Raw genomic sequence first — 144,179 nt, 5'->3', positions numbered from 1 at the left:
TTCCCTTTGAACTCTAGAGACAATATATTCCTCATTTGAATGTTTTAATCTGCTCCATTTATTGCATAACCCCCTAAAAGCAAACTTTGAGTGAGGCTTAGACAAAGAGATGGCTCTGCAACAGGCTCAGGCTGTCATTCAAAATGCTTTAAAACTTGGGTTGTAAGATCCAGCAGATCCAGTGATACTTGAAATGTTAGTGGAACAGACTAATACTGTTTAGAGCTTCTGGTAGGCCACAATAGTTGAATCACAGTGAAGGACCTTAGAATTTGGGGGAAAAGTCTTGTCATCCTATGCAGAAAACTGCTCTCCATTTGAGAAATGGTTTTTGGCTTGCTGCTGAGCCTCAGTGGAGACGGAAGCCTGAGTCACTCATCATGAATAGGGTGTGGTCTGGTGAGTCAAGCCATAAATATGAACATACACAGCAACACAGCATTATCAAATCAAAGTGATATACATGAGGTAGGGCCCAAGCTGGCCCTGAAGGAAGAAGTAGGATGTGTGTACAAGTAGAAAATTGACCCATGTCCCCTACCTCTATTGCATTGTTTTCTCTTCCAGCCCATACCTATTGCTTCATTAGGAATTTCCTATGACCAGTTGACAAAGGAAGAGGATACTTGAGCCTGGTTTACACTTGGTCCTATATGACATGCTGGCACTCCTGAAAGTGTACAGCTGAAGCACTACAACCCCTTTCTGGATATCCCTGAAGGACACTGATGAAGGGAAAGCCTTCCAGTGAGCAAAAACACCTTATATGACTCTGGGGAAATCTGTAATACCATCTATATAAGTAAAATTTATAAAATAAAATAAAAATGTAACATAAAAATATAAACCCATTGCACTTACATTTGGGGAAGATGATTTGACATGACACCCACAGCATTTAAAACAACATAGGTTACCTTGTAAGCATGTAATGTCTTATAATATCTGCTATTATCATCTCTTATTATTGCTTGAGATAATCTTAATATTAAATCTTAATATTAAGTAAGATTCTTGATTCTTCTTAAATAATACAGTTAAAAATCTGTGGTTTTTATAGAAGTACTTAAATATTAAGAGAAGAAGCCTGTGAATTGGTAGACAGTACCAACCACTTAAATTTCACACTGCGGGCCGCTAGGCTGGAGCAGTTTTCCAGATGTTAGCCAAACATACATGATTCATAAAATTGAATACTACATTTGAATGAGCAATTCAGCATTACATAAGTTCAATTAGAAAGCTTTAATATGCAGTCTAATTTTGAAAGATGGAATATCTATACTAAGTGATTCACCAACTTTTTTTTTCATTTTGGGTGCACCAAACATATTATCTATAGCACCATAAAGTGTCATACAAAAAGAAAAGAAAAATAAATACAAAATTGAAGTGCCTAGCAGTTTGAATTAAATCAACAAAGGATAACTTAAAACTGGCATCCCTTTAAAATACCATTATAAAACAAGAATTCACAACAGGAGTTAGAAATGTCAACTGCAAAGAATGAATTTCTTTGCTCTTGTCAATATAACAAAAGGCCTAAAATATTGTTTTGAGTACATTCAATCTTTTGGTATTTAAAAATATCTCAATGGATGAAAAATTACTATTATCCTAATTTAAAAGCATACTATATATATATTCCTTATGCTCTCAATTTATTGATAACCCACAGGCATTTTGCATATCTCTGTAGATTTTTGACAGGTATTGTTAATAGTTGAAATAATCTGCTGGGGTGTGAGAGACTTAAAAAAGTTTTCTTTTCTCTAAAAATAAGACATGTGGAAAGACTATGTTCTCTTCTCCTATGGCTTTAGATTTTCCCATATGAAGAATGAATTATTAAAATTGCTTTTTTCATTTTGTAAACATGAGAGGCCAAACTTAAACAAGAGCCAACATGTGAAGAATGGCAGAGGAGAATAATTGATGTAATCTATCTGTAGTAGTCCATTCTCACACTGCTATAAAAATACTACCTGAGATGGGTAATTTATAAAGGAAAGAGGTTTAACTGACTCACAGTTCTGCATAACTGGGGAGGCCTCAGGAAACTTTAATCATGGAGGAAGGCAATGGTGAAGCAAGGACCTTTTTAAAATGGTGGCAGGAGAGAGGAGTGAAGAGTGAAGGGTGAAGAGCCCCTTATAAAACCATCAGATTTCATGAGAACTCACTCACTATCAGAAGAACAGGATGGGGGAAAATGGCTCCATGGTCCAGTCACCTCCCACCAGGTCTCTCCCTAGACACTTGGAGATTACGGGGATTACAATTCAAGATGAGATTTGGGTGGGGACACAGCCAAACCATATCACTGTTCCTTGAGGATGTTGATGATTTCTTGATGATCTTTATTCAGTTTTTAGTTAAGTAGCCATAAAATTGCTTCCTTTCTTAATCTTCCTGTTAGCTGAAATGATAAATTTACGTTATTTTAAAACATTTCTTGTCATTTTTGATTTCTTGTTACATGATATAAAGCATCCTAAATGACATATACTTCAAGAGACATCTGAGTCTGGATGCTAAAACTCATCTCCAGGCTGCTATTATTCTTGGTATTTGGAACTTATGGTCATCCATAGCTACAACCTGAAGCCAGAATTGTACCAGCATCTGAGATATGCACAGATGATATTCTGGGACACTGGCTAGCAAACTTAGGGGAGACTGGGCAAGAAAAATAGGACACAATTTTGTGTGGGTGTCCATAATCCCAAACTTCGTGAAGCTTACTATAATTTGGTGGCTGGATTTTCAGGGATTTTGATTTCAGAAACATTCTAATAGAGATCTTTAAGGCCAAGTTGATAATTCTTGCTTATTTTAATATTTTGATGCTCTGGGAAGGAAGTGAATTTATGACTGGGCAAAGCTAGCTCTGTTCTTTAGAAAACAATGTTATACTTAGCCTGAGCATACACACATTTTGGTGTTCTAGTTACAGATAAATATATAACCTATAATAGGTGTATGTTGCAAATGCAGTTTAATATAATTTGGTGTAAGATCTTGGCTATTGGCCCTACTGACCTTTTGTCTCATGTATAATATTCTGGGTCAATGTTTACTGAATCTCAAAACAACTGTCATTGTAAATCCCCTTATCAGATAGTTACGTATTTGATTTATTTCCAGGATATAAAAATTCAATTAAATTTTGTACATTAACTTTGTATTATGTAAAGTTTAAATTTACTCAGTTCTAGTAGTTGTTTATTTCATTTAGGAAAAAATTTTTTCTGCTTTTCTGACACCTAAAACTACTAAAAAAAGACTTTGAGGAAAATTTTATTTTCTTTGTCTGAATGCTACTATTTCTTTATATTTGATATTCAATATAGCTTCACAAGGCTAGGTCTTATGATCAGTCTTACAAAGGAGCAATTTTTCCTCTGAAAATTAATTATTCAAGCTGCAGATAAGGTGCACCTTTATTTTTTCCTCAGTTCTTTCATTTACTGTACTGATCACTTTTTCCCCATCATTCATGTTTTTTGTTTATTTGTTTTTTTCCAAGACCGAGTTTCACTTTTGCCACCCAGGCTGGAGTGCAGTGGCACAATCTCAGCTTCTCAGATCACTGCAACATCCGCTCCCCCCGGGTTTAAGCAATTCTCCTGCCTCAGCCCCTTAGTAGCTGGGATTACAGGCGCCCGCTACCTGTATAATTTTTGTATTTTTTTGGCCCGGATAATTTTTGTATTTTTAGTGGAGACGGGTTTTGACCATGTTGGCCAGGCTGTTCTCAAACTCTTAACCCAAGGTTATATCTGCCTGTCTCGACCTCCCAAAATGCTGGGATTACAGGCGTGAGCCACCGCGCCCAGCCTCATGTATTTTATTATATATATTTCTGGTTTCATTGTAAGAAAACCAAATAATAATAGACCAATTTTAGAGCAAAGTGTAACTAAATAATTATGTTTTTCTTTATGGTAGAGTTTTCATTAAAAAAGAAATTAAAGGATTCATGTGGAATTAAAATTAATTCACCTAATTAGGTACTGTGTCTTAAATTTGTTCTCTATGCCGATTAAATAAAAGCTATGTAATATGTTTCAGAGAACTAAACAAAAATCCTATTTTTAAAACATTTAGGGTGAAGTAAAATATTCAAGAAAATTATCTACCACCATATCATTTCCTTTATCATGAGTGATATAAGTTTTGTTGCCTTGTGTTATCAAATGTACTATTGCCTGGACCACGTCAAATAATTTTTTGACATATACCATCTTTACCAATATGAAATGTTAACGTACATCTTGTGTAGATGTCAACATTTCTTAACATATTTAAGATAATCATAGGAAGTAAAAAAACATGAATAATGTTGCACATATTTTACCTATTTTGATAACTTCAGATCTAGCTAAATTTATATTTAACTTGTTGAGTTTTTTTATTTCTCCCAATCAAACTTTTTTATTATATACAATAAAAATTCGGTACAAATTTTTACATTTGTGACAACTCAGTGTTTTTCAGCTGCAGTATATTATAAAACTGAGTCAAATTCAAAGTGCTTCTGTCAGTTTCTAAATCTAGAACACAACACGAAGCTTTGTTTCATCCATAATACCTCCAGGAATTGTTTCGGTTTCCTTGAAAGTATAATGTCTTCTTTCTTTTTTCTTTAATATCTTTTTTCAGAGTATACAATTCTATTGTCTTTAGTATGCTGCTTTTCTGACAAATTATATATAAAGTTAGCATGTTTTCTTTTTTGTAGATTGAATCACTTTCTTGACATATTTTTATGCACAGATAGTCCTATTCCATTTTGTAATTGTGAAATAATAATATAAATAGGTTTTTTAATGCTCTTTTCCTGATTTATGTTGGAAGTATTTTCTTCCTAAAATTCAAAAAGTGTATAATGTTCTAAATTTCATTGGTCTTTATTATTTTCCCTCTTCTGACTTTGTATCTCATATGACAGTACCAAACAATATGTCCACATTCTTCCATCTCTGCTGGAATTAATACAATCTTTCCATAACCTTTTTGAATTCTGCATCATGTTTAACATTAAAGGCAATGTCATTGTCAAGTTCCCATATCATCTTTCAATTTGTACAAATTATTCTATGGTCTTCTACATGATATGAGTTTGTTGGTACTCCCAATATCCATGTAGTTAAACATTTGTTTTTGGTTTGGGGGATGTTTCAGCAAAAATTGTTTAACAAACTTGCATTATTGTCCTGTGGAGAAATAAGTTCTGTTTATGTATTGCACAGCTTAGTGACTATAGTTAATAATTTTAGTTAAATTATAGTTAACTATACTATAATACTAAATTTTATTTATAGTTACTGAATATATTATAGTGTATTTCAAAATAATTAAAGTGGGTTTTTAATGCTCTGACTACAAATAAATGATAACTATGTGAAGTGATGTACATGTTAGTTAGCCTGATTAGATTATTTCACCATATATACATGTATCAAATCATCACATTGTGCCCCCTAAATATATACAACTATTGTCAATTTAAAATAAAATAAAATAAATAGTAAACATCTAATTTTATTAAAATTCACTGCGGTTTTTTTGACACTTTAAGATGAAACCATATAATTTATTGGTACATGCATATACAAATAAAATATTTGTATGTATTTTATATGCATATATAGAAAAAGAAAGAAAGAGAGAGAGAGTTCCTATTAACCTATAGAAATCAGTAAGCTTTTTCTAAAGAAGAAATACATGTAGGAATTACAATTAGAATTTCTAAATTTCAAATAAAGATAAAAAGATAAAAGATTTCGAGATGAGTCCACCTAACTTTATGTGGAGATATATAATATTTTGTCTTATTTGAAAATGACATATTTTGTGCTGATTTAAATTTGTTACTTTTTTATGGAGCTAAGCAATTTTATTCATATTTATGTTTATGTTCATTTTTATTTATGCCACAAGTATAATAGTTTTGCTTCTTTCTGTGCTAGTCATTTTACTAATCGTGCCAAATATGTCACTTAATTTTCTTTTCTAATTTTTTAAATTCATTTTCTCATCTATACACACATATTCTGTCTTCCTTTGCATGACTTTGGACAGATTTCTTCAAAAATCTTGGAATTATTCATGACAAATATCTCAGATTGAATGTTTAATCTATGAACAAACCCTTAAATAGTTAACAATATGTCTCAAAGCCAAAATCCATAGAATAGCCTACACTTATGCTACATAGATGATGCCACATATTTGCCCTTCTGCCCCTGTTCTTACAACTCTGATCTTGCCTTCTCTAATTTGTGACACCTTTGCTACTGCTCTTCATCTACATTGACTTCCTCATTGTCTTTGGAATACATCAAGTAGCTCCTGCCTTAGGGCCTTTGCACTTACTATTGTTTCTCATGGAATTGCTTATGTCTAGAAACCAATTGACTGATTGTTAAATACCACATTTTTTAGATCTATTGAATCCCTTTAAAATTATACCTTCTCTCCCAGTTTTTTCTTTTCCTCATTTTCATATTTTTTCTCTTTGGCATTTTATACACTCACATATTATGTATATTTGTGTAATTGTATGGGCTTGACACTTACTCTTATTCTGTGAGACAATAAGTTTTACCATGCTGAAAGTAGTTTGCATATATGATAGAGTAAATGAGGCTTAATTTATTTTAGGTGTTATGTAAAGGCCTAAGGCCATTAAAGATTATATTCCAGTTATATGTTAATATCCAATAACCTCAAAAATAATACAAAAAATGAACTGTTTCAAAACATGATATTTTTGAGTGAGCACACTTACAAAGTGATTCAAATCGTACTTCTGAATAATGAGAGCAAGCTGAAAATAAGCATCTAGTTCATCGTCCTCCCAAAACCATTGACACTAGAATCAGAAATACATTTACCCTGAAGTTAGTTAATCTTAAACTGTAGGGCATATAAATTGCATGGACTGCTTCCAAGATTCTGTATCAAATTTTCTATTTTATTTATTTATTTTTATTTAAAGTCAATAAACTTTCATTCAAGGAACTCCATGTTGTGATTCTTCTACTGTCCATCAAGGTCACTTTAGACCCTCTAAAGAGCTGGAATCAAAATTTATCTTCAAAAGATTTATCTTCAAGTTAGCCTTTTTTAATGAAACTGATGCTTATTTTATTCTAATTGTCCTGTCAGCCCATAATTATTTTATTTTGGCTTCTGTCATCTCCTTTGAATATGGATATATGGATGAAGACTTAAAAATTCACCAAGAATCTTTGGGATCTAATTTCTTCAACCAATTTACTTTAGGGTCATTTTTAGTGTAGGTAGGTATGCCTGGTTCTCAATTTGACATCCTCCCTAAACATGAATGAGTTCAAGTCATAATCATTCCTAAGCAATCTCACTCAAGAATAGCACAGACGTGTGGAATATGCCAATACTTAAGGTAAAAAAGGTCTTTCATACACTTAGCAACTGTTTTTTCATACTTTTAACAACTGTCTTGTAGTTCTTTCCCACATATTTAACCATAGTCCTGTAGGTAAAATAAAACCACAGAGTTACTCTATGAGGCATTTCCAATTTATTCATATTTTAATATTCTTTTTTAAAATGGACCTCCTCCACAAACTGTATAATCTTAACATATCACAAAACTATAGTTGCTTTTGAGAGTAAAATAAAGGTTGATCTTTAAGACAAATTTCTTATCTTCAAGGAATAATTGTTTAAAAAGTAATGAAATGTTGAACAACGAAAAGTATTAAATTAGTAGTAAATTAAGAAGCTATAAAACGGAAATTCTAAATTGGCAGTGGGGAATATTAATAATCAAGTGTATATATTTATAATACAGAATACTTAAAACATTTATGAATTAAAAGCATCTGATACCTCTGAAAGTAGTGATAACACAGGGGTAACAAATTAGAATAGTCACTTAAAACCTATTCAAGAATGAGTAGCTTCATGAGTTTCTTCCTCCACTGCATTCAGCCACATGACTAACAGTCCCTCAAACAGACAGAAGAATGCCAATTTGTGCTCTGGAGATGATAAAGAATAGGACTTATTAATGAGGGGAATTCAGACACTTTTGTAGGCAGAGGTAAGAGACCAAAAGCAGAAATCTTCATTATGCATGCAAACTGAAAGCCGACGCCCATCTTTATTTTCACCCTGTCCTCTACTATCAAACAAAGACCTTTCGGGAGTAGTTCCCAGAAAAACTGACCAGCCCAAAATGAAATACTGAAGAGACTGTCAGTGAGGCCCCTCCTTAATGCACATTCCTATCAACTTTTGCTCTTTGGAAACAATAACAGAAAACAGAAAGTTAATGAAAATATTGACTCCATGATATAAAGCAGGATACTATAAAAAGGGATATTTAGAGAAAAAATAGAAATTAAAAACATGAGTGTGATATATATATTTTATATATGTTATATATATAATTATCTATAACATATATAATAAATATTATATATAATTATAATTTATATATATAAATTTTGAATGTTTGGAAGACAAAGTTGTAGACATAACTTAGAGAGTCAGAGACATGGAGAATAGAAGACAAAGGGAGGACCAACTGAACAGATTAAGCATAAACATATAGACTGTTTCCAAAAAGAAAACAGTGTAGAAAACCCTTAATGAGATCATGAAAATAGGTCAGGACTAAACATTTCCTAATTCAGGGTCCACTGAGGCCCTAAACCTGGGAAAGAATATAGACTTTTTCTAGGGCAGGATGTAAAGAAAGTTTAGCACACTGGAGAGAAAAAGAATAACCTGCAATTTGAGAGAATGAAGGAGGGAAGTACAGACAGAGAGAGAGAGAGAGAGAGATAAAATATGGATCATATAAAAAGATAAATAAAAATAACCTTGTATTTCTGAACAACAAAATAGAAAGCCAAAAGTAATTAACAATAAAGAATTAATGCCTTTACTATTTTGAAGATAAATTATTTTCCATCTGAATATTACAGTCATCTAAACTAGTAATTATGTATTAGCATAAAATGAAAGTATTTTCAGGTTTCGATGTATCAAACTTTTGTCATTCCATGTATCCTTTTTTGAGGAGAGAATATATTGAGAATATTATTGTGATTGTTAACTATTTTTTAAATTAATACATAATAAGTGTACAAATGTATGAAGTACATATGATATATTGATACATGCATACAATACATAATGATTAAATCAAGATAATTAGGATATTCATTACCTTAAATATTTATCATTCAGTTGTGTTGTGAACATTTCAAATCTCTTCAAGCTACTTTGAAATGTACAATAAATTATTGTTAACTATATTCAATCTACTGTGCTATCAAATACCAGGACTTATTTCTTCTATGTGACTGTATGTTTATGCCCATTAACCAGCCACTCTTCACCCAACCCCTCTCAGCCTCTGGTAACCATAGTTCTACTCTCTACCTGAATGATATCAACTTTTATATCTCTCACATATGAAGTGAGAACATGTAACATTTGTCTTTCTCCACCTCATTTATTCTACTTAATACAATTACCTCTAGTTCCATTCATGTTGGTGAACATAACAGGACTTCATTGTTTTTATGGCTGAATAGTATTCTATTGTGTATATATACCACATTTTCTTTATCCATTCTTCCATTGATGAGTACTTAGACTGGTTTCATATCTTGGCTATTGTGAATAGTGCTGCAATAAACTTTGTGTGTTATGTAAGCCAGAGAGTACCCAGATTATGTACTGTTTCTGGGTATGTCTGTGACAGTAGGTTCTGGATGATATTAGCATTTGAGTTGGTGGCCTTAGTAAAATAGAGTGCCCTCCCCAAAGTGGATGGGCATCAACCACTTTCACAAAATGTGAAGGAAGGAGGAATTCACCTCTTTTCCCCAGATGAGCTGGGATATCTCATCTCATATTTTCTAAACCTTTGACTGAAATTTATATAATCAGTTCTCCTAGTGATGGCAGCAGCAGCCCGTCTGGAGCAGCTGCGGTGTCGACACTAGCTGCAGCAGGGGAGGTGTAATTGGGTCTAGGACTAGATGGGAACCCCGTCAACTACTGAGTTGGCGGGGTGGGGCCCCATGCTTCCGGGTGCAGCTACAGCCACCCAGCTGCAGTTCCAGACCCAGCTATCCCTGTACTCTCAGAGGCCCAGGAAGTCCCCTGCCTCTGCAGGTTTGAAAGTGCCTTCTCCCTCTCCCCAGCCTTTCCCCACTCCCAGTGCCTGCTCTGGGGCAGAGCAAAGTTGTGGCCAAGTCCGAGTGCTGTCAAAACCTGGCCAGGTGTGCATGAACTCAGGGCAGTGCTGACATACCAGGCCCTGTCATCTTGACTCCCTCTGGACTTTGAGCACTGAAGAGCACAGGAGTGGGGCCAAAGGGGCTGAGGGTGGCTCAGCACAGGCCTGTGGGCTCCTCTCTGTGTGGACAGCCTGGGCACCATGGAAGGCATGTTAAAGGCAGACAGGTTCCTAGGTGGGAAGGAGTGGGTCCCTGGTGAAACCTCAACTTCAGGCCAGTGAGGTCCTGAAGCCTAGGGGCCATACTGCTAGTCCTGGGTGAAGTCCGTGGCCCAGAATGAGAACTTCACTGATGACCAATCAGCCAATCAGATCCACTGGTGGCCGCCCATAGACCAATCACCACATGCTTCTTCCATTTTGGAAACATAAAAACCCCAGACTCAGCCAGACTTATACTCTTGCTAGGATGACCTGCCCACAGAAGGGAGCTGCCCACTTTGAGAGCTTTCTGTTGCTTGGAGAAGCTTCTCTTCATCTTGCTCACCCTCCAGTTTTCTGCTTACCTCATTCTTCCTGGTCGCAGGATAAAAACCTGGGACCCGCCAAATGGTGGAACTAAAAGAGCTGTAACACAAACAGAGCTAAAACACCACCCCACCACCACCACTTGCCATGTTGTGGGCAATGAGAAGGAGAGAAGTCTTTATTGTGGTCCTTCTGGGAGTCCAGACCTCAGGGCTTCCTAAGCCAAGGCTATGACACACTGTAACACCCTCTTTGGAACTCTGCAGATCCTGGCATCTCTGAGCTTTTGGGTGCCATCACATTCCCCTTGTCCAGATGCTTGTGCCGGCAGCAGAAGCCACTTGCAGTACGTCTGGTCCAGCCACAACCTCACATTAGAGCCAGTGCCTGTGCTGGGGCCTGGAGCTGCCAACCCCACCACAGCCGGTGCACTTGGCTCTGCACAGTGGCTGGACCCCACGCTTGCTTGCTAACACACCCCTCATCACTCTGTGCCTGGCTCACCCTTGGCAGACATGGGATCTAAGTTGGTAGTGTGAGCTGAGAGTAGCCTGCAAGGCCAGGTGGGCAGAACTAGCCCAGTGGACACAGGCAAAACCCAAGGAGAGGTGCCACAGGCCACAGAGGTTTCTAGCTGGTGAAAAGATGCCTTAATGATCCCGTGACACTAGTTCTCAGTCCTAAGATGGGGACTAAATTAAGCCACTGGCTTTCATGAGTTTCTAGCTTGTAGATGGCAGGTTCTGGTACTTTTCAGCCTTTATAACTGCATGAACCAATTCCTCAAAATAAATCATGACAGAAGATAGATGGATCTCATTCTGTCTAAACACACACATACACACACACACATACATATGCATACACACACACACACATTACAGCTGTGGGGTCTGTTCTGCAGACCCTGACCCCATGACGGATGAATGACATACACTGACACAGATATTCTGCCTGTCAGTTCGGGTTAGGGTCTGGGCCCCTCACAGACATCAAGGAAGGTGCTGTAAAGAGTAGCAGCCACCACCCTGTTCAGCCAGTGAAGCTCTTATTTATTCAGTATAGATTAAATGACAAAGGTCTTGAGTAAACACTACTAGAGGGTAATTGACCTGGTTGCCCATCCCCCAAGTAGAGAGCAATTATGCACCCGCAGTTTATCAAATGTTAGTCTTAGGACCACATGAGTAAACGAGCTATTTAGATGAACTACTCTACATTCCTTTGTACCTACTTTAAGCTGTTTACTCAAGGTAGGATTAGGCTGCTTTCAGGCATAACCCTATCTTGAGATTTTTACAAAACCTTCCAGCCTTCCAAGATGATTTGTCTCTATATCCTATAACTTCATCTTAAAATTTTTCCCACCAGCCTGACTGAACTCCCACACACACACACACCACAAACACACCCTACTGTTTCTATTTCTCTTGAGAACTCTGGCTGATATGATGCAGGCTACAGAAAATGAAAAATCTAGCAGAGAAGTGAGGTAGACCAACACCCCAGGAAGAGAGAAAGGTGATAATGTCCAGATATGCACATGGATAACAAGTATAGAGGGCAATGCAGCAGATCAAAAGACTTTAGGAAAGACTTCTTTAAGAAGAAAGTGGTTAATTAACTGATGTAAATGAACACCTAAATATAAGATTTAGCAAACAGTAAATAATTTGTGATGGGGTATTGATACACAGAAAGTTAAGCGAAAGCAGCTATAAAACATGTATTAAATGCAAGGGAAATTAAACATATGCAGATATGACCAAGTAAGCCTATCTACTGTGTGGTTGTTTTGTGAATAGAAGTTAATACCTTTTAATCTCGATAGTCAATATTAGCCTCACCAATATAATTATATGTTCACTTATGGAGGATCATAGGTGGACAATTTATGTCCGTGTACTGGGGCTGTGGGAAAGAAAGAAAGTTAAATCTTCAACTTCTATGGTGAAAAGTCAACAGATAATGCCTGAAGGACCTATATGCATGTCCTCTGGAGACATGGAAGTAAATCACAAGAACTAAGCTAGTAGATTTGAAAACAGTTAACTGAGGAAGAGAAAATAAGAAATGAAAAACTGAAGAGGCCTATAGCCTGCTTTATTTTTTTGATAAACCTTATAAAATATTTGTCTCTTTAAATTACATGGAAGCATAACTTTGATAAATTGAATTATTATAATAATTCTAATCAGAAAGTACAGAAAATAACATCAGCATAGCTATATAAAAATCATGAGTTGTACATAATTTTTCAGAGAAGATGTGCCATGTGCAGTTAAAGTAACAATTATCAAGAAACTAGATGGAATTAAAGACTAACAAAATCAACTTTAACTTGCAACTAATTCATATGTGTAATGAAAAAATGATTATTCAATGAGAAATGTGGTTGATAAATCAGAGAGAACTGAATATGCTTGTAAATTCTTTGATGATACATGGATATTGTGTTTGGCCTGAAGGAGTGTTAATAAGACCACAAGAGAAATGTGGTGTGTAGAATTCCCTTTTAAGTACCAAGTGAATTAACATTTAATCTTTTTGATTTAGTCAATTCTCTCCTTTGTTCTTTTCACAAAATAAATCAATTTGTTTCAAATAAGGCTTAATATATTTTTATACAGTGAAGGTTTGTTTTTGGAATTTCTGTTTATCCTACTCTGTCTTTTGGCTTTTTGAATGCAATAGATGGAAGTTTCTTTTTACCCTCTATTTCTAACATCAAAATACGTGTTCTATAGCATTTGTGGAGTTACATGTTAATCAGCAATTTAATTAAAAAAGGTAAGATTGCTTGGTTAGTGGAAAAGTGATTAATATACCTGAGGGTGATAAATTTGGGGGGCTTATTATTTTCACCAGAAAACAATCATTTGTATCTACACCAAAACAAAATTTACAAACAAACATGAAATTTCCCTGTGTTGGAGTTGTTTAATTAATTTTCTGACCATCACGGAATCTTTTAAACCATTAACAAAAAGAGAGTTTAGATATCTGATACCTTAACTGTTCTTCTATTAATATTTATGTATATTTCTACTTCTCATTAGAAAGTTTCTTCACATCCAAGTTAGAATGAGAGCATTTCTTGTATGCTGTATTTTGAGTTATCTATATTCTATAGTAAAAAATTTAGAAAAATACTTTGCAGATTAAAAATGCCTTATTTTTCAGAATATGTCGACTCAATAAATCTCATTTTTTTCCATTTTTTTAACTTTTGTATTTTGAAACTGGCCAAATCGTTTCATAGAACTGATGTTTAAGGTATCTTTTGAACAAAGATAGAAATTGACCCTCCAAATCTTAAAAGTTGAGAAAATTACTTTTGTCTTATCTGAGTTCCTTTCTCAAGAAAGCAACCATCATACCTCCCATGTAGTATCAAGGAACTGAAACTTACCAGATCATCACGTCTGAACAGTGAGACCTCTGATGCCTCACCTATCATGCCTGGGTAGCTGGGATTATAGGTATCCCATTTCTGGCTAATTTTTTTTTATCTCTAGTAGAGATGGGGTTTTGCCATGTAGGCCAGACTGAACTTCAACTACTGGCTTCAAGTGATCCACCTGCCTCAGCCTCCCAAAGTGCTAGAATTATAGACATAAGCCACTGTGCCTAGCCTATTATATTTAAATATGAAATTCCCTACACAGTTTTAGTCCTGCACCTTTAGTCATTGTCATTCCTGTTAGTTAAGAATTATTACTCATTTCACAGATAAGGAAACAGAATAAGATGAAATTGAAATTGAGAAAGAAAAGGATTTTTATGTGAGTAATGCAAGCGTTCTTTAATTATCAGGCACAGAGTGGCATTAAAATGTGATAGCATGTGACAGCAGTCATACCTCACTTCCTCCCTTGAGCTAGAACCTTTTGAAACCACTCACCATGTGGGCACTAGATTAACGAACAATAAATAGCCATAAAATGCCATATGCTGGACACCAGAACTCATAACCTTGAGATACAACAATGTATGTCCAATCACTAATCAATGTTATTTCATAAAAAAACATAAATAACCTTATAGTTCAACAATGTATAGCCAATCACTAGTCAATGTTATTTCTGTAAATTAATAAAAATTCTTATCAAACAACTTTGTATCAACTCACTCCTCATTCTCTTTTACCTTTAAAAATGTGCTTTAACGAAGGATTAACAAAACACTTTCCAAGTCAACATACAAGTGTTTCCCAGGCAGCTGTCCTTACTTTGGCTCGAGTAAGCTCTTTACAATTATATCTTGTGCCTCATCTCCTTCAAAAAGATTCTAACAGAAAAGCCCCTGCTTCCAATAGGCTACGCTTATTTTCAAAAGACCTGTTGATTGAGGTTGTCAGTGTGGCGTGTAGCTGACAGAATAAGTTTCTTACCTTCTTTTATTTTTTCTGATCAGTGCTTTCTGACCTGGTAGTAATATATGCTTTATGAAGAACTAAATCAACAGAAGCAACAACAACAAAAAATCAAAACTCTACAGAGAGTAGGAAATGTTATAGCTATTATCACTTATCTCTGAGAGGTTATCTTCCAATACGATATTGAGTAATCAGATTTCCACTAAATAGCTTCTGTTGGAGTCCATAAAATGATAACTCAAAATATGGCACTTGGGCATGTTGAGCGCTTTTGAACATCAAAAGGCCTCAGAAATAAATCTCAGGATCCCTCTAACTTTGACTTGTTTCCCTCTCTTCCCCCACAAGCTCAAGGAGGGACACTTTTTCTGGAATGTCTTTATTTGACCAAGAAATGTTTTACCAAGGGAAACACAATTTTCTTCTATCTCCTCCTTGAAATCTTATTATTTCACTAAAGAAGAGTAAAGAATGCAACCACACCTGGATGGAACTTATTTTCACAAGATAATGTCTGCCTCTTGGGGTCATTCCAATTATTTACAAATTAGTTTCTATCTCTCTCGTCTATTCATTCTCCCTAATAATTATTTCCTGCACCTCAACAGAATCCTCTACATTTTCCATCTCCTCTCTCCCCTATGGGAAAGGGTATATAAGTTTCTGCACCCTATTGAGGTTGGGGGTAATTAACCCGTGATTCTGCTTGTGTACATTCATATATGTATATGCCTTTGCTTGTATGCTTCTCACCCATTGATTTTTCAGTGAGCCTTCAGAGGGCAAAGGGGAAGTTTTTTCCTCACCCCAACATTTTGCTGTTGTTGGTAGAGGAGTTAAGTTAAAAAGGTCAACACACTGAGTTTTATTATATGAATTTATTATATGAAATATTTAAACTGAAATTTTCTTTAGCTGGTAATAAACAGTATTGGTATGAGTCACTTAAATGATAAGTAATCTCAATATGCCTGCTAAATGAATAGCACAAGTTTAGAAACTGTTTATTAAATGATTTTCAGTATGCATATTGAAAATGTGATGAATAATCTGTCTTATGCTATAAAACACTGGCATAATAAATTTATTTTACCACCTCTTTAATTTTATTTTAATGCTATTTACAATGTTACTGGAGATTTTGAGGTGTCCTCCAATTAATAGAATCCCTCTTCTGCACCTATGTTTTAGGTAATTAAGAAAGCTAATACTGTACATAGTACATGGAAGCCCACATATCAATTTTGGAGATCATAGTTTAGTGTGGAAACCAAAAGGGTTTGCTAAGTGGACTACAGAATTGTCAAATGTGTACTATTCCTAGACAAAACCTTATTTAGACAACCTCCTCATGTAGACAGTCTTGAAGAATGGAACGGTGAGATGGAATTCATGCTGATTGCAGGTAAGCCAATTTCTACATTTCCAAATGTATGAGTAAGTCATGTCTACATATTCCCAAGAGAATGTGAAACTCATCTAAGACTCAGGAAACATTTCATGGAAATCAAAAGCTGGGAAAGTGCACTTCCCCTGAACACACTAAATATTTATTTACTTAGATTATTATATAATTATAAGCATCATTAATTGCATGAAACATTTCTAACCAAGACTTGGGTTTAAACAGCTTCTGGTAAGAGGTGTGGGCAAAGCCAAGGGTTAGCTAAGAGGTAATCTAGGTGACATGGTTTGGCTGTGTCCCCACCAAAATCTCATCTTGAATTGTAGTTCCCATAATCCCCACATGTCACGGGAGGGACCCAGTGAGAGGTAACTGAGTCAGGAAGCTGTTATTCCCATGCTGTTGTACTTGTGATAGTGAATTCTCACTAGATCTGATGGTTTTATAACGGGCTTTTTCCTCTTTGCTTGGCACTTCTTCCTGCCACCATGTGAAGAAGGACATGTTTGCTTCCCTGTTTTCCTTGATTGTAAGTTTCCTGAGGCTTTCCCAGCTCTGAAGAACTGTGAGTCAATTAAACCTCTTTCCTTTATAAATTACTCAGTCTCAGGCAGTGCTTTATAGCAGTGTGAGAACAGACTAACACAGTAAATTGGTACTGAGGCAGTGGGGCACTGCTGTAAAGATACCCAAAAATGTGGAAGTGACTTTGGGAGTGGGTAACAGGCAGAGGTCAGTTTGGAGGGCTCACAAGAAGATGAAAAAATGTCAAAAAGTTTGGAACTTCCTAGCAATTTGGAGAACTCCAAAGACAGGAAGATGTTTGAAAGTTTGAAACTGCCTAGAGACTTGTTGAATGACTTGGACCAAAATGCTGATAGTAATAAGCACAAAGAATTCCAGGTTTGAGGTGGTCTCAGATGGAGATGAGGAACTTGTTTGAAACCGGAGTAAAGATCACTCTTGCTATGCAAAGAGACTGGTGGCATTTTGTCCCTGCCCTAGAGATCTGTGGAATGTAGAACTAAATAGAGATGATTTAAGGTATCTGGTGGAAGAAATTTCTAAGCAGCAAAGTGTTCAAGAGGAATCAGAGCATAAAAGTTTAGAAAATTTGCAGGCTCATAATGTGACAGAAAAGAAAAACCCATTTTTCTAGGGAGAAATTCAGGCCCTCTGCAGAAATTGGCATGCGTAACAAGGAACTGAATGTTAATCACCAGTTAACACCAGTTAATCAACTCCAGAGCATGTGAGAGACCTTCATGGCAGCCCCTACTATCACAGGCCCAGAGGCCTAGAAGAAAAAAATGGCTGTGTGGGCCAGGTCCAGGGCCCCCTGCTCTATGCAGCTTAGAGATATTGTGTGCCCTGCATCCCAGCTGCTTCAGCTCCAGCCATGGCTAAATGGGGCCAATGTACAACTCAGGCCGTTGCTTCAAAGGGTGCAACCCTCAAGCCTTGGTGGCTTACATGTGGGGTTAGACCTGTGGGTGCACAGAAGACAAGAATTGAGGTTTGGGAACCTCCACCTAGATTTCAGAGGATTTATGGAAATGCCTGGATATCAAGCCAGACGTTAGCTGCAGGGGCAGAAATCTCATGAAGAATCTCTGCAAGGGCAGTGCAGAAGGAAAATGTAGGGTCAGAGTCCCCACACAGAGTCCTAACTGGGGCACTACCTAGCAGAGCTGTGATAAGAGGGTGACCATCCTTCAGACCCCAGAATGGGAGATCCACAGATGGCTTGCACCGTACACCTGGAAAATCAGCACACATTCAATGCCAGACTGTGAAAGCAGCCAGGAAGGGGGTTATACCCTGCAAAGCCACAGAGGTGGAGCTGTCCAAGGCCATGGGAGCCCACTTCTTGCATCAGTGTGAGCAGGATATGAGACATAGAGGCAAAGGAGGTCATTTTGGAGCTTTAAGATTTGAGTGCCTGCTGGATGTCAGATTTGCATGGGGCTTGTAGCCCCTTTGTTTTGACCAATCACTCCCATTTGAAATGGCTGTATTTACCCAATGCCTGTACCCCTGTTGTATCTAGGAAATAATTAACTTGCTTTCAATTTTACAGGCTCATTGGCAGAAGGGACTTGCCTTGTCTCGGAATGGACTTTGGACTATGAACTTTTCAGTTAATGCTGAAATGAATTAAGACTTTGGGAGACTCTTGGGAAGGCATGATCGTGTTTTGGAATGTGAGGACATGAGATTTAGGAGGGGCCGGGGCAGAATGGTATGGTTTCACTGTGTCCGACCAAAATCTCATCTTGAACTGAGGTTCCCATAATTCCCATGTGTCCTGGGAGGGACTCAGTGGAAGATAATTGAATCATTGGGGGCAGTTACTCCCATGCTGCTGCTGTTATGATAGTGAGTGAGTTCTCAGGAGATCTGATGGTTTTATAAGGGGCTTCTCCCTCTTTGTTTGGCATTTCTCCTTCCTGCTGCCATGTGAAAAATAACATGTTTGCTTCCCCTTCTGCCATGATTGTAAGTTTCCTGAGGCCTCCCCAGCCCTACAGAACTGTGATTCAATTTAACCTCTTTCCTTTATAAATTACGGAGTCTCAGGCAGTTCAGTGTTTCATAGTATTGTGAGAATGGACTAATACACTAGGGTAAACCAGTGAATGCAACAAAATTTCCAAAATAATTAAACATAATTGCAAAGAGCTATAAATCAAGATAGTATCTGTTTTAGTCCATTTTATGCTGCTATAACAGAAAACCTGAGACGGAGCAGTTTATAATGAGCAGAAATCCATTTCTCACAGTCCTGGAGACTGGGAATTCCAGGATTGAGGGGCTGGCATCTGGTGAATAATTTTTTGCTGCCTCACAACACATTGGAGGTATCAGATCATGAAAGGGCAAAGAGAGGGAAAGAGAGGGGAAGAGGAGAGAGAGAGAGAAATTGCAGAACTTCCCGTCTTATAACTAACCTACTCCTGCAATAATGACATTGATTCATTCACTCTGCCCTCACAGTCTAATCACCCTTCATTAGGATCTACCTCTCAATACTGCTGTATTAGGAATTAAGTCTCCAGCACATGCTTTTTGAAGATCATATTCAAACCACAGAAGTGTTCTACTTTTTCTTAGGTGGCTGTGTCTTGTTATAAAAGACATCTTTGCTTGAAACACTTTTCTTCAAGTAAGATAAGCATTATGTGTGGAAAACTTATATTTCTGATCAGTAGATTATGTTTTACAGCAGTGTCAGGAAGTTCTAAATTATGTCTTTAAAATATACAAATAATTTTTAATTCAGACAAGTGTACTGAAGTTTCACTGTTACTTGTTATTGTTTTGCGTCTGAATTATTTTCTCTAATTTGATGTTAGTTACTTTACTTCCATGAAGACTTCTTTTACTGAACTCAAGAAGTTCAAAATTGTTACAATATGCAGTCATAACTCCCAATAATTAGGCATCAATACTTTTTTCTGATTTTACAGAGTGAATTAAATCTTAGATGTAAACTAGTTCTTATAAATAATACACTTATATCACATAGCTATGAGTTCTCAAGAGTGTATTGTTTTATTGTTAGTTATTACCAAAATACTGCTATAACAGAAAACCTGAGACTGAGTAATTTATAATGAGCAGAAATATATTTCTCACAGTCCAGAGGTTTTGTTGTGTTTGTGTGTGTGTGTGTGATTTTTTGAGTTTGGATTTAATAACTCAAGGGTAAGAAATTTTGACTTCTACCTTTGTAGTTTGCCTCAAATTGGCTGATACGGGGTTTCACCAACTGCCCCTGTGTGCCTCAAGGTCAAGGTAATTGAAACTCAAATTTACTTTATTTGCAAATATTCTTAACGAAAAAGCCAGATATATAATTTTTATTTTCTCTTAGTTTTGGTGTTTAAATATTTCTAACTATATCAGTATTTAGTTAATTCCATTAAAAACATTTTTTCAAAATGTTTAATTGCACATTTTTGATATTTTCCTCTTGTTTTCCTAGTAAGATCCTCAATAAAGCTACTTAGTCTGCTTGCTGAAAAGAAACCTCATATGTTTAAAAACTATACTTACACATTTTAAAAATATTATTTTTAGACATACGGCTCTAGCATAATCTTTACTCCATATTACTGACATTTTAAATGTACTTATTAAATGCTTATTTTGCTTTATAATGAAAGGAAGCACTTTGTTTCTTACTACTCTTGAATGTTCCTCCACGAATACATAATAAATACATTTTTCTTACACTTTCCCATCAAAATTGTAGAAATATTTTCAGATTGATGTTATTTTGATGCTCACCATGATCCATGTCTCCCAGATTTCATGTTTGGGGCAGTCGTGTCACACTTTCACAGTGAGCTTGTTCATATGACTGGCTTTGGTCAATGGGACATTAGAGAGCATCACAGGAGAAACTCAACAAGAGACCTTACTTGAGGTATTGTCCTGTGAAACTGTTTTCTTCTTTGGAATTCAACTGCCATATTATAAGAAAAATAAAGCTATCACATCAAGAGATATCACCTGCAGAAAACAGAGACTTGTGGTCAATTTCCACAGTTGAGCTCCCAACTAACAATTATCATCACCTGCCATTTAAGTGAGTGAGCCTTTATGAAAGTATAATTTCCAGCCCAAATCAAGCTATGCTAGGTGAGGCTAAGTAGCACAAATGAACTAGTCTCGCTAAGTTCAGTCCAACCCATAAAACCCTAAGCCATTAAGTTTTAGGATGAGTTTGTTATATTGCAATAAATAACTAATAATGTTATTGTTAAATGTAGAATATAGCCTGTGAAAATGAATTCATGTGTATTATTAAAGATAAACAATACCTTAAGCAACTATGAATAGTTTTTAAATAAATGAACATAGATATTTCTATTAAAGGTCATGGGCTCTTCTGAAGTTTGCTTTCTTAAACCATTCACGTAACATTTTAAGTTTGATTTCCATCATCTGTAAAATAAAAAATGTTACTACTAAAAATTAACTTGCATGGAAATTGTGGCTATTAAGTGGAACAATATATGTAAAAATAAACCAATGTCAATCTTAGATAGATAAAAGTTCATAAATAATTGCTATTAGTATTATTAGTCTGTTATTACCTCCAGAAAATGTAACTTTTGAGTGTTAAATATATTCCCTTCTCTTTATAGGTTTTCTCAATTCCATACTATAGAAATTCTTTAATGCAGGCAACCCTCAAAGATACTGAAGGTTCAGTTCCAGACCAACACAATAAAACAAATATTGCAATAAAGCAACTTGTTGCAGAGAGTTAGACAGGCCATGAGTAGGGGAGGAGAGGGCTCTCTCCCCCACCCACCAGGACCCTAAGGTGATCACTGGATGACAGTTTGACAGTTATCACGTTGCCTCTCTAAAAATGATAATTTGGCAGTCACTGCCAGGGAGTGACAATCTCCTGATGGTCCACAGCTGTCACATTAAAGTGTTAATTGAATGAAGATGCCAGGAAGAAGTAACTCCCGGGGCATGAACATTAAAAGACAAAATGAAAGAGTATGACCTTTCAGGGGCACTCCACTGGAAAAAAAAAGGAAGAAAGCCTCAGATGGACATGCGTAGAACTTCCTAAGCACACTGCGCATGCTCACTTCCCAAGTGTAGGGAGGGCACTGCATTTGTGGGCAGCCCACCTTAAGGGAAGATTCATGGGAAAGGGGCACAAGACGCCAGAGGTGGGCTGGTCTATAAAGTCCTAGGATCAAGGTAAAATGCTGCATTTGACCTTCTCAGTGCCCGCTTGGGTCTCCTCCAAGTGTACTTTCCTTTCTTTACTGCTCTAAAGCTTTTTAACATACTTCCACTCTTGCTCTGAAACTTGCCTCGGTCTCTTTTTTCTGCCTTACACCCTTCAGTCAAACTCTTTCTTCTGAGGAGGCAAGAACTGAGGTTGCTGCAGATCCATACAGATTCACTACCAGTAACTCGGATCCCTTCTTCCATTCACAAAGTCATACAAACCTTTTTGTTTCCCAGTGAATATACTAGTTATATTAACACTACTGTAGCTTATTAGTTTATTAAATATATATAGCATTGTGTCTAAAACGACTAAGCGTGTAATATTGTTGTGTCTAAAAACAATATACATAATTTGATTAAAAATACTTTATTACTAAAAATTGCTAACATTTATCTTAGCCTTCAGTGAGTTCATAATCTTTTGGCTGGTGCAGGTTCTTGCCTCAGTGTTGATGGCTGTTGACTGATTAGGGTGTTGGTTACTGAAGTTTGGGATTGGCTGTGATAATTTCTTAAAATAAGACAATAGTAGAGTTTGCCACAGCAATGGACTCTTTCATGAAATATTTCTCTACAGCATGCCTTGTTTGATAGCATTTTACTCACAGTTGAACTTCTTTCAAAATTGGAATCAATCCTTTCAAACCCTGCTGCTGCTTCCCCAACTATGTCTTCTGTTGTCATTTCAATAATGTTCACCGCATTTTCAGCAAGACTAGATTTCATCTCAGGAAGATACTTTCTTTGCTCATCCAAAAGAAGCAACTCCTCATCCATTCAAGTTTTATTATGAGAATGCAGCAATTCTGTCCCATCTTCAGGCTTCATTTCTAATTCAAATTATCCTGCTATTTCCACCACATATGCAGTTACTTCCTCCATTGAAGTCTTAAACCTCTCAAACTTATCCATGATAGTTGGGATCAACTTATTTCAAACTACCATTAATGTTGATATTTTGACCTCCTCCCTTAAATCACAAATGTTCTTAATGGATCTAGAATGGTGATCTCTTTCCAGAAAATGCTCAGTGTACTTTGCCCAGATCTGTTAGAGGAATCCCTATGAGCGGCAGCTATAGCCTTATAAAATGTATTTGTTAAATAATACGACTTGAAATTCAGAACTACTCTTTGATCCATTAGGAATGAATGTTGTGTTAGCAGACATGTAAACAATGTTAATATCCTTGGATATTGGAGTGCTTGGGTGTCAAGTGCATTGTTAGCAAACAGTAATATTTTAAAAAGCCTTTTTTTTTTTTTCCTGAGCAGTAGATCTTTACAGTGGGATTAAAATATTCAGTAAACCATGTTGTAAACAGATGTGCTGTGATCCAGGCCTTATGCTTCCATTTACAGAGTACAGGCAGAATAGATTTAGCATAATTCTTAAAGCCCTAGGATTTCCTGACAGGTAAATGAGCACCGGCTTCTGCTTCAAGTCACTAGCTGCATTAGCTTCTAGCAAGAGAGTCAGCTTGTTCTGTGAAGCTTTGAAGGCAGGCATTGACTTCTCCTCGCTGGCTCTGAAAGTCCTGGATGGCATCTCCTTCCATTAGAAGGCTGTATAATCTAGATTGAAAATCTGTTGTTTAGTGTAGCTACCTTTATCAAATATCTAAATCTTCTGGATAACTTCCTGCAGCTTCTACATCAGCACTTGCTACTTCATCTCGGAGACTGCTTCTTTCCATGTACTTCATGAACTAATCTTGCTAAGTTCAAACTTTTCTTCTGTACCTTCCTCATCTCTCTAAGCATTCATAGAACTGAAGAGAGTTAGGACCTAGCTGTGGATTAGGTTTTGGCTTAAGGGAATGTTGTGGTGGATTTGATCTTCCAACCAGCCCATTCAAAATTTCTCAGGATCAGCAATGAGACTTTTTTGCTTTTCTTAATTTCCTTCAAAATCTTTTCCTTAAATTCCCAACTGGGCTCACTATTTATTGCCAGAGATCTAGTTTTTGGCCTATCTTGGCTTTTTTTTTTTTTTTTTTCCCTTGAGACAGAATCTCGTTCTGTCACCCAGGCTGGAGTGTCACCCTCAGCTCACTGCAATCTCCACCTTCAAGTTTCAAGTGATTCTTGTGCTTCAGCCTCCTGAGTAGCTGGGATTACAGGTGCGAGCCACCATACACGGTTAATTTTTATATTTGTAGTAGAGACGGGATTTCACTATGTTGGCCAGGCTCATCTCAAACTCCTGGCTTCAAGTGATCTGCCCATATCGGCCTCCCAAAGTGCTGGAATTACAGGTGTAAGCCACTGTGCCCGGCCTCTATCTTGGCTTTTGACAGGCCTTCTTCACAAAGCTTTGGATTTAAAGTGAGAGATATGTGACTCTTTCTTTCACTTGAACACTTAGAGGCTATTGTAGGGTCACTAAATGGCTTAATATCAATAATGTCATGTCTCAGGGAATAGGAAGGCCTGAGGGGAGAGAGACAGAGGAGAGGCTGGTGAGTGGCAAACTGGGAACACAAACAACATTTATAGATTAAATTTCCTGTTTTACATGGGTGTGGTTTGTGATGCCCCAGACAATTACCTTAGTAACATTAAAGATCACTCATCACAAATCATCATAATAGATAATAATAATGAAAAAGTTTAAAATAGTTTGAGAGTTATCAAAATGTGACAGAAAGACGCAAACTGAGCACATGCTGTTGGAAAAATGGAGCCAGCAGAGTTGCCACAAACGTTTAATTTGTTAGAAACAAAAAAACAACAACAAAAAACCCTCAGTAATCTTGAAGGACAATAAAGTGAAATCCAATAAAGCAAGGTATTAAGTAGTACTTAATATTATGAAATAGAGCAGATATAATCTTCTTTGGGGTAGACATTATAAATTAAAATGTTTTCTTTTTATTATCAATCCCTCTTTTTCATATTTTCTCTGAACTTGCATTCAATTTTCTGCACATTATCTGTGTAAAAATTAATAAATAGTTTGATACTTTGTTGAAAGATGAATTTTGTATTTACTTGTTTTTCAGTTGCACTGAGCGCTGTAATTTTCCTATTTTTTTCCTTTTCATCTAATCACATCAACCACTCCAGAATTCCCTACCAAACAGAACATTCAGTGCTTACAACTATGTACTCTAACATCCTTCGCATGCAGTTAAACCATAAATTGGGAGTATTGCCAAAAATAATTATTCTTTTATCCCATATATTTTTATTCCTGAGAATAATGTATTTTCTTTGGTTTTAAACTTGATATCCAGCTGTGTCTAACTTTAATAACTCTGCTGCAGAAGAGATTACTGGGAGCCATTTGAGTTATTTCTGTCAGGTGGCAGAAGATGAATTAACAGTGTCAAAACACCCAATTTGTGGTAGTACATTGTTGAAGAACAAACACATCTCCTAATTGGAAATTGACAGCTTTGGCACTAATTTGAACTAATCATTGCTAACATTCACACTAGCCTCCATTTCTGCAGGCTCTATTAAGTCATTAAAATGCCATGACAGTCTTCTCCACAGGTGTGGAAAACCAGATCCTTGCCTGTGGCAGACTTAATTAAGATAACAGCTGGATAGTTAAAAAAGAGAAATCTAAGGATGATAATGTTTTTCAGAGTGCCCAAAATGAAAAGACTAGTAGGGGAGTGGCTTGTTTTTATTTTATCCAGATTTTGTTAGCTGAGAATTATATAATTTATACATGCTTGCTAAATATGTAATGAAATTATGATTAAAATGTTAACATAATTAAATAGTATACATATTAAGACTGAGCTAAATAATTTTAAACTTGGAGTTTGTAGTTTTACTGATAGTTCCCGGATAGTAAGAACATGCATTTCCTGTTGCTCGTGTTTTTCTTCCATTAAACAGTCTATCTTTCTCTCTTAATGACATGATTTGATATAACCATTCCCAGAACAGTTTATTGGACTTTGAATGCAAGAAGAGAGTAAGAACAACAATATAAATTTTGTTGTGACAGAGGAACTATTACTGGCTGATAACAATTTGGGTGGGTCACCATAGCATTTTTCTTAACATTTTCTTGAAATTTGTCTTAACATTTTCTTGAAAAGCAAGATATTATAGAGATTTAAAAACCCTATTGATACAAGAAATCTGGTTCCCCACAAACTATCACCTTTCTTAATTTGAGTCTAGAGTCGGCCTTTAGCATAGATTATTCTTGAATCCTAATCTTATCTTAAATCTGACCTACTAAAACTACTGTCTAAAATATGTGCAGTAAGCAACATTTCTATACAGGAACATAATATTTTAAAAACTATTTTCATCTCATTTAAATTTTCAATATATCTCAATATGTATTTGGTTATATATATTCAAAACATTAGATATATAAAATTAAATTTCAATTTGTATCTGTTTATCTCTTTATATTACTATGTATCTATGTCTATCTATCTGTTACAGGCTGAGCTTTATCCCACAAAATGTTCATATTGAAGTCATAATCCCCAGTACCTCAGAATGTGTCTATGTTTGGAGATATGGTCTTTAAAGATGTCGTTAAGTAAAAATTAGGTCATTTATGAAACATTTCCCTATGAAAAGAAGACATTTGGACAAAGATTTACAGAAGAAATTCAGCCTCAAGTCTGTCTTTGGACTCAAATGGAAGCATTTACTCATCCCTGGGTCTCCAGCCTCTAAGTCTATCCTGGAAACTTACAGATTCTGGGCTTGCTGGCCTCCATCCATAATTAAGTGAGCCAATTCCTTAAATAAGTATCTGTCTTTACACACACACACACACACACACACACACACACACATCCTGTCGGTTCTGTTTCTGGGGAAAACCCTGACTGAATACACTGTCTGTCCATTTGTCTTTCTGTCTGTCTATCTGTCTAGTGACTGAGAGAGAAAGAGAGATTTTGTTAAGAGAATTAATAAATTGAACACTTCAAAATATACAAGGTATTTCAAGTATGAAAATAAAATTCTGTAAGGATGGGAAAATAAAAAGATAATTTCTATGAAGAAAATGGAAATACATGTAATGCTCAAAACTTAAAGAATAGCTTCTATGGACAGATAGGTGGAGAAATTGATAATGATAGTGACTATATAACTGCTGTGGTAATTTCAATAGAAAAATTAAAAAAGAAATATATCTATTTTTAAAATCCTTGAGGGGATGCAGTGGCTCACACCAGTAATCCCTGCACTCTGGGTGGCCGAGGTAGGAAGATCACTTAGAGCCAGGAGTTTGAGCCCAGCCTGAGTAACAGAAACCCTGCCTCTACACAAAATAAAAAAGTTATCTGGGTATGGTGGCATGTGCCTGTAGTCCCAGCTATTTGGGAGGCTGACGTGGGAGGACTGCTTGATCCCAAGAGGTTGAATTTTAGTGAGCCAAGGTCATGTGCCACTGCACTCCAGCCCAGGGGACAGAGTGACACCCTACAAAAACAAAAACAAACAAACAAACGACAACAACAGAAATCCCTCAGAATTATAAAATGCTGACAAATACCTCATTTGAACTGTTTAATCCCATGTAGAAAACACACTAAAATATTTGAAGAGGTATATATGCCCCCACATGAAATGAAAAACACATTAGGGATACTGAAACTGAAATGTATGCAGGGCTCTGTTTACTTAATTAATAAATACAGTGGTTTAAAAACAAATGTTAAATTAAAATAAAAGTGTATCATTAAAATTGTAACAGGTAGGTCTCTGTTGTAACAAAGGCAGCCTACAATGTATATACACAATCTTTTATATATTTATATTATGGTTATTTATGTATATATTCCTTCATTTTAAACTCAGTGTTACTGGAAAATCATACTTTTAGGCCAAAGAGTAATACTAATCAGTGTGAGGAAAGTGCTACTGAAAGAAATTTTGATTTGTGTTCAAATAACACAGTTTAATTATTTTAAACAAATTTTGCAAGTGTACCAGGAGATTCTGAAGTGCCTTTATAAGTAGTCACAGATAAACCCAAGAGAAAAACAGTAGTAAATTATCTCCAGCTTCAGTGAGCTTACCTATGTAAGTCATAAATTAAAACACAGTGTAATACGTTGTATGCTAGGTGATACAGGTAACACACAGAACCCTAAGTCACAGAGGATATCCAAAAACTCTTTCCAGAGAATGCAGACCTTGAACTTAAAGAAGAAAAAAACAAATGAATAAATAATACTCAACCAGATACATGATATTGGCACAGAGAGAGTTTGGAGGCAAATATAGAATGTTGAACTTCTATGGCTTGAGTGACTATCAGAGAATTATAGTTAGAGATATACTGCAGTGTTACTACATCAGCTAATATCAGTACATTTAAGGATAATTTTCCTGATAATTATGTAAAGATTTCCAAGAATTTTATAAAATTATCATATAAAGTTTTAGAAAGTTTTTTACCAGCACCAATTTAGAGTATGTATTAGTGAAATTAAAACTACAATAATAACATTACTTTTAAGCAATTGTTTTTTAAGGAGTCAAATAAATTGGCCCAGCAGGAATTCTGATTGCATTCTCTTAAAGAAATATTTAAAACAGAAAGCTAGTTGTATTGTTAGAACAAGTGAAATATTTGAACAATTAGATGATGTGTATACAGTCTTTTAAAAAGTTCTGAATCATCCTGTCTTTCATTTGCTGGGCTTAGGGATTATGGGGATTGTATTGCAAACATATTTTCAGTTGTAGCCGTAAAACTTTAAGATGATTTTCATAAAATTTCTACTTATTCTATCAGTGCAACACTCAGTTCTGCAAATCGAAATAGTTTCCAGTTAATGTTGGAGTGTAACCTTTTCACAGGTGTAGCACAACACTGTAGGTGGTTAAAAGCATCAATTAGAGATATGTAATTATAAAGTATGTGGCAATATAATTACACCCATAAACTTATCTTTGTGTTTTCTGTACTATTGAAAATGATTTAATGCACTATTATCTGAAAAAATTATATGAAGTTATTCTTTAAGAATGCCTCCTAATGTTTCTGAAAATTTCGACATTAGCACTAGGTAAAATTTTCAATATACAAGTATACACTTTATCTGTTTTTAAAAAATGGTTAGCTTTTCCTTTTTAAAAAAATCTTGTGTGACATTACTTCAGAAAAACTGGGAAATATATGACCAATTAACAAAATAATTAATAATCTATTGTCAATCTTTCCAAAGAATACTATTAAACATATGTTTTATTCAATCATATAATCATAAATATGTGTGTATATATACATAAAGCCCAAAATAAATCTCTATCATATGCAACTGTATATTAATTGATAAAATAAATGAGAATATTATAAATTTACAAATGCTGATTAATTTTACAATTTATTTTGCCACTATTTGAACCCACATATTTAATATTTAACATGCTTATGTTTTAAAAAATCTATACTTAAATTGACATATTTTAAACTTGTTACATAATGGTAAGTGTATTATAAATTCTCATTTGTTCTTGTACAGGGAGAACATGGATGGTATAAAGAAAAATATTTAAAATTCAGATACACTCATGGGTCTTAATTTTTTTTTCTTATGTATGGCATTAGTCACTTTCATGTCAGGACTTGACAATAGAATAATAAACAGAGGGCAATGCTGTAGAGCAAGCATTGATATCCAACAGTATAAATATAGAAGGTAAATGGTCTCAGAATTGATGTCATAGCATGCATAAACTCGGTCTGTTCCCTTCTGGTTCTGTACCCTACTTTATAAATAACGATGATTATTTTGTACCTGGGGAGGAGCTCCTGAAACAAATTACATGAATAAAAGTCAGGTTCTGTTAATAAGTGTGAAGAGGGTACAAATGCCAGGTAAGTATTAGCAGTATCTACCATATGTGCAAGGACAAAATAGGAATTCTTTAATATTACTATTTTCTTGCTTTCTTGGAATTTATCTGGCATTCTTTAGTTTATATTACATTACAGAATGCACCATGCCTTGTCCTCTCGGAAGTCTTTGACCTTGGCATACATGAAGAATGTGTGCAATGTATGGAAACATGCAGTCAGCACATCGTTGTTAAGCACTGCTTACTCCTTAAACATTGGATGCATTTCTGTTTTTACAGGTTGCTTAAAGTATATTGAAGTCAGCCTCTTGGGTTTTGGTTCCCTTTCCGCCATATTTTCAAAAATTCCATAAACATTTGTTCTCCAAAATAAATTGCCATGATAATGACTACAGTTGTATTTGTCTACAAGTTACTGCTAAGTTACCTTTGTACTCAAGTCATTGATGAGACTTAAGAGTTTGGGTGTGCAGTGGATCATTTAATTCATTATCCTTCTCATTCTATAAAACTCTTAAAAAACATTATTTTTTCATCATAAGAAAGATGAAATGATAAAAGAATGGGATACATCTATCAGTCAAAATAATTCATAAAGCCAAAGCACATGTTCTAATAACTGGAGGTAAATAGTACTATTTTTGGACGCACATTTGTACAAAAATGCTCTTCTCAAGGCAAATCAGGGCAGAGTAAAGATCCATTTCCCCAGAGATTAGCTAAGGGAAATTAAATGTATTATACATGTAGAAGTAAAGAGAATTTCCTTTCCCATCTTTCTGAAGTTTTGATAATTTGTTCTATAAAATTAGTCTTATAAAGGCCTTATTTTTTCTTCCACCAAAGAACTAGTTTCCGACCGAGAATCAAACACTGGCCACAACAATAAAGGAATGGAATCTTAACCACTAGACTATGTATAGCACTTCCTTTTATGAGTCCTTCAGGGGATTCAAATCAGGCATTTTGAGCATACAAAATATTTTAATTTAGTTTTAAATTTGATTTATACTTTTTTTTCCCCTAATCTTGCCAACAGAGTTTCTATTGTATCTTTTACAGGTGTCAATCAGGTAGCTATTTAAGATGAGAGCTCTCTAAAAAGTAATATTTTAAACGTAGCCAATTTATTTTATAAGCAAACTCGGTTCACATACTTTTTTCTTGTTAATCCAATTTTGGAAAGGGAAAAAGACAAAGACTTGTACTACTCTCATTAGACCAAGTGCTACAGGGAGAGATCTGGGGAGCTGACGTTTGGAAAGAAATCTTGCCCTTTTTGCCAGCCTGGAGACAGTTGTCCAAGGATCCCAACTGTAGTCTTCAAATTTTTCATCCTGCCAACTATGCCAAACTGTAGAGGCAAAGGGAATTTTCCCCACTTCTGAAAGTTTGATGCTTTGAGCCTATAAAACAAACTGATAATAGATCAATGGGGAAAAAAGGAACACACATTTATTACATGCACTCATGTCCATAGAAGTCATACAAAATAGGAAAACTCAAAGAAAGGACCAGATGGATGAACTTTTTTTTTTTTTTTTTTTTTATCATCCAGAGTTTACAGAATAAGTATGGACTTGGAGAATGGCAAGAGAAGTTACAGGATGGAGAAGTGGAGGAAAGGCATGGAGCAAAGGTGGTCTTGCTATGGACAGAAAACTTTACATGTAGCAGCTCTCAGAAAGGAAATATGGCAGTCTGTGGTAACAGTTTCTCAGTCAGACCTTTTGTCTTATTTTTCTATGAGATAGTCTTTCCCAGATCAAAGAGGGGCTTCAGAGAAGGCCTATATGTATCTGTTGTTAATTTCTTCTGCAGATGCAAATCTCTTCTGCGAGAGACAGCTTTTCAGCTATTCCTCTGTTTTTAGCTTCTCTGAATGGCCATCTTGAAATATGCCAAGGAAGTACATTTTGAGCATATTTTTGATTTCCTTCATACATAGCTGAAATGAAAAACAGTGCATATATACTCTGTCCCTAATTGAAGTTATTAGAAAGGAGGAAATGTATCTCTTTCTATCTACTCATCTATAACTTTTTAGCCATTTAGTAGAAAAACTAAACTAAAACTTTTTTTCCCACCATACCATGCTTTTTCCTTTTTAACCCAGTTTAAGGCCTTATTAAGAATAATTGTTTTTCTTATATATTTTAAATGTCTTGGTGCATGTCATATATTTATAATGAGGAACAATTTATTTATTTATAATTATGGGTATGTGGGAAATATTTTTTAAGAAGGAGATATTAATGAATCTTTACTCGCATACCTGTATTAACTATTTATCACAACTAATAACTACTAGTATATAATTACTCCACATACCAATGCCTAATTTATCATAATATATGCATATAATGACTTACGGTATACAAAAGAATGACGTTTGTTAATATGCCTCCAATTTTTTACTCCTAGTTACTACTATTGATATTTGTTGCCTTAAGACTTATGATATATTTATAGTGATTAATACACAGCATCCCACGTACAATAAAACTTCAACATCTCTGTCTGTGTGGAAGTATCATTAATGTCTAATAAGGATTCTGATTATCTTGAAACTTTCTTGGCTTTTACATAAAATATAAACCTGTACTCCATGAGGGTTGAGCTGTGGGATGTTTTCAAAAGTATCTCTAATCTCGACTCATCTTGCATTCTCTCCAACAGAAATCCATGCAGCCTATCCTTTATAAAATTCTGATTGAAGTCATATCTATCTTAGAAGGTTTAATATCTTAAAATATGCTAAGAGTTGGGAAACTTATGATCAAAGTAGCTATCAAAATGCAAAATATGACTGTCATTGTTCTCGAAAGGTAAATAGCAATCATTCATGGGCTTTGTGCAGTTCCCTCCAGTCACTGTGATCTGATCTGTTCCCGTGAAGCTGGTTTGCCATTGATTAAATGCTCTTATCTCGATTGCCAAGTTAATCTTGTGTGGCATCCAAGCTTTTATTTTATCTTCTTTACACAGTCCCCTTCAGGCTCTACAAATGTGAGTAAACTTTAAAGAAATCGCAAACCAGCAGTCATCCTTTTCTTCTCAACAAATTGTTGTTCATAAAACACTCTGTCAGTTGCTAAGTCCTCTCCAGACACACACTTCCCTTTTTTTAAGAACTGAAAATATTTTATGGTGCTAGAAAATTTTGATGTCTCCCTAAGAATTACTGTTACAAGGAGATGCGTAGCCAAGGTGTTTGTGTGATGGGCTAAGGTCCTCACATAGAAGGAAGGAATTGGGGAGAGGAAGAAGCATGGAGGAATTTAGCCGTGGGCCATAAATTTTGATAATTTGTTTTATGTATTCATACATTTGGTAGGATTGTTCTCGTTATAACATTAGCACATATCAGTACTAATACCTGTTCCATTATTTAGCTATTGTTCACTTATCAGAAATATACAACAAATTAAAAATAAAATAGTTCCCCACAAGATGGCCTTGTACCTTGGCAGAATCTAGTACTCTACTGCATAAATCTTGTAGAAATTCTAGTTTACTGTGATAAGCAAAAAGAATAAGCCTCAGCTTTAGATACTAGCATCAGTGAGGAGGAGTTCAGTGAGCCTGACTTCTTGAGTCTACCAAGTTATTAGGCATAGGGGGTAAGTTTTGGTGTGTCAATGGGAATCTCTATTTTTGTTTAGGTCCTACCAATTTGTGGGAAACCTCAAATAGATATCGGTGAGTCACATCCAGCATAATATCCTAATAATATTTTCAACAGTATTTATTAAGACATATCATCAAATTCTAACTTCAAAATACGAGAGGAAAAAAGTCCTTTTCATGACCAGTAAGCCTACACTAGGCAGCATGTATCACGTTTTCATTGTAGCTAGATACTAATCAACAATAAGAACAATTAATCTTCTGCATTAAAAAGGTAGAACTGAGCAAGGCAAACTTGATAAACTTTTATCTTAAGAGGGATACATTAGCTTAAGATTTACCAGATAAGTACCCATATATTAGAGAGATGATATATATCATACATATACAGACAGTTTATTCATACATATAATAATAGAAAATAATAATTTTAAAATGTTGTTACCTACTTCAGAGAGCACATGTCTCTGAGTTTAGATAAATTAATTTGAATTAATTCTCAAAGACAGTAATGGTGAAGACCACATTCTCTAAATGCAATACAATAAAATAAAGAACACTGTTACAAACAAAACTGATTAACTGGACAGATTTAAAAAATAAATAAAAACATCTATCTAATTACTCAATGAATTCAGAAGTAATTCAAATTACAATTGTAAAATATTCAAAATATGGAGTTAATTATATTACTTAATATATAGTATATGAGAGGTAGGCATAGCTATACAAGAGATTATTTTCCATACATGCTATTATCATATGCACCACCGTGACAGAAAAGAATGGGATTAGTTTTATTTATTAACCTTTAAAAAGATAGATAATTTGTGAAAAATACAAACCAAAACCTTTGTGTTTTTCTTATCTCAAAATGTATTTAAGAAGTAATGAATTGAATATGATCTTATTTTTACATGAAAGTTCAGTTAATCATACTCTTAGTTTAATATTAGTCTGTCTTTACTTACTGAAATTGAAACTATCTTTGAAAGAGCCAATAAATTTTCATTGTCAAAAAAGATAGTAGAGATGTACTCAAGTGCAGCTGCACATTGAATTAGACTGTTGCAGTACTTCAATTTGCCTTATAATTTATTGTGTATGACAATCTAATGTTATAGAATAAGGATCACAAAGGAGGTAGAACGGTATATAAGAAATTCAAAAAAAATTATAGCAGTAAGAAATTGGTTTGAGTAAAGCATCTCTGAGCTTGAGGGCATGTTTATATATCTATATCTATAAGATATAGATATATGTGGGAGAGAGTATTTTAATAAATTATAATAAATAAATTATAATAAATGAATACCTTAAATCTTTCCATGTAACAATATAAGCAAACAAAGTAAATTATTTACATCGTCAAAGAGAGGAGAACAAGGAAGAATTAAGGCAGTGGAGTTTGAATTACACTATCCAAAAGCTATTCCCCTGGCTATATTATTTTGTATATTCAAAAAGTAGAAATGAACAATATTAAAATTCTTATGAAAAAATTGTGCATTGGTGACAGAGTGAATGGCTTTTATGACTTGTGACACTAGAGGTATGAGAGAAACAGTGTATCTACCCACTAGTCTGGAAGAGTAGTACTGTTGTATGCAATGCACTAAGATTCTGTATGAAATTATGTTTACATTATACCCAAAGTCTTTCTGTAATAAAAATATTTACACAGGACGATGCTTTACAACATATCATGAGATTGGTACATTTTAAATTTGTCCATAAAAACTAAAATTTTACTAATCATATTTTGATCATAAAATATGATAAATAAACTACTTTGATCTATAAGTATTCACTGAAGTTGAAAATATTACATGACTAGTAATACAATAGAAAAAATCTGGATAAAACTATTATCTACTTATTATCTCTCATAGTCATACATATTCTGATTTGCCTAATAATATTTTTGTAAAAACTTGCATGATTCATGGCTTATCTTTATGTAAGTGTTCTGTCTTTTCTGAAGTTTTGGTGCCATAGCAAACATTTGTGTTTTTTTGTGTGTTGTTTTCATATATCCTAACATAGCATGCCATTTTCCATTCTTAAAATTATGAGGGCTGAAAATGACTTTAGCTTCATGTGATTGTCTCAACTAGTCTTCTTTGTTCTCTATATGTTAATGTATCCAGACAAACAAGTACATAGAGAGTTTATCTTAATCTGTAGATGTGACACTAAGAACATCCACTTCACTAATACTGAAAGACCAGAAGGAATCACAGATCACTCACACTTGGTTTCTGCTTGTGATTCAGCCTGCAAAGCCAGCTGTGGAAATTCTAGTCCACAGTAGTAAACAAATCTCACCTATTTTTTTGGAGTTCAGGAATAATAATTGTCCAGGTCACTTCATTTGAGAGTAATATATGCTATTATATAAAACCTAGTATTATACATAGCGGCTACCTAACAAAGACATATGTGTGATTCCCTTTACCTGCAAAATGGGAAATGAGAGCTATTGTTATATATTTTATGCAAATAAATGAACTTTCTGTTGCTACTGTTTAGGTTTTAAGTTTGTGTTTTAGCAGAAAAAAATACCAGCAATTTTTAACTGAAAATATACTGGATTTTGAGTTGCTTTTTTGGTAATAAGGTAACTCGAAGTAAGCTACTTGTTCTTGTGATGAATCATGTAAATATACCATTATAGATGAAATTTTGTCCACCCCAAGGATCTTATATTGAAGTCCTAACCCCCTACTGTAACTGTATTTAGAGACAGGGCCTTTAAAGAAGTAATCCACATTAAGTGATGTCGTAAGGGTGGGGCCCTAACCCAATAGAACTGATGTACTTATAAGAAGAGGAAGAGACATCAGGGATGTGGATGCACAGAGAAAATGTCATGTGAGAACACAGCAAGAAGGCAGCCGTCTGCAAGCCAATGCACCAGGTCTCAGTAGAAACCAAACTTGTCAACACCCCGATCTTGAACTTTTGGCCTCCAGAACTGTGAGAAAATAGATTTCTGTTGAATAGGTCATCCAGTCTGTGATATTTTGTTATGGTAATCTTAGCAGACTAATATATATAATGAAAGCTAATCAGACTCTGGAAAGGTTGAGGTCAGAGAAGAATTGTGTCTGGCCACCAGAACATATCTTCAAACACTAACTGTGGAGTACAACATAAGCCAGTTTACGCCGCTCAAGATCCAGGTACAGTATCAGCCATCCTATCCACCTCCATCATCAACCTTATTAGGATAAAAACAGATTCCTGAATCATCCAATTTTTAGGCTCTTTGACTGTATGCAATTAATAGGCTGTGGTTTAAAAGCAGGGAGGATGTTGATCCTACAGAACCCTGTTCTGAGTGTTTGAGCGCAGTCAGAAGCCACTCTGACATGGTAAAATCCCTCCACCAGAAGCTGCATCATGTCTGTGATGCCTCATGGGAGAACACAATATTTCTGGCTTACCAAGGGTAAAGGTGACAAGGAATTGTGGCAATCCAGGACATCCCTGTATTAATCCATTACCTTCTGTATAACACCAGAAAAAAATTGCATTTGGTAAAAGAGTGGTTGTGGTGTTTGTTTGTTTGTTTGTTTCCCTCGCTGGAGTGTATCTATTGCCTGCTTCTGGAATGATCCCGAGTTCCTCAAAGCCAAGGACAACTATCTTACATTCTGTTAGTGGAAACTACTTGGGTACATCAACTATAATAATCATCTTGTTATCTGATGTGTAAATAAAACAGATTGTCCTCACCTAGATTTTCATCTCCTTTAGATCAAGGGCCATATCTGATATTTCATTTTAATTCCTACAAATTTAAAGCATATATCCCTTCATTGAGAATACTTTAATTATTTGAGTTTATCACCAAGGAATATTTCTGCTTCTGTCTGTCTAAGAAGGAAGTTAGGAAGAAGGACACTTGCAGAAAGATAGAGTTTGTTCTTAGCAAATATTTATGTATTTTTTTAAAAACTTTCCTTGAAGTTCTGGAATACATGTGCAGAACGTGCGGGTTTGTTACGTAGGTATACATGTGCCATGGTGGTTAGCTGCCAACCATCATCTAGGTTTTAAGCCCGGCATGCATTAGGTATTTGTCCTAATGCTCTCCATCTGCTTGCCCCCAACTCCCCAACAGACCCTGGTGTGTGATGTTCCCTCCCTGTGTCCATGTCTTCTCATTGTTCAAATAAGGTTTAAAATATAACCTTGTCCTTGAATGTACTCCGTATATGTAAGAGTTATTTTTCATTGGTTAGTGATGATACTACGACCTAGTTAAATAATGTGCTTGCTATATCAAGAAAATATTCAATGATAAGATACTCTATATCTCCTTATGCTACACTGAGAAAATAGTAAAGGTAAGTTGGGGACATAACAATACACCTTAATGTTTCTGACAGAGAGAAAACAATCTACTTTTAGTTAGTTTAAACATCAGTAGAAGGTCTATAACAAAGACATATTTAGCGTCTAGATTTTATTGCCACACATCTTAAAAGTAGGTCCTCATATATTTTAATTTTTAAAAAAGGAACAGCCTCCTATATAGCCTGAATTATGTTTAGTATTCACGAAGGCAAACATTTTTTAAAAGTAAGATTTTGAACAAAAATTCTAAAAGCACATTCTTAACACCCGACCTTGAAAAACTAAACAAAAGATACTGGTAAGATGAGTAGTTTTTAAAAAGCAAATAATTTTACCCATTTGTTTAGTAAACACAGCAGCAAAAATATTTGTAAAGAAGAATGGTGAATAAAAGCCTTGTTTCTGTGTCAGGAATACTAGTTAGCAATCTATCTTCTGAAGTAAAAGTGACTTTTAAAAACTGAGGTATAGACTATCTGTGTTTATTCAGTAATTAAACCAATTTATTATTACAGGGAAATGTAGGTAAAGTGATCATTGACATTAATGCTTTTCATAGATTTTATTGCTTTTTACAATATCAACATTTTCATGATGCACAATTAATTAGATGCTTCTAATGGAGTTAGAATAATTATAGAATTTTTGAAGATGTAAGATGCAAAATATAACTCCAGATGCTCGAGTTGCTATTTTTCTGCTTTCATCTACATATATACACACTTAAAATAACTGATAATAAGCAAATTTTTCTCCATTGGTTTTTGTCTATGTGAAATGTAGATTTTAGGGTAAATACTTGATTTTGGAATGCCAGGTAGATTCCCATTTACCACGGTTTTCATACTTTATCTAAGAAATTAAAATTACTTTTAATTCTTGCTGTTTTTAAAAAGACTAACTTTCAAAAATATTCTCATTCTATGAAGCAGTATTTTCAGAGAAAATTGAGGTTTTCTTATAGGAAACCCCTGGAATTCCTGGCCTGACCATATTAATCTTACTCTATCATCTGAAGCCAACTTCAGATCATTGTCTTATATCTCTGAGGAAGAGAATCCCTCTTATTTAGACGTTAATCCCATCATCTGTGTTCAAACCTCTATTTCATGTTTTTTCTCCAACCTTCTTCTTTCTGCAACTTTCACTTTTTTTTTTTTTTACAAATTTTCCTCAAACTAAAGGCAAGTTCAAATCTCTTCCGGTTTAAGATAAATAGAATATGTAAATGCCTGGCACTACAAAATTCACTGAATGTCATTCTTTATTTACCGATTTTACTTCCTTACTTTCAAATATCCTTTCAATATGTTGCAATTACCTATATTCATATGATTATCTATTTCAACAAACTTGTATGTCCTGCAATACCTCTTTTATACTATCATCAATACATTTACATAAAACAGAAATGTGTTATATTACTTTCTTCACCCTGAGGGTTTATAATCAATTATTTATTTATCAAGATATGTTGATTATATTTTATCCTCACCATTTGTCTTAATCTGTTCAGGTTGCTTTAACAAAAATGTCATAAACTGGGTACCTTATGAGAAACAAAATTATTTCTCACAGTTCTGGAGACTAGGACGTGAAAGTTCAAGTCATCAACAAATTTGCTGTTTGGTGAAGGTTCCCTTCCTCATTGACAGCACCTTCTGTGGCATCCACATGCGGCAGAGGGAAGAATGAACTATCTGAGCTTCTTTTATAAAATAACTCATCCCATTTACGGAGCTCCGCCCTATGACCTAATCACCTCCCCAAAGCCCCACCCCTTAATACTACCACATTGAGGATTAGGTTTTAAAATATAAACTTTGGGAAGACACAATCTTTCAGACTACAGCAACGTCCTCTCTTTTCTGCCTGTGTCTCTTTTCATGGACATTAATTTTAATCTTTATCAGCTTTTGCCTGCCTGTGTAAATTGTTCTCCATCTTGTTTCCCTCCTCCAAATTTGTCTCAATTCGGACTTCCACAACAGGGAGCTTAATACAATGTGTATTTTACTTTGTTCTTTCTGCTTAAAACACGTTAATGCAGCTTTAGAAAAAATTAAGTTGTTACAGCAATGTTTTGGCATGTCTTGCTTGATATAACCCTTTAATACCCATTTTTATGCCACAGACTATTGTGAGAGGTAGGGTAAAACAGTGAACTTAACAAAGACCACTTTCTTATGGGGATTATGTTCCAGAGGAGCAAAATTAATATTCAACACATAAGAGTTAAGTTGGGTTAAAAGATGGTGCATTTGGAAGTATTTTCTGTAGGGCTGCCAGGGATGAGCTCTATGTTGAATAGAAACTTGAATGAAACAGGCAATATGCCCCACTGTGGTTGAAAGAACAATGAGTTGGAACTATGTTTTCTACGAGGCCAGACAGGGTTTTGACCGAAGGTTTTGAGGCCAGGGTTTTGACGGAAGCCTACCATAATCCAATTTTTGTTCTCAGTGCTGTCACTTTGGCTACTATAGAGGTCAATGGTGGAAAAAAAAAGAGGCTATTTAAGAGTTGAGTTAAAGTGAATGAGAATGGTAGAAATTGGATTAGGGACATGGTGTGGAGAGAGGTACGAGAAGATAGTTTAAAGCCCTAAGGGATCTAGTAAGATCATAGTTGTTTATTGTTTATTTGTCTACTGTGAATAGTGAAAAACTTGGAAATATATAACAGAGGGGTAAAAAATTGTTTTGTTTTTGGTTGGGAAATGTGATGGAGGCAAGAGTTGAAGAGGTACTCATTGTAGTTTATTGCAGCACAGGCAAAAGATAATGATAGATTTGACTAGTGTGGGGTATAAAGTTGATGATATAAAGTTTGAAAGATTTTTTTTAAGTTTAAGAGTTTACCAATGAATTATATATGTTGTGTTAGTAAGAGAGAGCCAAACTAAGATTAAACAAAGGTCCTTCAGAAATAGAGACCAGTAAAGAAAAGAAAAAATGTAATGTGTATATGTGATCCCAAAAATCAAGACAGAAAAAAAACAAGGAGAAATAATCAACTTTATGTAATATTTACAATAAGTTGAAGAAAAGAAGCTCTGAGATAAACTACTGTATTTGAGTTAGTGAATAGTATTGATGAACTTGTTATAGGCAAATTGAAAAATACAGGGCATTTCTTGACATAGCTCCAAATTTCTTTCTTTTCGTTGCTATAGTAAGTAGTCATTTTGACAATAATTTATTTAAATGTTAGTCACCATAAAATAAAAATTATAAATTATCCTGTAACAGAACTCTTGTAAAATCTTTTTTTAAGGTTCATTGTGTATTAGCTATCTTATATTTCTTTCAATATCTTATATTTCTCTTCTTCAAATGTTTTGTAACCTTTAATACAGCTAGATGGAAGATGATTTTTCATGGATGTGATTGAACATGACTTTGGAAGTTTTCCTCCATGTGAGTTTCAAGGTAGTGTTAAAGTAAATAAGAAGGAGGCCATTGCATACAGAGATTGTTTCTGTAGCAGAAGCTCTCATATTAGCAAAACCAGGACTTAACTTAAAAAACATTTCCTGTAACTAAGAAAAGAAAAAGGGGGCGTCAGCCAGTCACCACCAATCAACCAGCCAATTCATTATACAACTTGAAACCTCCCATCAGAACATGCCCAAGTAAGGTAAATGCCACATCACATTGTGCAGAAATAAGGCAAACATCTAGCTGTGTCTAATCAGGTAATTTCTCTGCTTCTCCATTTGCTGCTCATGCTGCTGGGTGTAGCTTTCTGAACCTCTTCTGGTTCTGAGTGCTGCCTGATTCATAAACTGTTATTTGCTCAAATGAACTCTGTTTAATTTAATTGCCTAAAGTTTTTCTTTTAACAATAATAAAATTTTAATTATTTTTCTACGAAATTAATTTAATTTTGAGTTGCTTTTTCTTCACAAGTTTTCAATTTTCTCTAAATCCCATGTTCTAAATGGAATTAAATAGCTAAATTTTAAAAGTAATTTTGGATCTTGGCTATTTTAGTTAACTTTGTGAATACTAGTATACCAAGTAATTCTGTGGTGACTGAAGTTATGATGCTATATAATTGATCTTATTTAGCTTTCTAATATTATTTAAATGTTTATAAATAGTTTTGGCTTAAAAATATATAATGTTATTCATTCAGTTGTTCTTATTTACTGTATCTATCTAACATACCCTCTCATTTACATAACATGAAATACATTGTCCTAATTATTTAACTATATAAAACTATTTTATTATTAGTTTCTAATTAGATGTATTAAATATCATGATTTACTATTGCATTCTTCCAATAATACCTATAATCTATAAGCAATTCATACATACAATTTCAAAATATAAATCAGTTTTTTACAAACCATACTAAATATAAATAGGATATTCAGAATAAACATTCAATAAAACTGAATACTTAGACCTTATTAAATTGAATGATTTGTCTCTAATTATGTTCATTAGAAGTGATGGTGTTCCAAACCATCAAATGATCATTGATCATGCCACAAATTCAAGGATACTAGAAATAACATTAAAATTGTAACAGGAGGTTATTCGGTTTTCAAAATCCTCACCTGAAAGAAAAAGTTAAATATTTGACTTTTGATGAATATCTAGGGCAAAGCTAAATTTACTGCTCTGTGTGTGTGTGTGTGTGTGTATGTGTGAGTGATATTAAAACTTAACAAAGCAGTGCAGCAGATCTTAGATTAATGGCTTTTTGTTTAATGTTGTTTTGTTATAATGTTTATGAGGAAAAAAAATCTGTTTCCAGCCAGGGCTAGTGACTGCATGGAGTTTGCCTATTCTCCTCATGTCCGCATGAGTTTTCTCCAAGGACTCCTGTTTCCTCCCACATCCCAAAGATGTGCATATTAGGTTAAATGGCATTTCTGCAACATCCCAGTCTGAATGAGTGTGGGTGAGGCCTGTGATGGGATGGCATCCTGTCCAGGGCTGATTCCCATCTTGTGCCTTTAGTTGCCAGGAGAGGCTTTGGACGCACATGACCCTGAGCTAGAATAATTGGGTAAACAATTAGCTTTTTTGTCTTAATTTGCCTTAAATGTATGTGTAGCTTGTATTTATTTTAATGTTTAATATTAGAGGTATTTTGGTATTTACTTAGGTGTGTAGTGATCTTAATATTTTACAACCAAAAATTTGCCATAAATATTTAACTCTTGTTTATGTTAATTAGCCTGTTGGAAAATTGATTTCATCACATGTCATTTCACTTAAAGTTACAGTTTTAAGAGCCTATTGATGATGTTAAGTGAGGACTTATTGTGCCTTATTATATATGATACATTCTCTTATATTCTCATTTTGACCAACTCTATTTGTTTTCATAAAAATGTACCTGGTAAATTTATTAAACTTTTTTTCCCATTTAATATCTTTCAACCTGCAGCTCAAAAACCCTAAAAATTGAAGTGTAAATAATTGGTAATAGGGAGGAGCCAAGATGGCCGAAGAGGAACAGCTCCGGTCTACAGCTCCCAGAGTGAGCGATGCAGAAGACGGGTGATTTCTGCATTTCCATCTGAGGTACCGGGTACATCTCACTAGGGAGTGCCAGACAGTGGGCGCAGGTCAGTGGGTGCACGCACCATGCGCGAGCGGAAGAAGGGCGAGGCATTGCCTCACTCGGGAAGCGCAAGGGGTCAGGGAGTTCCCTTTCCTAGTCAAAGAAAGGGGTGACAGACGGCACCTGGAAAATCGGGTCACTCCCATCCAAATACTGCGCTTTTCTGACTGGCTTAAAAAACGGTGCACCAGGAGATTGTATCCCGAACCTGGCTCAGAGGGTCCTACGCCCACGGAGTCTTGCTGTTTGCTACCACAGCAGTCTGAGATCAAACTGCAAGCAGCGAGGCTGGGGGTGGGGCGCCCGCCATTGCCCAGGCTCGCTGGTAAACAAAGCATCTGGGAAGCTCCAACTGGGTGGAGCCCACCACAGCTCAAGGAGGCCTGCCTGCCTCTGTAGGCTCCACCTCTGGGGGCAGGGCACAGACAAACAAAAAGACAGCAGTAACCTCTGCAGACTTAAATGTCCCCGTCTGACAGCTTTGAAGAGAGCAGTGGTTTTCCCAGCACGCAGCTGGAGATCTGAGAACAGGCAGACTGCCTCCTCAAGTGGGTCCCTGACCCCTGAACCCCGAGCAGCCTAACTGAGAGGCACCCCCAAGCAGGGGCAGACTGAAACCTCACATGGCCGGCTGGGTACTCCAACAGACCTGCAGCTGAGGGTCCTGTCTGTTAGAAGGAAAACTAACAAACAGAAAGGACATCCACACCAAAAACCCATCTGTACATCACCAACATCAAAGACCAAAAGTAGATAAAACCACAAAGATGGGGAAAAAACAAAGCAGAAAAACTGGAAACTCTAAAAAGCAGAGCGCCTCTCCTCCCACAAAGGAACGCAGTTCCTCACCAGCAACGGATCAAAGCTGGACGGAGAATGACTTTGACGAGCTGAGAGAAGAAGGCTTCAGACGATCAAATTCCTCCGAGCTACGGGAGGATATTCAAACCAAAGGCAAAGAAGTTGAAAACTTTGAAAAAAATTTAGAAGAATGTATAACTAGAATAACCAATACAGAGAAGTGCTTAAAGGAGCTGATGGAGCTGAAAACCAAGGCTCGAGAACTACATGAAGAATGCAGAAGCCTCAGGAGCCCACGCGATCAAATGGAAGAAAGGGTATCAGCAATGGAAGATGAAATGAATGAAATGAAGCAAGAAGGGAAGTTTAGAGAAAAAAGAATAAAAAGAAACGAGCAAAGCCTCCAAGAAATATGGGACTATGTGAAAAGACCAAATCTACATCTGATAGGTGTACCTGAAAGTGACGGGGAGAATGGAACCAAGTTGGAAAACACACTGCAGGATATTATCCAGGAGAACTTCCCAAATCTAGCAAGGCAGGCCAACATTCAAATTCAGGAAATACAGAGAATGCAACAAAGATACTCCTCGAGAAGAGCAAGTCCAAGACACATAATTGTCAGATTCACCAAAGTTGAAATGAAGGAAAAAATGTTAAGGGCAGCCAGAGAGAAAGGTCGGGTTACCCTCAAAGGGAAGCTGATCAGACTAACAGCAAATCTCTTGGCAGAAACTCTACAAGCCAGAAGAGAGTGGGGGCCAATATTCAACATCCTTAAAGAAAAGAATTTTCAACCCAGAATTTCATATCCAACCAAACTAAGCTTCATAAGTGAAGGAGAAGTAAAATACTTTACAGAAAAGCAAATGCTGAGAGATTTTGTCAACACCAGACCTGCCCTAAAAGAGCTCCTGAAGGAAATGCTAAACATGGAAAGGCACAACCAGTACCAGCCGCTGCAAAATCATGCCAAAATGTAAAGACCATCGAGACTAGGAAGAGACTGCATCAACTAAAGAGCAAAATAACCAGCTAACGTCATAATGACAGGATCAAATTCACACATAACAATATTAACTTTAAATGTAAATGCACTAAATGCTCCAATTAAAAGACACAGACTGGCAAATTGGATAAAGAGTCAAGACCCATCAGTGTGCTGTATTCAGGAAACCCATCTCACGTGCAGAGACACACATAGGCTCAAAATAAAAGGATGGAGGAAGATCTACCAAGCAAATGGAAAACAAAAAAAGGCAGGAGTTGCAATCCTAGTCTCTGATAAAACAGACTTTAAACCAACAAAGATCAAAAGAGAAAAAGAAGGCCCTCACATAGTGGTAAAGGGATCAATTCAACAAGAAGAACTAACTATCCTAAATATATATGCACCCAATACAGGAGCACCCAGATTCATAAAGCAAGTCCTTAGAGACCTACAAAGAGACTTAGACTCCCACACATTAATAATGGGAGACTTTAACACCCCACTGTCTACGTTAGACAGATCAACGAGACAGAAAGTCAAGAAGGATACCCAGGAATTGAACTCAGCTCTGCACCAAGCGGACCTAATAGACATCTACAGAACTCTCCACCCCAAATCAACAGAATATACATTCTTTTCAGCACCACACCACACCTATTCCAAAATTGACCACATAGTTGGAAATAAAGCTCTCCTCAGTAAATGTAAAAGAACAGAAATTATAACAAACTATCTCTCAGATCACAGTGCAATCAAACTAGAACTCAGGATTAAGAATCTCACTCAAAACCACTCAACTACATGGAAACTGAACAACCTGCTCCTGAATGACTACTGGGTACATAACGAAATGAAGGCAGAAATAAAGATGTTCTTTGAAACCAACGAGAACAAAGACACAACATACCAGAACCTCTGGAATGCATTCAAAGCAGTGTGTAGAGGGAAATTTACAGCACTAAATGCAAACAAGAGAAAGCAGGAAAGATCTAAAATTGACACCCTAACATCACAATTAAAAGAACTAGAAAAGCAAGAGCAAACACACTCAAAAGCTAGCAGAAGGCAAGAAATAACTAAGATCAGAGCAGAACTGAAGGAAATAGAGACAAAAAAAACCCTTCAAAAAATTAATGAATCCAGGAGCTGGTTTTTTGAAAGGATCAACAAAATTGATAGACCGCTAGCAAGATTAATTAAGAAAAAAAGAGAGAAGAATCAAATAGATGCAATAAAAAATGATAAAGGGGATATCACCACCGATCCCACAGAAATACAAACTACCATCAGAGAATACTACAAACACCTCTACGCAAATAAACTAGAAAATCTAGAAGAAATGGATAAATTCCTCGACACATACACTCTCCCAAGACTAAACCAGGAAGAAGTTGAATCTCTGAGTAGACCAATAACAGGAGCTGAAATTGTGGCAATAATCAATAGCTTACCAACCAAAAAAAGTCCAGGACCAGATGGATTCACAGCTGAATTCTACCAGAGGTATAAGGAGGAACTGGAACCATTCCTTCTGAAACTATTCCAATCAATAGAAAAAGAGGGAATCCTCCCTAACTCATTTTATGAGGCCAGCATCATCCTGATACCAAAGCCTGGCAGAGACACAACCAAAAAAGAGAATTTTAGACCGATATCCTTGATGAATATTGATGCAAAAATCCTCAATAAAATACTGGCAAACCGAATCCAGCATCACATCAAAAAGCTTATCCACCATGATCAAGTGGGCTTCATCCCTGGGATGCAAGGCTGGTTCAATATATGCAAATCAATAAATGTAATCCAGCATATAAACAGAACCAAAGACAAAACCACACGATTATCTCAATAGATGCAGAAAAGGCCTTTGACAAAATTCAATAACCCTTCATGCTAAAAACTCTCAATAAATTAGGTATTGATGGGACGTATCTCAAAATAATAAGAGCTATCTATGACAAACCCACAGCCAATATCATACTCAATGGGCAAAAACTGGAAGCATTCCCTTTGAAAACAAGACAGGGATGCTGTCCCTCACCACTCCTATTCAACATAGTGTTGGAAGTTCTGGCCAGGGCAATTAGGCAGGAGAAGGAAATAAAGGGTATTCAATGAGGAAAAGAGGAAGTCAAATTGTCCCTGTTTGCAGACGACATGATTATATATCTAGAAAACCCCATTGTCTCAGCCCAAAATCTCCTTAAGCTGATAAGCAACTTCAGCAAAGTCTCAGGATACAAAATCAATGTGCAAAAATCACAAGCATTCTTATACACCAACAACAGACAAACAGAGAGCCAAATCATGAGTGAACTCCCATTCACAATTGCTTCAAAGAGAATAAAATACCTAGGAATTCAACTTACAAGGGATGTGAAGGACCTCTTCAAGGAGAACTACAAACCACTGCTCAAGGAAATAAAAGAGGATACAAACAAATGGAAGAACATTCCATGCTTATGGGTAGGAAGAATCAATATCGTGAAAATGGCCATACTGCCCAAGGTAATTTACAGATTCAATGCTATCCCCATCAAGCTACCAATGACTTTCTTCACAGAATTGGAAAAAACTGCTTTAAAGTTCATATGGAACCAAAAAAGAGCCCGCATCGCCAAGTCAATCCTAAGCCAAAAGAACAAAGCTGGAGGCATCACACTACCTGACTTCAAACTATACTACAAGGCTACAGTAACCAAAACAGCATGGTACTGGTACCAAAACAGAGATATAGATCAATGGAACAGAACAGAGCCCTTAGAAATAACGCCACATATCTACAACTATCTGATCTTTGACAAACCTGAGAAAAACAAGCAATGGGGAAAGGATTCCCTATTTAACAAATGGTGCTGGGAAAACTGGCTAGCCATATATAGAAAGCTGAAACTGGATCCCTTCCTTACACCTTATACAAAAATCAATTCAAGATGGATTAAAGACTTAAACGTTAGACCTAAAACCATAAAAACCCTAGAAGAAAACCTAGGCATTACCATTCAGGACATAGGCATGGGCAAGGACTTCATGTCTAAAACACCAAAAGCAATGGCAACAAAAGCCAAAATTGACAAATGGGATCTAATTAAACTAAAGAGCTTCTGCACAGCAAAAGAAACTACCATCAGAGTGAACAGGCAACCTACAAAATGGGAGAAAATCTTCACAACCTACTCATCTGACAAAGGGCTAATATCCAGAATCTACAATGAACTCCAACAAATTTACAAGAAAAAAACAAACAACCCCATCAAAAAGTGGGTGAAGGACATGAACAGACACTTCTCAAAAGAAGACATTTATGCAGCCAAAAAAACACATGAAAAAATGCTCACCATCACTGGCCATCAGAGAAATGCAAATCAAAAACACAATGAGATACCATCTCACACCAGTTAGAATGGCAATCATTAAAAAGTCAGGAAACAACAGGTGCTGGAGAGGATGTGGAGAAATAGGAACACTTTTACACTGTTGGTGGGACTGTAAACTAGTTCAACCATTGTGGAAGTCAGTGTGGTGATTCCTCAGGGATCTAGAACTAGAAATACCATTTGACCCAGCCATCCCATTACTGGGTATATACCCAAAGGACTATAAATCATGCTACTATAAAGACACATGCACACGTATGTTTATTGCGGCATTATTCACAACAGCAAAGACTTGGAACCAACCCAAATGTCCAACAATGATAGACTGGATTAAGAAAATGTGGCACATATACACCATGGAATACTATGCAGCCATAAAAAATGATGAGTTCATGTCCTTTGTAGGGACATGGATGAAATTGGAAATCATCATTCTCAGTAAACTATCGCAAGAACAAAAAACCAAACACCGCATATTCTCACTCATAGGTGGGAATTGAACAATGAGAACACATGGACACAGGAAGGGGATCATCACACTCTGGGGACTGTTGTGGGGTGGGGGGAGTGGGGAGGGATAGCATTGGGAGATATACCTAATGCTAGAAGATGAGTTAGTGGGTGCAGCACACCAGCATGGCTCATGTATACATATGTAACTAACCTGCACATTGCACACATGTACCCTAAAACCTAAAGTATAATAATAAATAAATAAATAAATAAATAATTGATAATCGATACCACTGAGATATCAGCTGTTTTTTTTTTTTTTTTTTTTTTTTTGCGACAGAGTCTTGCTCTGTCACCTAGGCTGTAGTGCAGTGGCGTGATTTTGGCTCAGTTCAACCTCCACCTCCCGGGTTCTTCTCCCTCAGCCTCCAGAGCAGCTGAGACTATAGGCACGCCGCCACGTCCAGCTAATTTTTGTATTTTTAGTAGAGATGGGGTTTCATCATGTAGGCCAGGCTGGTCTTAAACTCCTGAACTCCCACCTTGGCCTCCCAAAGTACTGGGATTGCAGGTGGGAGCCACTGTGACCGGCTGATAATCAGCTTTTAATAGCAGAGAGAAGTAAACCTTTTGAGTGCCTCAGTACCCCAAAAAAGATACTTTTAAGAAGAGATTGAAACATTGTATCATGGGGGGAGTGATATTTGGGTAGATGTGAATGACACTGAGAATTCTGAATCTTGAAATTTCTGAGGACACCTTTGGCTGAGAAAGTAGACCCACTCCACTAAATCTGAGGGAACCAGTCCTCTATATATTGTATAAAATATTTTCAAAAAAAGCATTAGCAAAATCTGAAACAGATATCCTCCAGGACCTCCTCTCCACTTTCCCATGTCATGGCTTACAGGCCCAAATTAAGTTGAATTCCAATATGTCTTGAGCCAGAAGTGTTTACAGCTTAGTCCATAAAGGTATAGTCTATACACTGAAGGCCAAGCCCTCATTAATTCATATAGTAGAATTCAGAAAGGATTATGTAGTAGTTAATTTGAAGAACGTTGAACAAAGTAAGATCTCTGAACTTCAGGTGGTAGAGAGAATCTTGGCTCAAGTCTGTCTGACAATAAGTCTAGTGGAACCGTGGACCTCTCCTGTTTTTATTTTTATTTTTTTTCTTTTCTCACATATCTATAATACAGTGGAATAGTATGCCTCATGACAGGTAGAATCCATGCATAGTTACTATAATGTGTAGATTATTACGGTAGGCAGAACTGAGAATAAATATGATACTACTTGTCCAGGAGAATTACCAATATTTGTACCATCAACAGTTTGAAAGAATGTAATGTTGATGCCTATAACATCCCTATTTAATGTTCCTGTTTGACAGGTGCCAATTCTTTGAGAAAATGACTTATCACAAAATTAACCGGGTGGTATTGATAATTGCTGATGTTGCTTCATATCCTTATTGAAACAATTCAACACAGGTTCAAATACATTGCATGTAACACGGGATATTTTCAGAAGTAGTTTGCATTCTTACGGCAGAAACAGCATAACCTTTGTTTTCTTGCCCTAGGGCTAGACCAACTGTGATGCTCTTGGTAATGATACAGCACAAATAATGCTAAATGATCTATTTTAATAGCCCAAAGAATGTCATGCTAGTTCATTATATTGATAAAAATAACGATAATTATTCCATGGTAAGCCTGGAGTAGTAAGAATTGTAGATGACTAAGTAATTCAGATACATGCCAAAAGATAGTAGGTATACCTCATGAAAATTGAGACCTAGAACGCTGGTAAGCTTTCTAGGAATCCAGTAACCTGGGCATCCATTTTTAAGTAACAGACAAATTGTTCTCCTCAAACTACCCACCTTGAAGAAAGAAGTAAAAAGTTGGTGGGCCCCTTTGAATCTTGGAGTCAACTGACATACCACCAGCCATGTATGATCTAGGTTTTATAGGGCTTGAAGTTTATAGAATTTTAGAAGCACACTTAAAAAATATAAACTTAAGAATACTGGATTAGGCACAAATTTCAATACAGTCAAGTGCTGCATATATGATGACAGTTGCATGAGATTATAATTGAGCTGAAAAGTTCCTATTGCCTAGTGCAATGCAGTACTCATGTTTCTTGTGTAAACAAACCTACTGCCCTGCCAGTTGCATATAAGTATAGCATATACAATTATTTACATTACATACTACTTTATAATGATAAAACAACGTTACTAGTTTATTCATTTTACCACTTTTTAAAATTATTTTAGAGTATACTCCTTCTACTTTAAAAAAAAGGTAACTGTAAAACAACCTCAGGCAAGTCCTTCAGGAGGTATTCCAGGAGAAGGCATTGTTAACAAGGATGGAAACTCCTCGGGTGTTACTACCTCTGAAAACCCTCCACTGGGACAAGACATGGAGATAGAAGATAGTTCTATTGATGCTCCTGACCATATATGTAGGCCTAGAGTAATGTATGTGTTTATGTCTTAGTTTTTAAAAAGAAATTAAAAAAATAAAAAAATAAAAATTTAAAAAAATTATGGAATAAGAATAAATGGAAGAAAATTTTTGTACAGCTGTACAATGTGTGTTTTAAACTAAGTGTTGTTACAAAAAGTCAAGAAGTTAAAAAAGTTAAAAGTTTACAAAGTAAAAAATTACAGGAAGCTAAGGTTAATTTTTTATTGAAGAAATAAAATTTTAAAATAAGAATTTAAAATGAATTTAGTGATGCCTAATTTTCCAGTGTTATAAAGTCTACAGCAGCATACTGTAAGGTCCTAGCCCTTTACATTCAGTTACCACTCACTCACTGACTCATTCAGATCAATTTCCAGTCCTATAAACTCCATTGATGGTAAGTACCCTGTAAAGATGTACCATTTTAAATCTTTTACATTGTACTTTTACTGTAACTTTTCTGTGTTTAGATATAAAAATACTTATCATTGTGTTACAATTGCCTACAGTATTCAGTACAGTAACATATTGTACAGGTCAATAGCCTAGGCACAATAAACTATATCATACAGCTGAGGTGTGCAGCAGGCTCCAGCATCTAGTTTTGGGTAAATATACTCTATGATGTTCCAACAATGACAAAATTACTTAAGAATGCTTTTCTCAGAACATATCCCTGTCATTAAATGATGCATTACTGTATTTATTTTAATTACTGGGTATGACACTATAGTATTTTTTATTTTCTGTGTTTTTGCTGTATATTTCAAATTGATAGATCCTGGATTACATTTCATATAAAATTATATTAAATACAATTTTCTATACAGATAGTTTGAATATAATTTAATATTCCTTTTGACACATTTACTGAACAGAAAAAAATTACAACAGCTAGTTTCTAGTTCTGAACATCTTTAAATCTTTTCATTTATATTATTCCTAGAAGTTTTGTGACTTAAGCAAGAAATACACATTGGCAGAGAGATTTGTGCTTACATGCATTTTAGGGGTGAGGTGGTGAAATAGGAAAAATTGATTATTAAATTGTTCACAGTGGACATAGATTTAACTTTTGGTTTTATAGCTAAATGGGGTTATGTATGCACTCATGTTTGTTTATATGCAATATAATTGGTTACATTTTAGCTTTAATTTATATTTAATTTTGACATTTCTAAAATTTAACATATCAGAGTCCAGGACTACCACTAGAGTGTGTGGTATACAAAGAGAATATATTTTTGTGTAGCCCTTGTCTATACAAACTATTTGATTAAAAAATGCTTACAAAGTATATGGGCCCATGTGGGATATAGTGATTTATCAATGAAGATTTAGAAAAATAGGAAGAGAAGAATTCGTTATATATTTCAGAATATCATTTGTAGTATCAAAGAACGCTGTTTTTCTGTTTAGATCTAGACACCATCTCATCAAGTTTTTCACTGTTAAGTGTGCTGTTACTGGAAAAATTCCTCTCTCTCATCCCAGTGGAATATGTAGCAATTCTATATGACTCATAACTGTATGGCTCCACAGATTTCTTTGTATTGAAACTATTTAGTACTAATTTTCTCTGAATTTCCTTAATGCTGTGTATTTTATATTGGTTGCATCCTTGTTCAGGACCCTACATCATCTACCAGCCCACTCCTAAATACTGGCTTCCAATTACTCTCTGATAGATGGGTTAATGATGATTACAGATGCTAGTCTTACCAAGAGTGTGAAAGAAAATGAAACATTTGAACCATATTCACTTTCTGGTCTTGTTATATTTAGCATTTGAAATTTTGTAACAGAAATGTAGAGCTACATGTATTCCAAATGCATTTACTAGGAGAACTCTTAGGCCACGATCATTACACTTCTAGAATGTGATCTCTTTCAATATCGACCACATCATTGCCTTCCACGTTTCTATCTGCATGCAGAACAAACTAGGAGTGCATGAACTCGGTGAAAATAACATTCTAATTTGTGCTAGAATGCTTGCCACATGTCCAGGAAAGCTTAAGACCTGCTTGGGAGATCATGTTGTTACCTTCTCAATCAGAGGAAGGATTGACTGTATAACATGCAGGATCCAGTGAAAAACAAAAATGAAGGACTATTGTTAAAACAATTACACTAAACTGTAAGATAGCAATAGCAGAGAATTAAATCAAGAATGAGACCCTCGCAAAGAAGTGCTCTGAGATATTGCACAGGTTGCACATTCATAAAGATAGCCCTGATTGGAGAAATGACATGAATCAGAATGGTTCTTTGATTCTGTCAAATTGCAGATGTGATTGATGTGACCAACCACAGAAGACCTCCTGATACTAGAGGGGATTGAATGACCATACTGGATGTCACTAGTGGATAGGGAGTGTGTACAAGGTAAATAAAGTATTTCCCTGCTTCTGCTGCTTTCAGGAGCTATAGACCAGAGGCAGCACCTCAGTGGGAACATGGACCAGGAAAACCCGGTGGAAGGACCCATACACATGACTTGAGACCACAAGTCGGAGGTGGTCTTTCGGTAGTCCAGAGTCCTCATCTCTTCTTGTGTCTGACATGAGTAAAAGTCATCTAAATTCGTTATTTCAGCACTATTTATGCAGCTAATTTTCTGTAGCTTCATGAAAGACATTCTGTTCTGGCTGTGGAATGCAAACAATCATTTTACTAGGTTTCCCTTCTGGAACTGGGCCTGGTGTTGGGATTTTGACTGGGACAACCCCAAAAACATAATTCTGGAACTGTGTTGGGAAATCTGTTGGATCCTGTATGTGGAGACACAGTGTCAGAGAGCTCCATTATGGATCCAGGTCTGGGCTTGCACTGCCCCACAAGGATATCCCTGCTGGCTTTGGCTAATCTCAAATGCTGGAAAGGAACTCCAATATTTTTAGAAAGGCACTCAAACTCAGGGGCCCATGAGGCATGGGGCTTGTGCTGAGGTTCCTGCTTACTCAAGAAGGTTTGAAAAGAGAAAATGACCTGGGCCTCTCTTGGACTGAGTTATATCCTTATAGAATAATTTTTGCCCCTTTATAAATGAAATATCTGAGTAATAAGCCATCCAAAACTTCTTTGCCCAAAATAATTTTTGGATAATTATAAGTGATATTAAAGTACAATCTAAATGTATTTTAATCCCACATATGACTGCTACAATCATGTAGCAGTTAATAAAACAAAATTTGATAATCAAATTATAGAAAAATAGCTCATTTAAAATGTCAGTTTTAAAGTAATTGTTAATCTTCAATACTAAACAGCAATTATATGCATTTTAAGTAGTTCAGATAAAGATTGTGTGTTTAGGAGAAAGTATTTCCAGCCTTTCACAAATGTTTTCAGAAATGTGAAGATGGAAATATAAACTGTTATAATGTGCACAATTGTATAACTCCTAAAAAGTATTTTAAACTCTTTATACGTATTCATGCTCTCAGAGCTGTTACGTGGTAGAGATGCTATTATGCTGAATAAGTACTTAAACATTTCAATGGAAATATAAACCAAAGCAAAACATTAAATCTTCCGGTGCCTTGTAAGTAAGATAATAAGCACAGAAATTTGTAGCATACTTAATATCATTTTCTCCACCCTGTACTTTATCTTCAATATTCATTTTTTATTAGGTCTGGTTGATTTTTACTTCCTTAGTGTTTGGCGAATAGTTTTTTTCTTCCGTGCATCTCACATATGACTTAGTTTAGAATTCAATTCTATTTATTCCATCTTGCTCTTTGCCTGCTCTCATCCTTTGGGACATATTTTCCTCAGCTTTCTAAAAACACAAATAGATCATGTTACTTCTCTTCACATCCTTCAATAAATCCTAATATCCTTCAGATTCAAAGCCATTCATCAAAGGTAAATCTGGCATATATTGGTGATCTGGCACAGACTGAATTTTCTTGTCTCATTGTATTAATGTATCATTCATCTATCCATTCATATTTATGGACTGCTGGTTTTCTGTCATACACTATTATATGCCTGGGGATATAGCATTAGTCAGGACCATGGTTCTTGTTCTTATGTGACTGTCGGGCTAGTAGAAAAAAAAAACAATGAAAATAAAATCAGATAGAAAAGATAATTTTGAAAAGTGATACCAATCTTAAAAAATAATGAAATGAGGCAGTTTGAAGGTAATGAAGTCTAAAAAGGAGGGACAGCATGAAAAAGCTTTCTGGAAAGAGAGACATCTAGCTAAGACATGAACTGAAATAGCCAACCATGCAAAGATAAAGATCCTCTCAGGCAAAGGGAAGATAAGTTTCAAAGTCTCCGAAGCATGGGTAAACTAGGTTTGTTCAAGAAGCAGAAACAGTAAGTCAGAGGCATAATCAAAAGAAAACTGGTAGGAAAAGAGATTGAAATGGAAGAGAGGGCCTAGGTTTTGCAGAACATTATTTCTATTTTCACAAATTATTCTTTATATAGTCCTGCATTGACAGCTCCTTTGAATATATCACACCACCCCAACTCTTTCTCTTTGTTGTGTTAGAAGAATCAGGATGGTTTCATTTCCTCTCATAATCCATAACCCTTACTTGTACTGAATGTTCCAGTTAGGTGTTTCTTCTGTTTATCATGATCATAACACTAAATGTGATACTTCAAAACATAAATTTCCATTTTCACCCCTTTCTTGAACTCTTTTTAATAACTAAGATGGTGTTTTTAATACCTTTGCATTATTTCAATTATGTAGCCCATTTTAAGTATTCTAAGAATCTTTAGTAGTGAGGATCTTTAATAATTTTTGATAAGAAAACCAATTAATTAATATACAAAACAAAGAAAAAAGATAATGTGAGCCCACAATAAACCCCTTTGTTTAATATAACTGTTTTGATTAAGCAACTCAATATCTTGATATTTAACCCCTTTGTTTGAACCAATTTCTCCCATTTGGAACAGGACCATTTACCCAATGCCTGTACCCCCATTGTATCTCAGAAGTAACTAACTTTTTTTTTCTATTTTACAGGCTTATAGGCATAAGGGACTTGCCTTTTCTCAGATGAGACTTTGGACTGTGGACTTTTGAGTTAATCCATACTTTTAGAACCTGGTTGTCAATACATACCACTAGATGCATCTTTTTTTCTCTTCAGTAGAAATTTTCAGAGCAAACACAATGCTCTGACAAGATAAACATTTATATATACAAATAAAGAAATTGAAGTATAATAATGTTTTGAAAAATGATTGCCATATTGATATGGTTTGGCTTCATGTCCCCACCTCATTTTGAATTGTAATCCCCAGTGTTTTGTGGGGGCTGGTGGGAGGTTATTGGATCACAAGGGAGGGTTTCCCCTTGCTGTTCTGCTGAGGGTGTTCTCACAAGTTCTGATGCTTTAAAAGTGTGAGGCACTTTCCCCTTCCCTCTCAGTCTCTCCAGCTGTCATGTAAAGACATGCTTGCTTCCCCTTCACCTTCCACCATGATTGTAAGTTTTCTGAGGCCTCCCAGGAATGACTCCTGTACAGTCTACAGAACTGTAAGTCAATTAAACCTATTTTTTCATAAATTACCCATCCTCAGGTAATTCTTTATAGCAGCGAGAAAACAAACTAATACAGAAAATTGGTACAGGAGAAGGGGAGTTTTGCTATAAATATACCTGAAAATGTGGGAGTGGCTTTGGAACTGGTTAATGGGCAGAGATTGGAACAGTTTGGAGGGCCCTGGAGAACACAGAAAGATAAGGGAAAGTTTGGAACTTCCTAGTGACTTGTTTAATGGTTGTGACCAAAATGCTGATAGTAATATGGGCAGTGAAGTACAGGCTGAGATGGTCTCAGATGGAGATGAGGAACTTACTTGGAACTGGAGTAAAGATCATTTTTCCTATGCTTTAGCAAAAAGATTGGCAGCCTTGTGCCCATGCTTTGGAGATCTGTAAAACTTTGAACTTGAGAGAGATGATTTAGAGTTATCAGGCAGAAAAAAATTCTAAGAAGCAAAGTGTTCAAGACATGGCCTGACTGCTTCTGAAAGCCTATGCTCATTTGCATAAACAAAGAGAAAATTTGAAACTAGAACTTATATTTAAAAGGGATGCGGGGCATAAATATTTGGAAAATTTTGCAGCCCAACCATGCAGTATAAAAGGAAAACCAATTTTCTGGAGGAAGAATTCAAGGCTGCAGAAATTTGCACAAGTAAATAAAGAGTTGAACGTTAATAGCCAAGACAATGGGGAATATGACTTCAGGACATTTCAGATAGCTTCGTGGCAGCCCCTTATATCACAGGCTTAGAGGCCTCAGAGGAAAAGAATGGTTTTATGAGCCAGACCCAGGGCCCTGATGCTCTGTGCAGCCTCGGAACATGGCACCCTGCATCCTAGCCACTCTACCTCCATTTGTCACTAAAAAAGGCAAAGGTACAGCTTAGGCCATTGCTTCAGGTGGTGCAATCCTCAAGCTTTTGTGGCGTCTACATGGTATTGGGCCTGCAGGTGCACAGAAGGCAAGAATTGAGGTTTGGGAGCCTCTGCCTAGATTTCGGAGGATGTATGAAAACACCGGATGTCCAGGTGGAAGTCTGCTGCAGGTGTAGGTCCCTCATGGAAAAACTCTACTAGGGCAGTGTGGAGGGAAAATGTGGGATTGGAGCCCTCACAAAGAGTCCTCACTGGGTCACTGTCTAGAGGAGTTGTGAGAAGAGGTCCACCGTCCTCCAGATTCCAGAATGGTAAATCCACTGATAGCTTGCACCTTGAGCCTGGAAAAGTCATAGGCACTCAACACCAGCCCATGAATGCAGCTGCGGGTGCTGTACCCTCCACAGGAATGGAGCTGGCCAAGGCCTTAGGAGCCTACCTCTTGCAACCCCATGTCCTGGATGTAAGACATGGAGTCAAAGGAGATTATTTTGAAGTTTTAAGATTTAATGACTGCCCTGCTGGGTTTTGAGCTTGCATGGGGCCTGTAACCCCTTTGTTCTGACCAATTTCTCCTGCTGGGAACAGGACCATTTACCCAATGCCTGTACCCCCACTGTATCTTGGAGGTAACTAACTTTTATTATTATTATTTTTATTTTACAGGCTAACAGGCAGAAGGGACTTGCCTTTTCTCAGATGAGACTTTGGACTGTAGAATTTTGAGTTAATGCTGGAATGAGTTAAGACTTCAGGGACTGTTGGGAAGGCATGATAGTGTTTTGAAATGTGAGAAGAACATGAGATTTGGGAGGGTCTAGGAGTGGAACGATATGGCTTGGTTTTTGCCCCCACTCAAATCTCATGTTGAATTGTAATTCCTAACATGGAGGGAGAGACCTGGTGGGAGGTGATTGAATCATCCAGGTGGATTTCCCCCTTGCTGTTCTCATAATAGTGAGCGAGTTCTCATGAGATCTGATGGTTTAAAAGTGTGTAGCACCTCCCCCTTTACTCTCTCTCTCTTTCCTCCTGCAGTATAAAGATGTGCTTGCATCCCCTTTGCTTTCCATCATGATTGTAAGTTTCCTGAGGCCTCTCAGCCATGCTTCCTGTACAGCCTGTGGAACCGTGATTCCATTAAACTTCTTTTCTCTATAAATTACCCACTCTCAGGTAGTCCTTTATAACCATGTGAAGACGGACTAATACACATGCCCTATACACTTTCTAATTTCCATGCATTTATGAATTTGTGATAGATTTCATAGAGATTTACCTTTCTATAAATGTTAAGAATGAGTGACTGAATCCATTCTTTTTTAAAGGACTTTTGAAATTAGTGAGATAATGTTTACTTTCTTTTTTGTAGTTTTCTCTAGCTAGTATTTATTATATTTTTATAGACTCAGGGGGTATATGTGCAAGTTTATTACAAGGGTATGTTGCATAATGGTGAGGTTGACCTTATAGTGTGCCCATCATCTAAATATTGCACATTGTGCCCCATAGGAATTTCTCAGTCCTCACTCCCTTATACCGCAAATCCATTCTTAAATATAGATTCAAATGATTATGATAAACATTAGCCACAGAAATAAAATATTTTATATGACTGACACATTTTTGGTCCGTTTCTTAAGGTAATAGCTTAAAATAATTGTGAAAGTCAATAGAAGAAAGGTGTGGCAGAAGTCTTCAAATTAAGGCTCAGTACTATATGTTGCCTTGACGTCTAGGAAAACCCAGCAAGTCTTTACATTTTTATACTACAAGTTCTCCTTCCCAACTGCTCCCACGGATAAAGTCTCCTCGTTTCCATGCAGAGCAGGTACAATTCCTGCTTACCCCTTAGTAGCAGGTTTCATTTCCTTGCCATCCAGTGAAAGTACTCAAAAAGGCCAATCACACCCTTCTTTAGGGACCAGGGTTTACCTCACACTTTTGCTACTACAAAACCTGCCTCCCACCGTTCCTGCTTCTTCAATCTATTCCCAAGTACAATCCCTGTGTGACCTTCAATAGCATGCTATGTTGTCCTCCCCTGGCGTGTGAGTATTTGTGTCTAATAAACTGCTGCTGATTTCATCTGCCCAGGGTCAGATGTCATGAGTTCAGCCATCCCCATAATTCGAGGGTGAGAAGATCTTCCTCACTGTAAAGCAGCATGGAAGGGCATTTTTAGTGGGGTTGCTTAGAAGTCAGCTACACTGAGTTCTTGAAATGTATTAGTATTTCAACATGAAAAAGTTGTTTGTGCTATAATTGTATTCATGGATATTAATTAGATTACAACTTTTATATTATTAAGAATCTAATGATCAGTTTTTATTAATAATTACAAAGTATAATCTGTAACAAACATAGCCATATATTAATTAATAATAATTCAATAATAACGAATAATCAGTTTCTATTCCTGAAATTTTAATAGTTTTCATTCAGTAATGAACTCAGTAAACCATCTGCATTGCTCTAGCAACCTTTCAGACAACTTCATTGTAAGATACATCAAAGTTTTATTGCAAATTGCCAAAGAAAAGAGGGAAGAAATGCCTTAAAAAGTCATTTTATTGTTTATTCTTCATAGAGGCATTTATGTACAAAAAACAACATACAAACAAACAACAACAACATGTGATATATTAAAGAAATAGCTATTTAAAGATTGTAAGAATGGCCTTTCCACTGAATGTTTATTTCTAATTTTTTTTAGAATGAATTCTTAATCTCTTTAAAGTCAGAAAAATCCCTAGAACACTTTAATAGCAATATTATTGTTCTCCTGAGAAAGTTATAAAGTATATCAGAAAAACATTACCCCAGACAAAATCTGAGATGAGAGATTTTTGATAGGTTCTAGGCTGCATTTTATACAAAAGCATACTTTACAATTAGATATTATTTTTTCTGAATTTTCTCTTTAAATGCTATTTACTTAGTTCAAATCTATTTGCAAAGTTCTCACATTTACAACTGCACCAGATATAAACGATTGAATATTTTCATTCTCACATTGCCAACCACTAGCAGTGATTCCAGAAAAACTTTTTTTCCTTCCACAGATAATCTACATTTTTTTTCAGCTTTCAAGGTTTATATCCTGACTATTTCATATAAATATTTACAAAGAAAAGAATTATGAGCGGGAAATTTGTGAAAAAATGAAGTCAAAGTCTTACACCATTTTAAAAGCAAAACATTTGCAAAACTGATTCTACTGAGAAAAATCTGCAAACATTTATCACTGTTTTGACATAAACAGCTTTGAAATCTTGATAATATCTGTGCCTTTCCAAATCAAATAAGATTAATAGAAAGTACTTATGTAATTTCGAAGGTTGTGTATTACAAAACTCAGGAATCTTGTGCTTAAGATTTATTCAGTTAACATTTTTAGATTCATTAGTTAAATGTTTTCTTTACTAAAGTATTACATGAGCCAGATGGTATATAAGGTAAAATGCAAGGAAGTGATTTTAGAAAATATGTCATTAGAAAACATTTTAGAACTAGCATCTGAGATGATGTTTCTCAATGAGAATGTTACTGGTACTGGGGGAGGGAGTCTTTCATTGTCCTGTAAAGGCCCATGCATTGTAGGAGGTATGACACTCCTGGTTTTTGGTCACTAAATTACAGTGTCAACTCCCACTCATGGGACCACTCTGTTTTCTAATTACAATTGCACATTGTTTGTACAAATCCTGCTAAAGACATTATTTGAATTTCTATATAATATGAATATATTCTGGACTGTGTTATCTAGCTTAGAAATCTTTTAATAGTGTTAAGTACCAAAGCAGTTTCTATTTTTTTGCCCTTCTTTTATAAAGAAAGTGATGACATTTTCAGGAGTTGAGTTTCTCTTTGGTGTTTCTCCCTATTCCTGCTGCTATGGCTTATCCTCTAATGACAGCATTCCACAAGGCACCACTTTCTTATGACTTAAAAAATCATTTGATTACTTGGACTTCAATTGTAACCATGGCCACAGTATCTCTGTAATGGGTTTGACACTAATTTCTTCTTTGCAATTCCCCTCCCCATTCTCTACTTTCAGAATGTTATACCACATTAAGTAAAAGGCCATATGTGGCTCAAAGTTTCTCTGGTTCTCTGGTGCTAATCAAGAATACAGAAAGTATACTAGTTATTCTAACATAGGTAAGATGCCATAAAGAATTATTTGAACTGGTAATGGAGATTGCAAAGAACAAAATAAATGAGATGGACACCAAGATATTAGAGAGTTACAGTTGCTCTGTTACATTGGGAGGAGCAATTGATGAAGTTAGGATTTTGAGTTTGCATAAATTAGGTGAAAGACCCAGAAGAGCTGAGATCCAGAGAGAAGACACTGCCAAACTGATGCTGATAACAGCGTCCAGTAGAGCATTGCAGTGTTCTTTTAAAATTTCCATGAAATCACCAAGTAGGTGCTGAAATATGTTACTGGAGTATTTTACTGGACATGATATGGTACACATATTGAACCAATGTTTGTTATATCTTGCTGAGATTCAATGGGTAGAAGACTTGCATCTAGGAATCACTGTGTGGTAGCAGAATTGCTTTTTATTACCATCGCTTTCAATTACCAATTGCAAAATCTGTGCTCCTCAATCTTTTTTGTCTATGAGGGTTTATAGCTGATAACACCTATAGGGTGGGGGGAAGGAATCCTTTCCATGAACTAATGCTATGGATGCTATCATGTCACTTTAGACTTTAAATACTGATGCTAGATCATCAGGCAAAGAAAGACATTGTTCTACTAGTGGTCAAATTTTCTAGAATGTTATGAAGTACTAGGAATGCTGCAACGTGATGAGGAGAGGAAAGAGTAAGTATGGAATTCAAATAATTCAATGAGCTGCTTCTGGGTACTTCCAAACTTGGTGACAATAGTCACCTGGCAGCTGCCGTGACCATGGCCTGACAAGGCAAGGTAACTAGATGACCAAAAGTTTTGAGAATCTATGTCTACACCACTCTACTGGACAAGTAAACCAACCAGCTGACATTCTAAGATTGGTTAAGAAAGAAGATGAATATTAACTAAAGCCTTAGGAGTAATTGCTGCAGGAGGAGCTATAGCTTATTCCACTAGACTTCTGGTATCAGATCATTTTTAGATATTATGATCAGCTGTTACTTCAAAGCATCCGTAACAGAGTAGACTGGTATAGGGCATAGGCAGATTTGCATGGTACAAAGGGTAGCCAGAAGTCAAATAGGAGCACTGCCCATTTCTTCCTGGTCAGTTGAATCTGGTTGAGCTGCAGTAGTCACTTTTCATGCACAATTTCACTGAAACCACTCTACCTCAAGGTCTTTTGTGACTGCTTGTGATGATGGTCCTTCTATAGTGCTATGCAAACCAATTAGACCCACTGGTGGCCAGAATTCAAAGCTTCGCATAAAGCCACCTGCCAAATAATTTTGGATGCTTCTAGGGAAGTTCAATGGGACTGTTTATAATACAGTGGAAAGATGTCTAACTGAAATACACTGATGAAGAAATTGCTGAAGTGATGTCCACATGATCAAGCAAGAAAACACAAAGAAGCAAGTGGTAGATTACTTCTCCTTCCAGACACCAACTTCCCCCTGTGGAGATTCCTACAGGAAGAGCTAAACTGATATCAAGCTGGCAAAAGAGAAATGTTTTGGCCAAGTCCTTGCAACAGCAGCACAAAATAAGGAGAGAAGGTTGGGCTTTGAGAGAAAATATCTCAAAATTACTATATTATTTGAATACATTCTTGATTTCTTATGACTACAATTTTATTTTTTGCACTAAAGAATTTGTTAACATATTAAATGATTAGCTGATGAGAATGCCTCTGAGAAACCTTTGTATCTTTCAGGTGTATAGAATAGCATAAAACAAAGAAGAGATAGATATTATAAAATGGTGTCATAAGGCCAGGCGTGGCGGCTCATGCCTGTAATCCCAGCACCTTGGGAGGCCGAGGTGGGTGGATCATGATGTCAGGAGTTCAAGACCAGCCTGACCAACATGGTGAAAACCTGTCTCTACTAAAAATTCAAAAAATTAGCCAGGTGTGGTGGCGAGCACCTGTAGTCCCAGCTACTGAGGACACTGGGGCAGGAGAATTGCTTGAACCTGGGAGTTGGAGGTTGCAGTGAGCAGAGATCACGTTACTACACTCCAGCCTGGATAAACATCAAGACTCCATCTTGGAAAAAAGATATGCCGCATGGTCATATCTGCCTTGCCTGAAAGTACACTTTCCTGGTTCTAGTAGGCATCGCAGGGCTTAACATGAAATTAACACCTAGTAAAACTTCTCATTTTGAATTCATGGATACTAAACTATAAGGAAATTGAAAGTGCGTTTTGTTTGCTTGTTTGTGTTGTAGTAGTATCTTTTTTTTTCATTTTTTTGTCTTTCCATTTATTTAGGTGTTTTAAAATTTCTCTAAACAGTATAAGTTTCAGGGAGGTGCATTCTATACAACTGTGATTATATTAATTCCTAAGTACGTGGTGTTTTTAAGATTTTATAAGCATTGAAATTTTTTAAAAAATATAATTGGCCAGGCATGGTGGCTCAGGCCTGTAATCCCAGCACTTTGGGAGGCCAAAGTGGGTGGATTGCCTGAGGTCAGGAGTTCGAGAGCAGTCTGGCCAACATGGTGAAAGCCTGTCTCTAATAAAAATACAAAAAAATTAGCCAGGCGTGGTGGCATGTGCCTGTAATCTCAGCTACTCTACTCAGGAGGCAGAAGGCTGGGGCAGGGGAGTTGTTTGAACCTGGGAGGTGGAGGTTGCAGTGAGCTGAGATGGCACCACTGCACTCCAGCCTGGGTGACAGAGTGAGACCCCCGTCTCAGAAAAATAAAAAAGAAAGAAAAAAATGAAAAGAAAAGAAAAAATATAATTGACACTTAATAATTGTGCATATTTATGGGGTACGATGTGATGTTGCCATATGTATATAAATTGTGTAATGATCATAATAGGGTGAGAAGCATATCTATCATCTTAAACACGTTTACCATTTATTTGTGATGAGAACATTCAAAAACCTCTCTTTTAACTATTTAAAAATACACAATACGCTATTGGTAACTAGTCATCTCATTATGCAATAGACCAGCAGAACTCATTTCTCCTGTCTAACTGTGGCTTTGAATCCATTGACCAATGTCTCACTGTCGGTCTGTCCTCTCTGCGTCTCCATCCTCTAGAAATCACTATTCTACGCTCTACTTCCATGAGATGCAGTTTTTACATTTCGCATATGAGTGAGGTCATGTAGTTTTTTTACGTTAAGTGAAAAAGGGATAAATTTTTTCTAATCAATTTATTTCAAAAGGAATTCTCTCTAGGCTCTGTAGAGAATCACCACTAAGATATATGTAATTCTAAAAATAAAATGTTATTAAATATGGTGTTACTAGCAGTTTAAATTACCATTTACTGAAGTCAATGTGGCAGGAGACATCTTGTGGTCAAAGCAGAAATGAAGTGAATTTCTTTGAACAGAATAAAGAAATCTCAGAAGATGATAACTTTATATATAGAAGAAAATGGAGGAAAGTTAAATATGTGGTACAGAACACATGAAATTAAAAAAAACTATATAACTATTATGTATAAAAATTTCTGTATGGGCAGGCAGGGCGCGGTGGCTCACGCCTGTAATCCCAGCACTTTGGGAGGCTGAGGCAGGAGGATCATATGATGTCAGGAGTTTGAGACCCCTGGCCAATGTAATGAAACCCTGTCTCTACTAAAAATATAAAAATTAGCCAGGTGTGGTGGCACACGCCTGTAATCCCAGCTATTCGAGAGTCTGAGGCAGAAGAATAGCTTGAACGCAGGAGGCAGAGGTTGCAGTGAGCCGAGATCGCACCATTGCACTCCAGCCTGGGCGACAGAGTAAGACTCCATCTCAAATAAATAAATAAATAAATAAATAAATAAAAATAAACATAAAATCTACATCTGAATGGACTTACGCAATTTAAGAGTAAGCAAAAAAACCCTGAAGTATAAAAAACAAAGCCTTTTTATTCTAAATATTCAATGAATAGTTTAATATAAAATTATTCAGATCTATTGGTTTTTATATTATCTGGGTTCTCACTTTCACAAATTAATTGAAATTGGTTACTTTTCCTCTTATACTGCTTCCAATTGTACTTTAAATATTAATAAAGTCAGAAAAGTTAAAAAAGTAGTTAGGTTAGGCTGGGCGTGGTGGCTCTCACCTGTAATCCCAGCACTTTGGGAGGCCGAGGAGGGCGGATCATCTGAGGTCGAAAGTTTGAGACCACCCTGACCAACATGGAGAAACTCTGTCTGTACTAAAAAACAAAATTAGCCAGGCTTGGTGGCGCATGCCTGTAATCCCAGCTACTCAAGAAGGCTGAGGCAGGAGAATCGCCTGAATCCAGGAGGCGGAGGTTGCAGTGAGCCGAGATCGTGCCATTGCACTCCAGCCTGGGCAACAAAAGTGAAACTCCGTCTCAAAAAAAAAAAAAAAGTGGATAGTTTACAAAATTGTTAATTATTGTGTTATATTTGCCTCTATACATCTATATCTATCAGTGTATCATTTATTTATTCATTTATTTAATGACATGGCTGAACCATTTTATATTTTCTGCACGTTGCACGTATTATGAAACTTCAAAGTATATATTTCCTACATATGAGAATATTTTCTACAGAAAATAGTGCTGTTATTACACATTGAAAAACAAAAATGAGCTTTCATGTATATATTGTTTTGTGTATTTTCTATTGGTCAATATATTTGTGAGTCATTCATGTTGCTGCATGTAATAGAGATTTTTGTTGTTGTGTTTCTGTTTTGTTATAATATTGTTTTTGCTTAGCAATGACATATATACATATAGGTATATTATATACTTATAACAATATGTCACAGTTAGTTTTTGATCATCTATCAAAAATCACCTTAATTGTGCTGACCTTGGGTCCCATCTTTATTAGGATATCCTAGTTAAAGGATGGAAAGCAGTAATTCTCCATGAGCTCCATCACATGTGATAATGGCAATGTGTAGGTGCCAAGGCGTCCCTTTGCTTTCTGAAAGTTTTTTCAAAAGTCATCTGACAAAAGGCAGATTAAAAGGAAAAAACTTACAAATGTATTAACATGCACAGGAGTTACAGAAAAAAATGGGGGCCTTGGAGCGACACAATACAGGTTACAGCAGCAAAACACGTTGTGGGACGACGGAAGAAAAGAGGATGCCTGTCTAGCAAATATGGTCTTGTAAAGCAGATGAAATCTGTCACAGGTATTAACCCTCAGGGAGAAAATATGGTAAGTGTTTCTTTTAGGTCTTCAAAGCTATCAGACCTTCAGTTAATCTTTCCTAGATCTGGACAAGGGAGGGCCTTCAGAGAAAGCCTGATTGCATAATACCTATTTTCTCCACAGATGCAAATCTCCCCCACAAAAGACAGTTTTGCAGGACTACTACTGTTTGCAGGCCCTCAGAACGGCCATCTCAACATAACTCAAAGAAGTATATTTTGGGTGAAATATTTGGTTTCCTCCAGATGCCATCTGAACATTACAGTAACTCCATTTGTTATTAACTCAGTTGATCCCAGGGACTCCCTAGGTAGCCAAGAGGACTGAGGAGTGACCTTCTCCAGCAACATAATATCTGTCAAAGAAAGTGGAGGTTACCTCCTATTGCAGGTGAGATGTGAAAGAAGGATCACATTTTGCTCCATCTTTGAGCAAAGAGAGCTTCAACAGCAAGGGAGTTCAATAGCTCTGCTAAGCTTTTGGGCTGCTTCTTCCACGACCTAAGGCAGAGTAGGTAGCTGGGTATGAAGGGTCAAGGATCTCGGGTCTGGAAGGGCCTCTGTTTTCAAGAGAGTACAGTATGTGACCAGGAATTGCCTCTCTAATGACCTACACTGTGAGGCTAGATAGTACAATTTATTGCATAAGAAACTCATACACAAAATATTGTGATAAACTTATGGAACAAAGCCTCTGGCAACCATGAGAGAAGGTTTATAAAGACACTGTAGTGAAGGAGTCTCTGGGGACACAAATCGGAGTGGCTGTTTTATTGTGATTTTTACAGATGTTTAGCACCCTTTGTTGGAGGGGATTGTACGCAAGGTAGGCTGATTTGCAAGTAACGATGAATGACAACATAAATAATCTTAAGCAAAATTTGTAAATGATGAATATTTTGCCTCTGGAGCACAAAAAAAAAATGCCTAAAAGATGTTTGGCTTGTTTTAACATTGTGGGTGATAAAAAGGTCAATAGTGTTTTTTTGATACTGTCAGGGATGGAGTGTCCCTCAGTTTACCAAATAATTTTCAGAAATTTAAACAGGATAGTGGGCTTTGTACTATGTATGGGGCAATTCCTCATTTTATTTTTTTTTTGAACTCCTTTTTGAGTATCTTTGTGTACTGAATGAGCATGTCAAATAAATCTCCTCTGGAGGAGGATGTTATCAGTAAGGTTACACCTGTGCTCCTGGAGAAAGTTGGGCATGTTTAAGATCCTGGCAGTAAAGACTGTGCACAACATCGAAGCTGCTGAAGTATCCCATGGGTACACAGGTGAAAACATATTTTGTTTCTTCATCTGAGAGGATGTTGGTTCACAGCATTAAGTGGTGTTAAGCTTGTGGTAATCAACTGTTTAAGAAGAGCCTAGCTTGGGCTATAAATGTGGAAGTAATGAAACTAATCACCTTTTCTCTGAATAGGCCTATTAAGATTGATTTCAATTCTTGATTGACTTTACATTGCGCCATGTTAACTATTTTAACATAGTGGAAGAACAATGGGGTATCATTTTTTTTCAAGCCAATTTGCAAGTGCCAAAGACTTAGTTTAATTTTAATTCATTACTCATTTGATCAAAGTGTCTTTAGCCTTACTCAAGAATATTTTAGGGCAATGGGTACCATAACCATGAAGGATTTAGGCAAGGCAATATAATAGTTAAGGTGAGGAATATCTACTTGTTCCCTAATTTGGGTTCCATAATCCCCTAAGATTAGAGGGATACCTTATTTAAAATTAGTGGAATCCCAAGGCACAAATGTAAATTGAGCCCCAATGTTAATTAAGGCCATGAAGCCTTTTCAGTTGTGCATTTTGGCAGATGCAAGTTAAATTAGAATCTATGTCTTAGAAGTACAAAAGCCGATCTGTGCCTTTTTATCAGTTAGCTACATACATTATTGTAGCAAATCTTAGAATTCTATTTAGGTAGAATTTTCTTATTATTTTATTTCCTTTTTATAATTACTGTTACCCAGCTCATATTTATATTTCTTCCTTCAAATAGGCTGGAATCAATATCACCAGGGTTAAACACCTCCTTAATAAAAATGGTTGAATGAAACTCTTAGCTCCATCACAGGGGTATCATGTATGCTTTCTTATAATTCTGAAACTCAAGATCTTTTTTCTGATAGAGACATAGGTAGCAGCAGAAACAATAAAATTTATTTCATAGAATTCTAGTGATCCTTCTGCTTTTAAGAAAGTGGAACTCAGAAATCTAAATATTGACTCTTCTTCTTCCCCTCTACACAACCAACCATCTGATGGGACCATGTGTCACACACAGTGTAAGTCTTTCACCTGAGCTCTCTATTATATGGACCCAGCATCAGGTTGAGACAGAAAAGCAGTGGTCATAGGGTAAGGGTCATTCACCTGAGTCTAATGTCAGACAGGGCTTATGCTGGAATTCAGATGAAAAACGTCATCTAGAATACACAAATAGGTCCAAGCTAAGACATATGACCTGGGGACACTCTAAGGAGAGATTCAGTTCTATCCTTCTGTTCCTAAATAGAAGTTATCAAAATTTATGACTTCGGAGTTTTAAATCTATAACAGAGTCTGGGTAGAATTCAGCAAAAAATACTTTCAGCACAAAGTAGCACAGTTCAGAGTGCAAGCTTGCCAGCAAGAAACAGCTCCAACTGCAGGCTCGCCAGCAGGCAGCCAAGCCAGTTGGCAAGCCAAACAAGGGAAGAAGGCTTACCAGTGGCGGTAGTCATCACTAGCTACCCAGATCATTGTGCCAATTGTTGCCACCACTATTAATGTATAGGATATGCCACAACTCAAAAATTTGGTTGAGATGTAGAAGTGGATGATGCCACACACACACACTAAGAGTATGAAAAGGTGTATTACTCACAAACAGAGGCTTTCTGGAGAGAGCATGGTGGCTCACAAGCAGTTTCAGAAATGGCTTGAGAAAGCAGGGAAAGAGGACTGGTTTGGAGTTTTCTCTCATGGTCAGAAGGTAGGGCCAGAGTGGGGATTCCCATACGGGAAGGCACTTACACTGTTTGAAGCCCCACTAGTGCCAAAGAAAGGAACATCCAGGCTTTCTTAGCTTTCCTACATGTGGGGTGGAAGGGAAAGAGAGCAGGATGAAGACCGAAATATGTTAGCAGTAAAACATCAAAAAAATGTATTCAGATCACTTATGACAAATGTGTCCGGGAAGTAGATGCTGATGAAGGTCTAAGAAGCACCCATGGTTACCAGGGTTTTTCATTTATTAGCTTTACTAAAGAAATTTAATTTATCCTGAAGCATAACATTACACTAAAGCAAGGGAACCAAATTGGTGCATATAAAGTAAATAAATGTACTACTATAATATTCCGAAGATATACATACTCCATGCTTTTCTTAAAATTAAAATTTCCTTATACATATACAGATACATACCATATAGGATTATTATTTATATTAAAATTTAATTCATTATTTATCCCCTTTGAAATCTTAGATTAACACAAAATTATCTAATTAATTAACAATTTCCAAGCACTTTTCAGGAATGCTACAGTGATTTACTTAATATTACAAAAATAAGAAATATAAAATTCTCAGTATGCTGCTCTCCTAATACTATGCTATGGAGAGTAAAAATAATATTTGCCCACTCAGCAAATTCCTTCATTTCTGTGATGAATATGATAAGGTGCACCCATGTAATTTGCATATATAATAGGAAATGTCATTTTATAGTGATACCTTAGTAAAATAACTATATAATTGATTACATATTATATATGCAAAAATTACATATTATATATACTAAAAATTATATCTATACATGATATAGATATAGAAAGAAAAACTCTTATGCTGAACATTTTCTACAGAATTCAATATGCTCACATAGGTGTAAAACTTACTAGCGCATTTGAACCAGCAATAATAACCATTTTAAATTGTAACACATGTGTTCTTGTTTTAAAGTATTCAATATTAAACTATTCATTCAGTTCCTCTAAGCATACAATGACATATTGCTTAACTTAATATTAGACATTTTATTAGTTCAATAAAATAGTTCAATATCTTAATGTGTTCAATTAGAAACACAGTTGCATTCATTCACAAAGGTACATTAAGTTTTACTGTGAATTCAAACCCCACTTGCACTTCCAAACCACAAAACATAAAAGTAAAATCTGCAGACACACAGTGCATATTTAATAGCCATTAAGTAATTCCTTAGTATTCAAATCTGCTGACGAAATACATCAGAAAAATAATGAAATCTGAATTGTGTCAGTTAAACGGACTTTGTGTTTTCTGGGCTCAGGATGTTTTCATATTTAATAACAGATCAACCTCTACTTTTCTAACCTCAATTCTCATTGTAATTCAAAGTTATTATTTGCACGTGTTTTTTAGTCACAGAAAAATGTACTGTCCAATATGGTAGCTGCTAGCTACCTATAGTTATTTAAAGTTCAATTTATTAAAATCTTTAAAATTTAGTGCTCAGTCACACCAGCCACACTTCAAGGGCTCATGATAACTGGCTGGTAACCACTCTACTGAACAGAACAGAAATGAGAATATTTCCATCATTGCAGAAAGTGTGATTGGACACCAATATTATAAGAGATACAAGATGGAAAAAGAGAGCCACATTCACAGATTCATACAGAATGCATTTTAGTTGCAGAAGAGAAAAACGGTTGCTAGATAGTCAAATACATATTTATAAATTAAATAGTTATTTAATCATGTCTACCCTAAAACTGTTAAAAAACATGTTACATACTCTGAAGTTTATTAAGAAAATTCAGAAAATATAGACATCTACAATGAAATAATCTCCAAAGTCCTAGTAATGAAAATAGTCAATATTAATTTGTTGAAGTGTTTATTTCCAGAACTTTGCTTTTCCTAGATAGTTAAAAGATAATTAAAATTGTCTGTCACTTAATACAGTTTCACATATTTTGTTTACATTTAACTATATATAAATTCCAGGTTACCCTAAATTTTCTGAAAAAAAAATTACTCTTATCTGTCTTATGTAGTTATAGTCACAGTGTACATATATAGACTCAAAACAGAGTTTTCATTCATAATTTTAATATAATTTTCTATCAAAATTAGATTTCTATAAACTCCCAATTAAGCTATTATCATGTCTCTGATAACAAAATAACATAATATTAGAACACGATAGTATTTACATGGGGAACCATCATTAATAACCCGATTTTACCCATTCATGCTTGCTTAATGGGATGGTTATTGTCAGCAATGGACTTTCCTTTAAATTTGTTCGGTTTATGAGAGATTAGTTCCTGGTCTTAGTACGTGATTTTCTAGCCCTTTTTCAAAAATGCACTAAAAGTTAAAAGCAGCAATTTTAACATTATGTCCCCAAAACAAGAGGAATTACTACTTTTATATTAAAAGATGAAATGTTATAATGATATAACTATACCTGTTAGAGACAAATCCTAAATGTGGCTACATGGGATTTTGAATATTTCACTTTGCACAATATGGGGAGGTCTGACCTGAGACATTGAAATTGCAAAGAAGAAAGCAAAAAAAACTATGTGCTGAAAAGAAGTTGATGCCCCAATATATAGGTATGTAGTTTTAGAACCCAAATTAATATTTAATGTAAGTTTATTGTTATATTTGCAGCACAACTAGAGTCATCTTAGTTTAGTTTCACCCAGAAGTAATTCTGAAACAAAGACTGTGCATAGGTATATTTTTGGTAAGTGATCCAGGAAGTATAAGTGAGAGAGTAGAATAAAGTAACAGAAGAATTACCAATAAAGGGTAATTTTGTGAGTGGTTTAATGAGGTGGGCAACTGAAGCTCAATCTTCCCAGGAATGTCAGAGAAACTGCATGCCTCAGCAATGTTCTAAGAAAAGATGAGAAGATTAAAATATTCAGCCTCTGCTTTTTTTTGTCTCTCACTAGTTGAATATTGACTCTGGCAACACTAAATTCCAAGCATTCTAGGACTAAAACTAGGGGACCTGGCTAGCTCTCTTGGTGCTGTAGGAAGTGCTGAATCTGATAAGCAGGAGCAGAGAGACACATGTATTGGAGGTAGAAAGCTCCAGAATTCATGGAATATGTGGCTTCAACTGCACTCAGAGGAGGCTGAGACAGTGCTGATTGTCCACCCATTTTAACATTCAAATGTGCTCATGCTACATTGATTGATCCTCTCTGTTATGGAGGCCCTAATGTGGTCTCTACCCATAATCTCTAAAAATGATGTGAAAATGAAGGTTAGGTCCACAAGCTAGAATCCCTGTGTAGGAACTACTTCCAAGCCTGTAGTTATAATTTATTTCCTTTCTTAATAAACCATATCTCTCACCTTTGACTAGCCCTTTAGCTAGTTGATTTTTGTCACCATATTTGGAAGCACCCAGTTGTACTCCAGTGAATCCTATGTGTCTCCGACTGTGAATGAACTGCTATGTCCTATATAGTGCTGTTGCTACTGGAGATTTTCAGGATGCTTTTGGAATAAATTCTAAATGACAAGACTTTTCATTATTACCTCAACATTCACAGACTCACATGTAGGCAAATGGTTGGATATACTTAGGTCAACAGCCAAGATCTATTTGTTAGAGTGTGTGTCGAAGTTATAACTAATCTCGCCTACTATCTATACATTTCAAGACATATTGCCCTCCTTCAAGAGAGACAGAGTATTATTCAATTGCTGGGAAAACAATTGGTAAAATGTCCTTTATAACATAGGACATTGTAATTGGCATGAAATTCACTTACTCATTCTAACTTGATAGACATTTGTGTTGTTCCCTTTTTGTTTGTCTGGATATTTATGAATAGGGCTACTATGAACATTCTTTCCCAGATCTTTTAGCATAAATAAGCATTCAGATAAGTGCAGAAAGAAATGACAATTAATGAATCGTGCTGCCAAATTACTTATTGATTCAGTCTGCGCCCAAGGGAAAAAGAGAAGCCGCACAGTAATTTGAACAGGAAAATTACATAGTTTTTAACATAGAAGATTTAAGTAATGCGGGAATTACTTCTTTTTTTAAAATTTATTTTATTATTATTATACTTTAAGTTTTAGGGTACATGTGCACAATGTGCAGGTTAGTTACATATGTATACATGTGCCATGCTGGTGTGCTGCACCCATTAACTCGTCTCTTAAGAAGTAATGCGAGCTGTGAAGAATATAGGAACAGCAGAATGAGAAGCAACCACTATTCCAAGGAAAAGCTACGTCTCTGAGGATAAGATCGAGGATGTGCCTGTGGCTCTTGGATGGCAAAGAAGTTGCTGTGGTACCATGTTAATGGAGCTGGCTGGAAGTCTGCCCTCAAGTATGCCAGGGAAGGCTGTTCATGAGAAGCTTCTCTGGAGGTGCTTTGCTATAAAATTGCCCAAATTTGGATGCCAAGGGGAGCTGGTGGCCACTGGGTATTGATGGCCACAATGTGTGCAGGAGCCAAGTCCCCTGGATAAGCTGTGGGAAGAGCAGGAAGCAGGTGTGGGAGGAAGCCATATATGCCTCAGGAACTTGCCAAGTGAGTACATCAGAACCAGGAAACAGAGTTCTTTTTCTTTTTTTAATAAGCTTTAATATCTCACTAGCACCCTCCACTGACAGTTTCATTGTCAGCTGGCAAAAAAAAAAAAAGAGGCACTTTTCTTTTTAACAGAGTAGGTAAAAAGAATAAATTTGGAGCTTGGAAGCAACAAATAGAAAACCAGCACACTTATCCATATAAAGAATGAAATTAGATGCTTTCATCTAATTTTGGACTATTTTACTTTAACATAGAATGGATATGGTTCTTTCTAAAGACCAAAGCTTTTTAATGCATTATAAAAGTCATTACTAATTTCATGCATCTAAAGTGAGGGGGAGAAAAAACTTACAAGAAATGAAATGGAATATCTTTTTCACATAGGACAATGGTGGCGTTTAATTTTAAGAATGTATTAATGAATTGCATCTAAAGATACACTCCTACTGATTTAAAAAATGATCATGTGAAAGTCATTTGTTATATAACTTCAAGAACTACATCACCTTAATTGTTACCTTCTTAGTCTTTGACAGAGTTTTATATTTGAAAAGATTGATATATTTTGACACCCTTCAAACATTTTAAGGCATTTACTAAATATAATGTGTCAAAGGGTACTTGTCACAATTATTCTTAAATTACACCAGGAATGCTGAATCTCCTCCAATCACATTAGATTCCCAAAGGCTACTAAAATAATTGTTGGAAATTCAAAATATTTCTCTAAGCAGAATCACTAACAAATCATCTCTACAAGGGGAGAAGAAACTGACAAACATTTATATAGGTAGGGTGCTTTTTAATTTTTATTTTTTTGGTTTATATAAAATATAAGTTAAAGGTTCATATATAGGAGTGTTTAAGTTTGTGATAATTTTTTAAGCTGGTCTAGGTTTTTAAATCATTTGATGTTTTAAATTAGAATCACATCAAATCCAATATTATCTTATATTTATTAAACATATGCCAAATTTAGTGTACCCTCTGAAGTTTTATTGCAGACACATCCATTTTTCATTAAAATCTACATCTTTTTGAAATAAATTTTAGCATTCATCATAATTTATTGCATGCCACAAAAGGGTATATAATTGTTTTTCAAAAAAAGAAAATTAACATAATAAGTATATTGCCTTATATCTTTGTAGATCATTCACCCTGAATTACAGACTCACCCATGTTGGGAGAGAACTTACATGTAATCTAAAACAACTTTCTTGATAGGTTTGAAAGAAAAATGAATCCAACTTCTGACTTCAGCAATTATCTTAGCCTAAAAATGCTCTAAATAATACACAATATATATCATGTTTTCTAATATATTAAAATAATACTGTAATAATATGACTACAGTGACCATAAAACTAACTGTCTTAGTGGGGTATATTATATAGCGAACAGGTAAACTGTTGTGAATTTAGTCTTGATACTGTGTAAAATGAAACATCTCTGCATATACTGGACATACAATCATCCTAGCTCTCAACTCCCTTGGTAGGAGTCCTCTGTTTGTGTTCATGTTGACTTATTTTTTAATTGTTGTTTTTGAAATATTGTGTGTTGCATTTTAGATTTAAGGCAATTTGGGGGTAAAAATAAAATTTTAGATTGTTTTTATGACTGGAATACAAAAAGTGTCCATTTTATAAGTTTAAAATTTTCTACTCACCTACTATGTAAAAAGAAAACCATTACATTATTTTATGATGCAAACGTCATATTTTTAAAAAATCAATTTGTAAATGAATCAGATACTAACTTGTTCAAAATCCTGGCAGGAAAGTGATGACAAACACCAACTGGTAACTGAATAGCATTTATGGAAAAGACGATTACTAAAGTGTGGGTAGGGCTAAGGAAAACATCAAAGGGTGCTGAACCATCCAGCATCTCGCAATACTGGGAAATTTTAACCCTCCTTAGGACTGAAAAATTACAGGGAAGGAGCATCCAGAATAAATATCCCTATGTATCTGTTTACTTCTTTCTTATTGGCTGTTGATGATAGCCATTGACCAACATCAGCTAGAAGCAGAGAGCAAGGGAACTCAAATGGAACATGGGACAACATCAGGCACAGGACACACAGAAAGATAAAGAAAGGTGATTAGATTTGGAGGGCAAAACAGAATATTCAACACATGTGCTAAGACAGGGTAACTTGCTCTGAAAGAAAACAAAGCTAGATCTACTTTTGAAGATTTATATTTATAGCCTGGAATTATTTCTCAACCTAAAATATTAAGATTATGTATATTTTTAAAATATTTTTAGTTTGGAATGGAAGATTAACTCTTGTGGATATGAACTTAGCTTGTTTTTGTAGCTTGTTTTGTAGCTTTAACAACCCATCACAGGTTAAGTAGTTGCAACAGTAAAGTTTCATCTGGAAAAGTTTGCACATGAAAGTGAGGTAATTGCTAAAAGAAACTTGGATAAATGGACTATTTCCAAAGTTGTGCATAAGGAAAAGGAAAACTGACAAAGAGCAGCAAATTACTTAGCCTTTGCAATACCAGGGAGCAGAGGGAGATAAAGGGAGTGGTCACATAACCTGAAGAGGCTATCTCACAAGCAATATCACCTCCCGTAGAGGGACATAGATAACTCACGGCAAAAGGTAGGGGAAAGTCCTAGTATTAATGTCCTGGCTTCACTCTCTTCCCATTTCTGGTCTCCTCTTGGTTGTTGTGGTGGACTGAATTTAGTAAGAATAAGAAAGCAGAAAGCTTAATGACATCTTGCATAAAGATCCAGTGCCTCAGGTCACAGGCTGGATGAAAAAGGATAAAGAGGAGGTCTGGAAGGGCAAAAAGAAAATATCCAGCACATCAAGAGAATAGGTATTGCAATTCCTAGTTTCTATTTTAGAATTCCTATTATTAGAGAGATATTGAAATCTGGTATTTTTTATTAAATGTCATAATTTTCCAGAGGAAAAAATCTTCTAAGGAGACTAATAATACTCTCACTTTAGACGATGACAAAACTATATGCTCTCAGAAATAGAAGTGAGAGAAATCTGACAGGGAGTGATGCAGAAACACTGGAAGTTGGAGACAAAGAATAAATCTAAAATTAAAGAAGCTATCCAAATTCATTTTGATAAATACCCATTATTATGACAGGTAATTTCAACTCATGTCTCTTGTAAAAATTTGATGGACACTCAAAGTTATCCGAGTTAGTTTCAAGTATATTTGAGAAAATTCCAGACCTTGGCAAAGTTAAATGATCTTGAACTTCTGGCCTAAGAAAATTTCTTTTTAAATCTATGTGGAATTTTGTACTATAAATATTGAGCTCTTCTTTTTTTCTGAATAAATGTTTTAGAAAGGTTGACTCAATTAATGCTTTCCTTTGAAGCTTTTTTTAAATCAATTAGGGACTTAATATTCATCTTATTTTAAGAGGAATACTAGTAGACTCTTCAGGCTTAATTACTACTGAAATGTAAAGAAAATAAAGCAGGAAACCACGTTACATTTAATATGAATTGAAGATAAATATCACAAAACAATACTTTTACTACATTCTGTTTACACCAAAATACTAGTCTCATAAAGATATTAGCAGTACTAAGAAACTATGGCTAAAAGTCTGAAATTAGAATGAGGCAGTGGATACTTTATATCATGTTACATTATACATTACATGGTACAATACATTACATTGTATTCTCGCTATTTTTCTATTGAATCAACATCTGGATTTATACATTTATTACCTATTTTATGCAGAATTCATGATATATAAATTTGTATATCCCATTCAAAAACAAAACCACCACTTGATATTATGATTCTGGGAATAGTTAATTATTTCATTAGCACATTCTAAAATTCAAAATCATTTGACAGCTTATTAAAAAAAATCAACGAAGATATAAGAGAACAATATTTTGTTTTAAAAGTTTTCAAGAGTGTACATACATATTTTAACTGTGTCTGTATAAATAAAAAATCAATTGCAAAAAATCCTGAGACATATTTTCTGATACGGAGTGATGCGGAAACACTGGAAGTTGGAGACAGAGAATAAATCTAAAATTAAAGAAGGTATCCAAAATCCAGTTATCTGTATTAAATTAAAAATAATACTTCTAGTTTAGTATGGGGAACTTTTCATGATGGAAGCATTTGGATACAAAATGTTTATATTGCACTACTGTTGGAATTAGGACTTCTATTTTAATAGGTCAATAATTTTCCCACATAAAAATGCAGGTAGTTTTAAGCCATTTACCTGGTTTTAGCTCCATTCATGTGATTTGCAAAGAAACTAGTACCTAGTAATGAGACAAAGCAGCATCATAGTGAAAATATCAACAAAATAATGTCATACATTTATTTTTTAGTAGAAACATACAAATTGTTATATTTTTTAAAAAACTTTCACTTAGGCCTCTAATATCCTATTAAATGCAGTGTGAAAACTCATTAAATTGAATGTTCTTGTTCAGTCACATAAGTTATTTTATGAAAAAGAAAGCCTTGTGTCAAAAACATATAAAACACTACATTGTGGGAAAATAATTAATAATAGTTTAATGAAAGTTTCAAAAATAGGTAAATTGAAATTGTACACCTTTTAATACTTATCACATTAAATCTCTGAATTAGCATTTCCTTGATACATCTTCTCCAGATTTATCTCCTTAAATGTAGCCTGTTTACTTCCCAGATATAAAAATGACCAAACACATAAATAAATACACACACAAACACACTCAGGAAAATTAACATTAAACTACACACACACACGCACATACACATTAAGTACACATGTATTTATTTATTACTTAATAAAAATAAGTATGTAAGTAAATAAGAACAACAAAGTAAATAAAATCCAGCAACAGTAATGCCATTTAGTTTCACATACTACTTTCCAAACCAACCATAGACTCTATGGTAATTTTATTCCACATTTCATTTTTAAATAATGCTTAAATTACATAAATTTTTATGAATCTCTAAGAGGAAAGACTATTTTAAATAAATCTCAATCCTTGGAAATTAGCATAAGTGATTTAATTCATTTCTGTGTCTTTAAACTTGGAACAAATACCAGCAATTATACTAATATTTCTTCAGTGAAACATAGATTGTCACACTAAGTGGCATAAATTAAGATTCTAAAACGTCTCATGTTAATTCAGGTCAGGTCTTGCCACCAAATGAATTCAGATTAGGTCTCATTTTGATGCCAAGTGAGTTGTGAAAGGTTCTTGGGTTTCAGGTTTATTTGTTTCAGGTTTGCTTGGAATTGTAGATAAAGGATTTAGTGTTCAGATTTGCTTGGATTTTGGAATTGAGATAAAGAATTATAAAATCATCAATAATTTATCTAAAAGCTATTAAATGTATCCTCACTAAATGGGTGAGGAGACTATCCCAGGGAGGTTAAGTAAATTTCCCAAATTAACACATCCAAAACAGTGAAGTCAGGGATAAACACAAGGCAGTAATGTTCAGAGGCCAAGCTTTTAATCAGTTGGTTATGCTTTCATAAGATTATTGTGAGGGCTGCGTGCAGTGGCTCATGCCTATAATCCCAGCACTTTGGGAGGCCAAGATGTGCAGATCACTTGAGGTCAGGAGTTCGAGACCAGCCTGGCCAACATGGTGAAACCCCTGACTCTACTAAAAATTAAAAAAATTAACTGGGTGTGGTTGTGCAGGCCTGTAATCTCAGCTACTGGGGAGGCTGAGGCAGTAGAACCACTTGAACCTGGGAGACAGAGGCTGCAGTGAACTGAGATTGAGCCACTGCACTGCACTCCAGCCTGGGCGACAGAGTGAGACGCTTGTCCCCCCACCAAAAAAAAAAAAAAAAATTGTGTTTTGTTGAATAAACCATTCAAATTTCTTATAGTTACTGCTATATAGAAAGTCGACCTTCTTTTCTTTCTTTTCTCCTTCCTCTGTCCCTTCTCTCTTCCTTCACAGCTGCCCCAATCATCACCTTCTGTATTCAGTAAATTAATTCTCTGGAAACATGACTGGAATCCTGTCACTTTGTGTGGCCAAACTTAAACATTTTTACAGTCTTATTCTGCAAATTAGGTTATAATGTGCTTTCTGTGACTTCGGAATTACTAAGCTCCATTTATTGACGTTTCAGTCGTTGCATCACTGTCCTAGTGTTCCATCAACTTGTAGGTATACACATAATCAATAACTTCAGTTTAGAAAACAATGCTGGACAAGTGGAGAAAATAAACCAACTGATGAAAAGTTTAGGCTTTCTAAATAAGGAGGAAAAAATAGGAAACAGAGAAATTCTGAGAATAGTGTCCATATTTCATAAAAATTATTTGGGTCTCCTTTGATCTCCTGACTAAAATGTCTAAAAAGTATCAGAGAATTGAGAGAAACATGTGAATATTTTGATGCTATGGAACACTAGTTTTAGTTATAACTAAAATTAAAACATGAAGTTTAGAAAAGTTAAAGATGTTAAATCCCCCATATTTTATCTAAAAGCTATTAAATACTATCATGTTCTTAGTTTTTATTTTCAATAATATATTTTTAATTGTAGTTGCAAATATATGCATAGGTTCATTTTAAAGTGCAATTTTTGATTTAAAGTAATTTTTCCCCTAGACAATGCCTCTTGTTGATTTGAATTTTTGAGAAAACAAATTTCAATTCTAAGCTATAAAATGATTAAATTAACAAATGACTAACTTATGTCCGTTTTCCTATTATGTAATATTTCATGTATTTCAGTCAGAGACTTACATGCTACGCAGATCCACAGTGAGCTTCAGTATCTCCCTGATTTTAGATTACACGCAGTATGAAAATCCTGATCAGTAATTTCTACACTGAAAGTACTACATTATCACTCTTTAATGTAAGCTGGACACTTTTTGTACATTGTGAGTGCTGTACTAAATCATTTCTGATGTTAGAGTTATTGTAAATCATTTAGCTAGAAATAAAAGACCAGAAAAAATAAATAATAACAAACAACAAATGAGAAAGATTTGATAAAGAGATAACTTGATTTGGACATGATTTTTTATTAAAGAAAAATTCAGAAGGTACATGTTGTATGTTTCCATTTATTTGATATTCTTGCAAAACAAAACTATGGTTTCTGAAAAAAGATCAGTAGTTGCCAGTATTTGGATGTAGGGAAAGGGACTAAAAAGGAACAATAGGGAATTTTGGAGAACAAGTCTACATTTTGATTGTGGTGTTAATTATGTGACTATGCATTTGTCAAAATGCGCAGGACTATATGTCAAAAAGAGTGAATTATATGTGAATTAAACCTTAATTTAAAAATATAAAAGTGCTGTCGTTTGCTTAAAGAATACAGTTCATCAGTAGCAGTTTTAAGAGTTTTGAAATTATAATTTTTCAACTTTTATAAATAAAATTCATAGCATAGTTTAAATTGGAAAGAATAGAACATTACCCCCATCCTGATATCCTAAGCATTAAGACTCAGCAACTGTTACCATTTTGGTATGTGTGTTAGCCATCTATATACACACATTGCATTTTATTATTATAGTATTTATTTTATTCTAATTCTATTAGAGTTTCCATTCATTTTTTCATCATCATCATTGGATAGCCAGCCTTTATCAAGTCTCCCACAATTTGTATTATTTCTTAAACTGGAAGTTTGGTCTAGATGCTAGATTATATCTAGATTAAATATTTTGTCAGGAATCTTTTGGAGGTGATGCAGTGTGGTTCATATCCCATCACCTCAGCAGGTTATATAATGTCCCCTTAGCCAGTGTTTAAGTATAAAAAATGTTGAACACTTTGTCAGTTTGGTTTCTCCCAGATTCCTTCATTATGAACATATGATTTCCTCTTGCAATTGGTAAATAATGTTTGCTAATACTTTGTGATCTTTCAAATATCTTCTTAGCTGACAACACTTTATTGAGTGGTTTTAGCATATTATTGGTGATTATCACTTGATTCAATTACTTTTTTGTACTTACAAATTTATTTTCTATATTTTATTATTTTTTATATTTTATTAGCTGATATACTTCATTTCCTCAACTGTAATTGAATTTGAATTCTTAATAAAATAGGAAGTCCTCCTGATTAATTATTTTATTTACAACTGTCAATTTTCAAAGTGAGGAAATGGGTTCACTTCTGGTGGTGGTATTTAAGTGTCTCTCTCTCTCTCGTGCGCGCACACACACACACACACACATCTCTATGGACTCACCGATTCAATTTAACTAACACTTTACAGTTAATAGTAGGCATTTATTGTATTGCTAGAAGAATTGTCACAAATTGTCAAAATTGTCACAAATGTGGTCAGTGGGAATATTGTCAGCCTAGCTTCTGTATTCTTTTTTTTCACATGCTTCCAATATTCTCTGCCTATTTACATGTGCTGTGGCACATGTGGCAGGCTTACTTTATATTTTCCCTTTTCCAGTAGTAAAACCAACCATTTACCAAGGTTCTCAGTTTCTTTTAGTAGAAATAACATTTAGACATAAGCATATGAGCTCTTGGAGTGCGACCCAACTGGAGTCTCATTGTATCAAGTTGCAGAATTACACTGAATCTTTCAGCCACCAGGGCAAAAAAATACATTTTAAAAATAATGCATCAATTTATACTTCAAATTCAAATGTAATCTTCAGAGGCTATGTGTAATTTATTTGACTTTTATATTTACATCTTTTTTCCCTTTTACTTTAAAAGTGTGATTTCTTAATCACACTAGCATTATATATTTGTTTTATCCTTTAATAGTATGAAATATTTTTCTCCAGGCAGTTATAGTACTAATTGTGGGCAGTTATAGTACTAATTTAAATAGAGTTAAATTTATTCATTGTAAATTGTTTGCAATTTTAAGACTGTTCATTCTATTTAAATTTATTTTCAATGTGTAAACATTTACATATGCAGAAGCAAGACTACATTATATTGCTGTACTCAGAAAAGTACCACAACTTTTCCTATTCTCTTAGCAATTTTCTCTCCTTATATGAACACAACTTTTGTAGTTTGTGGATACTTTTTTCAATATTCTTTTGACAATAATAGACAAATCTGTGTTTTTGAGTGTACATATTATATAATCATATGCACTCTTATGCATCTTGCTTTTTTCACTTGACAATATATTCTAGAGATCATTCCCTATAATTCTAGAGACATCCTCTTCATTTTTAATGATCCCTTGCTCCTGGGTTGAGTGCATGAACTGTAATTTATTTAATAAATTTTATCTCTAGAGACATTTTTGTTGTTTAATATTTTGCTAATATCAACAATGACACAATGAGTGTAAAGTTTTATATTTGTGCAGCAGTATGTTGAAGGTACAGTTCCAGTGATGTGAATACTTTGTTAAAGGCTAAAGGCGTCAATCATTTGTTTGGTAAATCCTCTGTAGGATTGTATGCTTTTCCACTTCCATGAGCAATAGATAAGAATGTTTGTTACTTTCAGGTTTAGTAACAAAGTGTGGTGTCAGATTTTTATGTTAGTTTCAATATTATAGATAAGAAATAGGGAGCCAGTGAATTTTGAATCTGTAATTCTAGGAGGAAGACTTCCCATGTGATTTTAAGTGTTTATATAGGAGGAATCACTCCCATTTGGTTTGCATTATGCGGAACCATCTCTTCCAGTATTTTCTCCATTTTATTTTGAATTTTACATACATACTTATATACATTATAAACATAATGTATATATACACAGTATAATGTACATATAATATGTAATAAAGAATATATTATTACAATATATATTTTATAATGCATTATAATATGTACATAATACACATTCTATTTCAGAAAGATTAGCCCTTTGAAATAAAAGTAGCAATGGTTTCATTAAGTTTTTACTTTTTTACTTGGTTGATATTTTCTACCATACACAACTATTACTGCTGTTTTTATATTGATAACTTCCAGTTTTTCATTATGAAATCCATAAACACACACTTCTGGTCTCTTAGTATGAGAAGTCCAAAATAATCAGGTAGCAGATATAACTTCGGGAGGAACCTTATTTTTTCCTCTGTTACAAGTACTTTCATGACCACCATGCTACCAGAAATAGTTTATCCAATCTTTCCAGACCAAAAAATTGTGAGAATGGCATGATGTCTCTCCTACTTCTATCCTCTTGTTCCTGAAGCTATATTTTCTATCCGAGATATAGTGCCCCAGAAGGCCATGAGTTTACACACTGAAACTAGGAAATCATTCTAATAAGGCCAGAAATCAATCCCTGCCTGCTGTGCTAGTTATGCCTTTAAGTTATGCCTTCAATGTTTCATTAGGTCAGCAGCTTCCTAATGATGTGATGTATGTTAAAACTAGTGGTTCCTGCAGTCATGTGCCCATTGGTATGATCCTTCATTATGCAGTGGGTTCTTTGGGCCAAGATAATATAATGAGAGATACTACGTTTGATAAATTAGATACTCTGTGAGTCTTCTGATAGTGGTTCTGGCTGAGACGGTGTGGTCGGAGAAGGTCAGACCATATAAGGATATGTATAAATCACAGTGAAGGCAAGCTGGTGCCTCCTTCAAGGAGAAAGATGAATGATGCAATCAACTTGTCCTTAAGTAACTGATTGTCATTCAAGTAGAAAAAGTTATATTCACAGCTCTTTCCTGTTGTTGATGGGTCAAACATGCAGCAGATTAAATAGCTAGAGAAGCTTTGGGGAAAACAATGGCATGGTTACAGGTACAGCCATTTCCATTACCGTGGTTACTCTGGTAATTGGATGACTGTGCATATTCTACAGGGGATGACCTCTGGTGGCCATAAATGGTCTGTAAAATCTTGTCACACTGTGCCTACTTCCCAGAGCTCCTTGCATCTTATATTCACTTTTTTTTTCTTTTTCGCCCATGATTATCTAACTAAAACATGGAATTATGTACATCTTTGCCACAGATAATTTTTCCATCCATAATAAGTGGCTGATAGGGTGTACTTCTAAAATCTCTCACCAATAGGGAAAAATACCATTTCACATAAACAATTTTTCCAGATGGCATTGATAGAGTACCACCATATTTCTAATAATTTGTATGCTGATGGCTTTATTTTCACTGTTTAATTTGTTTTGTTTGACATTGGAAGATGATTAGATTTGTTAAAATGAGAATTTAAATCATAATGTTATCCTGTACTGTTTTGGATCCATAATAATCAACATGCAATATATTTAGAGTCAATATTTATCAAAGCAAAAGGACTTTTTAAAAGGTATATTCTAAGCCTCCTTTTAGCCAACGGAATAGTACCTACCTCCCTGACTAAGAAACCAATTATCTAAGAAAAATATTACTCAGAGCAAAGTAATGAGGCAGAATTATGGAAGGGAAAAAAAAAGATAATTTACTCCCAAAGGGGAAAGAAATGTATAAATACAGCACCTACTGCAGTTTTACTCTGCCTTCTTTCTGACTCTCAAGTATATTTACAGAGGAAAACTGATAATATTTGTAATAATCTAAAAAATAATAGTTCATATCTATATTAGCTATTAGTATTTGGATTAGTATTTTTATTATAGAGTTTACAAACAGAATTTCATTTAAATATGTATACAGACATTTTCCAAAAGTTGAACAGAAAACTTATCTCAATTTTTTTCCCACAAGTAAAATGGACATCATGGAAAAGAAGTCACATTTCCTTGGATTACATGTTCCCATCTTTCTACCACAAGCTGGTAGATTCTGGGGGGCAGGGGTGGTGTGGGGTGAGAGATGAGAGAGGAGAGAAGATTCTGATATTCAACACAATTTGATCTTTAGCATTGTCTCACCGTGAAATGACTTAATTATAGAGATTTCCATAAGAATCAGCACTCTTCAGTTTTGATATTAAAATGGAAACTTCTACACTAAAATCACAAATAAGTCTCCTGGCTTTCTTTTTAGTGTGAGCTAAACAGTATATTCAATATTAAGGAAAATGATGAAATACACGTATGGTATATTAATGGAGACATTCCACGGTAAAATATACTTTGGAATACTCACAGATTTTACAAACATGTGTTGGAATTAGAAACTTGTAAAAGCTGCTGCAGTGTATAATAGCTTTTCGTTTGGATGTCTTAGCTGTGCCTTTTTGGTAGTTTATACATTAAATGTAATCTTGTCTGTGTTTTTTTATGGCCTGTGATTTTTTTTATTATGTAGAATTAGGTGCCCACCCAAATTCTTGTAAGTGAACTAGGACCTGATTTCAAATTCTGAATATGTACACAATATTTTTCTATATATACTGCTCCCCAAAGTCAGCAAAACACTGCCTATTGAGCAGGCTTACCATAATAGAAAAGTATGAGAATGCAGGACGTTATTTTTATAAAGACTATAAGTAAAATCAGATTTAGGCTGTCTAGATCTCTTACTCTAGAAAATACAGGTTTAAGATTTTTCAGACAGGCCAGGTGCAGTGGCTCACACCTGTAATCCCACCACTTTGGGAGGCTGAGGCAGGTGGATCACTTGAGGTCAGGCATTCTAGACCAACCTGACCAATATGGTGAAAGTCCATCTCTACTTTAAAAATACAAAAATTAGGCAGGTGTGGTGGCATGTGCCTGTACAGCCAGCTACTTGGGAGGCTGAGACAGGAGAATTGTTTGAATTTAGGAGGCAGAGGTTGCAGTGAGCCGAGATTGTGTGACTGCACTCCAGCCTGGGCAACAGAGCGAGACTCTGTCTCAAAAAAACAGATTTTTCAGATAGTGATTCTTGCTCATACTTTTCTCCTTCATTTCCCAATGAGATAATTTCCTTCACAGTGATGAGAGAAATCCATTTTTTTTATGGAAAAAATGGCTTTATTTCTTCAACTGATCAGGACAAAGACATCACTTATTGGCCGTGCTGGCCACAGCCTTCTTGGGCTGATATAATGGGGAGTCCACTGTTAGACTATTGTTGAGTATGTTCTGGGCCTCTTGAACATTGATTCATTCCAGAGCACCTTCAATTGTAATGCCTGGAAGGCTTTGGTGATCCCTTTGGCAATGATAGCACAGTGGACGATATCACCAAAAATATTGACAAGGATGGCTTCAACCTTAGGATCAACTGTGAACAATGTGAATGCTTGATATACTTGAGCTTCCTTTACAACCCCTCCAAGATTCCAAGAAGTTGACTGGCTTCCCACTACTAAGGAAAATGGTATCACAAGTAGCCATGGCTAATCCAGCACCATTCACAAAGCAGGTAATGTTCCCATCCAGTCATATGTATTTTAGATCATGTCTGGCAACTTCATATTCAATGAGCTCTGTATTTGTGTGTTTTCACACTGCTGTATATTACCTGAGACTCGGTAATTTATAAAGGAAAGAGGTTTAATTGACTTATAGTTCTCCATGGCTGGGAAGGCCTCAGGAAACTTACAATCATGTCAGTAGGTGAAGAGAAAGCAAGGCATTTTTTTTATATGGTGGCAGGAGAGAAAGAAGGGGGAAGTGTCACACTTTTAAACCATCAGATCTCACGAGAACTCACTCACTATCAAAAGAACAGCATGCAGCAACCACCCCCATGATTTAATCACCTCCCACTGGGTCCCTTCTTTGACACGTGGGGATGACAATTTGATATTAGATTTGAGTGAAGTCACAGAACCAAGCCATATCAGGCTCATTCTCTGATTTGTCATCCATAGCAGATAGGTCCTGTTGTCAGAATTCTGCATTGTCATGAAAGTTTACCTTGGCATTAAAACAGACAACTTGTCTTTCTCAAGTTTCACCAAAGGGATTCACTATCACCTGAGTAGCATCAATTTTTAGGAAGAGATTATATAGTTTCTTAATTTGATCTGTAACCTGGATTTTCAAAGACCCAAGGAAGCCTAGATTTTCTGATATCTGCTGAACTCTGAACTTGGCTGTCCTTTATCCCTTGAAAAATTTGCTCCTTAAAAATAAATTCTGAATTTGTAGCAGCCACCTCTTCAATGTCAGTGCCCCCTGGGGCCTGCCCACCAGCATGGGGCTATTGCAGGACCTGTCCATTAGAATCACCAGGTAAGTTTTTCTGGAAATGACCAAGGTTTCAGTAACCATCAGCTTGTTAACTTTCACATCTTCTTTTAGAGTTTGGTTTATTGCCCCAAACATACCCAATCATCTGTTTAGCCAGCTGTCCCACAACTTTAGGTTCTTTTGTTAAGAGAACACCTCCTTTCGAACCACAATTGAAGACACCCTTTCCTCTTCCTCCAGCTAAGATCTAGGCTTTTAATTAAAACAATTTATTTTGCTTTTAGTCTCTTAGCAACCTCAAGTTCTTCATTCACAGTGTCTGCTACAAAGAATCTTTGAACTCTCACTCTGTTGTCAGACATCAGTTTCTTGCTCTGGCATTCCTGGAGGGTCTGCCATCTTCTGGAAGTTAATTGAAGTGCCTGGACCTGGCTACCAAGAACCACAGTGGAGCGCTAGGTCTCTCAGAAGTTTCCTGGCTTGCGCTACCAGGAGAATGTCATTTTAAACAGAAAACCCGAAGTGGGGTATTGGGACTCGGATTATTATTTTTAGTTCTTGTAGATGAGTACTCTCTAGATATTAGCTATTATTATTTGGATTATTCCTTATATACTAATTATTCCTTAATTAGAACAATGAGTCCTAACAGAGACTGAAATTGATAAATTCAGTCTCTAAAAAATATATATATATAAAATATATATTTAAATATATATTTATTTAAAGGGCTTGACTGAAGCAGTATTATAGCTATTATTACTATTAGAATGTATATTCATTTATTTCATATAGTAATAACATAAGTATACTATCACCATCCTCTCCACAAAAATCTGAAAAATTAGGATCCAAGGTCAAAGCTAATAGTGAGTTTTGCTGCTGGAAACAAAGTATTGTATATTAAAAATACTTTCTCTTAAAGACTGTACTGAGCTTCCAAGTATTCCCTTCCCAGTAAAATCCAAGAATGTATTTTGCAAATAACAGGAGTCAATGAGGATCGATTCATCTCTCAGTGTGGAATTCCTCTTTGAAAAACATGGTACCGCTTTTTTGTCTGAATGTTATTATTGTTATATTGAGTGTGTAGGCAAAAGCACCAATTAAAATCTAGGCCCCTTATCAAAAATCAGCTTTCATGACACATGCTCTTTTCATGGCCAATACATTACATAATATTTTTCTGATAAACAGAATACATTGTGACTATATATACTTTGATATTGTTTATTCATTCTGAAGCCTTATTTATAAAAAGTTTGTGTATTATCAGTTGCCACCAATCTGTGAAACATCAATTCCTGTTAACATCCCTCAAACTGGACATATATTTTCCATGTCCAAAAATAGAAGACATTTGTAATGACATTGAAAGAACTACTAGGTAATGGTATTGACACATCATTATCAATTTAGCATTAATGTGTCTAACTGGAGCACCTGTTCTTCAATAATACATATTGAGGTTAAAAGATTCTCTAAGAGATAGTAATTTAACCCCTAGGAATTATTCTAGTGGTAATTATTTCAGGTTCAATGGGATCCTGGTGGAAAAGCCACTTTTGTCCAGGAATTATTTTTTAGTTCCTCTGATTGTATATCTCATCAAAAATAAAATATTTAAAATTTAATTTAGTTAAATAAGTATTTACAGGAATTAATCTAAGAGATTTTCCATGTGGCTAAGGGAGAAATGAGTAATTTAAGTTGAATGGCTCACTGTAGTGATAAAGACATTATTACATTATTTTACTATGAATAAAAATGCAATTATAATTGGGTTCAAGATATCAGAAACTAATGGTATATCTTTTAATCTAGGATATAATTGTTAATTATAAGGAAGTGAAAATTAGGGTAACTATGCCCTGTAATTATCAGATTTTGAGATAAATAATAATTATGATTTTAAAATGTGCAATGGATATTGGAAGACCATAGTCTAGACTGGTGTATAGACAAGAAATATAAACTTAAAATTAAATATATTTATATGTACATATCAAGATTAGCTGTTATACTTGGACTTTAAATTCAGAATTCTCATTTGCATCTTCTTATGTCTCAGTCCTAATTGTGGCTTTACCCTGTTAGATACTAATTTATACATCAGGAAAATAAATAGGCTCAGAGCTGTTTAGTAACTTGACAGGTTTCCCCAGTGGTAGAGCATAGGACTGATGTTCTTGAGAGAGATTTGCCTTAGTAGCCCTGATTCCAATTTGGTGGGCTTGATATTACATTTTACTCTTGCTTACTCAGAGCTTCCAAACTGCTTCTCTCCCAAACATATCAATCCTTTGGGAGTCTAAAACTCCTTCTTAAATTGTAGCTTTCTTAGTTTTTCACTCCTTTTCTTTTTTTTCTTTTAAGAATGCGTATACCTTTGCCTATTTCCACACTTTGCACATATCAGATTTTTCCAGTTCAGTGTCCTATTTCATCCCAGCTGACAATTAGAAATTAATGAATTCAGTCTCTAAAATCAACATCTTCATTTTAACTCTTCAGATTAATTATCGACCATTCTCTACCCTGTTATTTACCCCCAGGAAGCTGATCTATGTGTGTTACATCAGTGGTCTGCCTTGACTTCTGCTTCTAAGAAGTGTTGCCACAAAGGGATCCAACATTGGCAGGAAAGAGGAGAGTGATATGAGAATGTTTACCCCTTGACTGTCTCCTGGCTGAGTTATTGGGATTGGTTGTATTCCAGCCGATAGTCACAGGTCCTCTTAAGGGAGACTTTCTATTGACTCTACTTTCCATTCTGAAACTACTTTTTGCCCTATTCAACTCCTATCATCTTTAGGGGCTAAGATACCCAAAACCTGTTACCACTGTGTTATCTTTTATTATTTTCCTATATCTACTTCTAATTGTGTAAATGATAGTTTTTTTTAAATCCTTAAATTTTCCTAAAATGTGCGTGCCATCTGTTTTGCTGGGACCATGACTTAAGTGCCCAAAGTATGAAAAAATAATTATAAATTGTGGCATTATTCTCAATTTAAATCACTAATAAGTATTTAAAGACTATACTTCGTGAAATGAACAAATGGATAATTGTTTCTTGTGTGAAAGATAATGTATTAGTAGCAGAAGAACGTTGAATAGGAAATTGGCTCCCAGGCACATAGAACTCACTTGATAAAAAAAGTGGATAGAAAATATTTACTTATCCAAGTAATACATATTAATATTAATTAGAGATATTCAAATTCATACAGTTTCCCTGGCCTGTGTCCTAGCTTTTCTCATATTTAGTTCTTAAGCTGTGATCCCAAGAATGTAGAGCATATAAGAGTGAGAGAAGGTTATCAAAAATCAATTTATGTTCATAATTAGTAAAAAATTGAAATGATAAACGAAAGATCTCTACAAGCACAACGAAACCCTTACTCTTCTGGAGCCATTTTACGAAGATTTTTAAAAACGATTCTTAACCAACATCTGATGACTTATAATATTTTACGAGTAACTATAAACATTAAAAGAATAGCAAATTAGCCTTTTGTCAAAAAGTAAACTCATAAACCTAAGTGTGATTTATTGTTTCATTTGTGTTAATTGCATTTACAAGAGCTAAATGTAAATGGGCTACTTTGGGACACTAAATAAACCTGATTTAATCCTCATGTTCTACCTGCAGCACAATTGTGAGCCCGTCTGACTGACATGTTGATTTCCTCTCCGTAAGGGTGATATAATTAATGTGACCTTTTGATAAGGTGGGAGATATAGGGTGAGACAAGTGCTCTCTGGAGAGCTATTAGCAGCTTCTGAGCAATTTGCTAATAGTAGAGCTACCTTTATTAAAATCATCGGTTAAGAAGATAATTGACAACCATAATAATGAGCATGTACAGCAAAGGGAGAGACCATCAAATGAAGTAAAACTATTAATTACTTAAAAATTGATGAACTTTCTGTGCTAAGTAAACTGTGATTGGGAACTCTGGCTTTGAAATACAATGAATAATAAGCCTGCAAAAAATTGTGAATCTATCCTCTCTGGAAAATTAAGTGGCTTTATTTCTACTGTTAGACAGCATTTTTATGAAATAATTTTTGCCATCAACATCCAACTCCAGATATGGTATGCCTATATGTGGTGGAGGCATGAGCCTCTTACATTCTAAGTTTTAAAAGCCGTCCTTATATTCTAGGTCTAAAAGACTCTCCACATGATATATGTGAAAAAGATTCATCATGTGCTGGTTACCAAACCTGTCTGAGTCCGGTGAAATAGTTACATGAAGCAGGTTTATTACTCATAGACAGGCAGCAAGGGACAACAGAAGCCTAGGATTCACTGTGACCCTCTACCCCCAGGCTCCAAAAAGCTGCCCATGAGGTACAGGTCTCATCTATGTAAACCTCACTTGCACCGTAGCTGAAGTACCCCTTGAAGTTTTATGAACTACTGGGAGAAAGAATTGAAGGATATCGTGTTTCTAGTGGGGAATGGAACAAAACCTGGATTGTTCCAACCGGTTCCTCCCCATTTTCAAAGATTTTTTATCAAATTGCATTACTAGCACATTCCAGAGTTATTCTTCAGAACTATAAGCAAAACAGGTGGGAGGGGAACTGAGTCAGGTCAAGGTCACTCAGAGAACTGTTCTGCAATATACTTTGAAGTTAATCTGTCATGATGAGAAAATACTGATACAACTACAGGTGTAATTTAAAAAGTATTTCTTTCCCCAGAGTAAAAATGATGTGACATAGAAATAGTTTAATGATGATTTTTCTAGCTGTCAGAATTCACCAATATATCCACTAGGTTATTAGGAGATAGCTCTATGTTCATCCAGACTCCAGTGACTAATTATCGTTTTTAATTCATGCTGATAATCAATAAGCTCAATTTATGATTATTAATTGCAAGATCGCAATTAAAAGGGGATGTTTTAGAAAAATGGGAAATTAGGGAAGAGCTGAAAAGATTAGAGTAAATCATTGATACCAGTATGTTTGTTTTTTGTCAGAGTAAGCATATTCTAATCAGTGTTTACATTTTGATAATTCAGGAGAATCAAATATCCACATTTTCTTTTATTATTATTATTATTATATTCAAGTTCTAGGGTACTTGTGCACAACGTGCAGGTTTGTTACATATGTATACATGTGCCATGTTGGTGTGCTGCACTCATTAACTCTTCATTTACATTAGGTATATCTCCTAATGCTATCCCTACCCCCTACCCCCACCCCACAACAGGCCACTGTGTGTGATGTTCCCCTTCCTGTATCCAAGTGTTCTCATTGTTCAGTTCCCACCTATGAGTGAGAACATGCGGTGTTTGGTTTTCTGTCCTGGCGATAGTTTGCTGAGAATGATGGTTTCCAGTTTCATCCATGTCCCTACAAAGGACATGAACTCATCATTTTTTTATGGCTGCATAGTATTCCATGGTGTATATGTGCCACATTTTCTTAATTCAGTCTATCATTGTTGGACATTTGGGTTGGTTCCAAGTCTTTGCTATTGTGAATAGTGCCGCAATAAACATACGTGCGCATGTGTCTTTGTAGTAGCATGATTTATAATCCTTTGGGTATATACCTAGTAATGGGATGGCTGGGTCAAATGGTATTTCTAGTTCTAGATCCCTGAGGAATCGCCACACTGTTTTCCACAATGGTTGAACTAGTTTAAAGTCCCACCAACAGTGCAAAAGTGTTCCTATTTCTCCACATCCTCTCCAGCACCTGTTGTTTCCTGACTTTTTAATGATCGCCATTCTAAATGATGTGAGATGATATCTCATTGTGGTTTCGACTTGCATTTCTCTGATGGCCAGTGATGATGAGCATTTTTTCATGTGTCTTTTGGCTGCATAAATGTCTTCTTTTGAGAAGTGTCTGTTCATATCCTCCACCCACTTTTTGATGGGGTTGTTTGTTTTTTTCTTATAAATTTGTTTGAGTTCATTGTAGATTCTGGATATTAGCCCTTTGTCAGATGAGTAGGTTGCAAAAATTTTCTCCCATTCTGTAGGTTGCCTGTTCACTCTGATGGTGGTTTCTTTTGCTGTGAAGAAGCTCTTTAGTTTCATTAGATCCCATTTCTCAATTTTGGCTTTTGTTGCCATTGCTTTTGATGTTTTAGACATGAAGTCCTTGCCCATGCCTATGTCCAGAATGGTATTGCCTAGGTTTTCTTCTAGAGTTTTTATGGTTTTAGGTCTAACATTTAAGTCTTTAATCCATCTTGAATTAATTTTTGCATAAGGTGAAGGAAGGGATCCAGTTTCAGCTTTCTATATATGGCTAGCCAGTTTTCCCAGCACCATTTGTTAAATAGGGAATCCTTTCCCCATTTCTTGTTTTTGTCAGGTTTTTCAAGGATCAGATAGTTATAGATGTGTGGCATTATTTCTGAGGGCTCTGTTCTGTTCCATTGGTCTATATCTCTGTTTTGGTACCGGTACCATGCTGTTTTGGTTACTGTTGCCTTGTAGTATAGTTTGAAGTCAGGTAGTGTGATGCCTCCAGCTTTGTTCTTTTGGCTAAGGATTGACTTGGCAATGCGGGCTCTTTTCTGGTTCCACATGAACTTTAAAGTAGTTTTTTCCAATTCTGTGAAGAAAGTCATTGGTAGCTCGATGGGGATGGCATTGAATCTTTAAATTACCTTGGGCAGTATGGCCATTTTCACGATATTGATTCTTCCTACCCATGAGCATGGAATGTTCTTCCATTTGTTTGTATCCTCTTTTATTTAATTGAGCAGTGGTTTGTAGTTCTCCTTGAAGAGTTCCTTCACATCCATTGTAGTTTGCATTCCTAGGTATTTTATTCTCTGTGAAGCATAGGGAATGGGAGTTCACTTATGATTTGGCTCTCTGTTTGTCTGTTATTGGTGTATAAGATTGCTTGTGATTTTTGTGCATTGATTTTGTATCCTGAGACTTTGCTGAGGTTGCTCATCAGCTTACGGAGATTTTGGACTGAGACAATGCGGTTTTCGAAATATAAAATCATGTCATATGCAAAAAGAGGGACAATTTGGCTTCCTCTTTTCCTATTTGAATACCCTTTATTTCTTTCTCCTGCCTGATTGCCCTGGCCAGAACTTCCAACACTATGTTGAGTAGAAGTGGTGAGAGAGGGCATCCCTGTCTTGTGCCAGTTTTCAAAGGGAATGCTTCCAGTTTTTGCCAATTCAGTATAATATTGGCTGTGGGTCTGTCATAAACAGCTTGTATTATTTTGAGATACGTCCCATCAATACCTAATTTATTGAGAGTTTTTAGCATGAAGGGCTGTTGAATTTTGTCAAAGGCCTTTTCTGCATCTATTGAGATAATCATGTGGTTTTTGTCTTTGGTTCTGTTTATATGCTGGATTACATTTATTGATTTGTGTATGTCGAACCAGCCTTGCATTCCAGGGATGAAACCCACTTGATCGTGGTGGATAAGTTTTTGATGTGCTGCTAGATTTGGTTTGCCAGTATTTTACTGAGGATTTTTACATTGACATTCATCAGGGTTATTGGTTTAAAATTCTCTTTTCTTGTTGTGTCTCTGTCAGGCTTTGGTATCAGGATGATGCTGGCCGCATAAAGTGAGTTAGGGAGAATTCCCTCTTTTTCCATTGAATGGAATAGTTTCAGAAGGAATGGTACCAGCTCCTCCTTGTACCTCTGGTAGAATATGGCTGTGAATCCGTCTGGTCCTGGACTTTTTTTGATTGGTAGGCTATTAAATATTGTCTCAATTTCAGATCCTGTTATTGGTCTATTCAGAGATTCAACTTTTTCCTGTTTAGTCTTGGGAGGGTGTATGTGTCCAGCAATTTATCCATTTCTTCTAGATTTTCTAGTTTATTTGCATAGAGGTGTTTATAGTATTCTCTGATGGTAGTTTGTAGTTGTGTGGGATCGGCGGTGATCTCCCATTTATCATTTTTTATTGTGTCTCTTTGACTCTTCTCTCTTTTCTTCTTTATTAGTCTTGCTAGCGGTCTATCAATTTTGTTGATCTTTTCAAAAAACCAGCTCCTAGATTCAATGATTTTTTGAGGGGTTTTTGTGTCTCCATCTCCTTCAATTCTCCTCTGACCTTAGTTATTCTTGCCTTCTGCTAGCTTTTGCACATGTTTGCTCTTGCTACTATAGTTCTTTTAATTGTAATGTTAGGGTGTCAATTTTAGATCTTTCCTGTTTTCTCTTGTGGACATTTAGTGCTATAAATTTCCCCCTACACACTACTTTAAATGTGTCCCAGAGATTCTGGTATGTTGTGTCTTTGTTCTTGATGGATTCAAAGAACATCTTTATTTCTGCCTTCATTTCGTTATGTATCCACTAGTCATTCAGGAGCAAGTTGTTCAGTTTCCATGTAGTTGAGTGGTTTTGAGTGAGTTTCTTAATCCTGAGTTCTAGTTTGATTGCATTGTGGTCTGAGAGACAGTCTGTTATAATTTCTGTTTTTTCACATTTGTGGAGGAGTGCTTTACTTCCAACTATGAAGTCAATTTTGGAATAAGTGTGATGTGGTGCTGAGAAGAATGTATATTCTGTTGATTTGGGGTGGAGAGTTCTGTAGATGTCTATTAGGTCTGCTTGGTGCAGAGCTGAGTTCAATTCCTGGATATCCTTGTAAACTTTTTGTCTCATTGATCTGTCTAATGTTGACAGTGGGGTGTTAAAGTCTCCCATTATTATTGCATGGGAGTCTAAGTCTCTTTGTAGGTCTCTGAGGTCTTGCTTTATGAATCTGGGTGTTCCTGTATTGGGTGCATATATATTTAGGATAGTTAACTCTTCTTGTTGAATTGATCCCTTTGCCATTACGAAATGGTCTTCTTTGTCTCTTTTGATCTTTGTTGGTTTAAAGTCTGTTTTATCAGAAACTAGGATTGCAACCCTTGCCTTCTTTTGTTTTCCATTTGCTTGGTAGATCTTCCTCCATCCCTTTATTTTGAGCCTATGTGTGTCTCTGCACTTGAGATGGGTCTCCTGAATACAGCACACAGGTGGGTCTTGACTCTTTATCCAATTTGCCAGTCTGTGTCTTTTAATTGGAGCAATTTAGCCCATTTACATTTAAGGTTAATATTGTTATGTATGAATTTGATCCTGTCATTATGATGTTAGCTGGTTATTTTGCTCATTAGTTGATGTAATTTCTTCCTAGCATTGATGGTCTTTACAATTTGGCATGTTTTTGCAGTGACTGGTACAGGTTGTTCCTTTCTATGTTTAGTGCTTCCTTGCTCTTGTAAGGCAGGCCTGGTGGTGACAAAATCTCTCAGCATTTGTTTGTCTGTAAAGGATTTCATTTCTCCTTCACTTATGAAGCTTAGTTTGGCTGGATACGAAATTCTGGGTTGAAAAGTCTTTTCTTTAAGAATGTTGAATATAGGCCGCCACTTTTTTCTGGCTTGTAGAGTTTCTGCCGAGAGAGCCACTGTTAGTCTGATGGGCTTCCCTTTGTGGGTAACCTAACCTTTCTCTCTGGCTGCCCTTAACATTTTTTCCTCATTTCAACTTTGGTGAATCTGACAATTATGTGTCTTGGCGTTGGTCTTCTCGAGGAGTATTTTTGTGGCATTCTCTATAATTCCTGAATTTGAATGTTGGCCTGCCTTGCTAAGTTGGGGAAGTTCTCCTGGATAATATCCTGCAGAGTGTTTTCCAACTTAGTTCCATTCTCCCCATCACTTTCAGGTACACCAATCAGACGTAGATTTGGTCTTTTCACATAGTCCCATATTTCTTGGAGGCTTTGTTTGTTTCTTTTTATTCTTTTTTCTCTACACTTCTCTTCTCACTTCATTTGATCTTCAATCACTAATACCCTTTCTTCTAGTTGATGAAATCGGCTGCTGAAGCTTGTGCATTCGTCATGTAGTTCTCATGCCATGGTTTTCAGCTCCATCAGGACATTTAAGGACTTCACTACACTGGTTATTCTATTTAGCCATTTGTCTAATCTTTTTTCAAGGTTTTTAGCTTCTTTGAATTGGGTTCAAACTTCCTCCTTTAGCTTGGAGAAGTTTGATCATCTGAAGCCTTCTTCTCTCAACTCATCAAAGTCATTCTCCGTCCAGCTTTGGTCCATTGCTGGCAAGGAGCTGTGTTCCTTTGGAGGTGGAGAAGTGCTCTGACTTTTACAATTTTCATCTTTTCTGCTCTGTTTTTTCCCCATCTTTGTGGTTTTATCTACCTTTGGTCTTTGATGATGGTGACATACAGATGGGGTTTTGGTGTGGATGTCTTTCTGTTTGTTAGTTTTCCTTCTAACAGTCAGGACTCTCAGCTGCGGGTCTGTTGGAGTTTGCTGGAGGTCCACTCCAGACCCTGTTTGCCTGGGTATCAGCAGCAGAGGCTGCAGAACATTGAATATTGCTAAACAGCAAATGTTGCTGCCTGATCATTCTTCTGGAAGCTTCGTCTCAGAGGGGTACCCAGCCATGTGGCGTGTCAGTCTGCCTCTACTGGGGAGTGCCTCCCCAATTAGGGTACTCAGAGGTCAGGGGCCCACTTGAGGAGGCAGTCTGTCCATTCTCAGATCTCAAACTCCGTGCTGGGAGAACCACTACTCTCTTCAAAGCTGTCAGACAGGGACATTTAAGTCTGTAGAGGTTTCTGCTGCCCTTTGGCTATGCCCTGCCCCAAAAAGTGGAGTCTACAGAGGCAGGCAGGCCTCCTTGAGCTGCGGTGGGCTCCACCCAGTCCTAGTTTCCCAGCCACTTTGTTTACCTACTCAAGCCTCAGCAATGGTCAGGGCCCCTCTCCCAGCCTTGCTGCTGCCTTGCAGTTCGATCTCAGACTGCTGTGCTATCAATGACCGAGGCTCTGTGGGAGTGGGACCCTCTGAGCCAGGCACAGGATATAATCTCCTGGTGTGCCATTTGCTAAGACCGTTGGAAAAGCACAGTATTAGGGTGGGAGTGACCCAATTTTCCCGGTGCCGTCTGTCACAGCTTCCCCTAGCTAGGAAAGGGTATTCCCTGACCCTTTGCACTTCCGGGTCTGCTTCAACTCACGCTTAGTGGGCTGCACCCACTGTCCTGCCCCCTCTGTCCGACAAGCCCCAGTGAGATGAACCTGGTACCTCAGTTAGAAATGCAGAAATCACCCGTCTCCTGTGTCGCTCATGGTGGGAGCTGTAGACTGGAGCTGTTCCTATTCGGCCATCTTGGAACCCAGCATATCCACATTTTCATTGGTCAAGAATAGTGATAGTATTAGCGTAACTTGTGTTACTTGATTGTGTGGCTGAATATTCATTTTAAATGATTATCCTTAGAAATCCAAGATATTTCTAATTCCCGTGCACATGCACATTGAAGGTTTGGTTGAGTTTTGATTAAAAGGTGATTCATTTGTACTGGTTGTAATTGTGTTTTTATGCGGTTTTTCAGGTAACTGAGCAACTTTACTAAAACTATTGATCTTCTTCATTTAGTACAGTAACAAGGCCATCTGATGATATTTATCAATAGTAACCTGGATATGAATAAATTACTACATCTGAATTATTGTTTTATATGACCTAGAAATGTACCAAATATATAATTATAAGTCACAAGTGAAAAAAATTTAAATTTGAGTTCATAAGTTTAAATTTGAGAATAAGTACAGGGATGGGGCAATTAAATAAGTAGAATAAAGAACGGCTGAGGAATCTATGATTTCCACATAGTCATGGACTGCCCTAAGTTCCTCAGAAGCACCCGATTATTTCAGTGACATATAACCATAACATAGGAATGTAGCAACTATATCCATCTTCTACTAGAATCTTAAATTACTTAGTGCAGGAAGTTCAGAATCACTTTAAAAATCTTTAAATATCTTAAAACTTGGCCGGGCTTAGATATACCAAATAATTCAAAATGTGTATTATAAATTGTTACTTTTGTTATCATATTTCATATTGTTTCTCTTTCTTTTAAGAAATTGTTCTTATTCAATAAGTTTAAAATGACATTCAGGGTAGGATGCATGTAATATATCATTTTAATATGACATAATAGCATACAATATTTTGAAGGGCATAAACCAATATGACATGAAAATATAGTGGTACTTCTTTTTTTTCTTATCTTTTATGGATTAGGAGAAAGTTATTATAAATACATTAATATAAAAAATTAAATATATATAGCACTGTTTCATAAATTAGTTTAGGGCACATACAACTGCTCATTTCTACAAATAAATTTCTTGTGCTTTTCAGAGGTTATATTAGAAATACCATGCAAAACAGATAAATATATTGTAAATTTTCTATAATTATTGTTTATTATAGAATTTCAAATTGCCTCAGTTGGTCTATTTTATTTTAGTCTTTTGGTTCACTTCTAACTTATCAAAAATATATCTCATTACTATTGCAATATACAAAACTAAGCTACCTAATAATATTCTCTAAAGGTGTCCCGGTCAGAAATGGATGATTGCTACATCTGGAACAGTCAGTTTGCTCTAAATATGTAGATATGCTTTGAATACATATATTATTATGTTAAGTTCCGGGATACATGTGCAGGATGTGCAGGTTTGTTACATAGGTAAATGTGCGCCATTGTGGTTTGCTGCACCTGTCAACCCATCACCTAAGTATTAAACCCAGCATGCATAAGCTATTTTTCATATCAGAAAGAGCAAAAAGGAGAGAAGTAAAAAATCACTTGCTTTCCTCTCAAATTCAAATTTTATTATTGGCATTCAATTTGAATTTCACTTGGGAACTTCATAACCTATAATAGGGTATGAAGATTGTGAGGCAATGGTCAAATAAAACTCAGTATTATTATCTAACCTGCATTATTCAATAAACCTTTTACCTACTATATGCATAAAATGAATAGTGTTTTCTCACATGTAATATTATATTCTATATGGAATTATAGCTTGATGAATTATGGTTTTTTAATATTTCATCAAGTTGTTGACTTATGTAAAATTGAATTTATCTTTACCCTATAAATAACATGTTTCCTTAATAACTATATGTATCACATACTAAAAGGTCAACATGATCTGCCACCTGTTACCAATTTCTTCATAAATTACTAGCAGACTTCAGTGCATAAATAACCCCCAAAGCAAACAAAAACCACGCAAACCAAAATCAACCCATAATATCTAAGGGTGGACTTGGCACCTAATAGTATGCACTGTGAGCATGTACATTTCCTAAACACTTTATTCAGACAACTTAATACAGACATAGAAAATTATTAAAAAGCAGCACCTACCAAATAGCCAGGACACACACATTCTTCATATGTGTAGAGAATAAAAAGTGCTAACAGCATAAAAAATACTTTACATAACATCTGGTACATGTCAATGTTTTAAGTACAAAGGATATAAAGAAGACTGGTTTTTAAATTAAGACAAAGTGATAGTATGTTGAGATAGAAATATTAATTAAAGACATAAAATGTATTGAAAATAATAATAGATGGAATAAATAAAATACACTTTTATTAATTTTGGAAATTAGAAGACTGAAGAGTTTCATTTTTTAAGGAGACTGTGTTAGAATTGTAGTTTAGTATTATAACTTTATCATACTGAATTTCTTGTTTGGTGGAAAGAGAAAAAAATACCTTGCCATAATATTGTCTAGTATAGAACAATATTAATAAGAAGCCCATACAGAATGATGATAGCAATAAAATTAAAGTTTGTTAATTCTGAAAGAATTAAGATGAATATTGAAGTCATTAGGAACGATTTCAAGAAATTACAAAAAGTGAGCATATATGATCCGAGGTTGATCTACAATTAGTATGAGCCAGAGCACAAAGAGAGCTCAAAGTGATGGAACTTTAAATGAATAAGCAGAATTGAGGAGTTATGTTTGCAGAAAAATCTAGTTCTGCTATTTGACAGAAGATAGATTATATATCTTGCCCTGACTGCCAATGCTGACTTCTCACCTGATGCCACAACTCCCCCAACGTGTATTACATTTGATAGACAAACTTCTACAAGAGAGAAATTAGGTCCCTTGGTGTACTGTGGAATATCTAAGATCTCAATGATGAGAATATGTTATGAATACATAAATGAGAAATAAAACTAGAATAAATCCTTTTTAGAATTTGGAGTGTGTCTTGTCTGTCATAGAAGGATTTATAATTTAAGAGTAGAGAAAGATCAGCAAAGAGGCAGTAAAATAAGAGCTCCTAATTTCCATTAATGGTATGTGACCTAATAAAACCAACTTTCTCACTATAAACAAATAACACTAAATCAATTTGCTAAAAATATTTCAAATATTTTAAAGACATTGATGAACTAAATAGATAATGAGGGAATATCATACCATGGCTAGAAGCCATTTTGATCACACAGGTTTACTAAACTTGTATTTTAATTATTTAAAAAATGAAAAATGGGTCCAAACATCTCCTAGGATGGCTAATTTCATATGTCAACTTGACTAGATTAAGGGATAAACAGACTGCTGGTAAAGCATTATTTCTAGGCATATCTGTAGGGTCTTTCCCGAAGAGATCGGTGCTTGAATCACTGGACTGAGTAAGGAAGATTGTCCTTAATGTGGATGGGCACCGTTCAAATGGCTAAGGGTGCAGATAGAACAAAATTTAGAGGAAAGGTGAATTTCTTTTATTTTTAAAGCTGAGACACTCTTCCTGTCCTGCTCTTGGACATCAGAACTTCAGGCCTTTGGAATCAAAGACTTGCACCAGTGGCCTCCTGGGTTCTTAAACCTTCGGCCTTGGACCGAGAGTTACACCATTGGCTTCTCTGGTTCTGATAATTTTTAGATGGACTAAGCCATGTTACTAGCATCCCTGGTTCTCTAGCTTGCAGAAAGCCTATCATGGTATTTCTTTGCCTCCATAATTGTGTGATTTAATTTACCTAATAGATCCCCTCATTCATCCATCTATCTATCTATCTATGTATCTATCTATCTATCTATCTTACTATCATCTGTTGGTTCTGTCTCTGGAAAGCCCTGACTGATACAAATTTTGGTATCAGGGTGGATTGTAGAGTAGGAAATATTTAAGGATGAGCTTTCTTAATTGGTTTCTAGGTTTCTGGAATTGGTTCTCTAATCCGATTAGACCTAAAAATGTTAAAGCCTCTACTTTCAATGGTAGACAAAGCATTGGTCATTCATGTCTTGATCTGTTTAGAGGTATTTGCAAAATATCTGCATTGGATATGATACTTCTAATCAAGCACTTGTTCAAGGCAAGGAAGTTGGTGAATCTGTAAACAATATTTCAAACATTTATGGAAAAGTAAAGAGTATAATGATGTTGGTTGGTTGGCTCTAATGTTGCTGGAAAAAATGATGAAAGAAAAGGATAAGACAATTTTTGTCTCTGGATTAACAAGAATAGTCCAAAATCTTCCATGTCTGCCGTGAGAGGAAATCTTCTCTTCTGTAGCCACAGGGTTGAAATTTCTGAAAATCAAACACAAATTCTCTTAATGATATATGCTAAGATGCTAAGTTAAAACAAAAGTTGAACTCTTAGCTTTGCAAGGTATCTACTGTTGAAGTGAGGGCATTGGTTGGAAAAGGATGGAATCCTATAATTTGAGATGTAGATGTGTGAGAAGACCCTAATTAAACTAGAACATTGAGTTTCTAAATTCTGATGAAACTTTTTTTGCCAGCAGAGGTGGCTTCACCACCTCCAGTGGCAGGGTTTACTCCATTCCCATTGGTAGTGGTCTCTCTACCCACAGTGTTAACAGTCTTCATCTCTGTCTGAGGAATTAACCCAGAATTGCCTAAGGAAACGATAATGGTCTTCCCTGAGGCAGGTGCTAAGCAGGACAATACTGATTGTCTTTAGGATTCATGCCCACCAACTTTCTTTGCTTCTAGACTCATAACTAGACTCAAGTCCCAATAGGCTCCTAAAGGTGAGGTATAAAGTGTGACCCATGAGCAACTGCATTGTATTCCAAATGTACTACTTGAGTTTTCTAATTATAAAAACAGAAATCCAGAAAACATGTGGGAATAGATATTATAAATATAGGATTGAATGATGCAAGAAACATAAAATTGGATTAAGCTAAATTTATTGATATAAATCCACTAAGTAGAAACTCTCCATTTAATGTTGCAGGTCAGTGAATTAGAAAAGGTGCTAGCAGCTTAGTTGACTGGTTGAGTGAAGCACGTATAAACATATTGCCCACTGTTGGTAAATTGAAGATGATAGATCTTTACTGGTTTAATGTAAGGAAGAAATTCAAATCTTAGGGAGATTGGAATGCTAGAGTAAACCTGTCACTAGAAATCTACTCCCCCACACTGGTAAGGTCCAGAAGACTACCTTTCACCTATACTTTGTAATTCTACAAAATAAAATGTGGGACACACACAAAGGAAATATAAGTGAGAGTGTAAAAGAAATAGAGATTATGGTACCACACCTGGATTATGGTACACATGTGAAGCTTTGAATATCTACATCAATATAAATATAAAGCTTTTGGCAAATGATGAGATGGTTATTGGCTCAAGGCATTAAGGACTATGCCGTTTTGTTATTAGCTGACAACAAAGCTAGATGGACAGAGGCTTCTGGGGTTGCATACAACCAAAAATACAGACTTAAACTATCAGTCAAAGATAGTCACTATTTTGGTACCAGTACCATGCTGTTTTGTTTACTGTAGCCTTTTAGTATAGTTTGAAGTCAGGTAGTGTGATGCCTCCAGCTTTGTTCTTTTTCCTTAGGATTGTCTTGGCTATATGGGGTCTTCTTTTATTTCATTTGAAATTTAAAGTTTTTTTAATAATTCTGTGAAAAATGTCCATGGTAATTTGATAGGAATAACATTGAATCTATAAATTACTTTGGGCAGTATGGCCATTTTCATGATATTTATTCTTCCTATCCAGGAAGATAGAATGTTTTTCCATTTGTTTGTGTCCTCTCTTATTTCCTTTAGCAGTGGTTTGTAGTTCTCCTTGAAAAGGTCCTTCACATCCCTCTTTGGCTGCGTTCCTAGGTATTTTATTCTTTTTGTAGCAATTGTGAAAGGGAGTTCATTATGATTGGGCTCTCTGCTTGGCTATTGTTGCTGTAAAGCAATGCCTGTGACTTTTGCACATTGATTTTGTATCTTGAGACTTTGTTGAAATTGCTTATCAGTTTAAGGAGTTTTGGGGCTGAGAATGATGGGGTTTTCTAAATATAAAATCATGTCATCTGCAAACAGAGACAATTTAACTCCCTCTCTTCCTATTTGAATACGCTTTCTTTCTCTTGCCTGACTGCCATGACCAGAACTTCCAATATTATGTTGAATAGGAGTGGTGTAAGAGGACATCCTTGTCTTGCACCAGATTTCAAGGGGAATGTTTCCAGCTTTTGCTCATTCAGCATGATATTGGCTGTGGATTTGTCATAAACGGCTCTTATTATTTTGAGGTATGTTCCATCAACACTTATTTTATTGAGAGTTTTTAACATGAAGGATTGTTGAATTTTATCAAAGGCCTTTTCTGCGTCTATTTAGATAACTATGTGTGTTTTGTCTTTGGTTCTGTTTATGTGATGGATTACACTTATTGATTTGCATATGTTGAACCAGCCTTGCAACCCAAGGATGAAGCTGACTTGATTGTGGTGAATGAGCTTTTTGATGTGTTGCTGGATATGGTTTACCAGTATTTTATTAAGGATTTTTGCATCAATGTTCTTCAGGGATATTTGCCTGAAGTTTTCTTTTATTGTTGTATCTCTACCATTTACTCATAAAATGAGTTAGGGTGCATGGTACTGGTACCAAAACAGAAATATAGACCAATGGAACAGAATAGAGACCTCAGAAATAACACCACACATCTACAACCATCTGATCTTTGACAAACTTGACAAAAACAAGCAATGGAGAAAGAATCTCCTATTTAACAAATGGGGCTGGGAAAACTGAATAGCCACATACAGAAAACTGAAACTGGACCTCTTCCTTACACGTTATACAAAAATTAACTCAAGATGGATTGGAGACTTAAATGTAAAACCTAGAACCATAAAAACCCTAGAAGAAAACCAAGGCAATACTAGTCAGGACATAGGCATGGGCAAAGGCTTCATGACTAAAACACCAAAAACAATTGCAATAAAAGCCAAAATTGACAAATGGGATCTAATTAAACTAGAAGGCTTTTGCACAACAAAAGAAACTGTCATCGGAGTGAACAGGCAACCTACAGAATATGAGAAAATGTTTGCAATCTATCCATCTGACAAAGGTCTAATATGCAGAGCTTAAAAGGAACTTAGAAAGATTTACAAGAAAAATAAACATCAAAAAGTGGGCAAAGGAAATAAACAGACGCTTCTCAAAAGAAGACATTTATGCAGCCAACAAACATATGAAGAAAAGCTCAATATCACTGATCACTAGACAAATGCAAATCAAAACCACAATAAGATACAGTCTCACTGGAGTCAGAATGGCAATTATTAAAAAGTCAAGAAGCAATGGATGCTGGTAAGGCTGTGGAGAAATAAGACCACTTTTACACTATTGATGAGAATGAAAATTAGTTCAACCATTGTGGAAGACAGTATGGCAATTCCTCAAAGATCTAGAACCAGAAATACCATTTGACCCAGCAATCCTATTACTGGGTATATACCCAAAGGAATATGAATCATTCTGCTCTAAAGACACATGCACACATATGTTTATTGCAGCACTATTTACAATAGCTGAGTCATGGGACCAACTCAATGCCCATCAATGGTAGACTATATAAAGAAAATGTGGTACATGTACACCATGGAATACTACGCAGCCATAAAAAGGAATGAGATCAATGTCCTTTGCAGAGACATGGATGAAGCTGGAAGCCATCATCCTCAGCAAACTAACACAGGAACAGAAACACCACATGTTCTCACTCATAAGTGGGAGTTGTACAATGAGAACACATGGACACAGGGAGGGGAACATCACACACTGGGGCCAGTCTGGGAGTGGGCTGGCAGGGGCGAGGGGAAGAAACTTAGAGGATAGGTCAATAGGTGCAGCAAACCACCATGACACATGTATACCTATGTTACAAACTTACACATTCTGCACATGTATCACAGAACTTAAGGTAGAAAACAAACGGTAGTAGCAGCAAGAACTACAACAAAAAACACAGAATCAACAAATCTGGGTAATAAGATTGATTTCCAGAGTACCCACATTATATTATTTATAATGTTCAGTTTTCTTTTCCTTTTTCTTTTATTTGTTTATTTATTTGTTTTTGTGAGACAGGGTCTCACTCTGTTACCCAGGTTGGAGTGCAGTGGCATGATCTCCTTTCACATACTGTGCTTAAGTGATCTTCCCACCTCAGCCACCAGATTAGCCAAGACTACAGGTGCATATCACCTAGCCTAGCTAATTTTATTAATCTTTGTAGAGATGAGGTCTCTCTATGTTGTCCAGGCAGGTCTTGAACTCCTGAGTTCAAGCAGTCCTTCTGCCTTGGCCTCCCAAAGTGCTAGGGTTACAGGTGTGAGCCACTGCACCTGGCCAATGTTCAGCTTTCAACAAAATAGTATGATATATGTAATGAATCAGGAAAGTATAGCTCATAGCAAAAAAAAAAAAAAAAAAAAAAAAAAAGCCAACAGAAAGTAACCCTGAGCAGGCCAGATGATGAATTTACCAAACTTTTTTTTTTTTTTTTTTTTTTTTTTCTGAGACAGAGTCTCACTCTGTCACTTAAGCTGGAGTGTGGTGGTATGATCTCAGCTCACTGTAACAACCAGCTACTGGGTTCAAGTGATTCTCCTGCCTCAGTCTCTTGAGTAGATGGGACTACAGGCACGCACCTCCATGCCCGGCTAATTTTTGTATTTTTAGTAGAGATGGCGTTTCACCACGTTGGCCAGCTGGTATTGAACTCCAGACCTCAAGTGATCCTCCCGCCTCAGCCTCCCAAAGTGCTGGGATTACAGGTGTAAGCCACAGCAACTGGCCTAAACAAATATTTTAAATCAGCTATTAAAAATATGTTTCAGGGGGAGGAGCCAAGATGGCCGAATAGGAACAGCTCCGGTCTACAGCTCCCAGCGCGAGCGACGCAGAAGACGGGTGATTTCTGCACTTCCATCTGAGGTACCGTGTTCATCTCACGAGGGAGTGCCAGACAGTGGGCGCAGGTCAGTGGGTGAGTGCACCGTGCGCCAGCCGAAGCAGGGGCGAGGCATTGCCTCACTCGGGAAGCGCAAGGGGTCAGGGAGTTCCCCTTCCAGGGGTGACAGACGGCACCTGGAAAATCGGGCCACTCCCACCCGAATACTGTGCTTTTCCGACGGGCTTAGGAAACGGTGCCCCAGGAGAGTATAGCCCGCACCTGGCTCAGAGGGTCCTACGCCCACGGAGTCTTGCTGATTGCTAGCACAGCAGTCTGAGATCAAGCAGCAAGTCGGCAGCGAGGCTGGGGGAGGGGCGCCCGCCATTGCCCAGGCTCGCTTAGGTAAACAAAGCAGCCTGGAAGCTTGAACTGGGTGGAGCCCACCACAGCTCAAGGAGGCCTGCCTGCCTCTGTAGGCTCCACCTCTGGGGGCAGGGCACAGACAAACAAAAAGACAGCAGTAACCTCTGCAGACTTAAATGTCCCTGTCTGACAGCTGTGAGGAGAGCAGTGGTTCTCCCAGCACGCAGCTGGAGATCTGAGAACGGGCTGACTGCCTCCTCAAGTGGGTCCCTGACCCCTGACCCCCGAGCAGCCTAACTGGGAGGCACCCCCCAGCAGGGGCAGACTGACACCTCACACGGCCGGCCAGGTACTCCAACAGACCTGCAGCTGAGGGTTCTGTCTGTTAGAAGGAAAACTAACAGAAAGGACATCCACACCAAAAACCCATCTGTACATCACCATAATCAAAGACCAAAAGTAGATAAAACCACAAAGATGGGGAAAAAACAGAGCAGAAAAACTGGAAACTCTAAAAACCAGAGTACCTCTCCTCCTCCAAAGGAACGCAGTTCCTCACCAGCAACGGAACAAAGCTGGACGGAGAATGACTTTGACGAGCTGAGAGAAGAAGGCTTCAGACGATCAAATTACTCCGAGCTACGGGAGGATATTCAATCCAAAGGCAAAGAAGTTGAAAACTTTGAAAAAAATTTAGAAGAATGTATAACTAGAATAACCAATACAGAGAAGTGCTTAAAGGAGCTGATGGAGCTGAAAACCAAGGCTCGAGAACTACGTGAAGAATGCAGAAGCCTCAGGAGCCGATGCGATCAAATGGAAGAAAGGGTATCAGCCCTGGAAGATGAAATGAATGAAATGAAGCGAGAAGGGAAGTTTAGAGAAAAAAGAATAAAAAGAAACGAGCAAAGCCTCCAAGAAATGTGGGACTATGTGAAAAGACCAAATCTACGTCTGATTGGTGTACCTGAAAGTGATGGGGAGAATGGAAACAAGTTGGAAAACACTCTGCAGGATATTATCCAGGAGAACTTCCCCAATCTAGCAAGGCAGGCCAACATTCAGATTCAGGAAATACAGAGAACGCCACAAAGATACTCTTCGAGAAGAGCAACTCCAAGACACATAATTGTCAGATTCACCAAAGTTGAAATGAAGGAAAAAATGTTAAGGGCAGCCAGAGAGAAAGGACGGGTTACCATCAAAGGGAAGCCCATCAGACTAACAGCGGATCTCTCGGCAGAAACCCTACAAGCCAGAAGAGAGTGGGGGCCAATATTCAACATTCTTAAAGAAAAGAATTTTCAACCCAGAATTTCATATCCTGCCAAACTAAGCTTCATAAGTGAAGGAGAAATAAAATACTTTACAGACAAGCAAATGCTGAGAGATTTTGTCACCACCAGGCCTGCCCTAAAAGAGCTCTTGAAGGAAGCGCTAAACATGGAAAGGCACAACCGGTACCAGCCACTGCAAAATCATACCGAAATGTAAAGACCATTGAGACTAGGAAGAGACTGCATCAACTAACGAGCAAAACATCGAGCTAACATCATAATGACAGGATCAAATTCACACATAACAATATTAACTTTAAATGTAAATGGACTAAATGGTCCAATTAAAAGACACAGACTGGCAAATTGGATAAAGACTCAAGACCCATCAGTGTGCTGTATTCAGGAAACCCATCTCACGTGCAGAGACACACATAGGCTCAAAATAAAAGGATGGAGGAAGATCTACCAAGCAAATGGAAAACAAAAAAAGGCAGGGGTTGCAATCCTAGTCTCTGATAAAACAGACTTTAAACCAACAAAGATCAAAAGAGACAAAGAAGGCCATTACATAATGGTAAAGGGATTAATTCAACAAGAAGAGCTAACTATCCTAAATATATATGCACCCAATACAGGAGCACCCAGATTCATAAAGCAAGTCCTGAGTGACCTACAAAGAGACTTAGACTCCCACACATTAATAATGGGAGACTTTAACACCCCACTGTCAACATTAGACAGATCAACGAGACAGAAAGTCAACAAGGATACCCAGGAATTGAACTCAGCTCTGCACCAAGCAGACCTAATAGACATCTACAGAACTCTCCACCCCAAATCGACAGAATATACATTTTTTTCAGCACCACACCACACCTATTCCAAAATTGACCATATCCTTGGAAGTAAAGCTCTCCTCAATAAATGTAAAAGAACAGAAATTGTAACAAACTGTCTCTCAGATCACAGTGCAATCAAGCTAGAACTCAGGATTAAGAATCTCACTCAAAACCGCTCAACTACGTGGAAACTGAACAACCTGCTCCTGAATGACTACTGGGTACATAACGAAATGAAGGCAGAAATAAAGATGTTCTTTGAAACCAACGAGAACCAAGACACAACATACCAGAATCTCTGGGATGCATTCAAAGCAGTGTGTAGAGGGAAATTTATAGCACTAAATGCCCACAAGAGAAAGCAGGAAAGATCCAAAATTGACACCCTAACATCACAATTAAAAGAACTAGAAAAGCAAGAGCAAACACATTCAAAAGCTAGCAGAAGGCAAGAAATAACTAAAATCAGAGCAGAACTGAAGGAAATAGAGACACAAAAAACCCTTCAAAAAATCAATGAATCCAGGAGCTGGTTTTTTGAAAGGATCAACAAAATTGATAGACCGCTAGCAAGATTAATAAAGAAAAAAAGAGAGAAGAATCAAATAGATGCAATAAAAAATGATAAAGGGGATATCACCACCGATCCCACAGAAATACAAACTACCATCAGAGAATATTACAAACACCTCTATGCAAATAAACTAGAAAATCTAGAAGAAATGGATAAATTCCTCAACACATACACCCTCCCAAGACTAAACCAAGAAGAAGTTCAATCTCTGAATAGACCAATAACAGGAGCTGAAATTATGGCAATAATCAATAGCTTACCAACCAAAAAAAGTCCAGGACCAGATGGGTTCACAGCCGAATTCTACCAGAGGTACAAGGAGGAGCTGGTACCATTCCTTCTGAAACTATTCCAATCAATAGAAAAAGAGGGAATCCTCCCTAACTCATTTTATGAGGCCAGCATCATCCTGATACCAAAGCCTGGCAGAGACACAACAAAAAAAGAGAATTTTAGACCAATATCCTTGATGAACATTGATGCAAAAATCCTCAATAAAATACTGGCAAACAGAATCCAGCAGCACATCAAAAAGCTTATCCACCATGATCAAGTGGGCTTCATCCCTGGGATGCAAGGCTGGTTCAATATACGCAAATCAATAAATGTAATCCAGCATATAAACAGAACCAAAGACAAAAACCACATGATTATCTCAATAGATGCAGAAAAGGCCTTTGACAAAATTCAACAACCCTTCATGCTAAAAACTCTCAATAAATTAGGAATTGATGGGACGTATCTCAAAATAATAAGAGCTATTTATGACAAACCCACAGCCAATATCATACTGAATGGGCAAAAACTGAAAGCATTCCCTTTGAAAACTGGCACAAGACAGGGATGCCCTCTCTCGCCACTTCTATTCAACATAGTGTTGGAAGTTCTGGCCAGGGCAATTAGGCAGGAGAAGGAAATCAAGGGTATTCAGTTAGGAAAAGAGGAAGTCAAATTGTCCCTGTTTGCAGATGACATGATAGTATATCTAGAAAACCCCATTGTCTCAGCCCAAAATCTCCTTAAGCTGATAAGCAACTTCAGCAAAGTCTCAGGATACAAAATCAATGTGCAAAAATCACAAGCATTCTTATACATCAATAACAGACAAACAGAGAGCCAAATCATGAGTGAACTCCCATTCACAATTGCTTCAAAGAGAATCAAATACCTAGGAATCCAACTTACAAGGGATGTGAAAGACCTCTTCAAGGAGAACTACAAACCACTGCTCAAGGAAATAAAAGAGGATACAAACAAATGGAAGAACATTCCATGCTCATGGGTAGGAAGAATCAATATCATGAAAATGGCCATCCTTCCCAAGGTAATTTACAGATTCAATGCCATCCCCATCAGGCTACCAATGACTTTCTTCACAGAATTGGAAAAAACTACTTTAAAGTTCATATGGAACCAAAAAAGAGCCCACATCGCCAAGTCAATCCTAAGCCAAAAGAACAAAGCTGGAGGCATCACGCTACCTGACTTCAAACTATACTACAAGGCTACAGTAACCAAAACAGCATGGTACTGGTACCAAAACAGAGATATAGATCAATGGAACAGAACAGAGCCGTCAGAAATAATGCCACATATCTACAACCATCTGATCTTTGACAAACCTGAGAAAAACAAGAAATGGGGAAAGGATTCCCTATTTAATAAATGGTGCTGGGAAAACTGGCTAGCCATATGTAGAAAGCTGAAACTGGATCCCTTCCTTACACCTTATACAAAAATCAATTCAAGATGGATTAAAGACTTAAATGTTAGACCTAAAACCATAAAAACCCTAGAAGAAAACCTAGGCAATACCATTCAGGACATAGGCATGGGCAAGGACTTCATGTCTAAAACACCAAAAGCAATGGCAACAAAAGCCAAAATTGACAAATGGGATCTAATTAAACTAAAGAGCTTCTGCACAGCAAAGGAAACTACCATCAGAGTGAACAGGCAACCTACAAAATGGGAGAAAATTTTCGCAACCTACTCATCTGACAAAGGGCTAATATCCAGAATCTACAATGAACTCCAACAAATTTACAAGAAAAAAACAAACAACCCCATCAAAAAGTGGGCGAAGGACATGAACAGACACTTCTCAAAAGAAGACATTTATGCAGCCAAAAGACACATGAAAAAATGCTCACCATCACTGGCCATCAGAGAAATGCAAATCAAAACCACAATGAGATACCATCTCACACCAGTTAGAATGGCGATCATTAAAAAGTCAGGAAACAACAGGTGCTGGAGAGGATGTGGAGAAATAGGAACACTTTTACACTGTTGGTGGGACTGTAAACTAGTTCAACCCTTGTGGAAGTCAGTGTGGCGATTCCTCAGGGATCTAGAACTAGAAATTCCATTCGACCCAGCCATCCCATTACTGGGTATATACCCAAAGGACTATAAATCATGCTGCTATAAAGACACATGCACACGTATGTTTATTGCCGCATTATTCACAATAGCAAAGACTTGGAACCAACCCAAATGTCCAACAATGATAGACTGGATTAAGAAAATGTGGCACATCTACACCATGGAATACTATGCAGCCATAAGAAATGATGAGTTCATGTCCTTTGTAGGGACATGGATGAAATTGGAAATCATCATTCTCAGTAAACTATCGCAAGAACAAAAAACCAAACACCACATATTCTCACTCATAGGTGGGAATTGAACAATGAGAACACATGGACACAGGAAGGGGAACATCACACTTCAGGGACTGTTGTGGGTTGGGGGGAGGGGGGAGGGATAACATTGGGAAATATACCTAATGCTAGATGACAAGTTGGTGGGTGCAGTGCACCAGCATGGCACATGTATACATATGTAACTTACCTGCACATTGGGCACATGTACCATAAAACCTAAAGTATAATAATAATAATAATAATAATAATAATAATTACAATAAAAGAAAAAAAAAAATATGTTTCAAAAACTACAGGCAACCATGCATAAATAACTAAATGGAAGTCTAGCAATAATATCTCATCAAATAAAGAATTTCAATAAAGAGAAAAAATTATAAGAAATGAGACTCAAATAGTAATTTTAGAGTTGGAAAATAAAATAATTGAATTAAAAATTTACTATCGGATCTCAACAACAGATTTATTCTGGCAGAAGAAGGGATAAGTAAATTTATAGATAGGTAAATGAAGACTATTCAATCTGAGGAACAACAACAACAAAAAAAGAATGAAGGAAAATAAAGAGTCTCAGAGACCTGTAGGACACTATCAAGCATAGCAACAAATAGTTCGACGGGAGAGACAGAACAGGGCAGAAAATCCATTTAAGAAATAATTACTGAAAACTTTCCAAATTTCATTTTTAAAACCCCATTAATCCGCATATCCAAGAATCTCAGTGATCTGCAAGTAAGATAAAGAGATGCACATCTAGATCCATTATAGTCAAATTCTTGAAAACCAAGAACAGAGTGGATCTTGAAAACAGTACAAGAAAAAAGACTCGTCAAGCACGAGGTATTCTCAAGGGTTAACAGTCGCTTTTTATGAGAAATCATGGAAGCCAGAAGGCAATACAGTGTCATATTAAATATATAAAACAATAAAAATCATTGACAACCTAAAATTTTATATCCAGTAAAACTGCCCTTCAACAATGAAGAAGAAAGTAGAACAACTTTAAACAAACCAGAAACAAAATATTTATTACTACCCAAACAGCCATGCAAGAAATACAAAGTGAATTTTTCAGGTTGAATGAAAGACACTAGATAGTAACTCATTGCCATGTCTGTAAATAAAGAACACAGGTAAATGTAATTACATCAGCATATAAGAAAACAAAATAAATGTATTTTATTTATAACTCTTCTCTTACGTGATTAAAAAAGGCCTTAAAGAAATAATTATAACATCTTAATAGTTTTCAATTGTATAAATATGAAATTTTTACAGCAACAATAGTACAAAGGAAGGGGTAGGGAATAGTGGAGTAAAGTTTGTGTTAGAATTAATCAAAACCAGATAGTTTTAAATTAAGATGCTAATTGTAATACCCAGCACAATCATTACGAAATTGACTCACGAAAGATTGCCTGTCTACTGTTTTTCATAGAACATATAAGCTAATAATAGGAGTAGCTCAACCTACTGATTCGTCAGTGTTATAACATTTTCCTAAGTAATAGGTCAATCCTTCCCCTTCATGTCTTTTCTCTAGACAAAGTGAAGAATAATTTTTGTTGTTCTCAACATTTTTCCACTGTCCAAAACCATTGACAGGTTTTAACCCTCATGGCAACTAGGTTTATAACGTATTAATATTAGTATTAATGAGTGTATAACTGAATAATTTTATTGATTGTATTTCCTTTAAAATATTCAATTAATTTCAGTTTTATTTCTGTAAGCTTATTTTTTACATTTTATGTTTTTTTCACTGAATTTCATTTGCTTTTCAGATTAATATTAATAAATGTTAAAATCTTTTTTTCTTTAAGTCTTGCTCATATGAACATTTGCAATCAATGCTTGTGAATCACTTTTGCAATATATTTGCTGAAATCTTAGGACATAAATTTATTACTTTAAAAATTATCTTTCTTGACTACTCAGAATTCTATGTATTCTGAATTATCTTTTAGGTATTTCTTTGTAATCAAGTTAAAAACTACATAAAATTATCCTCTTTACTTTTTGCTATTTTTTAAGAAATTTCAATATATCAAAATAGCAATTCATAAGCTGTTCTGATTTTAGCATAATTAAACGTCAAGAAGATAGTTGAAATTATTTAGTCATGTGTATAGATTAAATCTTGGTTTCTTTTTATATATTTTTAATAAAAGAGAGTCACTTTATTTTGATCAGTTATATAATGTGGTTTTAGAGAGCACAGTGTTTCTTTTAACTTTTAGTGATTTAAATATATGTATACTGACATGGACATTTTAAAGACAGTAATCAATAACATATTTTTGTTTATATTTTGTACAATGTCTTATAAGATGAAGAAGAAATGTTTTAGTTTTCTCTTTTTCTATAGTTTCCATACCCACTTATTTGTCATTTAAATGTTGTTTAGGGAAATAGGTCACATCAAATATCCGATGATTCCACTTTAAGAAATAATTTTATTTTAAGGAGATACAAATCTTAATGAAGAGAGTCAAATGTCTCAGTCTTCATAAGAGGTCTATTACTGATTTATCAGTTCATTATCTTCTTAATTTTTCCCTTTATAAATCTGAAAAATCTGATTAACTCTCTGGTGCTATTTAAAGCATCACCCATGTATGATACATCAAATGCACTAAGGGCATATTAAGATTATTTGACTGCTTTAATAAATTACACTGGTATATTCCTCCCTGCGGAGGAAAACAAAGCAAAACAGTATAGACCAATGACTGAGAACAGATGTCAACAATCCAATAAGAAAACAAATTATGCTTTGTCCTTCTTCTGGTTCCTATGTGGTTATAATTTACTGTAATGACAATTTACCTCACCCAAGGAAACATGAAATGCTATAGATTTTTCGAATTCATCAGATTCAATGAAAACTAATAAATAACAGGTATTTGATTATATGTCAGTCATTCAACAGGTATTAATGTATGTAACCTTTTTCTAAGCATTGTGGACAGAATTGTATAATTCACTATTTCAGCCTTTATCAAGGCTGTTATCTAGTTAGACAGAAAAATCTACACATGTACAGTACTTAAATGCCCATACAAGGCCTTACCCAGGTCTAAGTGATGACAGACTGTAAATACTGCAAAAAGTCAAATGAGAAAGACATCAAAGTACATTCTCTCATTGATGTCATTCCCTTCACTGGATCATTTGCTTGTTAGTGTACTCATTCATTCAGTGAATATCAATATTTTAGTCATCAAAATAGTACTAGTTTAGCATATACCATGAACATACGCATTCATCCATCCATTCTTCAATCAATGATAAAACATTTAATATTCTTCCCTTAGGCTTCAGTAACTGTGCTAGGTGCTGATAGAACAAGGATAATTATAATCCGGTCCCAATATTTCAGATCATTAAAGCCCAGACAAGTAAAAAATGTATAGCAAACGCAATAAGTAAGCATCAGAATTCCTTAGTGGTGATTGTATTTGTGTTTGGGGTGGGAGTGATGTTTTGGTCAGGGATCCAAACTGAAAACTGTCCCAAAAGTTACTAGTTATTTGACCTTTCCTTGGGGCCTAATTTCCACTCCAGAGTCATTGTTTGATAAATGTCACCTAAAATTGCTTTAATAGAGACAAATAAGGTGCCTTGGGACTACAGGAAAAAGACTCTTTTGCTTGAAAGTACAGTGGAAGCTCCCTATGGAGGTTGGCATTTGAATTGACTTTTAAAGGATGAGTATATTTATTAAATCAAGGAGAAGAAAGGGCAAGTCCAGCATGTGCAAATTCAGTTGGGTAGGCTGCAAATATTTCTGTAACCAAGTATGAAGGGTGAGTGTGGAAAATCATAAGGACTGGGTTGGGAAAGGTGGAAATAATGCAAACCTAGAAGGGGTTTGTGTGACGTAGAAATGTCAGCTTTATTGCCAACTCACAGGAAACCAATAGGAATCAGTCTGGGTAGAGTGAAGGATATGGATATTTACTTCAGACAAGAATTGGGATTGAGTGAGAGTGAAAAACTAGGAGGATATTGTAAAAGATGAGAAATGATAACTTCATGAATTTAGGCAGAAGGAATAGATCGGAAAATAGTGGAAGGCTTCTAGATGAAAATGGGACCCTTCAAATGCGTGCAAAAAAGATAATAAAGTCTACGATGTTTAATAGTTTTCTATTTACACTTAATGATGGTCATATTAGGAATACATAGGGGACAAGGCTGGCAGGAAAGTTAGTAAATTCAGACTTTGTGCATTATGAGTTAAAAGCAACTTTTAAAAAATCTAAATAGGGAAATATGGTTAGAATTAGAATAAAATTAAGCAGGCAATTAAGATTTTTTTCTTTTTTTTCTTTCTTTTTTTTTTTTTTTTTTTTTTTTTTGAGACATAGTGTCGCTCTTTCGCCCAGGCTGGAGTGCAGTGGCGCGATCTCGGCTCACTGCAAGCTCCGCCTCCCGGGTTCATGCCATTCTCCTGCCTCAGCCTCCCGAGTAGCTGGGACTACAGGCTCCCGCCACCGTGCCCGGCTAATTTTTGTATTTTTTAGTAGAGACAGGGTTTCACCGTGTTAGCCAGGATGGTCTCGATCACCTGACCTCGTGATCCACCCGCCTCGGCCTCTCAAAGTGCTGGGATTACAGGCCTGAGCCACCGCGCCAGGCCAGGCAATTAAGATTTTAATGAAAGCTGTGTATTAGCCAGTGAAGTCTGAAGTCTAGAAAAGGTCACTTATCTAGAACATTTAGAGTGAAACAGTTGGGGTTTTGATGTTATTCTATGTAAGACCATAGATTCTATATGGCAGAAGGAGAATAAAAATTCTTAAGAATGTAATCTAAAGTCATTAAAAAGGAACCAAAAAGAAGACAATAATTAATATCATTTAAACAAAAAGATTTCAAGGAGGAAATCTGCAAAAATGTCAAATGATCAATAAAGTTCCAGTAAAATGAATATTTAAAAGACATCCTTTGCTGTTGTCTTTTAAACTTAACGATTAGGTTTACTTCTTAGGTACAAAATTAACTATGATAGTTTTAAAAATATATGATGCATAAATTAGAGGCAGATAGCATATATATTTTTTGAGAATATGGCTGCATAAGCACAGAGAGATACAGACCCATGGACGATATGAAGTTTTAGAATTGTTATTGTTTTATTGTTTTCCTTATTCCTGTTGTTATTTTAAGTATGTCATTGGCTGGACCATATTTATTGTTTAAGAGATATAGTACAAAAGAATAGCAACACTGAGTGTACGAGAGTTATAAGAGAAAAATTGATGGAGCAAGATGTTAAGAAAGATGAGTAAAGATAACATCTAGAGAGTGGAGAGATGAATTAAATTGTTGCGAGATGTTAGGCACATTCGTAACCTAATTAGCTGCAGGAAAAGCGCTGTAGTCAGGAATTCTTGATGCTTTAGGATAGCATTTTGATTATAATGAAAATGTAGGTCGAGGTTCTAGACAGATGAATACTACACACACACACACACACACACACACACACACACAGATAAACATGTCTGAGTTTTTACAATGGAGAAAATAAGTAGAGTTGTGGAAGTGAGACTGAATTGCACTTAGTACAATGAAACTTGCAGAATACTAGAGCACTTATGAGGAAGAATAACAATAATTTGAATGGTATATATCTTTTTGGAGACGGAGTTTTGATCTTGTTGTCCAGGCTGGAGTGCAATGGTGCAATCTCGGCTCACTGCAATCTCAGTCTCCCAGGTTCAAGCGATTTTCCTGCCTCAGCCTCTGGAGTAGCTGGGATTACAGGCACCCACCACATCGCCCATATTTTTAGTAGAGACGGGGTTTCACTATGTTGGTCAGGCTGGTCTCAAACTCCTGATCTCAAGTGATCCACTCACCTCGGCCTCTCAAAGTGCTGAGATTGCAGGCATCAACCACAGCCCACGGCCTGAATGGTGTATTTCTGTCACCTGACGCCTTGAACTTTTTCTTATAAACAAAGTATAAACCTATTTAATTTGCAGACATGGAAAGCAAATGACTAGTTACGTATCTATTGCAATAATGCAGTTACATTCCGATTAAAAGTTTTTCAGCCATCATGCTGGCAATATCAATAAAAATTGACATAGGTAAAAAAATTGCTATTAATGATTTTTCAAGATTTAGTGACTAATTGTTATAATAAAGAGTTAGAAATGATTTAAAGTAATATTGCAAGCATGAAAGTGTTTTCATTTTTCAAATAGATTACGTCCTTAAACAAGAGAACTAGGGAAAGACACAAGTCACAGAATGTTAATGAGGATGTTTTTAAAAAGAATAAAAGAAAGAATATCCCATAGACATTTTTCAAGAAATTGATATGCCATGCCCACTACTTCTGGACAACAAAAGGTCTAATTTTACTCATTCACTTCATTAGGAGCATGGTGTGTTATTTTGCCATGTTGTTATTTCATCAGTATGAATAATTTATATTTTAAATGACATGTTTATGATGTATAATATTTAAAAATTTATAAATAATAGGCACACATGAATTGAGATACAATTACTTCAAAAATTATTTTCCTAAATGTTATATAATGCATTCTTAATATATTGCTAGTCAATAATTTTAAGTAAATAGCTTTATAATTTTATTGTGTAATGAAAGTTCATATTTCAATTTTATATCAAATTTATATTTACTAATAGAAAGCAATGAATTATTCAGGAAAAATGATGTGATGTCTCAAATATTTATATAAAATGACTCACAACAAAAATTCTTCCCAAGTACAGTTTCAACTGGATTTGATTAAAGATAGTCTAAAACAGAAATTAAATTAAAGCACAGTTACATTAAGATTCGATTAGGTACCTTTAAATTGAAATGCTGTGGCTTTCTTGAGTAAAATGAACTCTGCTATTTCTTGCTATAAATTTCAGTATAGTTTACATGTCAGATATATTATTCCACAAAGTTGAGTTGAAATAATGCATATACTATTGAGATCCAAAAGAATTAAGATGAAAGATAATTTATTATGAAAAAGCTGAAAAAGGAAGTCTCATTTCAACTCTATACCTGAAAATGCTTTCTTTGATATATTTAATGAATCATATTTTTTACATATAACAACAAATAGAAATGTCAAGCAGGTGAAATAATAAGAGAAATACAAAGGAAAATGAACCAAATTCAATAAAAAAGAGCCAGTGAAGTATAAATAAACTGTGTCATACAACAGGTTTTAATCTCCTTTGCAGAATAAAGTTGTCAATTGCTACTCTTCACATCATTTTTCCACAAACTTAACATCTATGATGTTAATACTGAGTGTCAGCTTGATAGGATTGAAGGATACAAATTATTGATCCTGGGTGTGTCTGTGAGGGTTTTGCCAAAGGAGATTAACATTTGAGTCAGTGGGATGGGAAAGACAGACCTAATCTTAATCTGGGTGAGCACAATCCAGTCAGCTGCTAGCTTGGCTAGAATAAAACTCAGGCAGAAAAACATGAAAAGAGAGACTGGCCTACATCTTTCTCCCATGCTAGAAGTTCCTGCCCTCGAACCTACTCCAAGTTCTTCAGTTTTGGAACTCAGACAGGCATTCCTTGCTCCTCAGCCTGTAGACTGCTTATTGTGGGACCTTGCGATCATGTGAGTTAATACTTAATAAACTCCCATATATACATATGTGTGTGTGTGTGTGTGTGTGTGTGTGTATTCCATTAGTTCTGTCCCTCTAGAGAACCCTGACTAATACAGAGTTTGGTATCAGGAGTGGTTCTAGAGGAACAGAATATTAAGGATGGAGTTCATCATTGGTTTTCAGGTTTCTGGAGTTGCTGCTTAATATGATTAGACTTAAAAATGCTAGGGACTCTACTGCTAATAGTACAGAGAACACTGATAGTCTTTGCCGTGAACTATTTAAAGAGTTATACAAAATAAATGTATTTGACACTCCAGATTGATTGCTCATGAGCAGCAAGAAGTTTAGTGACTCTATACTTAATACCTTTGACCATATGTAGAGAATCAAGGAGCATAATGAAGCTGGTTGGTTTCTGCCAAGTTCAGTGGACAAAGTGATGAAAGACTATGATGAACTCAGGGATTCTATCTCCTGGCTTCAGAAGCAGATACTGAGCCTCAAATCTGCTAAGATTGCCCTGAGTGAGAGTCTTATCTCCTGCAGAGAAAGAGCTGAACTTCTGGAAAAAACAGACACAAGCTCTTATTATAAGAGTGGCTGACTTGCAACTAAAGGTGCCTGCACAGCCTTGCCAGGAGTCTACTGTTAAAGTGAGAGCATTCATGGGAAAAGAATGGGACCCTGCTACTTGGAATGGGGACATAGAGGAGGACCTGGATGAAGCTGAAGACACTGAGTTTGTAAACTCTGATGAACCTTTTTTGCCAGAAGAAACAGCTTCCCCATCCCCATTAGTTGCAATAACCCCCTCCCCAACCCATGGTGCCATCCTCCTTTCCACCTTTGTCTGAGGAGATAAACTCTGAGCTGTCTGAGGCAACACTGATGGCTTCCCCTGAGTCAGTTGCCAGGCAAGATAATGTTGATTCTCCTCAGGAGCTACCGCCAACATCCCTGTTTGCTACTAGACCTATAACTAAAGTCCCGGCAGGCCCCTAGAGGTGAGGTTGAGAGCATGACCCATGAGGAGGTGCACTACACTCGAAAACAACTTCTTGAGTTTTGTGATTTATACAGAAATTTGGAGAACAAACCTGGGAATGGATATTAAGGGTGCAGAATAATGGTAGAAGGAACATAGTGTTGGATCAGACTGAATTTATTGATTTGGGCCCACTAAGTAGGGACTCTGCACTTAATATGCTGTTAAGAGAGTTAAAAAAAAAAAGATTCTAATAGTTTATTGCTTGGTTAGTTGAAATATGTATTAAAACATGGTCCACTGTGAGTGAGCTGAAAATGCCTGATCGCCCTTGATTTAATGTAGAGGAAGGAATCCAAAGGCTTAGGAATACTGGGATGGTGGAGTGGATTAGTCACTTTAGACCTACTGGGAGGGTCCAAAAAATATACCTTGACCAATGCCTTGTGAAATAGATTTGTGAGGGCAGCACCTGCATCTTTGAAGAGCCCTGTAATTACTTTTCTCTGTATGTCAGATCTAACAGTGGGAACTGCAGTCACTCAACTACAAAATTTAAATACAATGGGAATAATTGGATCCCAAGGTGGCAGGGTCCAAGTGGCGGCACTCAACCATGAAAGGCAAGGTGGGCATAGCTACCGTAATGGACAGCAGAGTCAAAGCAACAATCAGAATAGTCTGACTCTTGTAGAGCTCTGGCATTGGCTAATTAATCATGGGGTTCCTAGAAGTGAAATTGATAGAAAGCCTACTGCATTCCTACTTAATTTATATAAACAGGAAACTTCTAGGTTGAATGGAAAAAAGGCTAATTTGAATTATAAAAACAGAGAATCACAGCCCCTCAATCAATTTCCAGACTTGAGCTAGTGTACAGACCCAGAACCCCTTGAATGAAGAGGGGGCTGGGTCCCCTTGAGGAAGGACTCCACTACATTCCTGATAATTTATGCAGTGAATCTTTCTCCCATCCTTTCCCAAGGAGACCTCTGGCCTTTTACCAGGGTAACCGTGCATTGGGGAAAGGGCAATAATCAGATATTTCAGGGACTGCTGGACACTGGCTCTGAGCTGACATTGATTCCAGGGGACCCAAAACATCATTGCGGTTCCCCCAGTTAAATTAGGGGCTTATGGAGGTCAGGTAATTAATGGAGTTTTAGCTCAGGTTTGACTTACAGTGGTGCCAGTTGGTACCTGGACTCATCCTATGCTCATTTCCCCACTGCCAGAAATAGACATACCCAACAGCTGGCAGAATCCCCACATTGGCTCCCTGACTGGTAGGGTGAGGGTTATTATGGTGGGAAAGGCAAATGGAAGCCATTAGAGCTGCCTTTACCTAGGAAAATAGTAAGTCAAAAACATTATTGCATCCCTGGAGGGATTGCAGAAATTAATGCCACAATCAAAGACTTGAAAGACACAGGGGTTGTAATTACCACCACATCCCCATTTAACTCTCTCATTTGGCCCCTACAGAAGACAGATGGATCTTGGAGAACGGCAATACTTTTGCCAAGACTACCATCCGTGGACTCATAGAATGCCTTATCCACTGTCATGGTATTCCCCACAGCATTGCCTCTGACCAAGGCACTTACTTTATGGCTAAAGAAGTGTGGCAGTGGGCTCATGCTCATGGAATTCAGTAGTCTACCATGTCCCCCATAATCCTGAACCAGCTGGATTGATAGAAAGATGGAATGGCCTTTGGAAGTCACAATTACAATGCCAGCTAGGCGACAACGCTTTGCAGGTCTGGGGCAAGGTTCTCCAGAAGGCCATGTATGTTCTGAATCAGGATCCAATATATGCCACTGTTTCTCTCATAGCCAGGATTCAGGGGTCTGGGAATCAAGGGGTGGAAGTCGAAGTGACACCACACACCAACACCTGTAATGCTCTATTAGCAAAATTTTTGCTTCCTCTTCCTACAACATTACATTCTGCTGGCTTAGAGGTCTTAGTTCCAGAGGGAGGAAGGCTGCCACCAGGAGACACAACAACAATTCCATTAAACTAGAAGTTAGAATTGCCATCTGGACACTTTGGGCTCTTCTTACCTTTAAATCAACAGGTTGAAAAGGGAGTTACAGTGTTGGCTGGGTTGATTGACACTGACTATCAAGATGAAATCAGTCTACTGCTCCACAACGGAGGTAAGGAAGAGTATACTTGGAATATAGGAGATCCCGTAGGGCATCTCTTACTAGTACCATAAATGAAGGTTTCGGTCACTCTACCAAGAAAAAAACCATGACCTACTGAGGTGCTTGCTGAAATCAAAGGGAATACAGAATGAGTAGTAGAAGAAGGTAGTCACCAATACCAGCTACGACCATGTGACCAGCTGCAGAAAAGAGGATTGTAACTGTCATGAGTATTTCCACCTTTTGTTATAAACATGTTAGTGCATATATACACTTATACTAAGAAAAATCTTCATTTTATGTCCTTTCTCCTTTATCATGTGACATAAGATTTATTGATTTTATTGAATATTTATGAATATTGAACATATTATGATCAATATATTATATATATTATATATGTAATATATATGTTCCATTAGTTCTGTCCTTCAGGAGAACCCTAATACAACATTCTACCTTGTATCTAAGTTATCATCTCACGTTTAAACACAAGGAATTTCTTATTCAAAATAGCTACCCAATATGCTGTTATCAATCATCTAATAACATGAAAACATTCATACAAAAGTAAATATTCCTGGGCAAGAAACAACAAAATTCCACCGCTTTACAATAAATATTTTAGGATATCTACCATGAAATGTCTAATCTATATATACACAGTATGTATGTGCTATATATGTACACATACCTGTATATTAATGCATTCTCAGATTATACTTATTTACGGTCACCTTTTATATTATTATTAGTTTTTTATTATTCGCTATAGATAAAAGAAAAAGCTCGCAATATATGTCTCTTCTTACAATATAGGCATTTATCTTCTTTAAAGATGAAATACAGAACAAAAACTGTGTATCTAGAATTGAAAACATTCCAACAAATTTATGTATCATTTTGCAAAAAAGAACCTTCACAAGTTTTACATATATTTGCTTTTAGTTAGAAAAGATATGCAATAAAGAAGTGTGCTTTTGTATGTTATTAATTTTGTTATGTTGTTAATCTCTCTACTTGAGAGTCTGGAAAATAAGGGAGAAAATTAATTGAGTATGGTGAATGAGAATATTTCTACATGATCTATAAATGGCCTATTCATAGCTAGTGCTTTATGTTAGAATCATGAACCCAACATTAAAAAGTACATTATAGACATAAAGGACAAATTTGAACATTTTTATGTTTCTAGAGTTTAATTCATATTGAATGTTTCAGGTAGTTAATTCAAATGAATTTTTCATAGCAATTTGTTATGAAATAAGCAATTATATTGGTATTGCTTAAGACTTCAAATTACTGTTTATTTTTTTCCTTTTGATCTCTTAAAACTATTTTTAATTCATAAGTCCTCACCAAAATTGAAAGCATACATTGAAATCCAATGTATAAGACAACCTGTTTTTAAAACAAGTTCTTTTCTATGGTCTCACTCAAAGCAAATAAATGAATTTTGATTTATAAGGACATGAGTATAAACAGCTGTTATTTTGCTTTTAACAGTTTTTATTTTCTAGGAAATTATGACTGTTATCAAATGCTCAGAATTCAGGATACGTTTTTATCTTGCGTTATGGATAATGATGACTTGATATTATAGTAATGTGGCAATATAAGTATATGTTTATCATACATCAATGATTTATACCACAGAGTAGCCAAATTATTTTTTAGTCTAAATGTCTAAAACTTCTAATAATGATTAACACATTTTATGAAGAAAATCCTTCTGTATACCTGAGTGAACACTAGATTAACGTTAAATGTATCTGTCAGATTGACTGATATATAAAGTAGCTTTGTATTCTAGTAACTACGTCATGGACCACTTATTAAGAGATTAAATAAAATTTTCTGAGCATTTTACAGGATCTTATTTTTAAAAAACACGTGAGTTATTTGTTTATTTGTAGTTAAAATTGAATTATTAACTCTCTTTTCTATGCTCTTAAAGGAAAAGAAAAATTGTTAAATTTACTATTATAAAGCTCCAGGCAGAAGAGTTATCAATTGAACTGAATGTTACTGCCCTTCAATATAATTGATACTGATATGCAAAATATTTTATTTGTATTTAATATATAGGCAATTTGTGTATAATTTTTCTTTAAAATAGAATAGCATCACTGGCAAATTTCCAGAAAGTCACACGGCTTAAGGTAGTTGCTTATCACCTATAAAATGGCAGCCTGAGTAGATATTACAGTTATTTTGACAATTAAGAAAGTGCGATAAAGAATGACTTGAAATTCTTAGACTAGAACTCAGGATATAGTTTCCTTTATTTGTTTCTACTAGTTTTATTATTTTTTTTTAACCTGGTTGATCTTGTTTATTTTCCGAACACAACTTAGTGATAATCACCCCTAAGAGTCCTTCCCTGAATTTTTTTTAATTTAGATTCTTTTCCTTAGTGTTCTCCTAGTAGCTAAGGTAATATAAGAGTAAAAGTTTATGAGAATGCAGGTATCTTATTGTACAGTGAGCTGAGAACATCAAGGGGTGTATAGATCATGGAGTCCAAATGTTCTTTATGACTATCAACTATAATCATAATTAAAATAGTTGCCTTTTGAAGGAAAAAAAGAAAAGCTTCAGCAATATCAGGTATCCACTCGAGATTTCAGGGAAAGGAGGAAGGACAGAGATAAGTTAGGTCTCACTCATTTCTATCATTTAATCTGGCAAAGAGTCATAATGCTATTTTTGTGCTTTGTGTGGACATCACTTAGATTCATACATGAAAAGTCATCTTGGCAACTTTTGCCCAGAGAATGACTGCTCTGGTGAAGAAAGAGAAAAGAAAAGCTGGAGGCCAGGCACGGTGGCTCAAGCTTGTAATCCCAGCACTTTGGGAGGCGGGGAAGGGCAGATCACGAGGTCAGGAGATCAAGACCATCCTGGCTAACAAGGTGAAAACCCGTCTTTACTAAAAATGCAAAAAGTTAGCTGGGTATGGTGGCACATGCCCATAGTCCCAGCTACTCAAAGTGAGACTCTGTCAAAACCAAACAAACAAAAAAAGCTGGAGGGAATAAACAGAAATGGTAGTAGAGTTCAATTTTATGAAGGGGTGCGATAGAAAAAGAGACAACACTTCCTTGCCTACCCTAAAAAAAATACATAAAATAAAATGGAATAGTACATATGTTCAGACCACAGCAGCACCAGTGATTTCAGAATTTGCATGATTTTATCTAATTCCATTTCCTCCAATCCGTTGTCCTGGAGGAGATAGCCACAGGAAGAGTGGAGGAATGAAATAAACAGGAACAAAGTGCAAGCTAAAGCCACACATAGCACTGCTTGACTTAAGGTCTCCAACCAAAGAGTAAACAGGAACAAAGTGAAACAGGAAAAGTTCCCTTATCCCCCTCACAGGACGCGTACAATGGGGAAGTGGCTCTCTTCTTCAGTGCCCCCCTGCTCAAACCCCTAGGGGGAGCATGCAGATGGGCAGGTTGTGGGGCTCTGACCCCATGGCAGTGTCTAAGGGTGAAAGTTTACAGCTCCTGAAGCCCCAGTGGGAGTGTGTTTCAGGGTGATCTTTTAGTTTAGTTTTCCATAGACGGCTTGTGTTAGTCAGCTCAATTAGACCCCCTGCATTATCGCAAGGACAGAGGGCTTTCTGTATCCTGCAGTTTCTTGTCTTGTTGTACTGGAAGAATCGGGTCACACGTGGGCTTGGATAATGAGTGCAAGGTTTTATTGAGTGGAAGTAGCTCTCAGCAGATTGGGGAGCCAGAGGGGAGATGGAGTGGGCAGGTGGTTTTCCCCTGGAGTCGGGCTGCTCAACAGTTGGGCTCTCCTCTGACTGCCCTTGCCAAACTCTGAGTCATTCCATCGGTCCATGGCCTCCTGGCACAGGATGGTGGCATGGCAGGCCAGGGTGGTCTTGGGAAATGCAACATTTGGGCAGGAACACAGAAATGCCTGTCCTCACCTAGGTCCATAGGCATAGGCCCAGGGATGGAGCCCTAGCCAGCGACCACACCCTTCTCTTCCCAGCTCCCATATCACAAGGGCTTAAAAGTCTTGAAATCGAATGTGAGGTTGTTGAATTAAACTGGATTAGGGTTTTTCTGTTTCGTTATATATATATATATTTAATATTATTTAATTTATATTTATTTAATATATATTTAAGAGTATATATATTAAATAAATATAATATAGAGTATATATATACTCATATATATACTCTTTAATATATATTACTTTAATATATATTAATACTCTTTAATATATATTACATAAATATAAATTAAATAAATATTAAATAAATATATATAACAAAACAGCAAAACCCTACTCCAGTTTAATTCAACTATATATATATACTTATATTTATTTAATATATATTTAAGAGTATATATTTTACATATATATATATATACTCTTTAAAAAAGATACTTAAAGTAACCAAATATCTATAGGACAACAATATACTGTGTTTGAAGGTGTTGGCAACTGAGAAAATAGTTTCCTGAATACGCTGCAATGAACTCAGCCAATTTGATGAAATGGGTTTACTTTCTTTTGTTGTTGTTTTTTGGTTGTTGTTGTTTTTGAGACAGGGTCTCATTCTTTCACCAAGGCTGGAGTGCCTAGGCACGATCTCCATTCAATGAAACCTCCACCCCCTGGGCTCAAGCAATCCTCCTGCCTCAACCTCCTGAGTAGTTGGGACTACAGGTGTGTGCCATCACGCTTGCTTAATTTTTTAATTTTAATTTTTTTTAAAGACAAAATCTCTGTTGCCCAGGCTGGTCTTAAACTCTTGAGCTCAAGTGATCCTCCCGCCTTGGCCTCCCCAAGTGTTGGGATTACAGGCGTGGGCCCCTGTACTCAGCCAAGGTTTACTTTCTTTTTATATAGTTGTATTGACCTCTGCTTTAATGTATATCTCTTAGTAGTTTCTGAATGTCTTATTTTTTTTTTTTGTATATGAAATTCTCTTAACAGGCATACAATAATCTGATGACTTGAAATTATTACAATTCATCTGTAAATAGCTAATTTCCCTCCTTGAGATAAAATAAGCTACAGTGAAAATGGAGAAAGTGTGCACGCCATTTCCACTGTGAAACAGTTTCTTAACAGGACATTCAGGGCTTTGGTATGCATCACATTCTTGGAATTATAAAATAGTAAGATAACTCATATACATGGTATAATGTCCAAAATATACAGTATAAACAGACCGATATCACAGTACTGTCATTTTCATGTGCAAACTAAATCATGGTAATTATTAAAAAAAAGTAATCTTTATCAATAACATCATTCATGTATGCAGAAAATTATACAAGTAATGGAAACATTTGGAGTTAATCATGTCTAAGGCCACTTTCTGGGAAGCTTCTTACACATACTTCACTATGCTTTTAAAAGTTGATTCTCTGTGATTAGGCCAGCATGAGCTGGAATACAGCAATGAGAAGAAGAATTATTCACACTGGCCAGCGCCATGGCTAGGTTCTTAATGGGATGTTCTATAATCAATGATGACCAGTTCATCCCACCACAAAGCAGAGGACAAAAACACAAAACTGTGTAAGAAGATGTTCAGTCAACATGTAAGCAAAGGTCCTGAGTGAGCAAAAAAGGGCCAGCAGTAAGAGCAAGAAAACAGTCTTTTAGTTGGTAACAGATGAGGGGAGAAAAAGGGATGTAGATTTCAGAGTATCATGACAGCTGCTCTCAAACTATTTTCTACATTCATAACCAGAATAAGTATGCATAATATCTCACTTTTTTTTCCATGGGTAAAAGAGAAACAAATAGTGAGACCCGTTAGAAAACATTATTTTGACATAGTTGAACCAATTATATAAATGGAATAAACTACTGGGAAGAAAATGCAATATTTGAAATGCAGCCATACAGAAAATTGTCCCTAGATTGAATTAAGTGTAAGCTATTTGTTGGGACTTATCCTAAATTTATTTTCTCATGTTTCATGCTAGAAAGGAAATACTATCCAAGTTAAACTAATCTCAATTTTACACTTCCCTTGTCTTCCTTCTACTTCTTTTGCAAGCACATGTCTCCTAAAATTGTACTGCCTTCCAGGGATATTATTTACTTGGGGGCTAACTCCAACACAAAGGATGTCCTTAGTACATTTTATTTACTCACAGCAAATGAAGGAGGTGATGATCAGGTGAATGACAGAAATGTGTATTTTTCAATAAAAATGAATATGTGGAATAGACAGTAAATAGATAGAAAGTGTTTTCAAAGAGACATTTTTAAGTTTTCCATTTTATAAAACATACATTTTAATTGTTACTAAATGCTGCAGTTATAGCAGCCAAAACTTGAGTAGAAAAAGACATCACTTTTGATTTGAGGTGATGACCATGATATAACTATGGAATGATTATGGCTTTAGATTTATTACATCAAACCACAAGAAATTGATTTTTATATATGTTAAAAACATTAAAAATCAGTCATTTCATATGGTTCAACTTAAAGGAGATGTTAATTTAATGATCCAGATGCAGGTGTATGTGATAGAAGTGGACAGGAGTGGATCTTTTTCCTATATACAATACATGCACATATATGCATATATATTCTACCTTTAAATCTAATGGTCTGTTAAGAACTGTGCTAATGATAAACATTTTTAACATTGAATTTCAGGTTTAGCTAGTTATACTTGCCTTATAACTAGTACTAGGTATATTATCAGCCAATTGTTTTTTTCTCAGGCAAAAAATACAAACATGAAAGAAGGGAATATATTCAATAGAGGAATAGTTACTAAGAAACAAAAGCCATATATACCTGTCCTGATCAACTCATAGGTCAGAGCTAATATTCTAAGCTGAGGCTCATAGCTAAGTTAACAAACATACACATCTACAATTACAATGGAAAACAATTTTTGCTTTTTAAGATGAATTGCTTTGTTCCATTAGCAAAATATTACTACATATGAACAAGTTAATTACTCAAAGAATTCAAAGCCTAGATACTGCAGTGCACATTAAATTGGTAAGAAGAGGAATAAATAGCAACCAAGAATTAGTCAAACATGGCCTATTTTTTTTTTTTAGGTTTCTATTTCCAACAAGCCCATTACAGAAAGAGCATTTTTTGAGAAGAAAATAATGTACTCATTCTGATTGTCCACTCTCCTCAACTCCAATTATTTTATATGATAATTGTGTCCTCTATTAAAATTGATTAAAGTTAAAAGTTTTTGATCAATAACACACATTTTAGCTGGTCATTATGTTTAAAGAAAGAAAAATATGTACATACACATATATATTTGTGAATATATGTACAGAATTAACTGTGAGTTAAGCAGGTTTCCCTTGGATTTACATAAAAGCTTCTTAATTAGTACTTAAACCATATGGATGTAAATACAACCTGATACAGAAATTAGAAATATGGCACTTATTTCTAATAAATGTGAAATCAAAGTGACTCTGTAACATAGAAAGAGAGTCGGTGCCTTTTGCATTTCAATATGTTCACTGATGTTTTAAAGAAGAACAACAATCACCATGTAAAAATTACTGAACCAGATCATGTCAAATTTTTTAAGGAACAGATGTGGAGTTTTTATGATTCACCCAAGAGTAGCAAACACGTTATTGTTTCTAGAGTAAATACACTAAAACAATTATAAAGATGCCAAAATTCTGTTTTATTGCTCCATTCTTTTTTCAAAAGGCGTAGGAAAAATTTGTCATGCCTTTAGTTACACAGTAAGTTTTGAACACTTCTTATTTATGTTTGAAAAAACTCTCATGTCATGACATTTTTCACCGAAGCAGAAGTCAGAAATTTGCTTTCGTGGCCTTTTTCTTTAATAGCTAAAATATTTTGCAGTGATCTTGTCTTTCAAATTCTAATTATGGGACACTCATCTAGAAAAGAGCAATATAGGAGGCAAATTCCATACACATCCATCTTTTCTCGTAAGAGTAATGGCAGAATGACCTGGACTTCAAGGCCAGACATGAAAAACGTTTTGACCTCCAGTGCTAGCATCATGAGGGTGAGCTGTGGTGATTCCAGTTGTAGCCTTGCCAGTTGTAGGATCCTCACTGGAACATTCCCCATGTTGGGATTTGTGGCCATTTGTGACTGACTTCATGGCCCACCCAAAGATCCAAATGTCTTTTAGTAGACTCCATTTTTACTTCAATTAGTTTCCTCTTTTTTTCATTACTTTTTAAAATTTTGTTAAAGAAATTTTGTGGTAGTCTGGGTGTGGTGGCTCATGCCTATAATCCTAGCACTTTGGGATGCCCAGGAGGGCGGATGACTTTGAGGTCAGGAGTTGGAGACCAGCCTGGGCAACATGGTAAAATCCCATCTTTACAAAAATACAAAAATTAGCTGGGTGTGGTGGTGCACGCATGTAATCCCAGCTACTCAGGAGGCTGAGGCAGGATAATCACTTGAACGGGGGAGGCAGAGGTTGCAGTGAGCCCAGATCTTGCCACTGCACTCCAGCCTGGGCAACAGAGTGAGACCCTGTTTTGTTTTGTTTTTGTTTTTTAAAGAATCCTCATCATGTTAAAAATTGGTGCCAAACATAATTACAGGCAATGGAGCCTCAAGGAAATGAAAATCCAGGTCTCGTTATCTGGTCTGATTATATTGCCAGGGCGAAAGAATTCATCTTGTATTGAAAGGATGTGATTCTTGCTGTCCCTGGCAGACAGTCATGAAAGGATTATTTAAATTTTCAACTATGGTCACTGATGTAATACATCTATACTTACAATTTCTAGAGTTATGACATTTGCATAAGGAATACAAGCTCTGTGGGATACGCTAACTTCTTCTAATTGTACTCAGCTTTAGAGAAAGATAATGACTGCCTTCCCTAATTTCTCAACTCTTGGGATGATCAGATAAGTAGGAGTTGTCCATAGCTGTGCTGTAAGTAGCCCCAAATCAGGTCCGAAGATGGCTGAATTATAATGCTATTTGAATTGTCAGCTTCACCAACCCTTTTATTTGAAACTCAGGGAATTATTGTAAAAGTATGTGACCTGGAGAATAGGCATGGAGTGATATAGGAGGTAGACCATTCACAGTAGAGCCCACCCCCAAACCTCACTGAATTTCTGTTGCCACCAATAGTTATTCCTCTCCCACTCTCCCGTGTGTGCTTCTATGTTGCTTAAATGCTCTACAATAACCTACCTTGGGAAGGGACTTTTTGGGCATGTCCTTATTCTTCAGCCCTCACCATGGCCTCATTTAATGGCCCCCAGTTTTAGACTCAAATTAGCTTCTGTTTGCTTGGAAGTGGTTGAAGTGGAGCAGACATATGAATTATTATGTCTCATGGCAAAAGAATTGCAAGATTTTGCTAGATGATATTACTAAAAATGTCAAGAATGTCTATGGGAAGAAATCCTTGGGATTTTAGAGTCTTAAGGACACCACATAGCAAGAGAAGAGATATGCGTATTTATACTTGACATTCTGAATTTGATGCACTATTTAAGGGGTGGATAATTCTTCTCTGCAAAAGGCCAAATGGTAAATATTTAAGCTTTAGAGACCAAATGATTCCTGTCGTAACTATTCAACATTGCCATTGTAGCCAGAAAAGAGTTATAGATAATACATAAATGGCTAGCCCTATGGTCCAATAAAACTTTATTTATAAAAACAGGTAGTGGGCTGAGTTTGACCTTCAGGTTGTAGTTTGCTGACCCCTATGGTTGCTCATACATTACTAGTAGTTATATTCACTGTGTGGTTGATTGCCCTATCCCAGAGCAAACAAAAGCTAAATAAGTTTGAAATAACAAGTATTCAAAGACTTTGGGAACAATAGATTACAGATTTTCAAAAACTACCAGGCTAACTTCAAAGGCCCTACTATGCATCAAATGTATAATTGAGGAAAGGGCTTTATATACAGTTACATTGTGAAGATATTCCAGACTTGAACTATCACCATGGTGTCTCACCCAGTTCTTAGACTTCAACTATTATGTAGTCCTAAAGCTTCCTGAATGAAACTTAAGGATGTTATCATCAGGAAGAACCACGTGAGAACATGAGAGGTCTGCTGTAAATACTCCTTCTGGCCTTTAAAGGTATCTAAGGTCAATTGTCGTAGTAATTACAGATGGGAGATTGAGAACTACTTAGAAAAATCAATTATTACTGGAAACTCTCCCTAGCTAACACAAATATGTGAGAAGCTGGTGTATCACAGTCAATCAGCCCATAGAGGTGTTTAACAGGGTTCTGGCAATTAACGTAACTTTTAATCAAGTCCAATTCAAGGTGCATCCACTTGATCCTAAACATTGTGCTTATGTACTCAGTTACTGAATATAGAGCTAGAATTATTTTGCTTAGCAACTTACAGTATCTACACATTCCCTTTCTAATTCATGGTTAGAGAGAGTCAAGTGGAAGCTCTGTAATCTCTCTTTTTCTACCAAAAGAGTAAATGAAAACTCCTCCTAAATGTCTGAGAAAACTGTAGCCAGTAGTGCCACTATCAAACATGTGCAAAGTGTGTATCATTTATTGTTATTTTTCTTTTGCCCTTACAAAAGACAGAATTACATAATTTTATTTGATCTTCTTAAACATATTTAGCTCCTCCTCCATATGTGTTTGGCTATGTTTCAGTGTGTTTGAGTAAATATATCTGGCACTTGGTATACAGATATTTATCTAGGAATTTATTTTTCTACAGTCAAATAAAGTATTTTAAAAAGTTTTTAGATGACAAGACCTTGTTTTTTTGCCATATAGTCACAGAAATGTGTAAATTTTAAGGTAACATGTCAGTTTTGCCTGTAAGGAGATATATATATATATATACAATTCTATGGAGTACCATGATCACCTATTACTGTGATTGCATCATGCTAATTATAAAATGAAGTTAACAAGTAGTGGGTGCCCTGTATATTTTGGTAAAATCTACAGAAGACAGAGACTGACAGATATATTACACTTCTGAATTTCTGGGTGTTCAGTTGCTGGAATGTTTTAGGAATTCCACTCCAGATAAAAGATAATTTGTTGGTTCTTACATCCTGTAGCACTAATTTTTAAAAGTGGAGAGCAATGTTTGGCCTTTGGAAACAACAAATATCACACTGGAATGTGCTGCTCAGATTCATTTCCTTAGTGACCCCAAACTCTTTCACTTTTGAGTGAACTCCAAAGCAAAAGAAGTCAGTCAAATTAAAATACATAACACAAATAGTTCTATGATCTTGTCCCAGTGACCCAATAGGTCCAAGAAAACTTGAAGTATTTCTTATAAATTGCAATGCCATATAGAAATTGTTTTCATTTCTAACATGTGATGAATTTTTAAATACTATTTTTGGTTCTTGTTTTCTCTCTGGAGATTAGAATATATTCTTTGTGAACGTAGAGTTTGCATCTTTTTTCTTTTATTTTCATTTGTTCATTGCTAAACCTCCACGGCCTAGCCCACTGTAATAGCTCACAACGTAGTTATTCACATAATAGTATTATAATGCTACATAGAAAATTTAAAAGGGTCATGAATTAAAAGGAAAGGAAGGCCATGTGGTCAGGGACAAGGGCATCATTTTTGTACTTGTTTAGGGAAGAATTCTGTCAGACATAAATCTTTAACAGACCCCTGGATAAAGTGAGTAAGAGAATCATGGAAAAGTCGGGAAGAAATTACTCCAAGCAGAGCAATATGAGTTTGAAAGTTCCTGAGGTAAGGTGAGCTTTGTGTGTTTGAGACCAAGTGGAAAAGACAACTTATTTGATAAGGTAAAGGAAGGTGAGGATGACCAGATATAATTTGGAGAAGTGAGCAAAAGCTAGATCGTATAGAGTTTTGTAGAGCATGGTGGGGAATTTGAATTTATTGTTAAATAGTATAGGAAGTCACTAGATTTTTAAATAAGACATTTATATGATGAGTTTTACATTTTAGAAGATTTCTTTGGTTTCTATGTGGAAAGTAACTTGAAAGAGTATTAATAGTAGGTGGAGGACCAATTAGGGCAAAGCTGTTGTACCCAAAGAAGAGTTGCTGATGGCTTAAGTCATGCTGGTGTTGGTGTTGGAGTGGGCTAGGGTGTAAGTGCTAGTCATCATGGCAGTAGTACTGAGCAGTGTAGTTGTGGAGGTGGTCATAGTAGTAGTGACAGTGGATCGGGTAGTAGGAGGCCAGGGTGACAGTGGTGGTAGTACTGGAGGTAATGGTCAAAGTGCAGACAATAATAGCACTGGTGCTGGTTTTCTCTACTATCTCTTTTGTGAAATAGGGTTATGTGCCTCCTAGGATGCCTAGAAGAATTAAATTAGTTAAAAAATTAAAATAATTAGAAATGTGCCGTAGCCAAGTGAGCACACAATAAATGATGGCTGACCATACTATTTTGTCTCCACAACAACCAACTTAAATTACTTGTTCCACCTTTGAATTCTATGGAATATGCCCACTCATACCAAGCAAAATTCTTTGCTATGGTAACAATGAATCATGCATCTTCTGTTGAATATGATTTATTCTTTTCTGAACAACACACTTTAAATAAGTAATTCACCTTGCTGAGACATTCTAGTTCCTCATTTTCAACGATCTGATTAATGTATACCTTTCAAAGTGCATTTAATATTTCCTATGACTTTTGAAGCTTACTCCATCTATCAATAAAAAAGAGTATCTTCTTATTAATAAGCCCCTTCCCCATCAGTCTTCTTCAATCATATAGCATTTGATTATTCATTAACTTACGAGAATAAATTATTTTGAAAAATGCAGCAATAGATGTACGCCCAATATAATACACGACACATGTCTGTATTCACATGAGTCAATCTAATAGTTTTGTGATCAGGGAAAAGTATGTACAGTTGTATTATCTCAAGTTGGAAATGAAAAGAAGTCCAACAGGTGTTACCATACCATCTTCAACACTTCACTTACCATACCATCTTCAAAAACAAGCAATTAAACAATACCTCAGGGGTACTTCAATTTTTCCCCTTAGGAATTTTCAAAACACTTATATAACATTTAAGACACAGTGGTGTTTCCCCCTTATAGTTTTTCTGTTTGGATCAAACTATAAAAAGAAAAATAGAAAAAGGGTACAAAACACCTTGGTAAAATTTAAAGTATTTCCATTATTTTAGTCATGGAGAACTAATTACATGCATAACTGTTACATGTGTAATTTGTCTTTGTCAGGATGAATAAGCCCATTGTGCATATTTGTTGTTTTTATCAAGGGCAACTGTGCCAGTCAGTATACCTATTCTCTTTTTTGAAAGAAAATCATCGGATTCCTTCATTTTGACAGGTAGAACATTCTGGAATAAATAGACAAAGTAGACATGTAAGTCAGCTTCATCCCAAGTAAATTTAAAGTTGGAGCAATCAATCAATAATGAGGTAATGGAATTTTAGATGAGTTTCGGGGCTGATGTGAATTTTGTCATGTTAATGTCACCATGTATAACTGGGAACATCTGCTGTCTGCCTTATTCTGTATAGTAATGTGGAACTTCATATATCTATATTATAAGACAGTAAGTCTTGTTACTTAGAAGATCTTATCTACAGTCAAGTGAATGCTCTACGACATTGAATGATTGGTGAGCCTTAGTTAATCTCTGTATATGATTTACAATCCTGTCCAGCATTGTTACACATAATATCCTTAGGAAGTAACATGGAAGGAATGTAGTAATATTTTATTTTCATATTTTGGTACAGTTCCTGATTTAATGTAGAGATTTTTAAAATACTGTTTTCCTATTTTAACATATGCTTTCAAGTGTATTGTAGCCCTCCAGTAATGACACAGTTTCACATAGAAAATGCCATTATACATGTGAATGAATTATAGCAACATTTTAAGGACAAGGTGTTGCAGTTATACAGACCTGAATTCAAACTCTGTTTCAGCAACCGATCATCTCTTGACCTTGGATAAATTATGTAATCTGAGACTCAGAGTCTTCAATCAAAAGAGATGTGTTAAGGTTTATTGAGGAAGCATACATAATGTGTTTAGTTTGGAAAACAACATGTAGTAAATAATGTAGTAATAATTCAATGAATTGTTGTCACTATCATTTCAACATCACAAAATAAACATTTACTTCATAACTGTATGAAATTATATTTAGTTATAAAATAGTATAATATAATATTTATTCTTCAGAAAGGTCTGATCACTATTAATTTGTAGTGGAAATATGAAAGGGAGACAGGTAAAACTGTAACGTTTATTTACACATATTGAGAAAACATTCATTGGTTATATCACTATCTGGGAAAACCACATTTATATATTGTATTAAAATGTATTTTTCAATAAGCTTAATTCAATTACTCTCATCTCTTCAATACATAAACTGTATGCCACTTGTTGCTTATACAGTGCATAGATAATTCTTATTTCTATGCGAGAAAATTCTCTTTTTAGGTCTCTTTCTTTAAAAATTGTAATGTACTTGGGGGCAAAAGCATACTTTATGCTTTGTCTCTCTTCAACACCTACTCAAGGCAGAGCTTGTGCTAATGGCCTGTGAAGAACACCAAAATATTTTATTTATATTATTTTATTGTAATGAAATATCTCTTTAGAGGTTTTGAGAATTAAAAATCTCTAATTTATTTTCTCAAACTGTTTTTAAGTTCTTTTGTCTGATTCTGACCTGAAAATATCTGCAAAAGTGTGGAGTTTGCTGTCGTTAGTGAAATAATTGGGAACAGGGTCAGATTATGACTTGTTTTTCAGTTACGCTGACAGTTTGACATGAAGAGTCCTGTACTAAGCCTGAGAACCCAAACTAGACAAGGGCAGGCACAGGTCTGCCGTGTTTAGGAACTGAAAGAATAGGAACTTGCACTAGTGGGAAAGGAACCACCACAGTGCCATAAAATTCACTGACTCAACCAATTCAGAGGTTTAATCCAGAGCACAAGTAGGTTACACTAAAAAATAACAGCTCTCTACCCCTGGAAATGCCGTTCAGCAGAGTAAGCTTAGTAAAAAGGGTCAGAGACCCAGAATCCCCAGGTTAATTATGTTTAAGGTTTGCTTGAACAAGTCTCTTAACTGCAATGCACTTTTCTTTTTCTAAACATAAGACTGGATTTATGGACTAGGAATTTCGTTTGTCAGCTCTTATTCTCAAATTCAGAAAATAATCATATATAATTTTATTTATATTTCAAATATAAAACATAATTTGGGGGTTATGATTTATTCATAAACATATTAATGGGTAATAGAGAACTACTAACTATATTTTCTTAATTCTAGTCACACTTCATTTAAATAAATGAATATTTGAGTACTATCGTTATTTCTAACAATTATGTATTATGCTTTATTGGAAGTTAAATAGCCAATAATAGCAAGAGCTTTATTTAAAGATGTTATGTATTGTTTCTCACTAGATTGTAAGATTATTCATTCACTCTTTGTTCTATATTGTGAAATATCAAGGAGGCCAGTTAAAATCAACACACACACACGTGCTGGGAGAGAGAGAAAGAGAATGAGAAACAGAGAGAGAGATAAAAGGAAAGGAGGAGAGAAAAACAGATAGGGAGACAAGCTGGGTATGTCTGTCAATTTATCAATACATCAAAAACCACATGATTATCTCAATAGATGCAGAAAAGGCCTTTGACAAAATTCAACAGCCTTTCATGCTAAAAGCTCTCAATAAATTAGGTATTGATGGGACGTATCTGAAAATAATAAGAGCTATTTATGACAAACACACAGCCAATATCATACTGAATGGGCAAAAACTGGAAGCATTCCCTTTGAAAACTGGCAGAAGACAGGGATGCCCTCACTCACCACTCCTATTCAACATAGTGTTGGAAGTTCTGGCCAGGGCAATAAGGCAGGAGAAGGAAATAAAGGGTATTCAATTAGGAAAAGAGGAAGTCAAATTGTCCCTGTTTGCAGATGACATGATTGTATATCTAGAAAACCCCATTGTCTCAGCCCAAAATCTCCTTAAGCTGATAAGCAACTTCAGCAAAGTCTCAGGATACAAAATCAATGTACAAAAATCACAAGCATTTTTATACACCAATAACAGACAAACAGAGAGCCAAATCATGAGTGAACTCCCATTCACAATTGCTTCAAGGAGAATAAAATACCTAGGAATCCAACTTACAAGGGATGTAAATGACCTCTTCAAGGAGAACTACAAACCACTGCTCAACGAAATAAAAGAGGATACAAACAAATGGAAGAACATTCCATGCTCATGGGTAGGAGGAATGAATATTGTGAAAATGGCCATACTTCCGAAGGTAATTTACAGATTCAATGCCATCCCCATCAAGCTACCAATGACTTTCTTCACAGAATTGGAAAAAACTACTTTAAAGTTCATATGGAACCAAAAAAGAGCCTGCATTGCCAAGTCAATCCTAAGCCAAAAGAACAAAGCTGGAGGCATCACACTACCTGACTTCAAACTATACTACAAGGCTACAGTAACCAAAACAGCATGGTACTGGTACCAAAACAGAGATATAGACCGATGGAACAGAACAGAGCCCTCAGAAATAATGCCACACATCTGCAACCATTTGATCTTTGACAAACCTGACAAAAACAAGAAATAGGGAAAGGATTCCCTATTTAACAAATGGTGCTGGGAAAACTGGCTAGCCATACATAGAAAGCTACAATTGGATACCTTCCTTACACCTTATACAAAAATTAATTCAAGATGGATTAAAGACTTAAATGTTAGACCTAAAACCATAAAAACCCTAGAAGAAAACCTAGGCAATACCATTCAGGACATAGGCATGGGCAAGGACTTCATGTCTAAAACACTGAAAGCAATGGCAAAAAAAGTCAAAATTGACAAATGGGATCTAATTAAACTAAAGAGCTTCTGCACAGCAAAAGAAACTACCATCAGAGTGAACAGGCAACCTACAGAATGGAAGAAAATTTTTGCAATCTACTCATCTGTCAAAGGGCTAATATCCAGAATCTACAATGAACTCAAACAAATTTACAAGAAAAAAACAACCCCATCAAAAAGTGGGTGAAGGACATGAACAGACACTTCTCAAAAGAAGAGATTTATGCAGCCAAAAGACACATGAAAAAATGCTCATCATCACTGGCCATCAGAGGAATGCAAATCAAAACCACAATGAGATACCATCTCACACCAGTTAGAATGGTGATCATTAAAAAGTCAGGAAACAACAGGTGCTGGAGAGGATGTGGAGAAATAGGAACACTTTTACACTGTTGGTGGGACTTTAATCTAGTTCAACCATTGTGGAAGTCAGTGTGGTGATTCCTCAGGGATCTAGAACTAGAAATACCATTTGACCCAGCCATCCCATTACTGAGTATATACCCAAAGGATTACAAATCATGCTACTACAAAGACACATGTGCACATATGTTTATTGCGACACTATTCACAATAGCAAAGACTTGGAACCAACCCAAATGTCCAACAATGATAGACTGGATTAAGAAAATGTGGCACATATACACCTTGGAATACTATGCAGCCATCAAAAATGATGAGTTCATGTCCTTTGTAGGGACATGGATGAAGCTGGAAACCATCATTCTCAGCAAACTATCACAAGGACAGAAAACCAAACACCGCATGTTCTCACTCATAGGTAAGAATTGAAAAATGAGAACACATGGACACAGGAAGGGGAACATCACACAGTGGGGTCTGTTGTGGGGTGGGGGGAGGGGGGAGGGATAGCATTAGGAGATATACCTAATGTAAATGAAGAGTCAGTGGGTGAGGCACACCAACATGGCACATGTATACATATGTAACAAACTTGTACGTTGTGCACATGTACCTTAAAACTTAAAGTACAATAAAAAAAAAAAAAAAGCTCTATGAGGAGAGTAAGAGTTTGCTCACCACTGATTGTGTCCCTAGCACCAGGACAGTGGTGACAGGTAGCATGCCCTCAGTAAACATCTGCAAAATAAATGGAAAAGGGAGTATAGACAAAAATGCATTTAGGACCTGTGATTGTAGTCACAGAGGCATATGTTCTAGATCAGATCAGATCAGTCACTAGTTATGGCAGGAGAGTGTTTAGTGTAATGGTTTATAGCCACAGTGGAAGCCCGGGTTCAAATTCCTCCTCCGTAATTCTCTGGCTGCATGTCCTTTGGCAAACTACACAACCGCCCTGTGCCTCAGTTTCCCCATTTGAAAATGGGAACAGTAGTGCCTGACTGAGGCTTAGTTTGCATTAGATACCCACATCAGATGCTCAGCCTGGTGCTCATCTATGTGTGGTGCTGGTGCTGTTGTTGTGTGTCTTGGGTGTGGTGTGCTGAGCTCCAAGGACCCACCAAGTTTTGAATGAAATAGATCAACTTTGTTGTTAGAGAGCAAAGAGGTGTGGGAAGTTGTTTTTGCCCAGAGCCTATGTCTAGACTCTTGAGATGAGTAAAGTGTCACTGAACATTCTGACATTCTG

At 35.9% G+C, this 144,179-nt stretch overlaps 1 non-coding gene and 1 pseudogene across 1 annotated transcript; both read right to left on the bottom strand.

Annotated features, from left to right (window-relative positions):
- Positions 1 to 7,482: 7,482 nt before the first annotated feature.
- LOC112133624 (small nucleolar RNA SNORA18) lies at positions 7,483 to 7,611 on the bottom strand. The gene has a single exon (XR_002915255.1). It is a non-coding gene; the product is annotated as a small nucleolar RNA SNORA18 (small nucleolar RNA).
- Positions 7,612 to 87,986: 80,375 nt separating this feature from the next.
- On the bottom strand, positions 87,987 to 133,780 carry LOC100443004 (succinate--CoA ligase [GDP-forming] subunit beta, mitochondrial-like; annotated as a pseudogene).
- Between the last annotated feature and the right edge of the window lie 10,399 nt (positions 133,781 to 144,179).

This window comes from Pongo abelii, chromosome 4, assembly GCF_028885655.2.
Source record: "Pongo abelii isolate AG06213 chromosome 4, NHGRI_mPonAbe1-v2.0_pri, whole genome shotgun sequence".
Taxonomy (NCBI): domain Eukaryota; kingdom Metazoa; phylum Chordata; class Mammalia; order Primates; family Hominidae; genus Pongo; species Pongo abelii.
Note: the sequence above shows the minus strand (reverse complement) of the source record. Positions and strands in the feature narration are given on the sequence as shown.